General features: G+C 45.1%; 1 protein-coding gene across 1 annotated transcript; it reads left to right on the top strand.

Moving 5' to 3' along the window:
• The first annotated feature begins 37802 nt into the window (after positions 1–37802).
• Positions 37803–120902, top strand: TTC39B (tetratricopeptide repeat domain 39B). Its single transcript, XM_066604282.1, has 19 exons — positions 37803–37942; positions 68256–68290; positions 85598–85702; positions 89164–89295; positions 89946–90022; positions 91561–91628; positions 94880–94944; positions 95088–95193; positions 97739–97804; positions 99820–99928; positions 104586–104653; positions 104740–104799; positions 105294–105455; positions 107222–107313; positions 114844–114967; positions 118050–118161; positions 119154–119271; positions 119475–119591; positions 120468–120902. The coding sequence occupies exons 1-19, from the start codon at positions 37901–37903 to the stop codon at positions 120565–120567; spliced, it is 1758 nt and encodes a 585-aa protein (XP_066460379.1). The 5' UTR covers positions 37803–37900; the 3' UTR covers positions 120568–120902.
• Positions 120903–133463: the final 12561 nt, after the last annotated feature.

Genomic DNA, 133463 nt, shown 5'->3' with positions numbered 1-133463 from the left:
GAGCCGCGGTGCGCTGTTTACCTGTCAGTGATAATGGCTAGGTGTAAGCGCGGAGCCGCGGTGCGCTGTTTACCTGTCAGTGATGATGGCTAGGTGTAATCGCGGAGCCGCGGAGCGCTGTTTACCTGTCAGTGATGATGGCTAGGTGTAAGCGCGGAGCCGCGGTGCGCTGTTTACCTGTCAGTGATGATGGCTAGGTGTAAGCGCGGAGCCGCAGTGCGCTGTTTACCTGTCAGTGATGATGTCTCGGTGTAAGCGCGGAGCCGCAGTGCGCTGTTTACCTGTCAGTGATGATGGCTAGGTGTAAGCGCGGAGCCGCGGTGCGCTGTTTACCTGTCAGTGATAATGGCTCGGTGTAAGCGCGGAGCCGCGGTGCGCTGTTTACCTGTCAGTGATGATGGCTCGGTGTAAGCGCGGAGCCGCGGTGCGCTGTTTACCTGTCAGTGATAATGGTTAGGTGTAAGCGCGGAGCCGCGGTGCGCTGTTTACCTGTCAGTGATGATGGCTAGGTGTAAGCGCGGAGCCGCGGTGCGCTGTTTACCTGTCAGTGATGATGGCTAGGTGTAAGCGCGGAGCCGCGGTGCGCTGTTTACCTGTCAGTGATAATGGTTAGGTGTAAGCGCGGAGCCGCGGTGCGCTGTTTACCTGTCAGTGATGATGGCTAGGTGTAAGCGCGGAGCCGCGGTGCGCTGTTTACCTGTCAGTGATGATGGCTCGGTGTAAGCGCGGAGCCGCGGTGCGCTGTTTACCTGTCAGTGATGATGGCTAGGTGTAAGCGCGGAGCCGCGGTGCGCTGTTTACCTGTCAGTGATAATGGCTCGGTGTAAGCGCGGAGCCGCGGTGCGCTGTTTACCTGTCAGTGATGATGACTAGGTGTAAGCGCGGAGCCGCGGTGCGCTGTTTACCTGTCAGTGATAATGGCTAGGTGTAAGCGCGGAGCCGCGGTGCGCTGTTTACCTGTCAGTGATGATGGCTAGGTGTAAGCGCGGAGCCGCGGTGCGCTGTTTACCTGTCAGTGATAATGGCTAGGTGTAAGCGCGGAGCCGCGGTGCGCTGTTTACCTGTCAGTGATGATGGCTAGGTGTAAGCGCGAAGCCGCGGTGCGCTGTTTACCTGTCAGTGATGATGGCTCGGTGTAAGCGCGAAGCCGCGGTGCGCTGTTTACCTGTCAGTGATGATGGCTAGGTGTAAGCGCGGAGCCGCGGTGCGCTGTTTACCTGTCAGTGATAATGGCTAGGTGTAAGCGCTGAGCCGCGGTGCGCTGTTTACCTGTCAGTGATGATGGCTTGGTGTAAGCGCGGAGCCGCGGTGCGCTGTTTACCTGTCAGTGATGATGGCTAGGTGTAAGCGCGGAGCCGCGGTGCGCTGTTTACCTGTCAGTGATGATGGCTAGGTGTAAGCGCGGAGCCGCGGTGCGCTGTTTACCTGTCAGTGATAATGGCTAGGTGTAAGCGCGGAGCCGCGGTGCGCTGTTTACCTGTCAGTGATGATGGCTCGGTGTAAGCGCGGAGCCGCGGTGCGCTGTTTACCTGTCAGTGATGATGGCTAGGTGTAAGCGCGGAGCCGCGGTGCGCTGTTTACCTGTCAGTGATGATGGCTAGGTGTAAGCGCGGAGCCGCGGTGCGCTGTTTACCTGTCAGTGATGATGGCTTGGTGTAAGCGCGGAGCCGCGGTGCGCTGTTTACCTGTCAGTGATGATGGCTAGGTGTAAGCGCGGAGCCGCGGTGCGCTGTTTACCTGTCAGTGATAATGGCTTGGTGTAAGCGCGGAGCCGCGGTGCGCTGTTTACCTGTCAGTGATGATGGCTAGGTGTAAGCGCGGAGCCGCGGTGCGCTGTTTACCTGTCAGTGATAATGGCTAGGTGTAAGCGCGGAGCCGCGGTGCGCTGTTTACCTGTCAGTGATGATGGCTCGGTGTAAGCGCGGAGCCGCGGTGCGCTGTTTACCTGTCAGTGATGATGGCTCGGTGTAAGCGCGGAGCCGCGGTGCGCTGTTTACCTGTCAGTGATGATGGCTAGGTGTAAGCGCAGAGCCGCGGTGCGCTGTTTACCTGTCAGTGATGATGGTTGGTCAGTGATAATGGCTAGGTGTAAGCGCGGAGCCGCGGTGCGCTGTTTACCTGTCGTTTATTGCTGAGCTTCAGCCTGCATAAAAGTAGTTGTTAGTTTGTTCGCTTGTCGTTCGGTTATACAGCAGTCGTTCAGGTCTTTGGAGAGGGGTGACTGTTTGCCCAGATAGACACAATGACTCCTGCTGCAGAAGACAATGGCTTTTTTTTTGCTCTGATTAAAAACCCCCTGCTGAGAGATTCCTCGCATATAAACACACCTGAGCAACCAACATATACAGCGTTTACATAAGATGTGATACAGGCGGGCATGGAGGCTCTAGTACCCGGTTGTACCATCTCCAGCTGGGATACAAGATGTGATACGGGCAGGCATGGAGGCTCTAGTACCCTGTTGTACCACCTCTAGCTTGTATACAAAATGTGATACGGGCAGGCATTGAGGCTCTAGTACCCTGTTGTACCACCTGTAGCTTGGATACAAGATGTGATATCGGTGGGCATTGAGGCTCTAGTACCCTGTTGTACCACCTCTAGCTTGGATACAGGATATGATACAGGCAGGCATGGAGGCTCTAGTACTCTGTTGTACAGCCTCTAGCTTGTATACAAGATGTGATACAGGCAGGCATAGAGGCTCTAGTACCCTGTTGTACCACCACTAGCTTGGATACAAGATGTGATACAGATGGGCATTGAGGCTCTAGTACCCTGTTGTACCACCTCTAGCTTGGATACAAGATGTGATACTGGTGGGCATGGAGGTTCTAGTACCCTGTTGTACCGCCTCTATCTGGGATACAAGATGTGATATGGGCGCTGGTATACAAGATGTGATACGGGGTGCATTGAAGCGCTAGTACCCTGTTGTACCACCTCTAGCTTGGATATAAGATGTGATACGGGCGAGCATGGAGGCTCTAGTACCCTGTTGTACCACCTCTAGCTTGGATACAAGATGTGATACAGGCGGGCATGTATGTATTTTACGGGACAAGTTATATTTTTTCATGGCATCATCTTTGGTTACATATAATGTAAGGTGACCAGATGTCCCAAGTTAGGCAGGACAGTCACGCTTTGGGGCCGTGTCCTGCTTTCACACGGGACCCCGGTGGACACCCATTTGTCACACTTTCAGGACGTCACCATTAAAGTGATTACCAGCTGGGGTGCCGCAGCTCCCTGGCCTTAATCACTCTGCTGCGCCGCGGCCAGATTCACACACTAACGGCAGTGTGCGCATCCGGGATCTTTGTACCCTCCTCCCCTGACCTCTCCTCTTTGGTTCTGAAAGAGAAGGGAGAAGGCGCCGCTGCAGGCGCACACACTTCTGCCCGCAGCAGTGCTGTGAAGAGGAGCGGCGGTGCTCTGAAGACCAGAGAGGGGGTGAGTATATGGGTTTCGGGGGGGGGGCTCTATTAATATTAGGGCTACTGTGGAGGTCACTGTTGCTTCTGGGGTCAACATAGGTGACACTATTAGTAATAATGTCCCCTATATCACCTTAGTAGTAATAGTATTACTACTGGGGCCACTGTGGTGGTAACTATTACTATTGAGGCCACTGCAGGGGATCACTATTACTATTGGGGTCATTATGGGGGACACTGTTACTACAAGGGCCAATATAGGGGACACTGTTACAACTGTGGCCAATATAGGGGACACTATTATTACTGAGGCCACTGTGGGGGTTCATTATTGCTACTGGGGCCAATATAGGGAACACACTACTAAAGCCACTCTGCACATGACAGCATACCTCAAGCATACTAGTGGTATGTTTACAGGGGGCGAAAATGCCGCGGAATGTCCGCAGCGAATATTTCCACTCCAATTCCGCAGCATTTCTGCATTCAAAAACGGACAAAATCCAGATCATTGGTGAGGAATTTGACAGGAAATTTCTGCAGTCAGCGCTTCCCAGCGGCCTGTAGTGGCTTCACCTGACAAGCAGGAAACCTTTGAAAGAGGCGAGGGGCGCGCTGCGTAGTATGAAATCAGCTGCAGATACGCGGCTAATTTTCAGTCAAAATCCACACCAATAATCTGGATTTTGACTCTTTTTGGATGCAGAAATGCTGCGGAATTTGCTCCCGGTCTTTTTTGAAACTGTACATTTTATAACGACAGAGGTAACAATCATACTTTGTGATAAGCCCCGCCCCTGACCACACCCCTTTGTTCAGCTTTACCCCTCAGAAAATCTGGCCATCTTATATAATGTACTATATGACTTTATAACTTTTATTAATTTTTTTATGGGGATTAGGGGGAAAAATTCTCCCTGTTAGTTTTTTTGGATTTCATTTTCATGGTATTCAGTGTGCAAAGTAAACCATGTGATAACATTCTTCTCCGGGTCAGCACAATTCTGGCAATACCATGCTTATACAGTTTTTATGTAGTGCTATTGTTACACAGAAAAAAACTCTGCTTTTGTGTCGCCACATTCCAAGATGGAATTTTCCATCAATGGAGCTCCGTTAGGGCTTGTGTCTTGCAGGATGGACTCTAGTCTTCATTTATCCAATTTTTATAACATTTTAATTGCTTTTTAATCCATTTTTTTAGAGCAAGATTATCAAAATCTGCAATGTTTCTTTATCTTTATCGGCGCTCAGCATGCAGAATGAATAATATGTTAAATTAATTCTGCAGCTCAGTACGATTACTCTGATTGGCTGAGACCCAAGTAGAGGCAGCGCTTCCTGGAGGCGGGGTTTTTCAAAATCCTGACCAGGAATCCTTGCCTGAACACTTAAGACAAGTGCTGGAGATGCAGAGAAGACCTGCGCCGGAGCCAGACAGCGCCGTTTAGGTGATTTTTTTTGTTGTTTTTTTTATACAGCTAGGGTTTATTTTCGGGGTAGGGCTTATATTTTAAGACCCCCTAAAAATCCTGATGAAAGAGCACTACAAAGTCGCACAACTTTGTAGGGACACAAAATAGCAAAAACGCAGTGATATCACACAAAACACTGATGCGATAGCGCTACGATTTTCTCATGGCGATAATGCGTCGCCCATGTGAAAGCTGCCTAAAGGTCAAGTATAGCAGTGTATTAGAAAGCCTATGAAACTCAGCCAGAGGCTGAGCCTCATAGGCCACCATAGTTGGCAGACCCAGAGGCCATATTCAAGCCTCTGGTTGCCATAGTAACCCATAGGGACCCTGTGATCGTATTATGGGGGTCCGATGAGTGAGAGCCAGAGCACCTTCCCTTGGTCAGCATTTTACATACTGCAGTCACACTGACTACAACATGTAAAGGGTCAAACAACGGAGATCTGTGGTTTCTTCGGTCCTGCCGTTAGAGCAGGTGCCAGGCTGTCATCTGATAGCCGAGTCACTGATCTTTCTGGCACGGGAGCCTAGAGCCAGGCTTCTGATGCAGCCACTGTCAAAAGACGGCGCATCATAATAAAGCCCCTTATCGGCCACTGTCAAAAGACGTATGGGCAGTTATTAAGGGGTTAATTCATTTTCCCATGTATACATGTACACATAAAAAAAAGCTCAGAAACGTACGGTAACACCTAAGGACGTAATAGCTGTATAGCTTGTAAAAAGTATAACCATCACTCAGTGAAAGGCGAACTAAGGGCACGCGTGTCTGAAATGGAAAGGATTCGCAGTGGGTTAGTATATTAGCCAATGACCGTGACTGTCGAGTTAATACAGTCAATTACCTCTCCATTCAAAGCAATCTATCAAGTTCCCCATTAAGAGCCAGACACGTTAATACCCATTTTTCCTAGAACTCGCTATATTTGAAATGTAATTGCATTCATTGTCTGTTTACTTACCTCAATAAGAGCCGGTAACCCACCGTAAAAGCTTTTCTGGAACCCACCCATAATAATAATGTTGTGGTAAACTGCTAAGTTTCAGACCCACCAATACAAAGTTAGATTCATATGCATATGTTTGAAGCGAGTCATTACAGTGCCATCCTCTGCGATAACCTCTCGTAAATTGCATCTAATGTGCTGGACCCATTAGGTCTCCCAATAACCACTTAGGAAGGCTTACTGGATTGTGGAACGGAGAGAAAAACACTTGTATAAGGGAAACAAAATAATCGGGACATTCCATAAAGCAACATGATAGAAGTATAGTACAAGGCCCTGTTCACATCGTGTGTGAGCCTTCCATCAGAGGCAGGAGGATTTCCCATAGTGTACCACTGCTAGAGGGCTCCCTCATACACCCGCATCACCCATGTGATCCCATTGCAAATAAATGTACACTGTTTGGTAAACATTTTTCTGGATGTCTCGCCATGGCATATCGTAATCCACTATGCTAGTCTATACAGTTAAAAAAAAAGGTATGGCGGCTTGGATTTGAGCAGCTATACCATTCTATGTGTGCAGTGCCTTAGCAGAGGTCTCATCGCTAAATAGTATGCAAATATTTCCTGGGCTACTGCAGATCATTTCAGCTATACCATTCTATGTGTGCAGTGCCTTAGCAGAGGTCTCATCGCTAAATAGTACGCAAATATTTCCTGAGCCACTGCAGAACAGCATTTCACAGATGCCATTCTCTGTGTTGGGTGGAGTAGCCGCAGTTATTCGCACTATCCACTGGCTGTATAGCTTTCTGCTTCTGTGCAGAGCGTCTCACAATACCCCTTCCTTGGGTGCAGTGAAGTAGCCGCAGCTATTCGCACTATCCACCCGCTTTATAGCTTTCTGCCCCTGTGCAGAGCGTCTCATAATACCTTTTCCTTGGGTGCAGTGAAGTAGCCGCAGTTATCAGCACTATCCACTGGCTTTAGTGTTTTCTGCCCCTGTGCAGAGCGTCTCACAATACCTTTTCCTTGGGTGCAGTGAAGTAGCCGCAGTTATTCACACTATCCACTGGCTGTATAACTTTCTGCCGCTGTGCACAGCGTCTCACAATACCCTTTCCTTGGGTGCAGTGAAGTAGCCGCAGTTAGCAGCACTATCCACTGGCTGTATACTTTTCTGCCCCTGTCTAATTTTTTCCCGTCACAGCATAGAGCCTCCGGTATCTACAAGTCTCTGTGTACAGTGAATTAGCCCCAGTTCTCAGCGCTGTACAGTGAGATAATTTTTTTGGGCCCCGCTCTATCCTTAATCTGACATGGTGAGGAGTAGGGGTAAGGGTTGAGGATGTGGACAAGGACGCGGGCGTCCAAGTGAGGGTGTGGGCACAGGCAGAGCTCCTGGCCGGGGTGAATCACAGCCGGCTGCTGAGGGACTATGAGAGCGCCAAGTCCCTACTCTCTTCAACTTCATATTACAATTTGCGGGTCCACGTGGTAGACCTTTATTACAAGCAGAGCAGTGCGAGCTGGTGCTGTCATGGATGGCAGATAACGCTTCCCCCAATGTATCAAACACCCAGTCTTCTACGCAGTCCACTACTCCTTGCCTAGGGACTGCACCTCTGAATCCTCTAGCTGCTGCTCCTCCTTCCTCCCAGCCTCCTAACTCCTTGAAAATCACAGATTCTGAGCAGGCAGACTCCCAGGAACTGTTCTCGGGTCCCTGCCATGAGTGGGAAAAAACTGTTCTTCTCTCACCTGAGGAGTTTGTCGTGACCGATGCCCAACCTTTGGAAAGTTCCCAGAGTCCAGGTGATGAGGCTGGGGACTTCCGGCAACTGTCTTAAGAGCTTTTTGTGGATGAGGATGATGAGACACAGTTGTCTCAGTAGTAAAGGACCGGCAGCACGTAAGGTCATTCATCCAATATCAGATGCAGTCAGGGATAAAATATCCATCCGATGTTTATTAGGAACAAAAAACCAAGCAAATTCACAAACAGCGACGTTTCGGCCACCAGCTCTGTGGCCTTTGTCAAGGTTAAACATCTACTGCTGATCATGCCTATAAATACATCACATAATTAAAATAAAACATACTCACATGGGGGAACCAGGAAGTGTCATTCAGTCATGGATCCTCGCCGGAGCACTGGCGTCCACAGTTGCGCTATTGCGCATAACCGGAAGTTGTCATGCCCATACTCCAGCTAAGGGCAATCAGATACAGCGACTCTATGCGCCTGTGTCATGGCGGATGTGGAAGAATAGTCTATTTATACCTCCCTAGCCTGGGCTTCGGTCTAGGCTTGGTGGAGGTATATAGACGATATTTTCTTCATTTGGACCGATACAGAAGATGGTCTTAGGCGTTTCCATGATGATTTGAACAGCATTCATCCTATGCTTAATTTTACGCTGACTTTCTCTTTTGAACAGATTCAGTTTCTGGATGTTCTTATCCGGAAACAGGGAGAGGCACTTACCACGGATTTATATGTGAAAGCAACTGATTGCAATGCGTTGCTTAGGTTTGATAGCTTTCACCCTCCAGGTATATTGAAATCACTCCCATGGAGCCAGTTCCTGAGGATACGCCGTATTGTCGATGATGAGTATGTTGACGATCGTCTGGCTGTGATGAGCCAAAAGTTTATCGACAGGGGCTATCCGAAGAATCTGGTAACCGAACTGAGAGTGAAAGCCAAATCACAAGACCATGACCTTCTTTTCACTAGTGCCTCAACCAAAAAGAAGTTAGCGAGATTACCGTTTGTGAATACGTATGTTCCTAGAAGTGGAGAAATTTCGCAGGTAATTCGCAGACATTGGCCGCTGCTCAAGAGTTGCCACCCTAACATTGATGAATTTGGAGTGCCTCCTCTGATGGCCTATAGGAGAGGTGCCAACTTTAGGGACAAATTGGTCCATACTAAGACTGGCTCTCCTATAGTCAATACAGCGACAACCATGGGTAAGGTTGGCAATTTCCCATGTCTTTCATGCACTAGCTGTAACAACCTAGTGAAGGGTTCCTTTTTCACACATCCACGCACAGGGAAACGGTACAACATCAAACATCAGTACTCTTGTCTTTCAACGTTTGTTATTTATCTGATCACCTGCCCCTGTGGGCTATTGTATGTAGGTGAAACTACGAATATGGCGAAGGACAGAATCAGCAAGCACAAGAGTACTATTCGTACACGTAAAATGGCTGTCCCAGTCACAAAGCATTTTTGCGACATGAGTCATTCCATTAGCCAGCTAAAATATCGTATCATTGATCACGTACCGCGTAACATCAGAGGTGGGAACAGGGAAGATCTACTTAAACGATTGGAGTTACGTTGGATATTTGAATTAGATGCGCTCTAACCGAATGGCCTTAATCTTGAATACCATGCTAAGCCGTTCCTATAGTCATTGTATTTTTGCACTAATTGTATGGGTCTGGTTTTGCAGTAGGTTGGTTTTGTTTATGATTTTGTCATCTGTTTTTAATTATTTTCTTATGTTTTGTCATTACAGGTGGGACATGGAGGTGTTATCAGTCAGGATTCATTCCTTTTTTTGTCTAAATTTCATTTTTGGCTGATTTAATGTAATTCAGTGTTGAATATTAAATTATTGAGATTTTTGTATTTGTTGCTTATAATATATTTTTTCTTTAATAAAGTTGTCTTTTCTGTGCATTAATTTGTGTTACCTTTTAATTTAATTGGGACGTGAGATGTCCGTGTATATATGGGGACTTGTTTCTAGTCGAGCAGTATAGCTTAATTGTAGGTATTTTTAATATACCACCGGTTATCCCGTTCTGCAAGGCCCCTTGGGGCTATATGTCCTGAAAGTACATGTGTGATTGGTGAACTTTGCGCCACTTAGCCTGGGATCAATAGATCGATAGTTGCGGGCTGCGTATGTGCAATAGGAGTGGTACTTATTAACTAGCGATGGCGTGATTTACTATAGATACACATGGTAGTGACCATATGTCCATTGCGGCTTGCGCATGCGCAATATGTACAAGACAACGAGCGGTTCGTGGTTGGCAGGAGGGGGCGTGATTAGTTACGGACATGCGCACTGTTGTCTGCCGGCCTGGTGCTGTACAGGCGCACCAGGGTAGTGAATCCTTTTGCCCTTAGTTAAGAAGTGGGCTATGACTAGTTCCGGTCATGTGCGGCTAATACCGGCAGTGCGGCATGACACAGACGCATAGAGTCGCGGTATCTGATTGCCCTTAGCTGGAGTATGGGCATGACAACTTTCGGTTATGCGCAATAGCGCAACAGTGGACGCCAATGCTCCGGCGAGGATCCATGACTGAATGACACTTCCTGGTTCCCCCATGTGAGTATGTTTTATTTTAATTATGTGATGTATTTATAGGCATGATCAGCAGTAGATGTTTAAGCTTGACAAAGGCCACAGAGCTGGTGGCCGAAACGTCGCTGTTTGTGAATTTGCTTGATTTTTATCCTAATAAACATCGGATGGATATTTTATCCCTGACTGCATCTGATATTGGATGAATGATCTTACATGCTGCCGGTCCTTCACTACTGCTGCTTTCTGTGTGGATCCGTGGTGTCCAGGGTCCAGACGTCTGGCTGGCACGGCGAGTATTGCCTAATTGCAATTTTGTTTTATGTGGTGCTGCTGCTACAATGAATAACAGTTTGAGACACAGTTGTCTCATCGAATTTTTTCAGGTATTCGCCTCTACTCTTGGTACACCAATTTTTCAGGCCTTCGCCTATACTCTTATCCAACCAATTTTTCCTGCTTTCGACTATACTCTTGGCATACAAATTTTTTCAGGTGTTCGCCTATACTCTTGGTACACCAATGTTTGACTGGTTCGCCTATACTCTTGCAACAGAAATGTTTCAGGGGTCCACCTATACACTTGCTACTGAAAAGCTTCAGGGGTTCGCCTATACTCTTGCTACAGAAATGTTACAGGGGTCCATCTATACACTGAGTGCACAAAAGTTTCCCATAGCGGTGTTCAGCTGTCTGGCACAAATACACTGAATGACTTGGGCAGAAGTGTGGGCCGAGGTCGAGGTTCTGGGCGGGGTGAAACTCTGCGATGTTTGGGAACTCTCATTTCTTCATGTGTAATACTGTCTTTGGGTTTCATGGGCTCGCCTATGCTGTGGTGCACAAAGGCTTCCTAGCGCGGTGTTCAATTATCTGGCACAAATACACAGAATTAAGTGTGTGGGGACACATGGATTTCCCAATGCTATGTAACTCACGGCACCTTGGGTCACACAAGGTGGAGGCTGGGACCGAGCCTGACCCTGGGCTTGCTCACGTGCTTCCCACACAGAGTATTGCGGGTCCTAACTTGGTCATGGTTTCTCGCGATTATTATGCCACCTTCTCCTGCTTGGGGTCTGGGGATCTGCACTGGTCGACATGTATTATCTCTCGTGCTACAAATTACCACAATTATCTGAGATACTGGATTAGAGCATTCACAGGAAGCGTAACTGATTTAATGAGACTTTCACAGGGTCACTGTATACTTGTGGTGGCTACTTTTGCGACACCTCCTGCTTCAAACCAATCTTTGGTGTTAGTATGCCATGATTGTGGAGATGTGTAGAAGTACTGGCACTTGAGTCTCCTTTATGCCCACGTTTGCGGCTCCTGACAATTTTGTGACGGAGGTGGCACGGGATTGGAATTATGATCGGACGTCAAGTTATCAAGTTATCATCAATTCTCATCAGCATTGTGGGCTATCGCCCACACTTTCAAAGACGGTCGCTGCCTCGCATGTAGCGCAGGAGAAGAGGCAGCGGTGTCACCCGCAGGCGGTGATTGTCCTTGGTTGCAGCTAGTGTGGTGCTTAGCTAAGATGTGCCAGTGCGTGTGCGTTGCTAATGATGGTCTGCCCCAAGTAAATTGTTAGGGGGGTGACCGCCAGGCTCTTGCCCCCAATTTGGCTTAATAGTGGGACGGGGTGCCTCAGATGCACCCATGCATGCTGCCCCTGCCATTCCCTATCCGTTTCTGTGGTGTTTCCATGACTTTCTGATGTTTTCATGTGTTTCACACAACCTCCCCCATGCGGCGCATCGGTCAGCTTGAAAAATGCTTGAATCCCCTATTGACTTCAATGGGGTTCGTTACTCGAAACGAGCTCTCGAGCATCGCGGAAAGTTTGACTTGAGTACCGAGCACTCGAGCATTTTGGTGCTCGCTCATCTCTATTAAAAACCCTATTAATTTTTTTTATGTTCAATAAGATTGCAGTTATTACAACAGCATCTTTCAGTCATCAGATATCAACCTTATCTGTAGTCGTGAAGGAATGATACAGCAATCAAATAACTTAATAAAACTAAAGTGATTCAATCCCCAGCCAGGAGATTACAATATATCAAAAGTGAAATGTTAATAATCTAAATCAACAATGCTATAATTCCTACAATATTTCACATATAAAAATAGAAAAGGGGAAGAAATATAGTGAAGGGAAGGAGAAAAGGGGGTGGGGGAGGATCTGGGAAAGATGCAAGTGGGAGGAGGGGGGGGGGAGTGGGAAAGGTTATAGGATCCACCTACATGCAGCAAAAATCATCATTTTTTAATATTAGATTCTTTACTTTCTGACCATGTATCATAACAGACTAAAGCACTAAGATAAATCTAAGAAACATCAGCATTCTTCCCTAAAAAAAAGTTCTCTTTGCCCTCCGAAATCAGAGTACCAATCAGTCTTCATCGATGCTACTCACATCCTTGAAATTAAGTCCCGGTCCGCCCCGCCTCATCCCATTGATGGCAATGGACAAGGGGCATGCCGTGGGCGGAGTTAAGCGCCTGCCCTCTCCCCGCCCCTTGTCCATAGCCATTGATGGGAGGAGGTGGGGTGGATCGGCGCTTAGATCTGCCCTGCCCCCTCCCATTGCACAGAACGAGAGGTAAGCCTGAGATTGGGAGGGAGGGGAAATGGGGATTTGCGTCGGGCTCACCAGGCCATCTGACCAGGCACACAAACGTTTGATTTGTGCGCCGGTCACCAGATTTTCCTCTTCTAACGTAGCGTATATCGGCTGGCCGTGAAAACGGCAGCCGATATGTGCTCATGGGAATAAAGTCTGAGGCAGAATTATTTACTTTAAAGTGGTTTACCAAAGGCCCCCAGATTTCTATAAAATTCTCAACTTTATCGTTCCTATAAGCTTGCAATTTCTCATAGTAACAGTGAAATAAGTTAACGACCCTATTATTAAAAATTTTAACTAAAATCACTTTATAATTCACTTTTCACATGCAAACTTATTAGAGCTCTATGTTCTAGAAACATATTGCTTGTAGTGTTTATTTTTTTATTTTTAGATTTAATTCTCAATTTTTTAAACTATCCGTAAAAAATGTACAATAGAGTTAGCCAACCCTTGTGACTCTTTGATCACTGTTTATTCTGCATTTTGCAAGTCAGATGAACAGAAAAAAATAATTCTTGAATATCATTACGCCAGACACTACATTGGCATTTATTTTCAGTTTCTAACCACATACTGCTGAGTTACATCTTGTCTTCCTGCGGGCATTTGTACTCTTGTATCTGAAGCCTGGTTATCACAGTGACAGACAGAAGGCAGCTCTGTGACGGGGTATTGAAATATTTCATAAAAACATGCCTTACTCCATCAGCAGATTGGGCCCCTACAATCCTCCATTTAAGCCTAGCTTCCAAAGTGGTGTGTTGTTATAGTAACTACTGTAAGTCTGACGCTGGATAGCCATGTCCAGGGTCTGTCCTGCCTTTCCATGAAATGTAAAGTTTTTTTTATGTTGGCCAGTTGTAAACCATTATTGGCCTATCTTCAGGATTGGCCATCAATAGTAGATTGTTGGTGGTTCGCCGCTAGGAACTCCTAAGGATCAGCTGTTTGCACTGAGACGATTTCTGTAGGAAGCAGATGGATCTGTTATTTCTGCAGTGGCCATACTTGGTATTGCAGGTAAATATCATTGAGTGTATTCAAAAGCTTACAACAGAAGATTCATGTCTACATTATTCCTGTGCATTAAAAAAAATAAAGAGAGAGTTTTCCACCTTCATGACTAAATACATCTTTATATTTTGGATATTTTTATTGTTGCAGTGATGCTTTACAGAAAGACATAAAATTAAGCAGTACCTTAACAAATGTTATATTACTTTCTTTGGCACTGGATTTATAAATAGAACTACATATGTATTCTTTCCAGGGAGGTTGATGTCAAATCAAAACCCAGTAATGTTGTTTCCATTCTACTGGGCAGACTGTAATATATATGTTAGCATTTGTTTAGTAAATTTCCACTAGTTTCAGATTTGCATTTTTCTGTTGCAACCCCCCGCCCCTCTCCCCGTATGTCAATTACAGTATACCATAATTAAAGTTGCAGGAAAAAGCAAATAAAAGTTTTGAAATCACCTGGATTTCTGTATTAATATAGTCTGATTATTACCTAAGTCGCAATAACAGATTAATACAATGGGAGCAATTTCTGATGCCACTTGTGGCAGAATTTGGGTGTCAAAATTTTGCAATTTTAGCACAAGTGGTTTTACCTAAAAATTGTGACTTTTTTTATATTTTACGCTACATCCACTAATTTTCCCCAAAATGAGCAGGGCTAAGCAGGAAGAGCATGAGCTAGCAAATTTGCTATAATACTTGCCAGTAGATGATATACCAGTTGATAGCTGGCATAGATTTGACTGTCCAGCACACCAGATGGCACCTAATTTATTAAAAAAGCTTACACAATTCACTGCAGTACACCTTGTATCAAGACAGGTGATTAAAATGCCGGTTTTGATATATTCCCCAATTCTAAACTAATAACATACAAATAGTTGTATCATTCATGTCTTTTATTATGCAGAGTTAGTAAACAATTTACAGTGCAGAGAAAATGAAAGTAAACCTCTGTGTTGATGACTTCTCCAAGAGCTAATTGGCAAACGGTGTTTCAGTGAGGGAAATTATATTTGTAGTGTTGGTTTCACATGTGCTTTGGCCATTAAATAAAGACACACAAAACCTGGTTATTGACAAGTCTTCTCTTCTCAAAAAGCTTGACTTGTGTGACCTATGCCTCGATGCAAACAACTTTTGATCTCAGAAGAAGTATTATAGAAATACATTTGGCTGGAAAAAGCTACCAAAGTCTGAGAAATGTATGAATCCACAGTTAGGATTCTATCTCAAAAGCCGAAAATGGCTCTGAGGCTGAATATTCGGACAGAAACATAGGGCTTAATGTGTTAAATGGAGACTGCTACCCATCACTACCGATTTCCAAGTATCTCTTTGACCCTCCAAGTGTTTGCCTATGGTGTGCACAAGTGGTTGTTGTTTATTTGTTCAGTCACTTCTGACTCTTCGTGACCTCGTGGACCAGCCCACACCAGAGCTTCCTGTCGGCTGTCGTCACCCCCAACTCCACCAAGGTCCAGTCCGTCACCTGGAGGATATCAACGATCCATCTTGCCTTTGTCGGCCCCTCTCCTTTTTGCCTTCCACTTTCCCCAACATCAGCATCTTCCCCAAGGTATCCTGTCTTCTCATTATGTGGCCAAAGTACTTCAGTTTTGCCTTTAATGTCATTCCCTCCAGTGAGCAGTCTAGCTTTATTTCCTGGAGTATGGACTGGTTTGATCTTCTTGTGGTCCAAGGCACTCTCAGAATTTTCCTCCAACACCATAGTTCAAAAGCGTCTATTTTCCTTCACTCAGCCTTCATTATGGTCCAGCTCTCACATCCATAGGTCACTATGGGGAATACCATTGCTTTAACTATGCGGACCTTCGTTGTCAGTGTGATGTCTCTGCTCTTGACTATTTTATTGAGATTGACCATTGTTCTCCTCCCAAGAAGTAAGCGTCTTCTGATTTCCTGGCTGCAGCCCGCATCTGCAGTAATCTTTGCACCTAGTGCACAAGTGGAGCAATTGCAAATAAATACAGAGTGATCATTTTAACTTAGATTCAAGTCCAGAATCTCTCCTTGGGATATTGTCTCCTTAAAGGGGTTGTCCCGCGCCGAAACGGGTTTTTTTTTTTTTCAACCCCCCCCCCCCCGTTCGGCGCGAGACAACCCCGATGCAGGGGTTAAAAAAGAACACCGGAGAGTGCTTACCTGAATCCCCGCGCTCCGGTGACTTCTTACTTACCTGCTGAAGATGGCCGCCGGGATCCTCTCCCTCCGTGGACCGCAGGGCTTCTGTGCGGTCCATTGCCGATTCCAGCCTCCTGATTGGCTGGAATCGGCACGTGACGGGGCGGAGCTACACGGAGCCCCATTGAGAACAGAAGAAGACCCGGACTGCGCAAGCGCGGCTAATTTGGCCATTAGACGGCGAAAATTAGTCGGCTCCATGGGAACGAGGACGCTAGCAACGGAGCAGGTAAGTGAAAAACTTCTTATAACTTCTGTATGGCTCATAATTAATGCACAATGTACATTACAAAGTGCATTAATATGGCCATACAGAAGTGTATAGACCCACTTGCTGCCGCGGGACAACCCCTTTAAGGAGTGCCATTTTAACTAAGATATATGTGAGAGAGATATGACTTGTCAATATTTTACATTTACACTCGTTAGGGGGAATTTATTTTACGACTTGTGTCAGATTTCTGTCATTGAAAAAAAAACACAAATTGGGCGTGCACTTTTTTTGCATAAAAATGTGTTAACTCTTTTGATTTTTATACTATCCTTGCATCTTTTCAAACTTGCAGCATTCATTACTTGCTAGAGGAGGGTAACTGTAGACACTAAATGCGAATCAGCGATCCCCTGCTACAGTCACCTGTAGTCACAATCCCTTCTTTCACTCATAGCGTGCTCTCTTTTTCTCCCAGACTGAGTCTCCAATGGCCTCTAACCATACCGGACAAACAGTCTTATCGCTGAACTTGTTGGAGCCTATAGTAGGATGTTCTGACAGTACATAGCCACCGGCTCCTTTTACAATAGCCCTCTTGCACTCAACAGCCTCTGTGGCATTTGTTTCTCTGGCACAACTCCTCGGTGTAGCCAGATTCCACTTCTCAAACTTTAGTCAGTTCCTTGCCTCTCTCTTCCACAGCCCACAACATGTTCCTTGGTGGTCACCTAGACCCAGACCTCTGCTAAATTTCAGATTTGCTCTCATTGTTTTCCATGCGCTCACTCAGCCCAAAGGTGCCAAACACATTGTTAGATGGAAGCACCTCAAACCTCACCTAAAGGTTTTGTGGTGCAACGCCTCTAGCACTGCAGCACAGGATAAAAATGAGTAAACAATACCCAGTGCTGCAGGAAATGTCACCATATATTTGAAGAAAGTAGAAGTAAGGAAAATGTAACAGTGATGTGCTTGAGAAAGGAGGTAGAGACATCCACTGAAACGCGTTGCACGCTTTATTTAGCTAACAGCTATTTATTTCCAGTTTTATACCGAATTAACATTAAGCTCATATATTACTTTATTAATCAACCCTGGATACCTTACCTATGGTGGATCATTTATTCCAAACCCTGGTTAACACCATTGTGGTACATCACCAACCAGGATTAGGGGGCGCTGTCAATTGAGGCCCCCTGTAAAATAAGTTATTTTTCCTACTTTCTGCAAATATATGGTCATATTCCCTGGAGCACTGGGTATGGTTTACTCATTTTTATCCTGTACCTCACATTTCCAAAACTTCCTTTGGGATGCCACTGATGCTCTTCTCCTCTGCATGCTGGTATGACCAGTAACCATCGGATAATTTATAAGCAAACAGGGACTTCAGGTGTGACGGACTGCCCCTCTCACTAGTGCTAGGAAATGCCCGGACTCATTGCCAAATGCATCCAAAGTTCAAAGATCCAGCACCAGGTGTGGTTATAAAGGTTTATAATAGTATAATAAAGATTTCCATACACGAAATAGCCAATCAGTGTACGAGTCTTGGTGTAATGCCTTACTGATCACCTGAGGTTATACTGGAATAAAGCTGTTTATACTTCACACTCACGCCTGGTTCTGGATCTTTGAACTTTGGACATATGTGGTATTAGTTCCTACTTTACATTCCAGGGGGTGCCTGGACTCTGTGGGTATAACTGATGCAAACGATGCAGTACAGTCTCAAACATTGCAGCACTGTCACATTAACACTTTTTAACAGTATATCTAACTTTGTAAGGGGGAGCTTGCTGTTCACCCTCCTCACAAGATCATTCTAGGAGGCTTGAAATGGAACCTTGAAAATGCAAGGTTCTGCTATGGAGCGAACCTGGACGGACATGCAAATGTGCAGGCCAGCTTGACTTACGGCACATTTGCTCTATAAGACACATTGACCTTTTCTCCCCACTTTGGGGGAAAAAAAGTGCGTTTTATATAGCAAAAAATATGGTAATTTTTAATTTTTGTTGTCTGTTATTTATGCATGGCCAGACAACTGGACCAATCTGCACCAAATTTGCCATATAGGTAAATCAGACACTTTGGATGATTTTGGACTGGGTTTCAGCTCCCTAGGACCTACCGTTCTCAACATATTCGCAAAAAAATGGGACTACAAACGCAACGGCCAAACGACTGGACCAATCTGTACCACATCTGCCACATTGGTAAATCAGGTGCTGCTGATGGTTTTAGAATGGGTTTTAGATCTCTAGGACCTACTGTTTTTTCTACATATTTGTAAAAAAAATCGGAATACAAACACAACTGCCAAATGACTGGACCAATCTGCAGAAGGTTTGTCACGTTGGTAAATCAGGCACTTTGGAACATTTTAGACTGTGTTTTAGCTTTCTAGGACCTAACATTCTCAACATATTCACAAACAATCCAAAGACAAATGCAAATATTAAAGGGGTTATCTACTGGACAACACAGCTTCAATTGTATTAAAATAATCAAGTGAACTATACTCCACAGCCGCCATGATCCAGCACTACATCCCCGCAATGGTCCCAGTGATTGTTGTGCCACATCATGTCACAGAAAATCAGGTGACACATCTCTGAACTCCTGATATCATGTGTCTCACGATGTGAGCCAGGGAAACGAGCGGGAATACTGCATCCTCTCACTGACTGCAGAGGTCCCCTGATTTCCTGTGACATCATCAGTCACAGCAATCACCGGGACCACAGTGGGGCAACACTGCTGGATTCTGCCAGCCGCAGAGGGGTAAGTATAGTTTATTATTTTAATACAGTGGGTCCTGTAACTGGACAACACTTTTAATTAAAATCTCTTCATAACGTCACTGGCGAGACATTAAATTTCTGCACATAACCTAGCCATTTTTCTTTTCTCGCCATGAACGTATTGTACTTTATTAAGCCCGCCTGCGGACGGGCGGGTCGGATCCAGCGGCGAGAATTCTCACCGCGGGACTTGACCCCAGCGCCTGCAGGGAGGAGCGCGTACTCACCCGGCAGGCGGGTGAGTGACGTTTCTATGCGAGGCTCTGCGAGCCCCACACAGAAATAGAACATGCTGCTGTCTGTTTGCCGCGCGACATTTCGCGCGGCCAAACCGCGGCCGTCTGCATAGGAGTGCGTATTGTAATGCACTCATATGCAGGCTTTCAGTGGCGGAAATCCCGCGGATAATCCCACCGCGGGATTTCCGCCCGTGTGCAGGCGGCCTAAATTGGCTTGATATCAGTAGCAAATAAAGTTTTGCTAAACACACATACAACAAACAGTTACACGAAATAGACCTGTGTGAAGCCGGGCTATTCCACTAGTGTATATAAAGTTTATTTATTAAAAATGGTTTTGATTTTTTTATTTTGTTTTTTTTTTACTCCCACATACAATTTTTAACTTTGAATTTCATTTTTTAACTATGATATAAGAATGTGCCTGTACATTAGCCTGTGTACTAATAGTATAGAGGCAGTTTTTAGGATATACCTAAGGACTTGTTAACACAAGCGTAATTGCGCAGTGTATTACACGTGTAATTTTTGCTCTTGTAATACTCACTGAATAGAACCCATTGATTTCACATGAGCATATTTTTGTATTCGATGTTCTATCATGAGAAAAAATGGTTTTGTAAATACACAGCATATTTATTCGACCGAAATGCGCTCATGGCCATGTGAATGAGCCCTAAGGGTGTATGCCGTAACAACAGGAAATCTCATCAGAGCGCCCTGAGGTCCTTCAATAAACACTTGGCTTGTCTGCTCATGCAAGGCATTGTCTAAATTGTGTCTTGGGAATTTCCTGTAATGTGATCAAAGGAGGATCCCCATCACTCGACACTACAGAGTGTATTTGCACATGAACAAGTCAAAAGTCTTCTTTGTTTACCGTTTAAACTTCACGCTATTGCACGCAGAGAAAAAACAGAAAAGGTTGGCACTGGACCTATCTTTTCTCACAAGTATAAAAACTATGTGCAAAAAAGATAGGGAAAGGCTTAATTTTTCTCACACACAGGAATGTCACCTGTGAAAATGAAATCATTGAAATCAATAGTTTCGATTTATCGTGTTTTGCGTGGAGGATTTTCACGCCCACAAAATGCTCCAGAAAACAGTTTAAGCCCCCCTAGGCTATGTCTATGTATTACAGCTATTTTCCTACCCCTGATTGCACAGCATGATGCGGTAACTGTCTGCCACTCATGACGAGAATACTCATTATGAATCAGTAACAGGTTAAGATATTTATTTTGGAATAGACCGCCCCCAAATGTCAATAAAAGCACACAATTTAAAGCAATCAGATAAGCTCCTGTGTTCCAGTTGGTAGCTCTACCTGCTGAGCTATCCAGCCCTCTGAAAAGCTCCTCTGCTAACCTTGTCCCTGTTCCTGATTGGCTCCACCCTGCTTCCTGATTAGATACCCTATATACCCTGGCCTAGAACCTATCACCCTTGTGTGGTTATTGAGCTCCCCGCCTGTATTCAAGTTCCTCTCTATTCTGCTCCTACATCTCCAAACAATTGCTTGTATACTCACCACTGACTTCCACTGACTCATGGTGGAATCTCTTTAGTCAAAGGGAAGAACCACTTTTAGGGCCTCAGCTGTCAAAACCATTCATCTAATCACACCACAAGTCGATAATCATTTGCATATTCGCCTGAGATGGAACCGCAAGCCAAGTTTTAAAGCAAATGACAACTCCTTCTGGGTGCCTGATTTTTTTTGACAAAGAGTGTATAATGTATTCTGAGATTAAAAGTTTTTCATCTCATTCATGCACTCTAGCTTACAGTGCTTTATACAAGCCATGATTACATTTACTCTGCTTAGGTATTAAATGCTTCTACTTACATAACCCTACTTGATCCCACACCAATGTGTCATTTATACTTGTTTCTTGTTTTCCACTTTCTTTTTACATTCTGTATATCTTCTATATAGTTACGCATCTTCCAGAAAATAATATCAGAAAGTGCTCTAGTAGCTGATATATCAACAATGGCTTGACAAGGGGGTCACAGCACTGGCCAGGCTAATTAGCTGGCAGCAGAAGCAGAAAGAGACCCACATGGAGAAGCAACACGGTAAACAAGAAAACAAAGGAGAAACACATCCTGGTCCCAGGAGAAAGCTGAACAAAAACAACTTCAATGAAGTAGGTCCAGGCAGAAAACTCAAAAAAGGTAGTATATGTGCCACTAATGAATCCAGTGAGAAAAGGATTTTTAAAGTGAGTAAACAAATCCAACATTCACATTAGTATCATTGTGAGACACTGCATAATGGGATGTAGTAAAGCAGTCCCAGAGGGTGGAATCAGAGAAAGATCTCAACCCACCTAGGGCACAGTGGCCTAAAGTATCTTGTGGCCAAGACTGGTATCAGAGGAGGCTACTGTGTGAACCTGGTATAATTTGGCAAAGGTATGCACTAAAGACAAGATGGCAGCCTTGCACACCTAAGAGGCTGAATGTTGATTCTAAACCAGAATGTCCCAACAGCGCATGTAAAGAGGGTAGTTACTTGAAATGGAGGATCCTTTTTCCTGGCACAATAGGCTTCCATGATCAGACTGAATCCAATGAACGATCATTACTTCCCAGGCCTGCAGACACTCAGGTGGGCTCTGGAATCACAAAGACGGAGTACAATCACCTGAAGGATTTGGTAGCAGCTAGGTAGATGCACATGGCCTTGACCCCTGCCTAAGCACGTCCTGGTAAGGACAGCCCCACAGCTTTCACCTAGGATCTGACTACCTGAGAAGGCACCTGGAGAGACACACTAAACACCACAAAGCAACTATAAAAACTAACAAAGTGAAAGGAAAGAAAACCAGCACTTAACTAAATGTAGATAGCTTTCACCTGGGTAGAGTCTTCAATCAGCTCCAACTACTACCTCCAACTTAAACAGAATTCGTAAGCTGCAAATGAAACTCACAGACAGACATAAACCATGACTGGCAAATGCCCAAGACACTCACCAAGCATACCAGCATGCATAGATAGGTGGAATTACTGCAGAACGTACGCAGCATTGGTTTATGTCTTGGCCAAGACACTAAAGCCTACTCTCACAAGACAACTTACTATGAATCCTGCCTGCAAAGCCCAAGATGGTAATGTTCCCAGCAGGACATTACACAGTTTACACTAAAATACCAGGGATTCCATACCACACAGAACACCATTCACCCTGAACAGGACTGTTCACACTTAATGTCTGGCGAACTGCACAGACACATGGAACATGACAATGTACATACCTACACAACAACATCCATTACTGCAAATACCAGAGCATTGGGAAACTAGCATTCTCTAGCCAGAGAGGCTGGTATATATGTGCAGCAGACCAGTGGGGATTGGCTGACTGGAGAAACTCCACACCCAGCCAGCTCAATTATCCCCCACCTGTGAAGGTATGCTCCTGGAAACCTGTAGAACAACAGGTCCCAGCAGCACAACCTAACATCAAGTGTAGAGTAGATGCATTAGCAGGTGAGAGAGCAGAACAAAAGAAGGGGAAGATGATGTCTTCATTTATGTAAAAGGCATAGATGACTATTGAGAGAAAGGAACGGTCATAACATCACCTTGTCCTGGTAAAGGAAAAGAGATTTGCTGGAATGGGCTGTCAGTTCCAAGATTCACTTCGTGGAGGTAATAGCCACGAGAAGCACAGCCTTCCAGGACAGATTCCTGGGAGATGCTTCACATAAAGATTCAAAAGGAGAGGCCTGGAGGGTATCTAAGACTAGGCTAAAATTCTTCATAGGGACTTCATATATGCAAAACCTCCCTATTCTGCTAACTCACTAGTTATGAGGTCTATTTGCTTTCAATATGGTTTACAAACAAATCCTTTAAAACGTTTGCCAATCTTCTCGAATCCTGGTTTCCTCTTATCCTTCAGCTGGTAGTCTATCGGTGGTGGGAATGTAACCATCTCATGTCTGCATACAATTTTTTTAGCTAATACTAAATAAGTACATTCACGAGATTTCTGTTCTACCTCTAATCTCTCTCTAGAAGAAACTTTCCACTTTTTTCAAATCTATCACTTACGTCCATTATCCCCCATTATCTCCTTTGCCATGTAGTGACCGCCCCATTGCCTTTTTACGTCCTGGCTTTGTGGGCTTTAATCGTCAGGGCCGTAAAAACACACTCGCCCTGAGGATTAAAGCCGCAGACCTGTGGACGAGACAGCTCCCTGCTGTCAGCTGCCGAAGGTAGCCAAAAGCCTGGACCTGTCAAGGGGGGCCGCAGGTATCTACCCCCGGTTACGTGATCACCGTTATCCAATAGATAACAGTGATTGCATAAAAATGGAAAAAGGTTAAAGGGGTTGTCCCGCGGCAGCAAGTGGGTCTATACACTTCTGTATGGCCATATTAATGCACTTTGTAATGTACATTGTGCATTAATTATGAGCCATACAGAAGTTATAAAAAGTTTTTTACTTACCTGCTCCGTTGCTAGCGTCCTCGTTTCCATGGAGCCGACTAATTTTCGCCGTCTAATGGCCAAATTAGCCGCGCTTGCGCAGTCCCGGTCTTCTTCTTTTTTCAATGGGGCTGCTCGTGCTGGATGCCGGCTCCATGTAGCTCCGCCCCGTCACGTGCCGATTCCAGCCAATCAGGAGGCTGGAATCGGCAATGGACCGCACAGAAGCCCTGCGGTCCACCGAGTGAGAAGATCCCCGCGGCCATCTTCATCAGGTAAGTAAGAAGTCACCGGAGCGCGGGGATTCAGGTAAGCGCTCACCGGTGTTCTTTTTTAACCCCTGCATCGGGGTTGTCTCGCGGCGAACGGGGGGGGGGGTTTGAAAAAAAAAAAAAAACGTTTCGGCGCGGGACAACCCCTTTAAATAAAGTTAAAGATTCAGCTCCCCTCATGAATCCGATCCATGGGGGGAGCTGAAAGTACTTACCTCCGTCCTCTGCGATGTTCCGCGGCTTTCTAGTCCTTCCAGGACCTTACGTCGTCTTCTGCACATGCGCACCCAATGTAAATGCTGGGCGCGTGCTCAGGAGGGCCCGCAGCCCGGGAAATTTAAAATCTCTCTGCTCGTGGCTAGCGTGAGTAGCCGAGAGCAGAGAGATATCACCAGGGACCACTGTATGTGATCCCCCCTTCACGTGATCACTGTTATCCAATGGATAATGGCGATCTTGTAAAGGAAGAAAAAAGTGTAAAAAAAGAAAAACAAGTTTAAGTTTCATCTTCCCTCACGGATCATAACAGGAAATTAGGGCCACAATGGTTATGTTACTAAACACAGGACAAACAGGTATCTATTTTGGGGTAAAAGTCTTCATTCATATGTGTGCTGTACTAAAAAAAACAATTTTTAAAATAACAGAATTACCATAAAAATGAAATTTTTGTAATTTTTTTTTCTTTTTGCTTTGCTTAGATTTATTCAAAAACTGTAAGGTAAAAATACGCAATACACCCCTAGATGAATTCATTAAAGGGTCTAGTTTACAAAATGTGGTCAATTCTGGTTTTCTTTTATCATTTCGGCCACTCAAGGACTCTACAAGTGGGCAAAATGTCTGTTCTGAAAACCACCGACTACTCCTTTCATTTTGGGCCCCGTTGTGTTTTACGGACATAATATTAGAGCCATAATGGGTATATTTTTGAACACAGGACAAGCAGGGGTATCCATTTGGGGGTGCAAATCCTCATTATCATGTGCACTATAGAAAAAAACCTGTCTTTAAAATGACATATTTGCAAAAATTTATTTTTTCTCCTCTAAACTGCATTAATTCCCGAAAAGAAACTGTGGGGTCAAAATACTCACGACACCCTTCAGTAAATATATTAATTGGTGTAGTTTTTAAAATGGGCTTATTTGTTGGGGGTTTCTATCATTCTGACACTTATGAGCCTTTGCAATCTTGGCTTGGGGTAAGAAAACAAAATGTTCCTCGAAATGTTAAATTTGTACGTCTCCTAAATGGTTAAAAAAACAAAGTTTTTCCAATGGCTTCCAGAATAAAGTAGACAAATGGAAATATATATCTTGTCAAAAATTTGTACAGTATGTTTGCACATATTTTACATAATGCAGTTGAGAATTTGAAAAAAATGACAATTTATTTCAAAATTATCCCACTTTTGGCACATTTAATAAATATACACAAATTCTATCTGTCTATTGTTACCATCTAAATGAAGTACAAAATGAGGCAAACAAACAATGTCAGAATAACTTGGATATGCAAAACCTTTACGGAGTTATTCTATGTTAAATTGACACGTCAGATTTCCAAAGTCTGGCTTCGTCACCAAGGCGCAAACAGGCTTCGTCAGTGAGGGGTTAAAACACTGAGTTTCAGCTACTCTGTCAGATAGACCCCCAACAAGAGGATTCTTATGTGCTCTTTTCAACACTTCTAATAATTCCCGTCCGAATATGTTAAAATGGGAAATGGATTTGAGCATTTCTTTATGCTGGTCATGTTGCTGTGAGGACTCATTAGGGCAGTTATCAAGTATTTCTGGTTGAAACTAGAGATGAGCGAGCACCAAAATGCTCGGGTGCTCGTTACTCGGGACGAATTTATCGCGATGCTCGAGGGTTCGTTTCGAGTAACGAACCCCATTGAAGTCAATGGGCGACCGGAGCATTTTTGTATTTCGCCGATGCTCGCTAAGGTTTTCATGTGTGAAAATCTAGGCAATTCAAGAAAGTGATGGGAACGACACAGAAACGGATAGGGCAGGCGAGGGGCTACATGTTGGGCTGCATCTCAAGTTCACAGGTCCCACTATTAAGCCACAATACCGGCAAGAGTGAGACCCCTCCCAACAACTTTTACTTCTGAAAAGCCCTCATTAGCATGGCATACCTTAGCTAAGCACCACACTAGCTACAACAAAGCACAATCACTGCCTGCATGACACTCCGCTGCCACTTCTCCTGGGTTACATGCTGCCCAACCCCCCTCCCCCCTGCACGACACAGTGTCCACAGCGCACACCAAACTGTCCCTGCGCAGCCTTCAGCTGCCCTCATGCCACACCACCCTCATGTCTATTTATAAGTGCGTCTGCCATGAGGAGGAACTGCAGGCACACACTGCAGAGGGTTGGCACGGCTAGGCAGCGACCCTCTTTAAAAGTGGTGGGGCGATAGCCCACAATGCTGTACAGAAGCAATGAGAAATCCAATCCTGTGCCACCTCCATCAGGAGCTGCACACGTGGGCATAGCAATGGGGAACCTATGTGCCACACACTATTCATTCTGTCAAGGTGTCTGTATGCCCCAGTCAGACTGGTAATATGTACCTTAACAGTAACCGCGTTGGTGGTAATGTGGTGGTGACTGCGGACCTAGTAGCACGGTTGTATTTTGTTGGTTTTCGGAATGTGGCCAGGATTAAGTGGGCCGTGGCAGGGGGATGGTGGGGGGGCTCTCTTGTTGTGTCGGTAAAGGTGAAATTCTTGGACTGCCACCAGACGAACCAATGCAAAGGCATTTGCCAAGAATGTTTTCATTGTTGGAGGAGGAGGGGGATGTTTTTGAGGCACTACGTGTCCTCTCCACGTGTCCGTGGTTATATGCACCTTAACAGTAACCGCGTTGGTGGTAATGTGGTGGTGACTGCGGACCTAGTAGCGCGGTTTTATTTTGTTGGTTTTTGGAATGTGGCCAGGATTAAGTTGGCCGTGGCGGGGGATGTTTTTGAGGCACTACGTGTCCTCTCCACGTGTCCGTGGTTATATGCACCTTAACAGTAACCGCGTTGGTGGTAATGTGGTGGTGACTGCGGACCTAGTAGCGCGGTTGTATTTTGTTGGTTTTCGGAATGTGGCCAGGATTAAGTGGGCCGTGGCGGGGGGATGGTGGGGGGGCTCTCTTGTTGTGTCGGTAAAGGTGAAATTCTTGGACTGCCACCAGACGAACCAATGCAAAGGCATTTGCCAAGAATGTTTTCATTGTTGGAGGAGGAGGGGGATGTTTTTGAGGCACTACGTGTCCTCTCCACGTGTCCGTGGTTATATGCACCTTAACAGTAACCGCGTTGGTGGGAAATAGCCTCGCCGCCATCATGTCTTTGTGAAGCCTCTGTTTCCACACCCCAGAGACATACCATTAGCAGCGCTATAGGCAGAGCCCATAATTCGTAGCATTTCAGCCGTAGCATTAGGACAGGCCCCACTAACATATCACTAGCAGCATTATAGGGGGAGCACAGTATTAGTTCCATTTCAGTAATAGTAGCACTCAAGACAGGCCCCAGGAACAATTCCAAAGCAGCAGTATAGTGGGAGCGCAGTCTTCGTTCCATTTCAGTAATAGTAGCACTCAAGACAGGCCCCAGGAACAATTCCGAAGCAGCAGTATAGTGGGAGTGCAGTCTTAGTTCCATTTCAGTAGCTGCAGTATAGCCAAGGCCCAAGTTACATTTATGTAGCTAAAGTGTAGGCCAACCCCACACACCTTTCTGTACCATGAGTGCAGGCGAAGAACATAGAAATTGCTATGATTACACTGTAGGTGAGGGCCCAAAAAAATTGGTGTACCAACAGTACTAATGTACCTCAGTAAAAATTGGCCATGCCCAACCAAGATGGCAGGTGAAACCCATTAATCACTTTGGTTAATGTGGCTTAAGTGGTAACTAGGCCTGGAGGCAGCCCAGTTTAACGAAAAATTGGTTCAAGTTAAAGTTCCAACGCTTTTAAGAGCATTGAAACGTATAAAAAATTTTTAGAAAAATTATATGAGTGAGCTTTGTGGCCCTAAGAAAAATTGCCCGTTCAGCGTGATTACGTGAGGTTTCAGGAGGAAGAGCAGGAGGAGGAGGAGGAATATTATACACAGATTGATGAAGCAGAAATGTCCCCGTTTTGGATGGTGAGAGAGAACGATGCTTCCATCCGCGGGTGCAGCCTACGTATTGCTTAGGTATCGCTGCTGTCCGCTGGTGGAGAAGAGAAGTCTGGGGAAATCCAGGCTTTGTTCATCTTGATGAGTGTTAGCCTGTCGGCACTGTCGGTTGACAGGCGGGTACGCTTATCCGTGATGATTTCCCCAGCCGCACTAAACACCCTCTCCGACAAGACGCTAGCCGCAGGACAAGCAAGCACCTCCAGGGCATACAGCGCTAGTTCAGGCCACGTGTCCAGCTTCGACACCCAGTAGTTGTAGGTGGCAGAGGCGTCACGGAGGACGGTCGTGCGATCGGCTACGTACTCCTTCACCATCCTTTTACAGTGCTCCCACCGACTCAGCCTTGACTGGGGAGCGGTGACACAGTCTTGCTGGGGAGCCATAAAGCTGGCCAGGCCCTTAAAGACTGTTGCACTGCCTGGGCTGTACATGCTGCTCGATCTCCGCACCTCCCCTGCTACCTGGCCCTCGGAACTGCGCCTTCTGCCACTAGCGCTGTCGTGTGGGAATTTTACCATCAGCTTGTCCGCCAGGGTCCTGTGGTATAGCAACACTCTCGAACCCCTTTCCTCTTCGGGAATGAGAGTGGGAAGGTTCTCCTTATAGCGTGGGTCGAGCAGTGTGTACACCCAGTAATCCGTAGTGGCCAGAATGCGTGTAACGCGAGGGTCACGAGAAAGGCATCCTAACATGAAGTCAGCCATGTGTGCCAGGGTACCTGTACGCAACACATGGCTGTCCGCACTAGGAAGATCACTTTCAGGATCCTCCTCCTCCTCCTCCTCCTCCTCCTCAGGCCATACACGCTGAAATGATGACAGGCAAGCAGCATGGGTACCGTCAGCAGTGGGCCAAGCTGTCTCTTCCCCCTCCTCCTCATCCTCCTCATGCTCCTCCTCCTCCTCCTCAACGCGCTGAGATATAGACAGGAGGGTGCTCTGACTATCCAGCGACATACTGTCTTCCCCCGGCTCTGTTTCCGAGCGCAAAGCGGCTGCCTTTATGGTTTGCAGGGAACTTCTTAAGATGCATAGCAGAGGAATGGTGACGCTAATGATTGCAGCATCGCCGCTCACCACCTGGGTAGACTGCTCAAAGTTTCGAAGGACCTGGCAGATGTCTGCCAACCAGGCCCACTCTTCTGAAAAGAATTGAGGAGGCTGACTCCCACTGCGCCGCCCATGTTGGAGTTGGTATTCCCCTATAGCTCTACGCTGCTCATAGAGCCTAGCCAACATGTGGAGCGTAGAGTTCCACCGTGTGGGCACGTCGCACAGCAGTCGGTGCACTGGCAGATTAAACCGATGTTGCAGGGTGCGCAGGGTGGCAGCGTCCGTGTGGGACTTGCGGAAATGTGCGCAGAGCCAGCGCACCTTTACGAGCAGCTCTGACAAGCGTGGGTAGCTTTTCAGAAAGCGCTGAACCACCAAATTGAAGACTTGGGCCAGGCATGGCACGTGCGTGAGGCTGCCGAGCTGCAGAGCCGCCACCAGGTTACGCCCGTTGTCACACACGACCATGCCCGGTTGGAGGCTCAGCGGCGCAAGCCAACGGTCGGTCTGCTCTGTCAGACCCTGCAGCAGTTCGGGGGCCGTGTGCCTCCTATCTCCTAAGCTGAGTAGTTTCAGCACGGCCTGCTGACGCTTGCCCACCGCTGTGCTGCCACGCCACGTGACACCGACTGCTGGCGACGTCCTGCTGCTGCTGACACATCTAGATTGCGAGACAGAGGTTGAGGAGGAGGAGGGTGCTTTAGTGGAGGAAGCATACACCGCCGAACATACCACCACCGAGCTGGGGCCCGCAATTCTGGGGGTGGGTAGGACGTGAGCGGTCCCAGGCTCTGACTCTGTCCCAGCCTCCACTAAATTCACCCAATGTGCCGTCAGGGAGATGTAGTGGCCCTGCCCGCCTGTGCTTGTCCACGTGTCCGTAGTTAAGTGGACCTTGCCACTAACCGCATTGGTGAGGGCGCGTACAATGTTGCGGGAGACGTGGTCGTGCAGGGCTGGGACGGCACATCGGGAAAAGTAGTGGCGACTGGGAACTGAGTAGCGCGGGGCCGCCGCCGCCATCATAGCTTTGAAAGCCTCCGTTTCCACAACCCTATACGGCAGCATCTCAAGGCTGATAAATTTGGCTATGTGGACGGTTAACGATTGAGCGTGCGGGTGCGTGGCGGCGTACTTGCGCTTGCGCTCCAACACTTGCGCTAGCGACGGCTGGACTGTGCGGTGCGAGACATTGGTGGATGGGGCCGAGGACAGCGGAGGTGAGGGTGTGGGTGCAGGCCAGGAGACGGTAATGCCTGTGTCCTGAGAGGGGGGTTGGATCTCAGTGGCAGGTTGGGGCACAGGGGGAGAGGCAGCGGTGCAAACCGGAGGCGGTGAACGGCCTTCGTCCCACCTTGTGGGGTGCTTGGCCATCATATGTCTGCGCATGCTGGTGGTGGTGAGGCTGTTGGTGGTGGCTCCCCGGCTGATCTTGGCGCGACAAATGTTGCACACCACTGTTCGTCGGTCGTCAGGCGTCTCTGTGAAAAACTGCCACACCTTAGAGCACCTCAGCCTCTGCAGGGTGGCATGGCGCGAGGGTGCGCTTTGGGAAACAGTTGGTGGATTATTCGGTCTGGCCCTGCCTCCACCCCTGGCCAGCGCACTGCCTCTTGCAACCTGCCCTGCTGCTGCCCTTGCCTGCCCCTCTGAAGACCTGTCCTGAGTAGGCGTTGCACACCAGGTGGGGTCAGTCACCTCATCGTCCTGCTGCTCTTCCTCCGAATCCTCTGTGCGCTCCTCCCTCGGACTTACTGCCCTTACTACTACCTCACTGCAAGACAACTGTGTCTCATCGTCATCGTCCTCCTCACCCACTGAAAGGTCTTGAGACAGTTGCCGGAAGTCCCCAGCCTCATCCCCCGGACCCCGGGAACTTTCCAATGGTTGTGCATCAGTGACGATAAAGTCCTCTGGTGGGAGAGGAACCACTGCTGCCCAATCTGAGCAGGGGCCCGAGAACAGTTCCTGGGAGTGTTCCCGCTCCTGAGCATGTGTCATTGTAGTGGAGTGAGGAGGCTGGGAGGAAGGAGGAGCAGCAGACAGAGGATTCGGATTTGCAGCACTGGATGGCGCAGAACTCTGGGTGGATGATAGCTTGCTCAAAGCACTTTCTGCCATCCATGACAGGACCTGCTCACACTGCTCATTTTCTAATAAAGGTCTCCCGCGTGGACTCATTAATTGGGCGATGAATGTGGGGACGCCAGAAACGTGCCTCTCTCCTAATCGCGCAGCAGTCGGCTGCGACACACCTGGATCAGGAGCTCGGCCTGTGCCCACACCCTCACTTGGGCCTACGCGTCCTCGGCCGCGTCCACGTCCTCTAGGCCTACCCCTACCCCTCAGCATGCTGTATTACCAGTGATTTCCAAGCCAGGAAAAAAATTGGCGCAAGCCTGCAGCCAAAATAGAATTTTTTCCCTTGTTTTTCAAAGGACAAGCCACACTGCGTGTATTCAATGAATACTACTAAGTTTAATAACTGTGTTGTGGCCCTGCAAATGTGTCAGAGAACTGCAGTGATGCAAAGTTATTCGCTACAGCAGATCAGGGATTTCCCATGCAGGAAAAAAATTGGCGCAAGCCTGCAGTAAAACGTAGCTGGCTGCGTCTGATTTTTTTTAACGTTCTGCACGCAGCACACACGTTCTGAGAGCCCTGAGGACTGTCAGAGGCAGGCGAAATAGAATTTTTCCCCTTGTTTTTCAAAGGAAAAGCCACACTGCGTCTATTCAATGAATAATGTATGTCTTCTGGCCCTGCCTACTCAATTCTATCCCTGTAGTATTAATGCCGGGTGCAATGGTCTGCACAGCCGGTTTTGAGAAAAAAAAAAAATATGCAACACTGCTAACAGCAGCCTGGACAGTACTGCACACGGATAGATGTGGCCCTAGAAAGGACCGTTGGGGTTCTTGAAGCCTACACTCACTGCTAACACTCTCCCTGCCTAACCACCACTTCTGTCCCTATTGCAGGGCGCAATGCTCTGCAGATCCAATTTTGAAAAAAAAAAAAAATACAGTGCTAACACAGTACTGCACACTGTTAGATGTGGCCCTGAGAAGGACCGTTGGGGTTCTTGAAGCCTACACTAACTCCTAACGCTCTCCCTACAGCAGCACCAGCAGCAGCACTTTCCCTCAGCTAACTCACAAGGCATCTGAGCCGAGCCGCGGGAGGGGCCGATTTTTATACTCGGGTGACATCAGATCTCCCCAGCCACTCACAGCAGGGGGGTGGTATAGGGCTTGAACGTCACAGGGGGAAGTTGTAATGCCTTCCCTGTCTTTCAATTGGCCAGAAAAGCGCGCTAACGTCTCAGAGAGGAAACTGAAAGTAACCAGAACATCGCGTGGTACTCGTTACGAGTACCGAGCATCCCGAAAACGCTAATATTCGCCCGAGTATCAAGCTCGGACGAGTACGTTCGCTCATCTCTAGTTGAAACCATGGTAAAGTTCATTCATCATATTATGTCCCATTAGGCTACATTGCATGTACCCAGGGGTATGGAACCTTTGCTTCTGAGGATGTGATGCCCATCAGACATGCGGAAGTGATTGCCCAGGGCATGTCTAATTGTCCATACCTATTGAAAACAGGTCTTACAGCTACTCAATGCGGTATTTGGTGGACAGTTTCAACTCAGTCCCTCAGTTTTCCTACTAAGTGAAAGATTCTCTGGTACTAATTATAAGACCCAGAAGCTGATCCAATTTATTGCCAGGTTTTAGGGATGGGCTCCCGTGGAGATGCTCTAATGTAGCTGTTTAGCCTAGATGCTACAAACCTTGTTCACCCAAGAGGAAGTAAACGCTGAAGAGCCAAACTAGCTGCCATGCCTTAATGTACCTTTACACAGGGCAGTTATTACCCGATTCATTGCTGAAAACAGCTAGTTTGGGCAATAGTCGTCCTGTGTATAAGCGGTCGCTGAAACTGCACTGAGCGAGAAATTGCTCACTTGTCAGACTCATTTGGTTTTAAATGTATCTTTACACGGAATGACTGTTGTGTGCCTTGGGCTGCATTCACACGAACGTATATCGGCTCGGTTTTCACGCCAAGCCGATATACGTCGTTCTCATCTGCAGAAGGGGGAGGATGGAAGAGCCAGGAGCAGGAACTGAGCTCCCGCCCCCTCTCTGCCTCCTCTCCGCCCCTCTGCACTATTTGCAATGAAAGGAGGCGGGAAGGGGGCGGGGCTAATCTCTGAGAATTAGCCCCGCTCCTTTCAATTGCAAATAGTGCAGAGGGGCGGAGAGGGGGCGGAGAGGAGGCAGAGAGGGGGCGGGAGCTCAGTTCCTGCTCCTGGCTCTTCCATCCTCCTCCCCCTGCAGATGAGGACTACGTATATCGGCTCGGCGTGAAAACTGAGCCGATATACGTTCGTGTGAATGCAGCTTAAGTGTCTAATAACTGTCCCAGAAACTATTGTTTGTGCTTTTACACAGTTGTGATACGTCTGTCAAATAATGGAGATCTCATCCGCCCGCCTTCATTTACAGTAAACAGGAGTCATTCAAAGATTGAGCAACTCCTGTTTACCCTGAGCGAGAAGCCTCTGGGTAGTCATTGAGTCTCAGTAAGCTGAAACAGAATGACTAGCGACAACTCAGCGAGTTCCTGCTCAGTGCCCTGTTGGGGTCCTTGTGTATACGGGCCGTCAATCACCCGTAATCGCTTGTTTGAGTGATTATTTAAGGAACTATAGGCCGATGTGAAGGTACCTATAGAAGAACTAAAAACCAAGGGACTAACAGTCCGTGTAAACAGGCAGTGGTTCATCTATGCATGACTACCTGTTTGCAGTTGGAGGCAGCGGCTGGAAGGGTTTTTCAGCCCACTCTGCCCCCGTTTTCAACAGCAATTTAAGAAAGCTCTGTGCAGATGACTGTCTCTAGTCCTTACATCCTCATAGAAATGCAACCGGTGTAACGGCATAACTGCTATCTTCATCTGTAGGGACAGAAACAAGAGAAACTAAAATACAAAATGCATTCCAGGAGCCATAACTTTTTAATGTTTCCATTGACCTAGTCATATGAGGGCTTGTTGTTTGCAGGATTGCATTTTTTAATGGCATCGATTTTGGGTACATATAATGTACTATATTAAACTTTTATTACATTTTTTAGGGGTATTGGGGAAAAATAAGAAATTCTGCTAATTGTTTTTTGGATTTCATTTTTACGGCATCCAGCGTGCAAAATAAATAATGTGATAACATTATTCTTTGGTTCAGCTTATGTTTTGTTATTTTTTGTACACAAACCCCCCCCCCCACTTTTTTAAGGTTTGCTTGCGCTGCTGCATTCCAATAGCCATAGCCTCATAGACCACCATAGCTGGTAGACCAGGAGGCTATATTCAACCCTCCAGGCACCACAGCAAGCCAATCGGACCCTATAATCACATTATGGGGGTCCGATGGGTGACAGAGGAGGCCCCCACCCTCTGTCAGCATTTAATATGCAGAAGTCCCATTGAGTTTGGGTTAAGCAGTGGGGATCCAAGGTTTGTTCAGTCTCCGATGTTAGAGCAAATACCCGGCTATCATCTGACAGCCGAGGACCTGCTCATCTTGGCAAGGAAGACCATGCTAGGCTTCTAAAGACAGCGCTGTAAAATAAAGCCCCTTAACGGTCACTGACAAAAGACGTATAGGCGGTCGTTAAGGGGTTAATGCCAACCACCTCTCAACATGAGCCCCACAGCAGTGGCATAGTATACCTCTATAGTAGGCATCCCACTAATGCTGTGAAAAAGAACTTCCAAGATTGTAGTTGTATTCATTGCACAAAGGCCATCCCGTACATCAGTGCTCTCCAACCAATAGCTGTAGATGCGATTGGGCATTAGGGATGTCATAGCATTACTAAAACTTGGCAGCAGTGTCAAAAACATATTACTGGTTGACAATACAGTATGAAATATACTACTTGGTCATAACATTTCATAGACTTTTCCACTTTTCATATTCAGTGTGCCTCACCTAAAAGAAGATGGGGACATCTACCCTACAGGGTTAAACTATTCAGTGAAGTGTAGGTGTAGTACAAGAGAATAGGGAATGTAGATAGGTTAACAGACAGGCCCAGACTGGTAAATGGATACAAAATGATATACAGACAGGCATGGAAGTTCTAGTACCCTGTCTGGCCACCTATTGCTTGGATACATGATGTGATACGTGCAAGCATGGAGGTTCTATTACTCCATTGGGCCACCTCTAGCTTGGATACAAGATGTGATATGGGCAGACATGGAGGCTCTAGTACCCTGTTGTACTGTCTGTAGCTTGAATACAAGTTGTGATACAGGTGGGCATGTTGGATCTAGTACCCGGTTGTACTGCCTCTAGCTTGGATACAAGATGTGATACAGGTGGGCATGTTGGATCTAGTACCCAGTTGTACTGCCTCTAGCTTGGATACAAGATGTGATACAGGAAGGCATGTTGGCTCTAGTACCCGGTTGTACTGCCTTTAGCTTGGATACAAGATGTGATACAGGAAGGCATGTTGGCTCTAGTACCCGGTTGTACTGCCTCTAGCTTGGATACAAGATGTGATACAGGTGGCATGGAGGCATTCAGGTTCTGTACGGTGTCCTGCGGCATATCAGTCCACATTTCCTGTAACTGAACCTCTAGATCATGCAAACTCATAGGCTGTAGAAGTTGGCGACCAAAACGGCCCCATACATGTTCTATTGGTGATAAAGCTGGTGTCTGGGCAGCCACAGAAGTGTGGCAATGTTGTGGAGACCTTCCTCTGGGAAGCCGCCATGAGAGGAACACATGTGGCAGCAGGATGTCCTAAACATATCGCTGAGCTGTCATAGTCCCTTGTACCACTACTAGAGGGGACCAACTGTTGTATGTGATGCCCCACCCCCTCCCCCCAGACCATCACACCAGCAGTAGTTGCAGTGTGCCAATCATCATCAAAGGCAGGATTAAGGCGCTCACTCCTAGGTCCCCAGACATGAACACAGGTGTCGTCAGCTTCCAAACGAAACCTGGATTCGTTGTTGAAGACAACCTGGTTCCACTCCGTAGCGTCCAGTTTCATCATTCACATCACCCCTGCAAACGGAGGTGACAGTGGGTGGATGTCAATGGCAATATATATAATGGGTGCTGTGCGACCAAATAACCATCAACCAAGTGCCTGGAAATGGTCCCGACAGACACTGGGGTCTGTAACGATGGTGCCACCTGGCCCTGGATGGCGGACAATGAAGCAGTTAGAGTTGCTCATGTTTGTCGGACGATCAGGCACTTCTGTCTACTGGTGGTCTGCAGGGGGCGTCCTGAGCCCAGTCGCCTTATGTGCCCTCATACATCCACCAGTTCCAACACCTCTTAACAGTCTGGTCAGACGCTCCTCTCTACTGGTGGTCTGTAAGGGGCGTCCTGAATCCGGTTGCCTTGTGTGCCCTTACGTATCCACTGGTCCTAACACCTCTTAATAGTCTGGTCAGACGCTCCTCTCTACTGGTGGTCTGTAGGGGGGTCCTGAGCCCGGTCACCCCTTGTGCCCCCAGCCACTGGTCCCAACACCCCCTAACAGTCTGGTCAGACGCTCCTCTCTACTGGTGGTCTGTAGGGGGGTCCTGAGCCTGGTCACCTTGTGTGCCCTCACACATCCACTGGTCCCAACACCCCCTAACAGTCTAGTCAGACGATCCTCTCTACTGGTGGTCTGTAGGGGGCGTCCTGAGCCCGGTCACCTTGTGTGTCCTCACGCATCCTCTGGTCCCAACACCCCTTAACAGTCTGGCCAGAATGTCCGGTGGGGACCATTCATCACAACGACCATCCAGCTTCTCACATCCCAATAATGCGCCCCTCTCAGACTCTGGTAACGGGGTGATATCTCTTCTCTGCGTCATAGAGGCGTCTAGTGGTCAACAAGCTCTACACAAGCGGAAGAAGAGGTCACTACACACAAGGAGCCTCCGAGAGCCTCTTATAGGCCAAGGGGGGGAACCACTTTCATGGCCTCAGGTGACCAGACCGTCCATCTAATCACCACAACTCTCATCATTTACAGATCTGCCTGAGATGGAACTGCAAGACGAGTTTTGTAGGAAACTGACTTCTTCTAGGGGCGGAGTGGTTTTTTTGTTGTTGAGACCGTAGAATGCCTCCAACCATCTTCCTCTGACACAACTACTCCTGGAAGACTATGTTTGCCTGTACATGGAAGTGAACCGTCCCCTTCACGAGGTTTACCTCACACTAACGTCAGTACACTCTGCCCCTCTACTAGTAGGTCAAGAAGACCCGGAGCAGGTGAGGGCGCCGCTGCCATGGCTACAGGTAGCTCTGACTGGAGGCTTCTCTCAGAGGAGCGCGCTGACAAGACGCCGCCAGCGACAAAGCGCGGGCGTCCTGTAAATAATTCACCAGGGGGCGGGGCTTGAGCTCCCCGCGCTGCTCATTGGCTGGTCAGCAGGGGAGGAGCTAAGGAAAAGCAGAACCTGGCTGCGTTCAGGCTATGAGAAACCCGGGGAACTCCTTATTACTGGCGAGCGGCGAGCGTGCGGGGCTGCAGCCCGTCACTGGGAAGGAGACGGAACATGGCGTATGTGAGCAATGGGACGGAGAACGAAGCGGAGGAGGTAGGAGCACTACTCTGCGCCCGCTGCTGTGCATGCACCTCCATATATGTACAAGCGCCCATGGAGCCTGCTAACCTCCAGCATGTGACGGGTTAATTGGAAGCTCTACGGCAGCACGAGCCATCGCACCTCTATGTATGAGCTAACAGGTGGCAGATAGGTGTTGTAGATGGGGTTGCCATGGCAATGCCCTAACTGGAGGGGGCGTCAAGATAGTCGTACGCTTCTCGCCAGGATAATTCTCGCACGTCGCTATTATTGTTTTTTTTTTTTTTACCCTATTAAAATTGCAGCAGACCGGATCGGAGATTCGCAACGACACCTGTAAAGATCGGCGCAGCCACCGCCATTTCTGATGCGATTGATATAGAGCGTGTACCGTTATGTAGTAATCTGACTCCGTAGTTGTAATCGTGTCCTCGGGAAGATCTATCTAGCTATTGGTGATCGCCGTGACGGATCCGCACTCCAGTATATGGGGGAGAGGTGGGATGATATGTATAGTGAACCTTATGGGAATCTTCATATAAAGGCAACATTCCGTTTTTTTTCTTTGTTTTTTTTTAAACTGATTCCAAAGCGTGGGTTGCTGCACTTCTTCTGTTTCCAGTTCAAAAAAGGAACCGACGCGGATTGTAACACTTCCATCTTTGCTTCTGTTTTTCATTGACCACAATCTGTTTGGCTTCTTATCAGTTTTCTTTCCGTTTGGCTGTTCCACAACAGAACTGCTACATGGAAACCAAAACTGCAAGTGTGAGCCTAGCCCAAGGAGCATCCACACGGCCGTATGTATATGGTGACCCGTAAATGCCCGACGTACTCCTGGGCCAAAATTCGCTGATTCCCCGTGCCTACGTAAGTATGTAGTGTACATGTGTACGGAATCGCATTGATCTTGTGTGTAAATACGAATGCGCAGGTTTCATGTCGCTTTACGCATGCCCATTGCTTTTAATGGGCCTCTACAGCGCAAAATACGCACCACGATAAGACATGCGAATTAGTTTTTCCCGCACTCACACGTGACTCAGATCATTGTTTTCTGTTCACTACGTATTACACATTTGCAAAAATGCATGCTTAATATCCTGCGCAAAGAATGCCCTAAGTCCGGACGTCTCTACATAACAGAGGATAAAGTGCGAGCGCTATGCGATTGCGAGACGCGCAGACCTCGTGTTGTAACACGCTCCTATTTTCAATGGGTTCACTTACATGAGCAATGTCCCGTTTTCATTCAAGACTTGCGGTGTCCCACACAGACGGGGCGAGAATCTTGGGCGCGACTTGCACTCAGCTGTGTAAATATGGCCTATTAATGAGGCTGAAGGAGAGTGGACACTGGCCATCAGAGCTTACAATCTAATGTGATCCCACACGCAAAATGACAGCCCATGCATGGAAAATGTGTTTGTGTACAAGCAATCAGCTCCACACGCTGTAGAAGCGATGGCTAAGTAACATATTACACAACCGTACACACAGCCGATCCGCTACATTGTATACTCTGCTAGTAAGTAACAGATGTGCTTCCTGCACGGCATCCAGCAGAATGTACATTGTGTGCCGCTCTCCTCCTCCTGGGTGGCAGCAGCTGCTGTTACAGATCCGTATAGTAACCACCAGGGACGGAGGTGCAGCGTCTCTTTATGATGGGAGAGAATTCATCCAACACATAATAATGTCTAATCATTTGGGAACAGTTTGTCTTCTGCGCGCGGTTGTCAGGGTGATGTGACACATAGGAAAAGTAATCCGCAGCATATGTAGTCAGAGATGCCAGCTGTGTTGTATGCCAATATCGGGGTGCTCTATGCCTGTCCATATCTACCTGACTGTGTGCCGCTCCTGGATTTTAATGGAATTGCTTAACTTTTCCCGTTTTAGTGTTCATCGCAGTAACGGCCATAAATAAAACCGAAGGAGTCTTACGCAATGCATTACACAGAAACAGCAACAGGGGGGAGATCTGCCACGCCATTGTGGTTTGGAGAAGCGCTGATCGCTTTATACTGACGCTCAGCCAAACCCATAGTGAAAATACATGCTGCCTCATAATATATGTATGAGCTTCATTCCTCAGCGTCTTCAATATCTCTGCTGTGAGTGAATGGAAACTTGTGGTGTTTATAGTCTTAGAAGCTAAAAACTTGCACAGAGTAGCACATTTTTGACCCCGAAATATGATATCGCCAATATTATTAGCATGCTGTACTATAAAAGAAAAATACTACACATCAATATACCTTTACAGTGATTCAATTGTGGCAGATACAGCTCTGCATATAAGTGATTACAGTACTGCTATATCCAGTGATCACAGGTGATGCCCATTCTGACTAAAGTCGTTCACTTTCTCTTTTTTTTTTTTTCCTCTATCCGACCCAAATTACTATGACGACTTCTCCCAGCCAAAACATGCCTCTGCAGAATTTGACATACAGACGGTTTTGACTCTCTCACAGGTGGAATTATTCAGCCAGAGAATGGCAAAGTCCACACTTAAGCCATGCAAATTTTGGTGCAGAATTTTCTGCAGGGTCGTAAGTTGCATTGTGTTTTGGGGGAGTAATTCTGTCTGTGTGAAAGCGTCATTCTCCCTACATTTTCCACACTGCTACAGAATCTCCCCATCCATAGTACTCCCCATCCCCATACTTGCATGCACCACACAGTAAGTACCATTTTTTTTATTCCCTCCACACAGCAATAGTGCCCCCTTTTACGTCATAAAATAAGAAAATTCTATACAAATCTTTCCTCTTGCCACTTAATCTAAGGCTGCCTGTCCACGGGTGTTGCCACATCCCGACGCTCCGGAAGCAGGAGCCAGCAGATGGATCTCCGCGGTGAGCCTATCTGACAGATAGGCTGACTGTGGAGAATCGCAGCAATTCGTAGCATGCTGTAAATTGGTGGGCCGCTCGTGGACAGGGGCTGTGCTGTCCATAGCAACGCTATGGAAAGCGTTCACTGCGTTCCCCACGGCCGGATTATTGCCGCGGGGAACGTAGTGAAAAGTCGCCCGTGGACAGGAGCCCCAAGTACAGTCCTTCTAACTTTCTGGAATTTCAATCATGTTCTACACAGCACGTGACCACTGAAGCTAATCCCTAGCCTCAGATGCTGATGTGTGTTTGACCATAACAGACGCGTGCTATCTAGCATGTGATCACGCTACCTGGAAGTGAAGAAGGACCGAAGCTGCAGGGGAGTGAAAGAAGAGGAGGATACTATTGTCTGTTTGTTTTTTTTTTTTAATATCCTTGTACTACTTGATAGTGACATTTTCAGGAGGGTCTGGCAGCCCAGACCTCTGAGATGTGTGCCCCATAGCAGCCAATGTGCTTGTAGTTACTCTCCTGTATCTTCCCATTAGGCAGATCCACTACACTTTCAATAGAAGCCTAGTGGATGAGATTTAAGCGTATCTCATCCCCATGCTGTGATTTTATTCCTGAAGATAGGCAGAGATGCCAAGAGTTGGAACACCACCCGTCGGGTGTTTGAAGAAGCTGAGACGCTGTGCAAATGTCAAATCCTCTTTATTGTTTATCAGTTGTTTTAGCAAACTGAACTTACTGTATGAAAATCTATATCCTTGTCTGTATAAGTAAATACTTGTATTCACCATGAAATAACAATTCTGGAGCATCTTTCTACTCTGGATCGGCAATGTATGCTGTCAGTAACAGCTAGGTAACGAGCTCTTCAGGTTTGGGGAGCAGAAACTGCAACCCCTTGCTAAACAGATCTGTCTTATGATTGAATTGAATGGAGTCCAGTGACTAATGGAGTCTGCCTGGTTACATTTTGGCTACCCAGCACTTTACAGGATGAAGTAATGCATCATACAGCGCCATCTTGCCCAATTTTATTCCGCAGAAATTGGTGACGAAGGTTCCAAAAGGAATCCCTGACGCTAATGTGAATGAGCCATATGAAAACTGCTTTGCCTAATAATTTTTGCCCCTTTTACAACTGCGCTGGAGGCTCCATTTGGAGGATCCGGCACAACATGCTGCACTATTTCATCTAGGAAAATTTTGGTCATCCTGACAGAGGCCAGATGGATGTTAGTCAGTGGGGTCCATCTGGCACCGCTCAGATAGGGGATGTACTGCATATGGTGGTTTTGTTATTTAGATTGTTTGGCTCAGCTGACTCCCTCCTTCTGAGAACAAACCGGGGGTCCTTATCCCATGGATAAGATGATGGAGAAGGTAAAATAGCTACAGTCTGAATCTGACCATTCATTCCTTAAGATTAGATCGAAATATTAGCATTCTTAAATATAGCCAGTGGACAACTTAGAACATGTTTGCATGGAGTTCTGTTGCTGATTTGCATTGCATATCTGCACGTGGATGATATACAATATCCTTTGTGCTTGTTGTAAGGTGATAATGTATAATTTTCAGGGCAGTTACTGGGGAGTATGCCTTGTACTGAAAAGTGAGCTGTGCGAAGAATGACATCATCTTTGGAAAGCACGCCTTGGAGAGGGCGAAGGTGAAAAGAAAATGCTAAGGAGTGTCAGTATTTTACTACCAGTCACCTAGTTATGCAAAGTTACCAATAAACCATTTCTGAATTACAGTTCTTCATTTTCTATTGGCACACAGGTATTGTCAGAAGGATACTGCTATAAGGAACGCAATTGTTAACGTGACCCATGGCCATGCTTGATCAAACTGAACTTACTGTATTAGACTTCTGTATCCAGGATTCTTGTTCTTTTGTGTTACAGTTGAGGCTCGGTTCACACAACGGTTCTGTGTGTACCAAACCTTTTATGTCCCAGGTTCCTTCTGGGTTGCCGAAAGTTGTATACTGCCGTACTAAAACTGTGTGAATGAGCCCCATTTGTACATGTTGTGTCTTTTATTTATTTATTTTTCCAAGTAAATATGGCATTGCGAACTATATAAGCCCATTCAGATGGGTGTATTTTCGGCCTGTGTATTGTCCATCTATCCCAAGGACAGCACCTGAACCCATAATAAGCCTAGGAGGGTATTGATTTGGCCATTGTTTTACACAAACTAACAATCCATGTGAAAAAGATCATTACATGTCAGTGAATGGAGCAACATAAAGTTTGGACAGGACATAGACTGTGCTTGTCTGCTTTCTGATGAGCTTTACATCCAAAAGTGTCCGACAGCACGCGGCCGTGTAAGTGCAGCTTTACTAGGAAGGATGAATAGGTAGCCGGGCTCTGTCCCTATACAATTCAGTGGTAAGCTCTTGCCTGTGATCTTTTATATTTTCAACAAGCAGATGAACTGGAGAGATAATAAGAGGTGTACTCATCCATCCCAGACCACTACAACTACTGCTCCGCATCTTCAATTCTTCCTGCTGGATGGATTTACAAGTTGTGGCCAGTCTGCGTACAGAATAGCTGCAAACATCTGCAGCTAATCACTGTGCACCACTTTGACCTGTGATTGGCTGTAGCTTTCTCACTATTTGTATAGAGACTCATCGCAGCTTATAAATGGCCCTGGTTGGGATATGCAGCCCTAGATCTGTGGGGTCTAGGATGCATAAGTATATGTTTTGTTTAACCCATTGACTTTGTGGTTGTACATGCAAACCCTCCAGCAGTGCGGTATGTATGGAGCAGGATCAGGAGACGAACCTGCTACATGCAGGGGGGATGCTGGCTGTTTCTGACAGCTGACACTTTTCGGCAATAGCTGCGATTAGCGCTAATGCTGACTGCAGCTGTTAACCCTTTAAAGGGGTTGTCCCGCGAAACAAAGTTGGGGTATACACTTCTGTATGGCCATATTAATGCACTTTGTAATGTACATTGTGCATTAATTATGAGCCATACAGAAGTTATTCACTTACCTGTTCCGTTGCTAGTGTCCCTGTCTCCATGGTGCCGTCTAATTTTCAGCGTCTAATCGCCCGATTAGACGCGCTTGCGCAGTCCGGTCTTCTCCATGTTGAATGGGGCTGCTCGTGCTGGAGAGCCGCTCCTCGTAGCTCCGCCCCGTCACGTGTGCCGATTCCAGCCAATCAGGAGGCTGGAATCGGCAATGGACCGCACAGAAGACCTGCGGTCCACCGAGGGTGAAGATCTCGGCGGCCATCTTCGCAAGGTAAGTAAGAAGTCACCGGAGCGCGGGGATTCGGGTAAGTACTATCCGTTTTGGGTTTTTTTCAACACCTGCATCGGGTTTGTCTCGCGCCGAACGGGGGGGCTATTAAAAAAAAAAAAAAAACCCGTTTCGGCGCGGGACAACCCCTTTAAGTGCTCCAATCTGGGTTTGAGGATCTTGCAGCCTCCCCCCCCCCCCCCCCCCACTCCCAGCGTGCTAACATGCCAAAATACATCACTGGTTTTATTTTGGAAAACAGTTTTTGCATCGCTTCATTCAAAGACCCTGAATATTATGTTTTTATAGTTCCATCCATGGGGCTGCATGAGGGCTTTTTAAAATGTATTTATTTTTGCACCCCCAGGAAGACTCCTTTTCATTGGTGTATTTTGGGGTGCATATAGCTTGTTTTGTTTTTTTTTGGTTTGGGGATTCTGAATTAACAGAAAGCAGCATTTGCCTTTTATAAAATTAAATGTAATGTTGAGCAATATTTGCTGTGTGGGATAAATGTGTTCATTTCATATTAAGTACAGTCTTTCGAAATTAAAAAAAATAATTTGTATGCAGGGAAAAGAAACTGTTTTGGAAAATAAAACAAACTTTTTAAAAACCTTTCCCAATGCAATCCTCTGTTCTTATAATACAGTGCAATACTTCTGTCTGTTACTGTAAACTGACAATCTGTCTTTTACACCCCCTGCTTTTGATAGGACCATTTAGGCAAATGTACATGGCAAGGCTGGAGACCATTCTAGTATTGGTGTACCTTGATGCCACCGGAAGCTAGGGGTGTGACGGGGAAAACGCCCCTCTCACACCCCTAGTTCCCGATTGGCGCCATAGGTAAAGGTCCTGCAACCTGCAGGAATGGCTGATTGGCTGAAGCGCTTAGCATGTAAGTCAGGCGACCTCTGTCTTTGTTTTACCTGGGTCGGTGTGACTGTCCGGCAGTGGTAGCCTTCCGTCGCTCTGGGACGCGCGGGGCATTTGACAGTCCCCCGAGGACGTTGGGTAGGTTGTGCGCAGTGTCACCGCAGGTGTTCTCCTGGACACTTCTTGTAAAGGGGTGGCTGCTTGGGGGCCGGCGTGTGCTTCAGAACTGCGCAGGCTCTCACTGCCTCTCCCAGGGGTCATGTGGCCTCCCTGCTGAGGCGCACATGTGAAAGGTGGGGGAGTGGTGCGGTCGCCACTTCTCGGCCGGGGCAGCCCTGTGTTCGTGCAATGTGCGGCCGGCGGCTCCCACTGTGTCTGTCGGCGGCCCTGTAATGTCTCCCTGCATGGGCCTGAAAATGACATCGGCTGCGACAGGCGGGGGCACCTCTTGGGTGGCAGCGGCGTCGGGGCACGAGCAGCCGTTTCTTACTCGGGGGGGATTCTGGGTCCCTAGCAAGGAAGCCCCTTGCACCTGCTGCTGCTGGGTCTGCTGTATGCACATTTCTGGTACTTTTAGTGGCCTTCCAGACCTACAGCCCAGGCTGTTCTTCATCCAATCAGGGACAGGGGGCATCACCCCCTGTCAATCTTGACTCCACCAGGACTTCCAGCATCAAGATACCGACAATTCTTTTACCTTTGGCTACCATGTCAAGCCTATCTTCCCATTGCTCGGTGGCTAGTACAGTGACAAAAGCCAACTCTTTGTTAAGTACTTGGGTGCCATGGTCAGAACTGACCACCGCATATATGCCTCAAATGACTGATATCCTGCTCATTGCAGTGAGGTGTCGGTTTTATTAACCTGCTGGAACGCGCAAGTGATGTTGCAGGCACAGCTCCTAAGCCTGTCTTGTAATGATGTGCTGGCTCTTTGGCAGGATGTAGCCCCTGCAGTTTACTATTGCGGTGTGGCAAGGGAGGAATGTAAGTTCCGAACTGACTGTGTCCTTAAGAGGTTAAGCGGTAACCACACTAGTCTTTACAAGAGTGTGGCCTTCCACTGTGGTTTCATCTGGCAGCTTAGCTTGTTTATATTAGAAGTCAGAAGGGCTGGTAATTTCCTTTTTTAGGCTTTTACAGAGAAAACATTTTTTTTTTTCTCCTTCCATAGAGTAACCAAAACCTTAAAAGTGTTACTCTATGGGGTAAAGGGTTACTAGAAAACTTTTAAAGTTGCTCATAAATAATCGCAGTATGTAACCATTAAGAGATCGCTAGTGACCCACTTAACTGTAGCAGTTTTGAAGAGCGCTTCAGGCTGCTCATTTCATCCCTATGGGCAGTGATTTCCCCACCCCGTAGTGAGACAGAAGGTCTAGGTGTAATGGTAGCCTGACTCTTTCCTTGGGTATGTTTTTTTCTTTGTTTTCAGAGAGCTAAGTGTGGCAGTAAGTATAGAATTAAGGCCGGGCTCGCACAAGAGTCTGATTCTGGCTGTGAGCCAGGTCGGTGATCCTGTGTTCCTCATTAAACTGTATTGCGGATGACCGTTGAGTCTCGCAGGTGGTCATGTGCTGTAGAATTTATTTTTTTTCTCTTCTTTTTTTTTTTTTTCTTTTCCCACGCCGTCGCTTAGCAGTGACACACGTACCTGCAGCCCATTGCATATCGACTGCGGGTCGGACTCCTATATTCAGTTGAGGCCATTCGCGCGGATTCCGTGGCAAAATAGAGCATGCTGCGAAATATGCAATTCGGATGCGCAAGCGTGAAGCAAAAAATTGAAAGTACATTCCTTTTGAATGCCATGTTTTACCATGGATTCTCTGTGTGAAATCCAGTTCAAATCCGCTCATGGAGCCCGGCGTAAGACTGTTTATAATCTGGCCATACATCTAAAATGAGACCAGGAGATGGACTAAAGTGTTGTCTCGAAGCGTTAATTCACAAAAAATTTAGTTCATGGATGAAAGATCTTTCAACCAACTATCGTACAATAATTTTATGTGTGACAGAACCTCTTTCCAGACTCTGACCGGCTACTGGACAGCCGAAACGTGTTGTACAAGTTTACCTAAACAGCCATTTGTTTGGTTGAAACGGTCTAACTTCCAGTCTGATGTGTAAGGACACATTGAGAGCGCATGGTGGATATTTTACATCAGATTCCATCATCTATTGAGTAGTTCTTTTTATCAGCTCTGTTTGTGGTTCCCTGAGTTGGTTTGTTTTGCTATTCTTTGTAACTATTTTTGCTTGTAACTACCAAATGTAAACATGTAACATGTGAGTGCGACCCACAGCTTTAAGAAACTTTGGACTTGCTGGCTGTAGAAAGCAGCTTCAGTCTATTGTAGCTTGTTGTGAGGTCTCTTCTTAGAGCGGCTTAAAGTTCTAATATTAATCAGCAGCTTATAAAGCACATGACTATAATCATAGATAAGGTGCAGTTAACCCCGGTACATGCATGGTTTAAAAGGGCGAGACCAGGCTTTAGTTTATTTGATTAATGTAAGTCCCTTAAATTCCTGAATATTTTGACATCTCATGTGTTTTATGTGCCGCGGGAATATGTAAAGCTCGTGCTTTGGGAAGTAAGCAGCTAATTGCAGGATGCTTCCCTCCAACATTATATGGGGGGGAGAGAATCAAGAGACTGCGAGAATGATTCCGTATTGAAGTCAAAAATTAACCTTTGAAGCAGTTTTGCCGCAGAAGCAGTTCTTCTGCGTCAAAACCGCAATGGAAAAACTGCAGCAAAACCGCAACAAATCCGCCCTGTGTGACCCTAGCCTTAGGCTGGGTTCACACAGGGCAGATTTGCCGCGGTTTTGCCGCGGATTGCCGTTGCATATCCGCACTGCGGCAAAACCGCTGCGTTTGCAGTGCAATGCAGCACAAATGAGATTTGCCAAAAAGCTGTTCTCACAGGACGGATTTTTTCCGCACAGCCGCAGTGCGGAAATGCAACAGCGTCGCGGTTTTAAAAGATGCAGCATGTTCATTCTTTGGTCTTTTCCGCAGCGCTTTTTTGTCCATAGATCTCTATGGACGCAGCCAAAACCGCACCAAATACGCAACAAAAAGCAGAAAAGCGCTGCGGAAAAAACCGCTTGCGGATTTTTCCGCACCGAAATCCGCAAGCCCAAATTGCAGTTTTGCCGCAGGAGCAGTTCTTCTAATGTTTTCCTGCATGTTCTGGAACTATAGGGTGCTTCATACTCCTTCAATATGCTGTGAATGGAACTCTGCATTGTTCTGTTCCTCTTTTGGTCCTCCTAGAAATGTATGAATTTAAAGGGGTTGTTAAGATACACAACCCCTTTAAAGATGCAGAGCCCAGGGTGAACAGCTGATTGTGTCAGGGCAAGCCATGACCAGCCGGGCTTTTACCGGTTCAGAGGAAACCTATTTTTACATGATGGCCATTTACATGGGTTTTCTGTAATCTGAGGACGGCACAAGGCCCGCCAGAATGGCAGCTGACCTTAGAGTGCTTTTTCATTGTGGGTCCTAAAGGGGGGGGGGGGGGGGTCCTGAGCGGAGGACCCTGCTGTGATGTTCATATGCTGATGGGGTGTATGAGCAGGGGCTGTATTCTTAGCACATTTTCTTAGGGGTAGTGCCCATGGACGGATTATTGCTGCGGAATTCGCAGTCAGACACCGCTGCAAATTCCGCAGCAATGTCTGTCCATAGACATGCTGTGGTAAATGATTCCCCTATGCCCACGAGCAGAAATGTACTGCGATTTTTCTGCTCGCGGGGGAGAGTCGCAGCATGTTCTATTGTGTGAAAAATCGTGCGGATGGCTTTTATTGTCGTCTGTCCCGTGATAGTTCCGCTGTGAGCACTGTGGAAGTATCGTGAGAATCCACGTCACCACCCAGCGCCGATGCGTCATGCACTGCGCATGTGCTTTGGCTCGCCGGGCGAGATGCTCGCAGCGGGTCCAGAGAGGCGAGTATAGGGTCTCTGCAGTAAGTAGACATGGTAGGACTGTGTAGGAATAGATTCCTAACTGGAAACCTCCATCTGTTAATTCACTCAGAATGAGGAATAACGGAAGAACAGCACAGTTCTAAGAAAAACTTCTTCAGAATTATTAATGGAAAACACAATTATTCACTAAAAAACATGTTGGGAGAGTTGGCAAGTACTGTTTTTAAAAGGGTCATTGAGTAGTCATGAGCTATTCGTAACCTAGCCTGAGGATAGGCCATCAGCAGATCGGCAGAGGCCTGTCACTTGGGACCCCCACCAATTAGCTGTTGGCTGAGCCACCTCAAGCTCCGTTCCTGCTGCAATGGTTCAGTTTGGTATTGCAGACAAAGTTCCTGTTGAAATGAAGAACTGCTAGGTGGATTGCAGTGAGAATGGCGCTGTCTATACTCAAAAATACAGCAGGTCTCTGCCCAAGTAGAGAACCAGCGGACAGCTTATCAGCGGGAGACCTGTGTGGGGCAAGTCCCAGGCTGATATGCTGGGGGGGGGAAAAAAAAATAAAAAAATAAATTAAATAAATAAATATAATATATATTACACGCAGTCATGTCGTAGCTTGTATGTTAAATGACCGACAAGAAAATCAAGCTCTCTGAATTTACGGCAATCGTTAGATCCTGGTCGCTGCAACTTGCCATCTGCAAGGCAATCACACTAACTTCCAGTCTTTGGCAGCGTCACCGGGCTACACTGCGATCGTTCGATGTGTGGCCTGTATTGTGGGCAAAATTGCTGTGTGGCCCAAGTTTTTAAAAAATTATTTATTTTTTAACAGTAAATTATGCAAATATGACAGATTCAAGTTTACTATACAAATATATTTATAGAGGTTGTCATGTTGAGTAATGAAAGCGCTTCTGTCAGCTGCTGAATGGAGGACTAATAGGGAACATCTGCCATACCGGGTCTGCAGGTTCTCCCTCTGCATCTGACTTGTTTTCCCATCATTATAATAATTGCATATGGATTTACAAAGTGTAATTTGCAGCATGATCTCCCCCTCCCATACTACACATGTTCTTTCTCTTCCTCCAGTCTTCTGTTGTCAGATACAAGGGCTCCTCTCTGCTTGTTAGCAATCTGCATGTTCTCACAAATTTGTAATGGCCAAACCTTTTTGGGATGTGTTAACAATGTCTTATGCTGTCAGCGCCCAGAGCCCAGGAGGCGGCGGAAGGGTATATTCACAATTATTTAAATTCTGTGACATAAATGCATGGCTGTACCCTCAGATATTATTTTTTTCTGCAGGTTCGCAGCAGATTTTTTTTTTAATGAGTATTAGTGCCATTGTCATTTGTATCTTTCTTGTTCAATGCATGCATGGTGCAGGGACCTGAAATCTTGTACATGCCTGCATCCTTTTCATCACCTATCAGGCCGCTATAGTCTTACGAAGTTCCGTAAATGTGGCAATGCACTTGTGACTCAATTTTAATTTTTTAGCATTTTTTAAAATCCACTTCTATTTGCACACCTCAGCAGTCTGTTCATGCTGAAGGCAAACAGTAGGTGTCATGGAGCAGAATAATAATAATCTTTATTTGTATAGCGCCAACATATCCCGCAGCGCATACATAGACAGGGGGGATACAGAAAGACAAAAATACAAACATTACAGAACCACGGTTACATAGTAATCAGTTGATGGAAACAATAGGGGTGAGGGTCCTGCTCCAACGAGCTTACATACTACAAGTAATGGGGTGATACAGAAGGTAAAGGGGCTGGCGGTGTGCACGGTATGGCGGGGTGGAGAGTGAGGGATGCTATACACAGACAATGGTCAGGCATTTAGCTATGTGACGGCAGCAACAGTATGACTGCAGGAGCGGTTTATGATGGCTAGCAGGGATTGCAGTCAGTAGGTCAGGGAGCATGTTATCAGGCAGAGTACAGAGGGGTTTGTTTAGGGAATTCGGTATGCCTCCCTGAAGAGGTGCATTTTTAGAGCACGCCTGAAGTTCTGCGAGTCCTGGATTGCTCGGGTAGCCTTTGGTAGTGCGTTCCAGAGGACCGGTGCTGCTCTAGAGAAGTCTTGGAGGCGGGAATGAGAAGTTCGAATTAAAGGGGTACTCAGTCTGGTTTCGTTAGCAGAGCGGAGAGCCTGGGCTGGTTGATGTATTGAGATGAGGGAGGTGATATAGGGGGGCGCTGCGCTGTGGAGGGCTTTGTGGATGAAGGTAGCGAAAAAACTGAGCTCCCATCACGGAGCTGAAAGCAGCCCAAGTTCAGTAAATGTTTGTTGTTTTTTTTTTTTTTCTCAAAGGGTTAATATCACCTTGATGAGAACATTTAAACTGCATCAGTTGTTAAAGAGGCACTCCGAATCTTCTTTTTAAAAAATTTTTTTTCTCTTTATTTTGTGGAAACTCCTCTGAGTATCACTGATCTCTGTTGTGAAGAATGCAGTTCAGTAGCTCGTTCCCTCCAGGCTGTATATTCGTAACTTTTCCTCCAACCTCCAAGTTAAATGTCCAGCACTCTGACAACACTCTGTGTCCTGCAGTTATTGGGGCAGATTTATGTCGGTCATAAAAGCTTTTATGTATTCTGCTCTTCAAAGTTAAAGCTGCTCTGTGATTAGTTGCTATGGACAAGAAAGTGTTTTTTCTTTATGGCAGTTGAGATAAATCTTCCCCGTTAACTGCAGGACACAGTGTTGTCAGAGTGCTGGTCATGTAATCCGGAGGCCGGAAGAAAAGGGCAGAATACACATCCAGGGGAGGATAAGTTACAGAACTGGATTCTGCACATCCACAGCCTTTCCGCTGCATGTGAACATACCCCAAACTACTAAATGCAATGCCTCAATCCTATTTACCCCTATTTGTCTTTGGGTAAAGGTGCAGGAGCTAAAAAAACGCCACGCTGAAGCTAGAGATCCATGATCTTCAGGCACTTCTCTGGTCCAGTGTCATCTCTCCACGCAGTGATTCCTAATATCCAATAACATATTCTATTTCCTCTTCAGATAATTCAAAGCATAGTAGAAAGTGTCTTCAGTGGGAAAATGAATGCATGAACCCTGGTAGCCTTTGTCAGCAGGAAAAACGTACTTGATTCGTCCTAGGGCTATTTTTATGCATGAGCAAACACACAAAAGTGAAGTAAAGGTCACTACCACCGATGAGTTACCATGTTATATACATAAGTCTGAGCCAAGGTATAAATAGAAGCCATAAAATGACTGAGTAAACCTGTACGTCTTTCAGAATGACCAGATGCTGGAACGATTGCAACTGCCTGCGAGCTCTTGTGTCTATAGGGTCGATGTGAAACTGGGCCATAGGTGCTCCGTCAGCCCTGCTGAGTGATCTCTGACCTGCATCGCCTGCTATTTCCACCTGCACATTTCTGATCTTTCCATCCATCTGGGTGGTAATTTATCGCCACTGCATTCTGAAGCTATAGAAGTCACGCATGCCAGTCAGCTGCTGCAAAAGCTAATAAAGTCTTGGGTTGCATTAAAAGAGGTATAGGGGCGGGAGGTAGGAACATTATTCTTCCACTATATAAGGCACCTGTCAGGCCCCACATAGAATACTGCGCACAGTTCTGGGCATCGGTGCTCAGGAAAGATGTAGCGGTGCTTGAGGGGGTTCAAAGAAGGGCAACTAAACTAATAAACTGAATGAGAGGACTGGAATACCCAGAGAGGCTATCAAAATTGGGATTATTCACCCTGGGAAAAAGATGGTTAAGAGGCGATCAAATAACTATAAATACATCAGGGTACAATACAAGGATCTCTCCCATGATCTGTTTATACCCAGGACTGCGACGGTAACAAGAGGGCATCAGCTACGCAGCGGATTTTGCCCATAGGGAATCATTGGCCATCCGCGGTCCTTATTAAATTGATTTTTGCACCCGCGGATGGCATTTTAAAAGAATTGCGGTTTTCACGCGCGGGAGAAAAAACGCGGCATGCTCCATTCTACTGCGGATCGGCAACATTGCTATCACATTGATAGCAATGTGTGCGGATATCTGCATGCAAAAAAAATACCATTTAAGGCCTCCTTCCCACGGATAGATTTCCGCCGCGTAATACGTGGCGAAAATCCGCCGCGTTGCCCGCAGCTATTAGGTTCTATTGAACCTAATAGCTCAATGCTCACGGTGCGGAATTCCATTGCGGAATTCCGCACCGTAAAATCACCAGTCCTCACCCGTGGCATGCTCTATTTGCCGCGGGTGTACGTGCGGACGGCTTCCATTGCTGTCAATGGAAGACGTCCGCTCACGCTATCTTCCGCTGTAGCACAGCAGAAGATAGCGTGAAATCGCCTCACCGCCGCCGCGTCATGTGACACTGTGGTCGTGTCTTGTGACGTGGCCAGCGTGTCACATGACGCTACGGCGCGTCACGGCGAAGCGTCATGCGGGACCCAGGACACCGGATCCGCTGGTAAGTATGGGGCCTCTGGAGGGCACTGTGACTGGCTTCGCCGCGTAATATTCCGCGGCGGAGCCCGTCACGGCCGTGTGCAGCCGGCCTAAAGCAAATCGGCAGATTCTGCGCGGATTGTATTTTTCAAGTGGACATGAGGCCTAAGAGTAGTGAGACTATGGAACTCTCTGCCTGAGGGTGCCTTCACACTGGCGAGGGAATCGCGTGATTTCCCAGCGTTGCGAGGCTGTGGCAAATCGCAAAATTATGAAGCCAATGGCTCCATGCACATTTGCAATGCAGCCTTAAAACAAAATCGCGGCATTTCCATTCTTTTTGTGATTTCATCCATTGTTTCCAATGGGCCCGGCGGCGGCAGCACCAGCCCCGTTGAAATCAATGGGCGAGGATCGCGATCCTCTGCCACTGCTATGACAGCAGTAGCAGGGGACTCTCCGCGACAAGAATATAAGCCCCACTACAGATACACCACTCTTCATACATTAGGTGCACCAGCATGGATCATATTGAGACCAGCATTTCAAATGGCAGTCTTAATAAACTCCCCCACCCTTTTGTATTAACCCCTTAAGGACTAAGCACGCTAAGTATACAGCTTGGTCCTGAGCTTTAGTCCCAGCTGATGGCTGGAGTACAGTATGGGATTAAAGCCTCTGCTGCTGCAATCAAGGTTTTCTGACATCACGGTGGGACATAGATGGTAAGGTAAACTGGTTAAAAAAAAATTGCTGAATTTTATTTATTTATTTTTTTTTGGGGGGGGGGGGGGGGGGGGGGAGTGTGTTTTGGGTAACACAGCAAAAATAATTTTGGTAGCTGAAGGAAAAAAATAGGGCAGTAAAATCCCTAAACAGCCTGGTCCTTAAGGGGTTAAAATAAATATCCAAACTAGAATGGACCTGCAACTTTTTTTTTTTTTTTTTTTTTTAATCCCCTATGGTTCTGGCGTTTAGTATTATACATGTTAGAACATAAAGGTTATAGCTTCTTCCAGCCCACTCCAAGCCTCCGCTTTAGGATAACATTTCCGAAATAAATGCTAATGAAGCTTTTTGTCAGTGATTTCCCAGCAGGCTGTAATGATGCTGTCATAGTTCAAGCTCGCGGGGAAAACCAGAAGCCTCGGCTTCTACTGATGGAGATGATGCTGCCTTGAAGGGAGATGGGATTGTATCCTCAAATAGAAAGTCAGACTTGGGCTATTAACCCTTTGTATTGTATACATGGCTCAGAGTTTTATTGCACAACATTATTTATGGCAGTTCTGTGGTTTTGTTTTTTTTTTGTTCATGAACAGAAAATAATTTGTGTTTTTATAAAAAAAAAAAAAAATTGTTGAAGTATAACAAACCTATGAAACCGCCAACTTTGGTTTTTTGGGTTTGTTCATACTTCTACTTACTTCAGACTTTCTGTTCTGTTACAAAACAAACACAAAACAATGGTGTGATGGGTCAGTCAGATGGCAGATACCGGCGTCCCCAGTAGAGTCGGTGGATTGCGTTCCGTCGGGTTTCCAGCATGGTGTAATTTTACCAGAAAGTAATAGCGCTGCATGCTGCCTTCTTTCTGGCGTTTATGATGGAAAGCGGCGCCAGCCAGTAATTTGATCAGAACCGTAGAAGTTGTATGGCGATTAACGTGTACATATAGCATTAGGCTCTTTCGGCATCAGTTAGGAGACTTTTATGGGAGTTATACGTCTGGAGGAGCTTTCGCTGTATTCGATGCCCTGGCGGAAGGCTGCAATGAATCCCACTATGGAAAACTGAAGTTAGTTGTCCGAATATGGCGACATGGAAAAAGAATGACTCTGTGGATGCTGTGTGGCCCTTTATATATGGATGCTGTGGTTAGTTATTAGGGTGCTGTACCACAATCTATGGGTGGTCTTGAGAATAGGGTCTGGTGTGGTCCTCTCCTCCTCACAGCACCCCTCTCAGTAAGGCTAATTTCACATGGGTGGGGGGGGGGGGGGGGGGGATTTCTCCGCAGATGTGATATTTTTGTTTCAAAAGCTCCTCACATTGCTATGGGGAACTAGCGATCTTCCAGCCTGGCTGACAGGGCAGCGATAGACCAATGATTATTTTAACTAGCGTATTAGTAACTAGCATAATTATTGTCTTGCTCTGGAATAAACCTCACCTTCTATCAGTAACTAGCATTCTATGTATTCTACCTAACTTGGCTCTACTAAACATGGCAATCCTCCTACATTGGAAGGACTAACTCTTATCCCCCCCCCCCCCCCCCATGCAGAAAGTGCTGTGCTTCACGACCGCTGACTGAATTGCCCTTATTGATTAACCATGTGCTATAATGAAATGTACAACTATGACCTTGGAACGTTCCGACCATTTAAAGTAGTGTGTATCTTTTTGTTTGTATGGGTTTCGATGGATTATTTCCTCCACCTTGTTCATCAAAACAAAATGTTCTCCAAATAACATGCAGGTATATCCTCAACTTTTGGATATTATATTTCATCTATTGCTAAACCGGATTACGTTTTTAGGTCCTCTCCAGTTTTGGTTTTCTTCTGAAACACCCCTTTTTTTTTTTTTGCCTATGTATGATGTAATATCTGAGTAATGGGACTAGATGAAGATCAGGAAATTTAATCTATAGTTGCGGTCAACATTGATGCCCTTAAGTAGCTACAATGGACCTGCCGTCGGTGAAGGCGCCAAAAATATGCACATCAAAAAGAAATGTGGGTGCCTACTAATATGAAAAAACTGACGTACATGTACACCAGACACAAGCAGCACATGAACCTACACATTGTATATCCTGCTCCTGTCCATGGCCATCCACTATGTTTGCTTCAATGTAAAAACCCATTCCACATGCACTAATGTAACAAATGGGCTAACACTCTGCTCTCCCCGCTGTGTCCTGCAGCGCTGCTCTGTTTACAGTCTCCAGTTCCGATGGAGCGTTGAGCTCTGGCATTGGCTGCAGCACATGTGATGTCATCGTAAACCGGCTGGGACAGAATGGATGACTTGTTACAGGAATGAAGTTGGGTGTGTATTAAACTGGGTTTTCATACTTGGTAACTACATACATTTAAAACCCCACCCATCCGTTGCAGCCAACGGAGGTGTGATCTTGGCGAAGGTGCCGGAAGGATGATGCAGCCATTGGCGACTGCAGGTGGGTAGTTTTTTGAACGCATGTCGTTACCGCTGCCTGTTTCTGCTTTTAATAGGCATAGTTTCCAGACATCTACAATGCTGACATGGGGGAGAGGCTTATACAGGACTCCCTTGCTACTCGGTCTGCCCAACGGCCACTAAATCCACTTGTTGAAAAGTTGAAGGTGTTGTCTAGCCGAAAAAATATTGTTGATGGTTAAACCCAAGCACATATTTTTGTATTTGCACTTATTAACCCCTTAGTGACCAAGCCTGTTTGCGCCTTAATGACCAGGCCAAATTTTGCAAATCTGACATGTGTCACTTTAGCATGGAAAAACACCAGAAAGGTTTTGCATATCCAAGTGATTCTGACATTGTTTTCTCGCCACATGTTGTACTTCATTTAGGCGGAAAAAAAGACCGATAGAATGTGTTTGTTTATTAAAAGCGCCAAAATTGGGAAAATTTTGAAAAAATCGTCATTTTTTTTTCACATTTCCAACTGCAATATCTGAAATATGTGCAAACATAATATAGAAATTTTTGCTAAGATAAATATTTCCATCCGTTTACTTTATTTTGGGCGCACATTGGAAAAACTTTTTTTTTTTAACCATTTAGGAGACGTACAAATTTAACATTACTTTTCAGCATTTTGAGGAACACTGTTTTCCTACACCAAGCCAAGATTGGAAAGGCTCATAGGAGTCAAAATGATAGATACCCCCACAAGTGACCCTATTTTAAAAACTACACCCCTTAACGTATTGACTGAGGGGTGTCATGAGTATTTTAACCCCAGTTTTTTTTTAGTTTTTTTTTTAGGAGTCAATGCAATTTGGAAGGAAAAAACTAAAATTTCATATTTTTGCAAATATGTCATTTTAAAGACAAGACTTTTTGCTATAGTACACATGAAAATGAGGATTTGCACACCAGAATGGATACCCCTGTTTGTGCCGTGCTCAGAAACATACCCATTGTGGCCCTAGTATTATGTCGGGATGCACAATGGGGCCCAAAATGAAAGGAGCAACCGGTGGCTTTCGGAACAGAAATTTTGCTTGAAGGAGATTTATTCCCCATTGCCCACTTGTAGAGCCATTGAGTGACCAAAACGATGAACACCCACAAGTGACCCCATTTTGAAAAGTAGACCCCTTAACGAATTTATCTAGGGGTATGATGACTTTTTTGACGTTTTTGAATGAATCTAAGCCAAGCAGAAGGAAAAAATTATGATTTTTATTTTTTGGGCAATTGTGTCAATTTAAAAACTGCTTTATTCGTACAGTGTACATAGGAATGAAGACCTTCACCCCAAAATGGATACCCCCGTTTGTCCCGTGTTCAGAAACATACCCATTGTGGCCCTAATCTACTTACAGGACACATGGCTAGGCCCATAATGGAGGGAATGCCTGCTGGATTTCAGGGCAGAACTGACTAAATTCCAGGCCCCATTGCCCACTTATACGGAAAAAAAAATTGATTTCCCAAAAATAATCCCCCCCCCCCCATCCCCATTTTTTGGCATTCCCTAAATATTAGATAAAGGTAATAATATAAACTGCGTTTTATGTCCGAAGAGAGGGGTAATTACGGAGGCTGGTTGGGTTGGGCACATGGGGCAAGAAAACCAGGTATTCCCCCTCCTCTCATGCTTTTTGGGAGTCATTTCTGGACCTCAGTGGCGGGGATGGGATGTAAAAAGTGGCGCTCTGTGAGGCTTTGTAATCTTGCTGCAGTGGTCTCGCACAGAAGGCGCTTAACAAGCTGCTCCTGGAACTGCATGAAGGCGAGCGTTCCCAGGGCTTCTTGTAAATTACGTATTACAGGTAGCGGTCTGAAGAACGCCGGGCTCACGCAGCCGTATGTGGAATCCGCTTGTGGAGGCCCGCAGCGGATCCCAGCTGTGAGCCCGGCTGTGACCCTGCGTACGGCCGCGTAATGTACTGCGCATAACTGCCTACTCACACAGACTGTCATGCGCAGTACACCGTTTTTTGTTTGCATTTCCCATGCCGTCGCTTAGAGATGACTCGGGTACCCGCAGCCCGTACACAATGTGTTTGCACATGGGCTGCGAGTATATCCGCGGTCATAGAGCACAATGGGCTCTAGGTCGCGGATATCCGCGGTAAAATATAGCATGCTGCCGTGTTCTGTTTCTGCGAGTGGATTACGTAATTCCGACCCACTAATTGGGGGGGAATTGTGTAATCCAATGCGTGCAATTGATCCGTGGATTACCGCTGATCAAGCGCATGCAGAACTCATATTTTCTCTCCGGTCATGTGTGATCGGCCTAATGTTAGATCGCTACTTTATCACGTGACCGGGGACCGCTCAGCGAGGCCACCGGTCACTGCTCTAAGCACTCAGCGACCGTTGGTCGCTGGGAGCAAGTAGATTTAAAATTTCCTGGGCTTCCCAGCTCCTGTGAATGTGTCCGGCATTTTGCCGGCGGGCGCATGCGCAGCAGCCGGAAGGGTCCATGGAGGATAATCGCATCTGGATTCAAATGCGAAAGCCTCCGAGAAGATGTTTCATCTCCCCCCACCGATCGCATCGGTGAGGGGAGATGAAACTGCCACTTTTTAAAGAACTTTTACGTGATCGCCATTATGCATTGGATAACGGCGATCACGTGACCTGTAACCGCATACCGCGGCTCCCCGTGACATCTCCAGGCTCTTGGTAGCCAGGAGCAGGGAGATTTTATATTTTTTTTTGGGCAAGATTTCACTTTTGCGCATGCATTCGCCATCATGCTGACGGGCGCATGCGCAGAAGCTGGGGTAAGGTCCACGGATCAACATCCCACCAGGGAACAAATCCGGGACCTTGGGTACGTAATTTCATCCCCCCTTACGGATACGATCCGTAAGGGGAGATGAAACTAACTTTTTTTAACTTAACTTTTTTTTTTTTTTTTAAACTTTATATGATCACCGTTATCCGATGGATAGCGGTGCTCATATGACTGGAAACCGCATACAGCGGTCCCCAATCATATCTCCCTGCACTCGGCTATCTGTGACAGCTGGGTGAAGGGAGATTTTGAACATTGGCGCATGCGCAGAAGCCAGCGGGAGGTCCTGAGACCGGCCGGAGGACATGGAGGAAGCGGGGTGAGTATTTTCACCTCCCCTCATGGATCCGATCCATGAGGGGAGGTGAAACTTTTTTCTTTTTTTTTTAAAATACTTTTATTCACTTTTCCGCGATCGCCAATCGCGGTCTCCGCTGACATCTCCTGCCTCCCGGCTACCTACAGGAGCCGGGAGCCAGGAGATTTTAGATTTCCCGCGCCGCCGGTCCTTCTGCGCATGCGGCTTACGTAATGCCGCCTGGCGCGCATGCGCAGGACGACGGCTTCGGGGACCGGAGGACTAGGAGAGCGGGGAGCAGTGTGCGCGGACCTGGGTGAGTAATTTCAGCTGCCCTGCGGGCACCGACAGCGTGGAGCTGTCACGTCCACAGCCCGAGGGGCCTTATTCTCTGCAGGACACATGTTTTTACGTCCTCAGAGAATAATGCCCACTTCGGGAGGACGTAAAAAGGCAATGGGCTGGTCGTTAAGGGGTTAAACAAAGTTTCTATCCTCAGATATTCCAGGTCTAATGTTAGAATAATGCAACCTGCTGTTTGTATTGCAGAGCCTGTGCTTGTCCGGTCTACCCCCCGCAAATGCTCTGAGGTGGTCACACGTACTTGGTATTTTTTTCGTTGTTCCACTTACATTTGCGTCTATTTATTGCGTATGTTACATACGTTAAAGTCAAGCATGTTCTATTTTACCGCATATTACACGTGTACAGCCATATTGTTTTCTATGGCTGCATTCAGAATGAAGCACAATTTACAATGCGTATGTGTGGCAGTGTTTACTTATGCTGCTAGGAAACATGAGAAGGTAGTTAAAAAAAAAAATATATATATATATTAGCAAAAATGTGACTTGACTCAGCTCCCTTAGCTGATAAAATGCTATTTTTTTTTTGGCAGCATATTGCTGTACGGTCGTGCTGAGCCCGGCAGGGATCCATCCACATACCCAGAGAAAGAGAGGGAAACAAGACTGAGCAGATGGAGCAATTACTGAGGTGGTCACAGAATAGAAACAGCAGGTGGTGCTATTCTAACATTAGTCCTGGAATATCTGGGTATAGATTATTTTTTTTCTTTAAATAGTTAGATTTATGGGCTGGATTTGACTGTAAACAAAATGACTCAACCCCTCTAAATGCTTTAAGCTTGTGGCCTAGAAGCAACACTTGGTGAGATTAAAACAAATCTGAGGTAATCCATGGGTGGGTTTAACCCTTTGCAATCCAATTTTGGATTCAGGGTTTCCTAGGGGATTTTTTCTTTCTGCCATTATACAATGGCGCCACCTGCTGACTAGAGTAAGTACTGCAGTATTGAACATGCTAGAGAGGCCCTCGACAACAGAGCGGTCAGTAATATACAGTAAGAATACCCTGCCGGACATCTTCCAGCATCGGAAGCTGTACAACCTTCAATCAGAATGTCTTTAGATGTCAGACAGTGGATTAGAAAGGGTTAAGGGCTTATTCAGACAGGTGTATATCAGTTGGGTTTTCACACCCGGTCGATATACGCTGTCCCTCTCTGCAGGGGAAGGAGGCGGGCCAGGAGCTAGTGCACAGAGCTCCCGCCCCCTCTCCACCCCTCGCCACTGTTTGCAATGGGAGGGCCAGGACAGGGCTACTTTTCCATGTTCTAACCTGTGACATTTTAGAATTTTAAGGTATTGTCTGGGACTTCTACTATTGATGACCTATAGGTCCACAATAGTTGATAGACAGGGGTTTGACGCTCGGTATCCCCACCGATCAGCTGCTTGCCGGACTCACTGTCATTGTGAACGGAGTAGGAATCAGACAGCTCTGCTTTTAGTACAGTGGCCTAGCTTGGTATTGCAGGCACAGCTGCCATTGAGTTCAGTGCATTTATCAATCTGGGCCATTGCAGTACTGACAGAGAAAAAATACTCCATTATAAAGAGCAATTTCTTTGGCTACTGCAGATTATCTTCTGCAAAAACACCTGTCTTGTAGTTTTTCTGGTTCCTTTATAGGAAAGGTACTACTTGAGGATATAACCAAACCGGTCTATCAAGGTGAGAAAATGCACAGTCATGGCTAGCTTAAACAGAAACAGATCATCCATGCTTAACAGGTTTTCTTACAAGAACTGTTAGGCCTCCTGTCCACAGGCGATATTTCACTGCGTTACCCGTGGGAATAGTCCACGTGAATAGTCCACATGAATAACACAATGAACGCTTTCCGTAGGGTAATTATTAGAGATGAGCGAGCGTACTCGGATAAGCACTACTCGCTCGAGTAATTGGCTTTATCCGAGTATCGCTGTGCTCGTCCCTGAAGATTCGGGTGCCGGCACGGAGCAGGGAGCTGCAGGGGAGAGCGGGGAGGAACGGAGGGGAGATCTTTCTCTCCTTCTCTCCCGCCCGCTCTCCCCTGCTCCCCGCTGCGACTCACCTGTCAGCCGCAGCGGCACCCGAATCTTTAGACCGAGCACAGCGATACTCGGATAAAGCCAATTACTCGAGCGAGTAGTGCTTATCCGAGTACGCTCGCTCATCTCTAGTAATTATAGAAAACGCAGCCGATGTACACGAGCGGAAAATTGCATAGATTTTTTTTTTTTTTTTCTCGTGTATAAAAATCGTGGCATGCCGCAATTTTTCATGCTTAACCATCATAATGATAGGTGCAGCACGGGAAATCACAATGACATATTGCTCCCGTGGCAGAAATCTGTGGCGGTATATCGCATCGCCTGTGGACAGACTGCCTTAGTGTTGCCCAGAGCAACAACTGGGATCTTATCTCTTATTTTCAACCCTTCCTTAATAGTTGGAATCTATGGCACTACCACTTTTTGAACAGATTAAAAGTACTACGGGGCTGCAAGCTGAATACAATGTAATCATGGCTCCTGTGGTAAATACAGCACCATGGACAGCAAACACAGCATGTGGTCTGTGTTATCTTCTCTCTGGCTGAAGGATGGATTTTATGCTCTCCTAAAAACAATCGTTCAGCCAAAGAGTGAAAGATTGGAGCATTTGCACACAGCAATTATCGCTCAAACAATGGCTTTTGAGTGAATTTTGAGCAATAATTGTTGCGTGTAAATGGGCCTTTAGAAGGGAATGCTGTGCCTCTAGCCTGACAAAATAATGGCAACCAGATGGCTACCTTTTGGATTTTTTCGCACCGTTTGGAAATGTTGGAAAGCAATGGAAGCTGTCCGATCCAGGCAGGCTGCAGATTGGACAGCTTCTATTGACTTTAATGGAAGCCGTCCATGCGGACCCCACAGCAAAATAGAGCATGCTGCAAGTTGTTTTCTGGACCGAAAGGTCCACGAAACAAATCTGCATGCTTTAATGCATTTGTGGACCCATGTACCTGTATGAGCAGCTTGATTTGCAGATCATCTGTGTGGATGCCCCACACGGATTCCGCAAATCAGATCCACCCATGGACATGAGGCTTACGACTAGTGAATCTGTTCCAGGGAAATAATATGCAACTGAAGCTGTTGAGGAAGGCCAGATTTCACATGTGTTGGAGGTTCCGTTTGTAGCCTCTGGCATAAAATCCAAGACTGAACAGAGTCCAGGTAAAATTCGGATAGGCCCAATTATAGTTAATGTGATCCTTTCGGGTCCGGCATGTGCCAGATCCAACGGTTCCAGTATTATAATTTTCCAGCTTGGAGGATGGAGTCAAACATCGGAAATAGACTGGAACCGTGAGTGTGAGTGTGTACTAGGACTAGTTGTGGGAAAACACTTAAGAGGAATAAAGCTGATTATTAAAAAGAAAAAAAAGCTTTTCTTTTGTAAAGTTGTGTCTTTTGTGGTGTAAAAATTAACAAAATCAAATGTCTTAATTTTATGAAAAGGCGCTCCCTTCTCCCCTTCTGTAACGCGGATGTACTGCAGCCCCGGTCTCCCCTCCTGATAGCCTTTTTGCAGGGATGGTGGATATTTCTGCAGATTTACGTCAGGCTTGCGGACTTGGAAGGGAAAGTACAGGCTGTGTGACAAACTAGAATCGTGCTTCCCCTGCAGTTCATGCCACTGATTAAAATACAAAAGTGAAATCTAAATGTACTTTGATGTCCGACTAGCTTTTCTTCACAGTTTTGGAGATTTAGCCTTGTTTTACGAGACTTATTTTTTTGCCATCGCCAAACGCTGATCTAAAAGTAGAAACCTGTTTTTCTAGTATTACAGCAGCGATTTCCAATCAGTAAGAGTGTCCAGATAAAGTATATGGCCCATCGGTTTAAATACCTAACCATTTCACTATACGCCTTATTACTGTTCATGCCTGGAAGGAACTTTTATGACCCTGCTAAAATAAATCTGAGAAGTTACTGTAGCTTGTCTAGGCAGGGCTCGGCGGCGTCTGTGCTTATACCCTGACTTCACCCTCTTTAATAATCTGTCCTAATGTAGAATTCTTTATGCTGTAAGGCCGGGCTCACAGGGGCGTATGATTACCGCTTATTACGCGGGCGCTATAAGCCATTGTGATAATAAACAAAAAGAAAAGACCCAGATATGTGCATGAGATACGTACAGTACAATTTCACCGCCACATGGGGCAGTATGCCAGGTCACCACCGGTTCCATAGCTGCAAAACACTGGTTCGAGACCGTCGCCATCTTTTCACACTCCTCTCTGAGAGCAGCATAAGGTATGGACATATCTGTACAGTAGTTTGGGAGAAACTTTCATATTAGTAGCGGCCACACAGAACTAGTCCTCCATCTTCATGAGCCGCAGCTAGCCACCCCCACCCCCTTCCCCTTCAGCCAATGATTGGCAGCTGTCTCTTTATGAATATCTATGACTACTTCCTGTAGTCCTGCTATGTGGTTGCAGCTAATAAAATGAAAGTGTCTCCCAAACTACTGCACAGATCCACACAGCAGGCATGTCATTGCAATCACTGTGACTGTCACTTCCCTGTGCTGCTCTCAAAGGGGGATTTGAAAAGACTGGGACAACAGAATCGCTTTAAAAGCCGGGCTCACATGAGAGCATGCGTAAAACGCTGCGTGTAGAACAGTGTTGCACCGCTGCATGCGCGATCCGTGTGCAGGCATATCGCTGCATGGGGCAGGGGTTTATTTGCACTGCGTATGACGGCCTTTTTCTTGCACTCTGCCAGGCGCAGTTTGGACTGTTCTTATTTAAATTTCTCGCTCTGTCACGTAGCGGTGTTGCCGCAGATGCGTAATTTAGCTGTAAAACAAGCGAAAGTGAGCGATCATCATTAGTCTAAACGTGAGCCAACGGCGAACGAGAATCACTCGCTGGTCGTTCATTTTATGCTGACATAAAAATCCTTGTTGGCTCCGTCACTTCTCGTTCCGTTTAAGCAGCGATCGTTCAGTCTCTCGGATTCGCGAATGTGAACAAATGAACGATCCTTGTTGAATGGGTCAATGATGTATCTGCCCGGCTACACACTAGAAAGAACGAGCTAGCGGCGGCGTCACTCACTCGTCTGAACGGGAATCGGCTCCTCCAAAAGGCCGTTACTTGTTTGCAGTAATGCGGTGAGCGCTCTTATTTAAGTGCATTGTCCTTTTTGCCGGCAGCCATTGATGATCCAGATGCTCTGAGCTGAATTGACAAGCAGAGCGTTCAGAGATGTTACCGGCTGAGTAAACAATCTCAGTACCTCCATAGAAGTCCAGCGGCCCGGACTGAGTGCGGCGCAGCATCTTGAAACTCTACAATTAACCTTAGTTTTAATGGCTTTTTATACCGTTTTTCACACTTCATTAGATTTGCGTTGTAAAAATGCTGCTCGCACAAGCGTAATGTTTTTTCTTCAAATGGTGCAATTTTACCCCCGGCTGAGGCAGGACAGAAAGCCGCTCTGTAAGGGCGGACTCGCACGAGCGTATTTGTGCACGCAATGCGCAGAGAATGGAACCCATTGATTTCAACGGGTTCATAGTCCTTTCTTGTTTTTGCGTGCATATTCCCCGCATGTGGGGAAAAAAAAACGAAATACAGTATGCTTTATTTTAGTGCACATTTGTACACCAAGGGAGTCTATGGGGGATGCGCACCCGATACCCACACAAATGTGCACCCAATACACAGGGAAAAGAACACATTGGGAACTAATTAGGATAAACAACATTTAACTTTGGCGCGGATGTGTCTCTTGCCGAATAGAACTGGTCAAACTATTGCAAAAGTGCATGTAAAAAAAGACTTGATCACAACACAAAGTACGTTTCGCTACCGCGTTTGTTTTTGCGCATATGTCCACGTAAAGGCGCCCTGAGAGTGGCTCCTGTTGGCAGACTTAAGCTGTCCTTGTATTAAATGGTCATCCATTCATCTCAATGGCTGCCATGTAATACTTTTTTTTTTTTCTGCTGCAAAAAAATGCCAGTTTTTGCCAGGGGTGCTAGGAGGGGCTAATCAAGGCAGTGGCCAAAGTGGGACAGGAGCTTTCTCAGACCCTTTTTAAAGTTTGTTAGGGAATGTCGCCAATGTAAGTTCCTTTTTTTTTTTTCCCCTAATGAAAAAAACTTGCAAAAAATCAAAACAAACACTCTGCTCCCCTAAGTTATTAAAGGGATTTTCTGGGACTCCAAAAACATTTTTTTACTGTCATGGAATGGTGTGAAATAAAGAAAATAGGCATCCCCTTCTCCTTCAGTGGTGCCCTATCTAGTGCTGGAGCCCCAAATTTGGAAGATGCCAGCTACAGCCACATGTCATTCATTGATTGGCACTGCACAATACAAGATGGGGTGCAAACTAAGGTGAAGGAAAACATAATTCATATCCAGGACAACTACACACACCCAGAATAAAAGCCGAATAATAAAAAATAAAACAATAAACCAATGTATAAAATGAATGTAGTAGTATTAATAATAACCGCACACACTGTGGGAAAATTAGAAACGCCTAAGAAAAATCAGACCGCCAGATTGGTGATCAGTATAAGAGACACAGCCACTATAGGCAGGCTGTGTAGCTACGGTGTTCCTGATTACACCTCAGTAAGTAATATAGGAAATGTTAAGGGATACTAAGAAGTTATGATAAAGGGCAAATACATACGGTTGATTTATAGAAATGCCATGTGCTATTCTTTGTAAGGATAAAGAATGTTATTAGTGTCACAAAGAAGTAGTATGAGGAAGAGGGAGGTGCTGCAAAAAAAGTGTAGAATACAGGCTGAGGAGCCGGAATGAATACACACCCATAGAACAAGCTGCACGTGTAATGTCGTCTAACAGGCGACTTGGTCAGGGGAATGTAGCGATGCCAGACTGCATGACCTTAAGGTTCACATTCACACGGCTGTAGGCAGGTTTCAGCCGTGTGAATACACTGTGTATTAATGTGATGGTATCCCGCATCACCCTGCGTATTGCGGCCCTTCCTGTGGGATTTTGTTCATATAGATATGCAGCATATTTACGTGTGCAAAAAAAAATATGTAGAAGTGCCCATTATTTTGCCACGTAAATACGCAGGATTTCTCCATATTCATTGCGTATTTGCCCTGGGCTATTTACTACTTTGGCCTATTTTGGTGTGTAATATGCACCAAATAGAGCATACCGTGTGTGTTTGGTTTTGTTTTTCGTTTTGTTTTGCACTTGACCAAACATCGCGTGAAAAATCTGCCCATGTGAATGAACCCGTTAAAACAAATGGATTCTATTCACTGTGCATTACATGCATAAAAATATGCACTTAGTATGTGGCGTAAAGCCGTCCGTGGGAATGAGCCCTTTTAAAGAATTGTCCTTAAAAAATTTCCAAAAACTCCTGTAAGAGATGCCTACCCTGTTGCACACATAGCAACTCATGGTCCAAGACGGGAAGTAACAAGTACGCAGACTCAAAAAATGGTGAAACTATTCGTGTCATTGGTCATGTGGTGTTCTTGGAGGGATGTTGTATTCTTTGATTTGAGGTTGAAGAAGGAAAGGAGCCAAATAAGATCAGAGGAAACTCTTATAATAGGGGAAGAAGAGCGGATTTTTCTGTGTGAGTGTGTGAGTGTGCATAATGGATACTTTTGCATGCGAGTGGATCAATCAAAGTCAATGTACTCTCATTGACTCCATTCACGGCGTATTACGTGGGCGTGCGTCACTTGTGTACGACACGGTGAAATTGCCCTTGTGGGAATGAGCTCCCGATGCGCTGTATATTGTGACGTTTGCCTGTAGGGACTATTTTTCTTATACTGATTTTTCAGTCTGGTGCTTTTCAAGTGTTTCTAATGATTTGTGCCGTCCACGTGCCCAGAATGTATCCAGTAATAATAGAATAATTGGCTTTTTATTTTCGGTGTGCGTAGATTTTCTTGGATGTGAATTGTGTTCTTGTGGTTTCTATGCAATTTTTCCCATCAGTTTTGCGCCCCATCTTGCGCTCCCCTCTAACTTGGCTGTTCTCCCGTGTCAGAAAACACAATCCTGAACAATACTTTTTTTTTTTTTTTTCCTCAATTCAATGACTAATCTATCGCAGTTTGCTTGGATCCGTCTGAAGCTAAAAATAAATGTGAATAAACCATTCTTCTCCGCAGATGCCATCTGTATACTAACTGTATCCCGTAAAACAGCATGCTCATGGGGTGTGACGGTTATACTGACTGATCGTGTGTCTTATTTCTTTTAGGAAGGCTTTGAAGATGCATTTGAAAATATCCCGGTGTAAGTATAAGCAACGTGTTTAATATATTTCTCTATGCATTTATTTTATTGCTCTCCATCCTCCCACATTTTGAGCGTTACTTGTGCAAGCAATGTCAGTTAAAGGGAACCTGCCATCTATCTAAAGGAGCAAAAACTAATTTATGGTGCTATGGGACAGGGAGCTGGATGCTGTATTTTTCATACTCGCCCGCTGGTAGACTTTACACGTCGGCCGTAAGTCTGCCCCCTTACTGTGTCCCGTGCACGCTCTCTTACACAGCACCCGACTCCTGTCACCTGCCCCAACGGCGCCATAAGTTAGTTTATGGGGCTTTAGACAGGTTCCCTTTAATGTCTAACCCCTCAGATCTCTATTCTAACTTGCAGAGCAAGGACGGGTGAGCGGGATATCGGCCTGTGAGTTACCCCGATTATTGCGCTTGCCAACGTGCATTTTTCATGCCAGGTGAGGCAGTTTTCATTCAAAAACTCCTCGCATCGCTTCTGTGAAATTGCGATCCTCAGATGGTGTTTCACGTGCAACGGAGGATCGCAAGTGCCGTTGATTTCCATGGGAAACCTCACGCCGTACTCATTGATCGCACGTGGCATTGAATGCAAGAGACATACGATGCCCAAGGTCCGACTGAGAACAATGGGTGAGGAGGTGTGAGGGAATCCCAAAAATAGAATGTGTGCCACGCGTCGTTTTTTTTTCGCCCACACTCTTGCCTGTGTGAATGTAGTCTACAACTGACATGACGCCTTGGACATCACCTTTTGTCTGCACTAACTGCTGTGACAAAAAAGTGACTCCTTTTTAAGGTGCCATGGTTGTATCTGATATTGCAGCTCTCCATTCACTTGAATGGGCAAGAGATGTGATACCAGACAACAGCCCATGGACATACTTGGTGCTGCTTCTGGTAGAACACAGCTCCTCTATTGTCAAGTTCTAGACAAAACCTTTGTACTTGCCCTCAGAATTCAGCCCTTGATTTGAGATCTTGATGACTGTGTTAATGTAATCTAATATTACCCCCCCCCCTTTCCCATGTAGTTTGGTATTGTTAGCCAATAGAGGAAAATGTGATCATACTCAGTAAGAGAAAGTAACCTTGTAGATGGTTTTAATGGCCAAGGCTGCCTTCACATCTGCGTTGGAACCTACGCTTGGAGCTCTATTTCTTCCAGTATAATGCCAAGTAGCTGAGCGGAAACAAAGTGGACCCCATTATAGTCAGTGAGGTCCGTTCGGTTCCATCATAAGACAGACCCATTTGGCCAGGGGATTCCCCTCTTTAGTTCCTGGAATGGAGCAGGAAAACGGAACCCCCGCTGCAGATGTGAGAGCAGCCTAAGAGGAAAAAAATGATGCCGCAGCAAGCTTTCAGGTCTACTCAGGCTAATCCCCTCACATTTATGATGGTTCGGATGTGGGGGTACTTGCTGTAAGCGACAACATGGAAGGCCTGGTGAATGCTACAGTGCAGCAAAATACAAATGCTACTCAGCAGGCTGAACTTCAAGAACAGCAAGAGAAAAATCGCCTGGTAGCGAATTGGTTAACCTATGCCGCCAGTAAGGATCGACGGCTCCTGCAGGAGTTGGCGCATCGTGTGGCTGATCTAGCCGTGGCGCAGCCAACCAGGGAAAAGCGAGCTGTACACGTGAACCAATATACCCAGGAGATGATGGTGGGCATGTTTACACTGAACGATGGTTTGAATTCGCTCTTGACTATTCAGCTGCTTGTTGTCCTGTGTAAAGGTACCTTAACCAATTCATGCCCCATGGCATACAGTTGGTCCTGGGTGCACACATGGTTTGTATGGAGCGTGATCAGGAGTCGATCGCACTTCCATACACAGTAGGTGCTGGCTAGCTTTTGACAGCTGACACCCATCCGCAACAGCCATGACCAGTGTGAACGCTGATCTCTGCTGTTAACCCTTTAAATGCCACTTGCAACTCTGGCAATTCTTCATATAGGAATTAAAATCCATTCTTTGTGGGGTCACTACTTAATCCGATGTATGTGTATGCAATAACTGGACCAGTTGAAGACTGCCACACGTGTGTGTGTGTGTGTGTGTGTGTGTGTGTGTGTGTGTGTGTTATAATACATACACACACCTACATTACATACACAGCTATATGGCAGTCTTCATCTAGTCCAATTATTGCATACACATACATCTGAGTATGTAGTAAGCCCTCAGACTAGACAACACCGTCCATGTAAAGCCCAATTTCAAACTCTGTCACATAGTCTCAGAAATGAACCCGCTAATGTGAGCAGAATTGTGTAATCTCATGCATTTGATTGGACAGCATGTTACCACGGATCACACGATCGCGGGATCCGCAATTAAAATCCGTCCATATCAGACCAGCCCTAACACTCATTGTTTTTGCTGCAAACTGTATCTCTAAATGGAAGCAGCTGAAGCGTTCCTCCGAGCGCGGTCACTGATCACTAGCTGAAGACGGACTGAACAGAAAGTCTATGGATCCGTCTTCGGCTAGCGAGGAATGACTGTGCTCGGGTAAAACAGCCAGCTGAAGTGCTTGTCCATCAGTGGGGGTCTCAGCGGCCAGACCCCCAGCGACATGCGTCTCTGACAAACCTTTTTAGAAAGTGCAGTTAAACTTTAAATTTTTGGTGACTAGATTTTAACCCCCCCCCCCCCCCCTTCCACCTTCTTGTTTTTATATACATGGAACCTATCGTAAATGGTGTAATGGTCACCTGTAAGGCAGTCAGCATGTATATACTATATCTCGCTGACATGCGATTTCATGGCTCCTAAGCCTGGATTTAGCAAGGAGGTCCTGGCGTTGCAGATTTCACCGATGCTGACATCTAGTGACCAAACGGGTCATACTGCAGATTTGGCACTGTGGGCGCATCGAATAGCAGTGATGCCCAGCTGACAGACCTCACATGCCCCCTCTGCATCATTGGCACATTTATGCTACACTGTCTGCCTCGGGTTAATTATTGAACAGAAGTACTCTGTCCAGTCAAAGAGCACAAAACTGTTTAGGAGCACTATGGCTTCTTTTCCATGCCCCAAAGTGTGTGTGTGTGTGTGTGTGTGTGTGTGTGTGTGTGTGTGTGTCGTTTTTCCAAAATGAGACTAATCACAAGAAATTATTTTAGAGAACTTCTACGCTACATTCTGCAAACATTACTTTTTTTTTTTGCTCTGACAGCTGAAAGTAACTCCCTTTTGCTTAAATATTGCCTTATAGACGTAGGATACAGTACAAATCCCTCGGCTTCTGTTTGTGAAGCGCAAATCTTTAAAAATGGACTTATTTTGTAAAACTATTCCTCATTTAATTACATATACAGTAAGTACTGACCAAAAGTTTTAGGCAGGCGTGGAAAAGAAAATGTTGAAAAGTAAGAAGGTTTTCAACAATAATGCCAATAGTTTTATTTTTGTCAATGAACAACAAGCAAGAGATATCTAAATCAAGTCAATACTTGGTGTGCCTAACACCCCCTCCCCTCCCCCTTTGCCTTCAGAACAGCACAGCATTAGTTCTTCTAGGTACACTTGCACACAGTTTTTGAAGGAACTTCACAGGGAGGTTGTCCCAAACATCTTGGAGAACTAACCACAGATCTTCTGTGGATGTAGGCTTGCTCAAATCCTCCTGTCTCTACATGTAATCCCAGACACACTTTGTTTGGATCATGGCTCTGTGGGGGCCAAATCATCACTTCCAGGACCCCCTGTTCTTCTCTACATTGAATACAGTTGTTAATTGGAATCAGATGTCGTTAACTTAAATAAAAAATAACAACTTTGCAGCATTTTTTCCATACCTTCCTAAAGGATCATTTACACGCAAAGATATTTGGTCAAAAGATGGGTTTTAGGCGATTTATTTTGCATAAACTGCTAAGGGACAGTAATGTCCGTTTGCAGCTTATTACCTTCATTTGCATGTAAATGAGACTCCGGGAGCTGTATGCAGAGAACAGCAGGTGGTCTGTTCTCTGCATTCAGCTCCTTTTGTTCTGCCATGGGGCTGCAAGCTGAATACAATGTAATCGGCACTCCTATGCAGAATACAGCACCATGGACCGCAAACGCAGCATGTGGTCTGTTATCTTCTCTCCGGCTGAACGATTGATTTTATGCTCACCTAAAAATCCTTGTTCAGCCAAAGAGTGTGAAAGATGGGAGCATTTCCACACAGCAATTATTGCTCAAACGATAGCTTTTGAGCTATAATCGTTATGCGCAAATGGGCTCCTAAGCCTGGATTTAGCAAGGAGGTCCTGGCGTTGCAGATTTCACCGATGCTGACATCTAGTGACCAAACGGGTCATACTGCAGATTTGGCACTGTGGGCGCATCGAATAGCAGTGATGCCCAGCTGACAGACCTCACATGCCCCCTCTGCATCATTGGCACATTTATGCTACACTGTCTGCCTCGGGTTAATTATTGAACAGAAGTACTCTGTCCAGTCAAAGAGCACAAAACTGTTTAGGAGCACTATGGCTTCTTTTCCATGCCCCAAAGTGTGTGTGTGTGTGTGTGTGTGTGTGTGTGTGTGTGTGTGTGTGTGTGTGTCGTTTTTCCAAAATGAGACTAATCACAAGAAATTATTTTAGAGAACTTCTACGCTACATTCTGCAAACATTACTTTTTTTTTTTTGCTCTGACAGCTGAAAGTAACTCCCTTTTGCTTAAATATTGCCTTATAGACGTAGGATACAGTACAAATCCCTCGGCTTCTGTTTGTGAAGCGCAAATCTTTAAAAATGGACTTATTTTGTAAAACTATTCCTCATTTAATTACATATACAGTAAGTACTGACCAAAAGTTTTAGGCAGGCGTGGAAAAGAAAATGTTGAAAAGTAAGAAGGTTTTCAACAATAATGCCAATAGTTTTATTTTTGTCAATGAACAACAAGCAAGAGATATCTAAATCAAGTCAATACTTGGTGTGCCTAACACCCCCTCCCCTCCCCCTTTGCCTTCAGAACAGCACAGCATTAGTTCTTCTAGGTACACTTGCACACAGTTTTTGAAGGAACTTCACAGGGAGGTTGTCCCAAACATCTTGGAGAACTAACCACAGATCTTCTGTGGATGTAGGCTTGCTCAAATCCTCCTGTCTCTACATGTAATCCCAGACACACTTTGTTTGGATCATGGCTCTGTGGGGGCCAAATCATCACTTCCAGGACCCCCTGTTCTTCTCTACATTGAATACAGTTGTTAATTGGAATCAGATGTCGTTAACTTAAATAAAAAATAACAACTTTGCAGCATTTTTTCCATACCTTCCTAAAGGATCATTTACACGCAAAGATATTTGGTCAAAAGATGGGTTTTAGGCGATTTATTTTGCATAAACTGCTAAGGGACAGTAATGTCCGTTTGCAGCTTATTACCTTCATTTGCATGTAAATGAGACTCCGGGAGCTGTATGCAGAGAACAGCAGGTGGTCTGTTCTCTGCATTCAGCTCCTTTTGTTCTGCCATGGGGCTGCAAGCTGAATACAATGTAATCGGCACTCCTATGCAGAATACAGCACCATGGACCGCAAACGCAGCATGTGGTCTGTTATCTTCTCTCCGGCTGAACGATTGATTTTATGCTCACCTAAAAATCCTTGTTCAGCCAAAGAGTGTGAAAGATGGGAGCATTTCCACACAGCAATTATTGCTCAAACGATAGCTTTTGAGCTATAATCGTTATGCGCAAATGGGCCTTTACACACACAGTACTCTGAAAAAGTTTAATGTGTACTTATGTATCAGGCTTGTACATATGGCTCTTTGTTCCTTTCTTCAGTTCCACTGACTTTGAATGGAATACTTGACTTCCATTCAGACTCCTTGACATGGTTGTGTGGTTGAGGGGGGCGATGAATAACCAATAAATGTTGTGGACCAGAATACCCCTTTTTAACCTTTTCTGTGTTTTTAGGAGGTAAAGTTTTGCCATGTAGACAGGGTAGTCGAAGAAGATCCTCTTGGCCCGTACATATGACAGCTAGACAATGCTTATAGTCTGCATAAGACACAACAAGAAAAGTGTAGACGGCCATGTCATTGTCGTGTCGGCACTAATGGCTATCGTGCCAGCCCAAAGCACTATCGTGATGCCACAAAGCGCTATGGTGAGCGCTAATTTTATTATTCTTTGTGGCTGGCCATTAATTGTGATTTGTTTTTTCAGACGCCAGTACCCTTGGGGACAATTTGTAGTTGTGAGTGGTGAGGTGTGGAATAATACAGAGGGCCAGATATTTTGCTTAAAGGGGTTGTCCGGCCACACAGGGTAAAATTTTTTTAGAATGCTGCTGCTTTCCTTTCAGTAAGGATAGTAGCACCCAGCATACAGGGGCTCAAACCGGCCGGCAGATCAGCTGCAATGTCAGTTTCTTACCTTAGATTCTGATCTTTACTGCAGCTTTCAAAGATGGCGCCTCTGTGCTGCCTTTCCACAATGCTCTGCGCTCTTCCTCTTCTGTGTGCGCGCTCTCGATGGTAGTAAGAGACATGAAAAGGCAGGATTTCCCTCAGCTCACGTCCTAGCCCCGCCCACGACACGCCCACCTCTATTGAACTGATCTACAGTCTCGCCCCGCCCCCTGCTGCATACTATAATCAGAGGGGTTGTGGCCAGGGGAGACTGTCATAGTTCACGATAAAATCCTACCATGAGTGTAAACAGCAGCACAGTGTATAGTGAATGGAGAGGGGCAGGGGAGAGCCGAGAGAGAACTCTCCTACAGACCCCCACTGCAAAGCTACCTACTGCCCCACCCTGCTAAAGTAAAGTAAAACAAAACATTTCCCCACACACACATGCCCTCATAGTGCCCCTCCCACAGCGACCCCTCTCACAATGACACCCCCCCCCCGACGTCTGTCAGCCGGGTCCCTACTAACACACACACACCTCCACCCCCCCCCCCCCCCCCCCGGGACTTCTGACAGTCGGGTCTCCAGACACCACGAACACACACACACACACATCACTGCACCCCCCCCCCTGCACGCACGCATCCATCCATCCATCCATCCATCTCTCCCCCTTCCCCCGGGACTTCTGACAGCCGGGTCTCCAGACACCACGAACACACACACACATCACTGCATCCCCCCCCCCCCCCTTGCACACATCCATCCATCCATCTCTCCCTCTCCACCCCCCCCCCCCCCCCCCCCCCCGCGAGAGCCTCCACTCATTCTTACCTTGGAGATGAAGAGCCAGCAGCCACGCCTCCCCTGCAGGCAGAACTGAGCTTCCCAGCGGCTGAAGTTCTTCTGCACATGCGCAGAGCTGTGCTGGAGAAGCGTGTCTCCGTTGTCCCGACAAGAAGAGGACAAGAGACTTGTCGGGCAGCCCAAGAGGTAGGTGAATAACTTCTGTTTGCCTAATTTACAATGCACAATGTATATTACAAAGTGCATTGTATTGGGCAAACAGAAGTAATGAGACCTAATGTTTATGGCCGGACAACCCCTTTAATTTATTGTAAACCTGTATTATTAAATAAGGCAGTGAGATGAGGTAGTTTTCTTCATAACATTCAGTGCATAATAACTGATACACAAACTGCAACAATGTAGACACTGTGTCTAACTCATCCTTATACTGGGAGCTTACTCTGGATTTCTTTTCTCTATACTTCTTTGTATTTGTATTTCTTTATCTCCCTCTCTTCATATTTACACAGATTTACATCCCTTTTATTTTCCCTCTATATACTGTCAAAGCTGACTCTCCTCAGTAAGGCCGCCTGCACACGGGCAGAAATCCCGCGGCGGTATTTCCCGCGGGATTTCCGCCGCTCAAAGCCTGCATAGGAGTGCATTACAATACGCACTCCTATGCAGACGGCCGCAGTTTGGCCACGCGAAATCTCACACGGCAAACAAACCGCGGCATGTCCTATTCTTGTGTGGGGCTCGCAGAGCCTCGCACAGAAACGTCACTCACCCGGCCACCGGCTCCGGTCCGCGCATGCGCCGGCTGCCCGGCAGCCGGCACATGAAAGGGCCGCGCTCGTCTCTGCAGGCGCTCGGGTCGGGTCTCGCGGCGAGAATTCTCGCCGCCGGATCCGACCCGCTCGTCTGCAGGCGGCCTTACTCACAGTTTCTCAGATTTCTCTCTTGTTTCTATGTTTCTCTTGTTTTTCTCTTTCACGGCTGCTCTGTCTCTTTTCACATATTTCTCTCCTGCCTGGCACTTTCTTTTGTCCTGTTAGGCGCTTCCTTTTCTGGCGCTCTCTGCCTGAAGCGGCTCACTCTCACGGGCTCCTGTGACCGTTGTCCAGCTATTTATAATCTGTCACCTGACCCGTTTGTCTACAGCCAATCACAGCCTATCTGGTTGCTAGGTTATCTGCCTCGTAACTATGCATTTCTTCTATCTTGTGCAGTTGGCTAATGACCTAGCAACTAGTTAGGACGTTTATCTGCATCCCTTGTGTAAACCCCTAGGGCCGGATATTATATTACCGATCCCCATAACTAAACAGTACTATGTAGTGCCTTTTTTCCAGGCCCCTACATCATGCTACAACACTAGGGAACGTCATAATTAAAATACAGGGCCACATTTATAAAGGTTTTTACAGCCGTTTCTGATGCTGGGTGTGGCTTGTCAGGAAGGGGTGTGACCACCTCAGACTAACAAATTTATATATAAATTAACACCAGAAATGTATGCTATGGCAGATCTGGCATATGTTTCCGAGGAGGTGCCGAGATGTGCCTAGGGGCTGTTTCAGACGACCGTATATCGTCCAGGTATTCACGCCGGACAATATACGGCATCTCTGTCTGCAGGGGGAGGAGGCTGGAAGGGCCGGGAGCAGTGCTCTGAGCTCCTGCCCACTCTCCGCCCCTCTGCACTATTTTCAGAGAGGAGGCGGGACTAAGTTTCTGGGAATTAGCTCCACCCCCATCAAGCCTCCCCTCATTGAAAATAGTGCAGAGTGGCGGAGAGGGGGTGGAGAGGAGGCAATGAGGGGGCGGGAGCTCAGTGCACTGCTCCCAGCTCTTCCAGCCTCCTCCCCCTGCAGACAGACGCCGTAGATCGGCCGGCGTGATTACCAGGCTGATATACGGTCATCTGAAACAGCCCTCATACATGAAAAGGCTTATCAGGAAGATATGTAAATAAAGTTGTGGCGTGATTAGATGAACAGTCTTGTCACCTGAGACCCTAAAAGAGCCTCAGAGCTTTTTATAGGCTACAGTCTGAACCAACTTGTGTGTAGTGACCTCTTTTTCTTCTTGTGTAGAGCTTTGCTGACCAATAGATGTCCCTCACTTCACCTCTCACCATCCTACACCCTGTAGAGGGATGGAAGGTGTAGCTCACGGAGGTTACTAGTATCCGTGATGTAGACCCGGTCCGTTCCTCACTTCAGTACGGAGTGCCACCTGAGCAGGACAGGTGGTGGGTATAAATTGGTGCAGCTGACCAGTTCAGAGAAGGATGTCCTGTGTGAGCACCAGAGGCTGAGAGGGAGAGCCTGAGCTGGAGACACCACACCACGCTGCAGGGAAGGTTGGCTGAGATTATGCCCTATTGAACTCAAAGACTTTTGTGTTTGCTTTTGCTGGACTGCTGATTTAAAAGGACTTTCCTTGCATGTTCTGTTTTCTGGAGAATGCCAGTACTTTTAGTTATGAATAAAGACAAGACGCTCAGCATTTGGTCGTGGCCGGGTGTGTTTCTCCCTGTACTGCTACAGGGGCAGTTGAAGAGATTTTGCCCAATTACCAGAGTTTAAGATTGGGCACATTATTGGAATGCAAGAAGCTCGCAATGCCAAATTACCTGCCACCTTGGCTGTTCTGACCTGCCTGTTAGGTGTGGGGGCGGGTATGCACACAAGGTGACTGGACTTGGGATGCCCTCGACGGACCACCAGTAGAAAGGACTGTCTGACAAGTACAAGCTGCTTCAACTGTTTCATTATCCACCTTCCAGAGACAGGTGGCAACATCGTTTCAGGCCCCTGTGACTGTCTGAACTATTGTCAGGCACTTGACTGAAGAACATTTGGTCTCACAGCAGTGAATACATGTACTGCCTTCAACGCCCACCAATCACTGCATCGATTTGCAGTGTACGGCTATAAAGTGGAACCAGATTGTCTGCAGGAACAAATCCAGGTTTAGTTGGGCACTGACAACAGCCGTATTTGTGTCTTGAGACCTACGGGTACTGGCTCAATCCTGCCTTTGCTGTGGAGCGGCACACTGCCCCCACTGCTGTTATGATAGTCTGGGGGGCTATCACATATGACAGTTGATCACCCCTAGTAGTGGTACGAGGGTCAATGACAGCTCAGCGTTGTGTTCAGGACATCCTGCAGCCACATGTGTTCCTCTCATGGTGGCTACCAAGAATCGTTTTCCAGCATGATGATGTTTAGCTGTGCACACAAGGGGGTCATAGGAATACTTCCACAACATTGTCACTATTCTGTGGCTGCCGGCTCACCAGATTTATTGCCAATAAAGCATGTAAGGGATCATCTGGGATGCCAACTTCTACAGCCTATGAGTTTGCACAATCAAAAGGCGCAGTTACCACAAATGTGGATGCAGGATGCCATGCGGAACATGTATGCCTCCACGCCTACTTATATCACATCTTATATCCAAGCTAGAGGTGGTACAACAGGGTACTAGAGCCTCCATGGCCCCCTGGATCACATCTTGTATCCAAGCTAGAGGCGGTACAACAGGGTACTAGAGCCTCCATGGCCCCCTGGATCACATCTTGTATCCAAGCTAGAGGCGGTACAACTGGGTACTAGAGCCTCCCTAGCCATATAAACATTACAATCACAGAAAGTTTCATTTGATTCAGACAACTTCTTCTAGGGGAGGGGTTGTTATTGACAATGAGTATGTGGTAGGTGTGGGTGGTAATTAAAGGGGTTGTCCCGCGCCGAAACGGGTTTTTTTTTCCACCCCCTCCCTTCCCCCCGTTCGGCGCGAGACAACCCCGATGCAGGGACTTAAAAAAAAAACCGCACAGCGCTTACCTGAATCCCCGCGCTCCGGTGACTTCTTACTTACCAGTTGAAGATGGCCGCCGGGATCTTCTCCCTCGGTGGACCGCAGGGCTTCTGTGCGGTCCATTGCCGATTCCAGCCTCCTGATTGGCTGGAATCGGCACGTGACGGGGCGGAGCTACACGGAGCCGGCATCCTGCACGAGCGGCCCCATTGAGAAAAGAAGAAGACCCGGACTGCGCAAGCGCGTCTAATTTGGCCATTAGACACCGAAAATTAGGCGGCTCCATGGAAACGAGGACGCTAGCAACGGAGCAGGTAAGTGAAAAACTTCTTATAACTTCTGTATGGCTCATAATTAATGCACAATGTATATTACAAAGTGCATTAATATGGCCATACAGAAGTGTATAACCCCACTTGCTGCTGCGAGACAACCCCTTTAATATATTGCACCTGCACAGTGCTCTACCATGTAGCAGTTTGGCTGTCTGCATGCTGAGGAATGTGGCTGCCCTTGTATTTTGTATCAGTCTATCTGTAGTTACATGGCTGATAACAAGTTGACTCACATCGCACAGCACAGGTACAACCCTTTCTGTCAAGCTTCTGCACCACTATGGTAGTTGCCCACTAATCCATAAAGCTCTCCACAGTGTTGTTTCTATGACTTAATGCAGTAAAATGACGTTACGGGTGTGGGTCAGTATGATTAGGAGTATACCAAGTTTACATTTTTTTTTAATTTTTTTTTTTTCTACGGATCAAAAAAAGTCTTGTTAGAAAAATTTTATATATATATTTTAAAAATGCCATCAATTGGGGCGTTTTATGGTTTTTTGCAAGATGGGCTATAGTTTTTGTTTTTTTTACACCATTTTAAGTTGCATACAGCTTTTTGATCACTTATTTTTATTTACCTTTTTAGTGACAGTGCAATGTAGGCATTGTATAATTTTTTTGTTTCAGGTTTCATACACAATGTAGGATAGATAAGGCAGTATTTTGGGTGCAGATTGGCCATTTATGGATGTGACGGTGCTAAATTTTTGGTATTTTTGTCTTTTTATTTGTTTTTTTAAATGTTAAATAATGGGTAAGGGATTTTCTTTTAAACTTAGGACCCCTAGCGATCACCTCATATCAGGCCAGTTGTCAGTGGGAATAGAGCCGGATGCTGACAGCTCTGTACCCATCGCGGTGGCCCGGTTTAGTAATTACAGGTGCAGCTGTCATTTGTATTTGATATGTATGCACATAGGGGTGCCTTACACTAGTCCATAGAAGCAGGCAGCAGGAATAGAATATATCATGAGGTTTTCAATGCGGACCAGCAGTTTGTGTGAAAAATTGATCATGTGTATGGCCTTATAACTATAATATGGCCATGTGTGCCATGGATTTACATGGACAACACACAGCCCAAAATTACAGCCACTCACCTTGAGCATAAAAAGTACTTGCTGAAAAAAGCCCCCAGTAATACAGAACTTATAGCTAATGTTTTCTGGCTATTTAATATGCCTGCACTGACTGCTGGAAGCTTGGTAGAGGTGTATACATTTATGGAAGGTGCAATGCTTCAATGATTTCAGTGCTTCCTCGCTCTGTTGGCTGACCAGTCCAATAAATGAGATCATTGATTCCTGTTCTCCACTGCTCCTTACAAGACCCCTTCGGATAGACTGTATATTCTTCATCCCTGCCTTCACATGGTAGAAGATTAACCTACATTACTCCGTTTGGTCTCCCCATGTGGACACTGCAGACATCAAAGCTCCAGCAAATTGTGTGTATTTACTGCGTCCTGTAGTCGGAGAGTGATGGATTAGAATTAGGCTGCATCACAGATTGGTGAAATCTCCCAGCATCCCTCCTGAGCAAAGAGGAGCGAGCATCCTCCGGCGTACCAGCATCGACCTGCTACTCAGTTGGCGTTTCTTCTACATGCTGTAATGGGGAGCCCCTGCCAGGACACTTGCTATCTTCTCAACTTTGCTGCTCCTTCTCTTCTTCTCGATGACTAGTTCATAGCTGTCAATGAGTACTTGAGCCCTGATTAGCTCTATATATGTACATGCCCTGATAGAAGGGGTAAATTCCCCTCTGGTAAAGTGGGAACCCTAAGCAAGAAGGATTCGACTGCTTTTTTTAGAACTGCTGTCTTCTTGCCTGCAGATTTCATCCTGTAAGTAGAACGCCTTATTCTGCATTGCTACAGTTTTTCTCCTTGAATGTCAATGGCTCCTATGCATCTGTGCTCTGCACCTTCACGGTTCACCTTGGAAATGTACGGTATGATCCTACTGATGCATTGCTGATTTGACAGAACTGTATATGGACTTTTTATTCCTCTTGCCTAGAAATTAAAAAGAAATTAGCCGCATGGCTGCAGGGTTTCACTGTTTCCTCCCGCTATCCTTGCTGTGTTGTCCTGGATTACAGCCACGCTACGGTGCCTGGCAGGTCATCTGGAGCATCTGCATTGCCTCCATGTTCCCTCCCCTCTGCTTGCAGACTCATCGGGGACCTTTGCTTTATTCTTGTCATGTATGCATCTACTTGTATAGACTTGGTTACAGGGGGAGGGATGGAAAATGTTAGCAAGCGGCTTCTATTTCTAGCCTCAAACCACAGAAGATGCAAGATTAGCATGTTGGCGGGGACTAGTGCAGTGAGGGTTAATGGCACAGGCTTCCTGAGTCGCATGTGACGCAGTATTGGGGACAGCTTGTCCTATTCAATATGTAACTTTGTGAATCTTCTATTATCGAAGCCTGTTTATTGTAGCGTTGACTTTTTTCAATGTTGTACAAATATAGATGCAGAATATCCTTCGTGCTGAGAGGGGGGGGGGGGGGTGATGGGAGAAGTTTTCTGATGGTACAGAGGCAATGTGACTTGGGGACGCTCCTTCTTTTTTTTTTTGTTATATTTAGATACAAGAGTAGAAGGATGCTCTGACTTATCGCCTATCTGCAGCTTCCCATTTGATTCAACCCTTTTCATGACCAGCAGTGATTTGCATTTTAATAAGTTGCTTTCATGAACTGGGAAAAGGTCGTTTTTTATTTTGTTTTAATTTCTCAATTTAAAGGGAAAAAAAAAAAATTTTCTTCCTTTTTTTTTTGCAATTTTGTCATTTTACTCTACTCTAGAGTATCCACAGAATTCTGTCTAGAGTAGCTAATTTCTATAGAACATTGATAGCTAGCTTGACTATAAAGTAATGGAAGCCAGTATCATGTGATGGGATAGAAGTATTTCACTACACTTGGAGGACAAATGAAATTGCACATTGTAGTTTAATAAAAATCGAAACAAAGAATGCTGTCCCCTGCCAACCGATCGTGTTGATTCCTCTGAAAATGAACGCTGTGTTCTGATTGGTTGGTATAATGCAGCTACTCCATCTTTACTCTGGAGTTCTAGGAAGAGACTTGGGTGCTCATAAGAAACTTGCCTGGTAATGAGGTGATAAATGGACACCTACTCGTCTGTATGATGGCCCATGCTGGAAGTGGAGCTCTCGCATTAGAAATATTTGGGATGGAGTAATGCTCGTATCTACTATATGGCATTGGTAGTTTTAAACTTCTGCACTAGCTATGGCTTGTTACATGCAGTAATAGACTTGTGTTTTTTTACATCCGTCCGTTGCTGTAACCATCTAGGATTGCGTTGACCTGCTTTTATTTATTGCAGCTCGAACTATTTTTATGAAGCAGATGTAGGATTAATTGCTGATCTCTTGGCAGTGTATTAACTGGTGGGATAAAATGGGACACTCAAAAGTCACAAATCATGAAGTGTTAATCTTGCAAAGCCCATCTATCAAGACGTTCTTGAATGTTTGTTTTGAAAGTCAAATTCTTAGTTGGGTTTCAAGCTAAATGGGGGGGGGGGGGGGATTAGTGGCCAACTAGCGTAATAGATTTTTAAAAATGTATACGTTATATTATTCCAGTTTTATATCTGCGTCTTATCATAAATTACCTGCAGACGCTGGAGAAGACGTTGGCTTTGACTTATATCCCCAGTCATTGTTATAAGGCCTGTTAAAAGGTGTGACATTGACTTGGAGGAATGCTGCCTTCTAATACGTGTAGTACTGTTGTTCTATCCCTTTTGCATGATTAAACTTGAATGATGGCTCTCAGAATGACAGAAGGTCCTGTGAATACAGCCATAGCTACACTTGCATGCTGTTTTCAGAATCTGCCAACTGTTTCTTTTGGAGAAAGGTCTGGGCTGCAGGCAGGTGAGTTCGACCCCCGAACTTGGCTTCTGTGAAGCCATGCTGTTGTGATCGATGCCGTATGTAGTTTAGCATTGTCTTGCTGAAATATGCAAGGCCTTCCCTAAAAAAGACGTCTGGATGGAAGCATATGTTGTACTAAAATCTATATATATGGCGTAGCCTTGATGGTGCCTTTCAAGACATGTATGCTGCCCATGCCATAGACACTAATGCCACCCCATACCATCAGAGATGCGGGCTTTTGAACTGTGCGCTGATAACAAGCTGGATGGTCCCTCTTCTCAAGTCCGCAGGACACCACTTCTGTAGTTTCCAAAAAACTTCAAAGTTTGATTCATCCGGCCACAGAGCAGTTTTTCCATTTTGCCTCAGACCATTTTAGATGTGTTTTGGCCCAGAGAAGATGCTGGATTGTGTTGATATATGGCTTCTTCTTTGAGTGATACAGCTGTACCTCGCATTTGAGGAATTGCACAGTGAACTGGATTCACAGATCCTTTCTGGAAGTATTCCTGAACCCATGCAGTGATTTGCATTACAGAGGCCGCCTGCAGACGAGCGGGTCGGATCCTATCCGGCAGCGAGAATTCTTGCCGCGGGACCCGACCGGAGCGCCTGCAGGGCGCCCGGCGGCCCCGGCTGTTTCATGTGCCGGCTGCCGGGCAGCCGGCACATGCGCAGACCGGAGCCACGGCTGCATAAGTGATGTTTCTGTGCGAGGCTCTGCGAGCCCCGTACAAAAATAGGACATGCCGCGGTTTGTTTGCTGCGCGACATTTCGCGCGGCCGTCTGCATAGGATTGCGTTTGTTAACACAATCCTATGCAGGCTTTGAGCGGCGGAAATCCCGCCGCAGGATTTCCGCCCGTGTGCAGGTGGCCAGAGTCATTCCTCTTTTTAAGGCAGTGACTTCTAAGTGACCACTGATCTTGAGCATCCAATATTGACAGTCGACCTTCTTCCAGATTATCTGAATCTTTTGATATTTCGTACTGCAATTCTATGTTGAACATTTTTCCACAATGTGTAGTCAGGTTTTTCACAGATTGGTGAACCTCTGACCATCTTTGCTTCTGAGAAACGTTGTCTTTCTCACAGGATTTTTTTTTTTAATACGCCGTCAATAGCCCTAGTAAAAAATTGACAATCCAGCTGTTTTTGTCATCAGTACCACTAACTTTTCCAGCCTTTTTGCTAACCCTTTCCTAACTTTTGTAATATGTGCTGCTGCGTTCAATGTCTAAACAAGTTCATTTTTTAAAATGAAATGTAAAATGTCACTTCTGATATGTTCTACTGTGAATAAAATATGGTTGAGATTTCCAAATCATTGTTGTTTTTTTTTTGTTTTTTTTTTATACTTCCGTTTAGAGATGAGCGAACGTACTCGTTAAGGCCTATTTCGCAATCGAGCACCGCGATTTTCGAGTACTTCACTACTCGGGTGAAAAGATTCGGGGGTGCTGTGGGTGAGCGGGGGGTTGCAGAGGAGTGGGGGGGAGAGGGAGAGAGCTCCCACCTGTTCCGCACTGCTACCCTCCCCCCCCCCCCCCCGCTCCACCCCGCCCCGCCCCCCGGCGACCCCCGACTCTTTTCACCCGAGTAGTGAAGTACTCGAAAATCGCGGTGCTCGATTGCGAAATCGGCCTTACAGAGTACGTTCGCTCATCTCTACTTACGTTTTACACAGCGTCCTAACTTTTTTGGAATTGGGGGTTGTAAATATAACCTCCTGAACCCCAGTCAGTGAATACATTCTTGGTACAGAGCTCCAAAATGTGCTGAAACTATATAAAAATAACTGGCTTATAAATAAAAATAAAATAAACATATAAATAATGGCTTTTGCAGCACTTGCATGTTTATACAACTACTTCATCTGTCTTATTTTAGTGTGTTTTGTTTTTTTGTTTTTGTTTTTTTTCTACTTTATTTCTTTGTAGGCTTTCATGTAAACTGTAGGATGTTGGGGCCAATTTCATGTGATACGATTTGTTTAAAATATCCTTTTAATATTTTGCATAATTTTTCTTCCAGGGCCTCCAAGATGGACCTCCGATGTGCCCTGGAGGAATGCACTTTGGCACTCAACTTATTTCTAAATAATAAGTTTTCAGAAGCTCTGGAATTATTACGTCCATGGTAAGGGTAAAAGTGAGATAATGTAACTTTTTATTACATTTTTGCAGTTATTTTTTATTTTATTTTTTTTGTTTGTCTGCTTCTCGAATGAATTAAATTTCAACTTTGCAAATAACTTTGAATTACAAATCTTCCACTAGTTTGGTGGTTCAGGTCTTCTACACACCTGTTTGCAGCAGGTTAATTCGGCTGCAAATGAACCCTGTGCTGTCTGATTCTACAGTCCTATATCTATCCCCTGTCTGTCCTACCCATGAGCTCTAGAGGCACCTGTGGTAAGCAGCGCGGTATATGCCATACACAGTGCATTCTATATCTTAGACTTGGGATTTTCTCACTGAAATGACTTAGCCTTGTTGGTTGGAGGGACACAGGCTAGAGCATAGAAATAAGGAAGAGGCAGAGGGCAAACCTCACAGGGGACTAGTCCCTTAAATTGCAGATCTCTGTCAAGGAAAGCAAGCCTTAAGACCTTTCTGCACGGGATGACTTGTTGGGTGCAGAACGGCCCTGACAGTCATCCCAATGATCGTTCCTGTGCTTTCACACAGGAACAATTATCGCTCTGTAAATGGAGGCAGAGCGGGCCAGGGGTTGTTCCAGCGTACCCACCCGTCTCCATTCACAGTAAGTAAGCTGTGATTCATAGATTAACAACTGCCTGTTTACTTGGGCTGATCATTGTCCAATTTGTATGCATTCATGAAATGAACGATGAATGTGAAGCGTACGAATTATCATTCATCGTTCAGTCTGTTCATGCATTTACACTAAACAATCTTTTAGATTCTTGCAGGATCACAGAAGTCTGAATGATTGGCTTGTGTAAAAGAGCCCTTTAAAGGGTTTTCTGGGGTATATTTACAACGTGTGGTCTGCTCCATACATTGTGCAGTGATGCGGAACGATATTGCTGACTATGCCAAGTGTATAGTGGCTCTAAAGAACTGGGGGGGGGGGGGGGGATGCTGGGCATTGGACCCCACCAATCTGATATTGATGACCCAACCTAAGCCCCTTTTTAAAAATGGAAGAGGCAGTACAGAAGCAACAAACAGGATAACTGCAGCTTCAACTTCTCTAGGTGTATGCAAATACAGTGCTCCAAAAAATTAAGGGAACACTTAGGCATCACAGTATAGTCCCAAATCACTTAAACTTCAGGGATACCAATCTGCCCAGATAAGAAGCATAATCTATTGTGAATCAGTCTGACCTTCTGTAATGCATATGAAAATGACAACAGGTACACAGGAGAGGAGATAGTAAATCGCACCCAAAAAGGGAGTTTGCATTTGTTGGCCATAGACATTGCTCTCTCCTTATTCTTCTCGACTGATTCTTCTCTAGTTTTGCATTTGCTAGTGTCCTTTTTACTACTGGTAGCAAGATGTGGTAGTCCTGCGACTCCATGATAATACGTCTATATGTGCCATCAAGGTTTGCTGTGTTTCCCAATACAGTCTGAAGAACATGTGGCAGATACAGAATACAGTACTATGAGAAGAACTGGGCTGTAGAAGGGCATCAGGACTGGCATCTGCTTCTTTTGTACGGGGAGGACCGCTGCCAGAGCTCTACAAAGTGATCTCCAACAGACTACTAGTCTGTATGTTTCTGGAAGTCTGGTCAGAAACATGCAGACTTCATGAGGGTGGCCCTACTGGGGTGTATGCTCACAGCCCAGCACTGTGCAGCTCGATTGGCTTTCACCAGAGAACACCACAATTGTCAGGTCCACCATTGGCATCTCCTTTTCGTCACAGATAAGAACATGTAATAGACGTGAATGAGTCTGCAAATGCTGTGGTAAATGTTATGTTGCCTGCATCATCCTCCAGCATGACTACTTTGGCGATGGTTCGGAAAGGCCTATGCTTGTAGGCACGCATAAAACGTCAAGTAATAGCCAACGGTGCTAGGATGAAATCCACAGAGCCATTGTCAGACCTTAAGCTGGTACAGTGGGCCCTGGGTTCCTCCTTTTTGGTCATGAGGCCGGGCATTGTCCTGCAAGAGTGTGTAAGTAGTTCCCAGGCGACAAAGGAATGGATGCCGTTGACTGGTCCTCCTGTTCCCAGATCTGAATCTAATTAAGAACCTGTGGATATTCTGTATCTGTGCATCTAATGCCACCAAGTAGCTCAACGATCTGTCCATGTGCTCATTAGTGACCTGATCCAGGCCTTTTAAAGTGGACTCCCTATAGGACACCATCCACCAACTTGTCAGAAGCATGCCCAGATGTTGCCAGTAGTACATGCAGGCATGTGGGGCCATGCAGATTGGTTTTCAAGATGATTTGGAATCCATCCCTCAATTTGTTGATTTTGGCTTCCATTGACTGATGCGTCATTTTGTTCTAAATAAAAAAAAAACGGTTTTATATCCGTAAAGATTTTCTACTTTGAATCTTTCACTCGAGGTCCAGTATGTGATTTAAGAGTTCCTTAATTTTTTATTTTTTGAGCAGCGTAGATGCATGTTTCAAAAAATAAATAAAAATTCCATTTTGGTCATACATCTTTGTCTTTAAAGTTGTAGACCAATATGTGGTCATTTATCAGTCTTCTGCTTTCTGCTATTCCTCTGTTCCTTCCTCCTGGAATTGTATGGATGAATAAATAGACAGCAAGTAGCCCCTGCCTTTGTTGATGACATCTGTCCTCAGGCAAGCTTATACTGTCTGATCCGAATTTTTGGAAGTACATGTCCCTTTGACAAGAATGATAGTAACACTTAAGGCCCTTTTACACTGTCCAAGAATCTCGTTTGCCCGAGCGGACGAGCTTGTGATGTCATCACCGGCTCATTTGCGCTCATGCAGCGTGTTTAAGCTGCATGATTCTCGTTGAGGATCGTTCACTAATCGGTCAGTGTTTAACAATCCTATGTGAAACCCTAAACAATCAGAGTGTAAACTGCATGAGAAAAGGCCTGAGCCGGCGATGAATTATATGCCAGCTGGGACTCTACAACGAACGAGAACCTGACGACTCTCGCTCATCGTTCAGTCAAGGGGCGGCTTTTAAACTCGAACGGTTATCATTTAATCTCGCTCATTTGAACGAATCGTTCTATCTAAACGGGGCATCATCTGTCAGTTAATTCCATGTGTGTATATGTGTATAATAACCGTAATACATATTACTAATGAGGGGCAGCGTGCTAGCTCGGTGGTTAGCACTTGAGCTTTACGGTGCTGGGGTCCTGGGTTTAAAGATTACAAAAGGCAGCAACTGCATGAAGCTTGTATGTTCTCCCTGTTTTTGCAAGGGATTCCTCTGGGTAGTCGGTAAGGTTTTTTTCTCCCCCACTCCCAAAATGAATAGGTAAGTGAATAGGCTGAGCCCCATGAGACGGTCATCATTTACATTGGGGACTATCTCTGTACAGAACTGTGGAAGATGTGTGCTAATATAAATGAATGATACTGATGTAACTGTTGTCTTCATCCACAGGGCTAAAGATAGCATGTATCATGCTCTTGGATACAGCACCATCTTGGTTATGCAAGCTGCAATGACCTTTGAGCCTCAGGACATACAGATGGGAATTGGTACAATGAAAGAAGCTTTACAGACATGTCAGAGGTATATACTTTCTACTTCAGCATAACTATTGTTTTTTTTTTTTTGTTTTTTTTGTTTTTTTTGTTTTTTTTGTTTTTTTTGTTTTTTTTTAGACTTCCTGCATAAGTTATGAAATATTAAATGCTCGAGAATGTTTCCACTTCTGTTAGTCACAAATGCAATTAAGAGCCAAGATGTACCCTGAAAATGGGATGGAACAATAATCTGACTATTTGTGCAAACCCATTTACGTGTATTGTACTCTACTGGGTTTTGGCTTTTCAGTGTTGGATGTTGTAATAAATGCAAGGTTTGCACATGACGAAGGAATAGATAGCAGCAGCCTGTATATAGCAGCAGCCTGAATCACTTATTGAGCAGTTTCAAAGGGCCTAAAACTCCTCCTCCTTGTCATTGACAGTCCTGCCTAACCTCTGCATATGTGCAAAATTTTACATAAAGTTTTCTATGGTTACAAAACGATCTGCTTTTTGTCCAGAAACTGTCACATGCCGGCTGTCTTTACAATTGCCGTTCGGACCCATTCACTTTTGATAGAGATGACCTGCAATACCAGATACGGCTCATGGAGAAGAGGGGCACTGTTTCTGGAAACTTTACTTTTTTTCTCAACCCATTTCAGTGAAAGTAATATTGTTTTCTTTTTAAAGGTTCAGAAAGAGAAATTCAGTGGTGGAGTCTTTGTCTAATCTAGTTTCCAAACAGACAGGAGACCAATTGTCTGAAGGTAATAATGTTAAAAGAACTGTTGTAAACCATAGATTGTTATGCAAGGGGGAGGCCACCTGAGATCCCCACTAATAAACTGTTCACAGGGACAGGGCACCTGTGCACTATGCTGATTTCTGCAAGAAGCAGATGGCTCCATTCCCCCTGCAGTGGTAAGGCTTGGTATTACAGGCAAAGTTCCCATTAAAGTAAATGAGAACTTTGGTTGTGATACCAAACTAGGCCACTGCAACAGGAACAGAGCTGTCTGCTTCCTGCAGAAACCTGCTCAGTAGGCTGATCTTTTCATGTGCGGAACAGCTGATTGGCAGGGGTCCCAAGTGAGGACTGCTGCTGAATTACTGTTAGTGGCCTATCCTCAGGTCCTATGACACTTCATACTCAGATACTGGTTCAGAAGATGCCATCAGTGACCATTCTTGCCTTAGAATGCATAACAGTGATGTAAACCTAGACTGTTTTCCTGCTTCGTCCTGGGAGCAGGAAAACTGAATGCTATATTTGTCCAATGGCCGAAATAAGCTGCAACGGAAGGACCCCATTATATCTTCCGTCCTACCATCCCAGCATTTTCTGGCACAGCATGCTGCACTAATTAAACTGGGATTTAATGCCAAATCTGCACAAGAGGCTCTGAATGGAGACTCAAAAGTGAACCCAGCCCAAGTGACCATAGTGCTAGCCTAATATCAGTATGTCTGCCACATAGTAATCCCCACAGTACTGGACTCTGCAATACAATTTCCTGCACTGTGCTCCCATGCAGAAGCCTCCTTCACCGTCTGCTTCTAATAAGCCTATGAGAGCAGGCCAGCGGCTAATGCATGGATCTTCTTTTTCCTAAACCAAGTTTTGCGCTATCCTTGCAATGTAACTGCGTATGAACAGCGTGATGATGCGCCCATATAGAACGATGGGTCCTCTGTTTATTAGGGACCCAAAGAGAACAAGCATGTAATACGTGGCAAATTAGAACACGCTGCATTTTTTTTTTGGGGGGGGGGGGGGGGTGGCGCTTGTGTAATCGGTGCATACACACAAATGTGAGCAAAACTGTGCAGGTTAATGTATTTGATTGCTCGCGAATTACCACATATCGTACACCCGTACACTGCGTGTGTAATACGCAATTCAAAAAACTTTGTGTGAGCTCAGCCTAAAAGCATTTATTTGGACTGCTGGCCGGTATCTTATGTTAAATGTATAAATTCTGGAAATATAAGAAAAACAGCAAATAAAGTGCATCTGTGGCATCTCGCCAGTTCTGGCCTATAAGTGGAGGAATATAACTAAATGGTATTTATAACCCTTAGACATGGGCGAAGTGATATTATATATATTATATTATATTCTCCCATGATGTCTAGGTTCTAAATCCCACATTTGTTACAAGTGATACTTTTAGCCCAATAGAGTGATTCCCTTTTATATTAGTTCAGACGGTTATGCCTTGAATCTAATATCAGCGACTGTGTTGTAGCAGATGCCAAAACCCATGTCCATCACATCATTTGACCCTAATTTGTCTTTCCTCAGAGGAAATGCATGCTGAGATTTGCTATGCCGAGTGTCTCCTCCAGAAGGCTGCTTTAACATTTGTGCAGGTAATGCGTAAATCCTATACGGGTTTCTAAGAAGGGGATCTAGAGGACTGTGGGTCTGTGAAATGTTTGTTTTCAGATATTAGTCCCGTGGTGCACAAGTAACGCATTAAACAAGTTAATTATGATTGAAAAGGACTATGCTATGGGAATATTGCGGCTTTCAAATCTACTTGGATGGCCAAGTGTGCATATGTTCTCATTGTTGAGAGGGTAATAAGCCGCTGCCAGGGGGCTTACCTCCCTTGAGAACAAAGGTTCAAGATTGCTGAAAGTCAGCATGCCCAATCCTTTTCACCAATGCATGGTTGAAAACTTCCTCAAATTTTTATTTCCTGGACAACTGTGCTGAAAATCCGAATTTTCATGGACACGTACCACTAGTTAGTATAGTCCACATCTCCCCATGCACTTGGTCTAACATGGCAGATCTCTGTTCCCAGGATCAAGACAGACGAGTGAGAGCTGTTAGAGCAAGTGAGAATTAATAAGGGCATTTAAAGCGGTGCACTACGGCCAGCTTCACGCTCTGCTTCTAGGCATCAGATTCCTTTCCTATGCCGCTCACTACGCTCCACTGAGCACTGCCAGTCTTCCTGGAGCAACTGTTGTCAGTCACCATGGCACAGGAGCACCTCTAGCCCCGGCTCTGTCATATACAGAAGGAGAAAAGACATTGAATAGCTGGAAAAAAAGAGCTTTTTTGTTTTTCTTTTTTTCTTGACTGTTGGCACCCCTGCCCCAAATTCGGCTTTCGAGGGAGACGCCCCCATACAAGCCGGGCCGGGACACTACTTGGACTTACAGATACTTAACTGCACCCACTATATGCTTGCTTGAGACTGTGGTTACTCTAGGAGCTGAATAGGAGCCCAGGAATGAGGATGGTATGTATCATCTGCTGTTAGGCATTGCTTTAATCTCATAGATCAGAACCTCTCAAACGGCTTCTGTCCAAATCTCACTAGTCAATCCATGGTGGTGTCAAACACTACCACACAATGCCACCATGTAGAACCCATATTGCCTCCAGCAGAGCCGCATAAATGTCCCTATGCAACGCGCATACTACTAGCTCCTAAATGTATCTAATACTGCAGCGCAACAGAAAAATATTGCTGTAGCAGCACCAAACAAGTACCACAGAGCGGCACAAAATATTGCCCAATAATGCCAAATACCACAGTGCAGCACAAAGTATTGCCTCAAATGTCAAAAGAATACCACATACGTGACACCCCCACCTTCCCTCCTACCCCACCACTGGTGGTGGCAGCAGTCACAGCATTTTACCCCCACCCTCCATTCCACCTCTTCCCCCACTGGTGGCAGCAGCAGTATTTTACTCTCCTCCTACCCCTCCCCCACTGGTGGCAATAATGGCATTCTACACTCTTTCTCACCCTCTCCCACTGGCAGCAGTATTTTACCCCCTGACATTGGTGGCATTCCACTCTTTCCTCAGCCGTGTGTGGTGTTGCAGATGGAGGAAGAGCTCTATAGGATCCTCTTGCCTCTTCTGCAATCTTCCCTTTAACTGTATGGTGAAGGACCTGTGCTGGTCATGTGACTGAAGTCATCATAGAGCCTTCTTCCATGCTTGCCTCGATAACTGCACTGATGATACTGGGCTGCTTCATTGGATCTATAAAGTGGAGGAGATTCCGTGAATAGAAGAACTTACAGCTTCATTATACAATAGATGTGACTCCTGGTATTGTACCTTGGCCTTCTGGGTTAGTTTCCAACACACGCAAGATCAATATTGAGAAACTGATTGGCTCCAACTAAAGACAACAGTCTAAACAATAGTGTTGGCCTCCGCTATGGGGGTGTGTGCCTGTCGGGGCCCCAGCCCTTAGGGAGGAATGAAAAAAAAAAATAAAAAAAAATAAATATATATATATATATATATATATATATATATATATATATATATATATATATATATATATATATATATATATATATATATATATATATATATATATATTTATTCCTGCAATGCAGTCTCCATGTCGGGAGGGTCGCACCTTCCCACACTCTTCTGTCCCACGATTTGTATTCGTTATAAACTGAACTGTTTACTCCGTTTATTCCCCACTGGAAAGCTTGTTTAAAAGGGGAAGAAAGCTTTTAAATAAAGAATTTATAAATGGTAATGTGTGAGCGCTGAAGCACGTCCTGCCGCTGCTGTTTATTGCTGGCTTATGTGCAGCTGACTGAATCGGAGTTTCTTTTTTGCATTTGACTTGTAACATTTTCACTGCATCGAAAGAAGAAATGGACTCTGGCATGTGGCAAAGGGCCACTCGGATAAATACATTCTGTCCTTGTAATCTTCCAGTTCATGTATTTACCCTTATTTTGGCTATTAGAAGAAAATACTATTGGATGTTTGTTTTTTGTTTTTAATTGGTTTTATTGAGCAAAAAAAGGAAAAACATGAAAAAACATGTATCCAATGCTCAAGCATATCCAGTGCATATTGAGATACAGTGAATAGAAAAGGCCCCTGAATATACAGTGCTCTGCTAACAAATGTCTCTTGGATGTTTTATCTTGGTTACAATGTTACATAGGTGTCCTTATGTTATGTAATGATTGTCATTAACGTGGCTCTCAACGCCAATATTGGTGATACATTGCTAGGCTATGCCTCCAATGTCTGATCGGTAAGGATTTCACCAGTGTCCGTTGCTAAGAAAACTCCATGCCATTTAGACTTCTGTTCTGCGTCTTCAGGTGGCCGCATGGTCAATCAGTCTAGTCAACTTCTTAGCGGCTTAATAAATGTCAAGGACCTGTAGTGGGGTCACCCAAACCATATACTGGTCTGTAAGACTTGGAAAAACCGGGAACTCTAGCTTATATGTCAAACAAAATTTGCATAGCAAAGTTGCAAAATTGGAGCAAGCCTTTCTTGTGCGAAAATCTAGTGACTTTAAACCCGCATATGCAGGCTTTTTCTTTTTGTTGGGAGTGGGGTAAGACCGCTGAATCTGTAAGGCTGCCCTAACCTTACAGACTTGGGGCATAATTTACTCCAGACCCTTGCATAAGTTATAACAGAAATCTATTCCAGCTCACGGTTGGCATAAACTTCTTTTCAGTCGTACAGACCGCCTGAGATGCTCTTAGTATAAGACATTAAGCACACTGTTCTAATAAATTGTGCCCATAGTGTTTGGCTAAAGGTAAAATCTTTTTTTTTTTTTCCTTAACTTTTTTCCATGAACATGGAATCCTTCCAGGATGAAAACATGATCAACTTTATCAAAGGCGGACTCAAAATCAGGACAAGTTACCAAATATACAAGTAAGGATGTGTTGTTTTTTTCTTCTTTTTCACAAAATGAACTTAAGGACAGGAAATAGAGGAAAATTAATTTGTATTGTTGACTTTTTTTTTTTCTCCTAGTATTTAAATGGTAATAAATTCCTTGATATTTCTATCCTAAGAGAATGCCATCAAGTTCTTGCATCAATGACCAAAAACAAGTGCTCGAATGACACTCAACACCAATTTGAAGGCGGAGTAAAACTAGGCATAGGTGCCTTTAATTTGGTAAGCATTTTAACAGCCTTTTAGAATATAGTTTATTTGTAGCAATGTCCCTATTGATCATATTCTACAAATTGGGCCTTTTCTTTTGGTTTTCCAACTTGCAAAGTTTAGATAGATTATGTTGAAACACCCTTGTAGCACTAGACTATGATCCTGTTTTTGGTGTGACAAGCACTGCCTTCATCTTAATGAATACACCACAACACAATCCATTTTCATGAATCAACTTTTGCAAACCATATGAATTTGCATTACCATTCTTGTCAACTAGGGGCGCATTGTTTTTCATACAGCCATACGTAATCATAGAAAATGGCAGTTAGGATTTTACACGAGTGCAGCCTAGTCGAGCCGGCATCTTGTGACAAATCTTTTCCTGTAGTGTCACTGTTTAGTTAAAGGGGTTTTACCACCAGAGACATTTATTCCTTATCCACAGAGCAAAGAGAATAAATGTCTGACTGCTGGGGTCCCCAGTGATCCCAGTAACGGCACCCTTGAATGCCCCATGAGATTGGAGCAGTGTTGCACATGCTTAACCATAGCTCCCTTCATCGAGATGGGAATCGATGCACTGGAATATCTCCCTCTGCCTCATAGAAGTGATAGGAGCACATGGGGCATTCATCAGTGCCATTTTTGGAATCGCTGGAGGTCCCAACACTCCCCATGCGATCAGGCAGTTATCCCCTATCCAATTGGCGATCTGTCAGTGAAGCTAAAATGATGGCTTAGCTGCGATCTGTTCTCTCCATCACTTATCAGCTAATCTATGACCATAATAAAGCTAATAAAAATGTGCCGAAAAGGGATAAGGGCTGAAAACTACGCCATCAGTCCAGCCTTTCTTATGGATCTCCAATTGCAACTTGGGGTCTTTTCACACTGGATGCTTCTCAGGTGCTTAATAGCCCGACGGCTGTTGCACAGATTATTGTTCCTGTGCTTTCACACAAGCTATAATCGCTCTCTGAATGGAGGTGGCGCGCGCTCTTCCTCGTCTGGTTGTCCTCCTCCATTCATTGTAAACAGGCAGTTTTCTGGATGAATGACAACTTGTTCACACAGTCCAATTATCGTTGAAATATTGCTAGTTTATTCGGCATTCAATCGTTGGCCCTGTTTAAGCTGAACGATTAGCGTTCAGTTTCGCACGATCAATCCATAATCCTTCTAAGGGCCCTTAGGCCTCATGTCCACGGGGAAAATCAGGCCCGCTACGGATTCTCCATGAAGAATCCGTAGCGGGTCCGATCTGCCCCGCGGACATGAGTGCTGAAAATAAGAATAAATCAGAATAAACTCACCTCCCACCCGCTCCGGATACTTCCTTCGCTGCGGTGTCATCTTCTCTGCGTCACGGCCGGATCTTCTTTCTTCGGCCCGGCGGATGCGCAGGATGACGTCGGTGACGTGCCCCGCGCATGCGCCGGGCCGAAGCAAAATGATCCGGCCGCGACTGAGAGAAGATGGCGCCGCGGCGAAGAGAAGAACCGGAGCGGTGAGTAAAATCTGATTTTTGTCTCCCGCGGATCCGGACGGCTTCCATAGGCTTCAATAGAAGCCCGCGGGAGCCGTCCCCGCGAGAGACCCGCATGAAAAGGGAGCATGGTCCGGATTTTTTCATGCTCCATTTTTAAAAAAAATCACTTTTATTGACCATCCGCGGGTATTTATCTACCCGCGGGTGGTCAATGCATCCCTATGGGGTGCGGATCCGCGGGCAGGAGAAGAGTTAAAATCCGCTGCAGATTTTAATTCTTCTTTTGCCCGTGGACATGAGGCCTTAGACTGCAGTGTCTATATACAGTGATGTGTAGAAGCTGCAGAAGACAAACTGCAAACGTTTTAAATAAACCCTATTGCAAAAATGGTCAGCCTAAAATACATGCATTAAAGTGAAAAAAGAGCCCCTATGGTGTCCGTAGCATTTAATGTTCAGAGATCAAAGGGCCCAATGTCCGCGTTCTTTATTCTAAATATTCAGAAATATGTTTGCACTGCAGATTCTTTTATTTCCAGATCTAATTTTTTTTTTTTTTTGCCTTCACAATACTTCACATTAATAAATCTCTCAAATGCCGGATCTGAGGCCAGCCATAGGTTATGGGATTTGTCAGACTTTGAAGTGAAAGCCACAGATTTGTTTTTCTGTCTCTTTAGAGACTGCTTTTGCAGTAGAGCTTTCTAAACGCCCATTTAGTACGTCTCTGATTCTCTTAGGCACCCCCTAGCCGTAACTGCAAGTCGCCCCCCAGAGACTGAAGTAAAGTGGTTAAAAAAAAATAAAAATCCTGCGGTTATATAACCTCTCATTCGTTAACATTGCATATCTGGTTATGAAATAATATTACAGGATCTGTGGGCATGCAATTCCTTTTTAATCCCCCACATAAGCTTGTAATAATATTTCTATCATATTCTCATGGAAGCTAAAATCATATGAAAATAGGACAATATTAGGGCCTCCAGCATAAAATGTTATGTTCTCTGCTCTGAATGTTGATCTTAGATTATATTTTGCCTTTTTTGTTTTTTTTTTCAGATGCTTTCTCTCTTACCTTCAAGGATTCTCAGGTTGCTAGAATTCATTGGGTTTTCCGGAAACAGGGTGATTGGAATTTTTATATACCTTTTAATTATCTTTTTATGTTCTGATTTGACTAGGAGTGTGGGGACAAAGCTACAGAGGCTAATGAGTTACCACGTTGTCACATTGTATAGCATGGGAGGCTTTGTAGAAAATGGGACAGCTGGTAAGAAGAGGATTTCCCAAAAGTATATTAAATACTGTGTATTTATGTACAAGTAGATAGGTACTGGTTATCCAGATACTGCCATACAATGCCCTATAGAACCACATTTAGGCCACTCTCACACGTGTTCAAAAATCGCGGCCTTTTTGAAGGCCTGTCACAGAGCGTCTGAGGCAGGTTGGGATATGTACATAGAGTAGCATGTACATGGATGGAACCTTGTATGAGCAGTACTCGTACTGTTCTTTCCTCTGAGATCAACACTTGAACCGAATATCCGACCAGGAATACCATTTTTTGTTTCTTTCAATCCAAGTAGGTTTAAATTTCCGTACTGCTTAATTCCTTAAAGGGTCAGTCTTTTGAAAACCTTTTCTCGTCTTTGCACCCATCTCTCTGACATCCTATCTGACATCTCCTATGTATATTGCAGTCCCTTCCATGCAGTGCTGCTGCCTCCCTGACACTTATCAGACACCTTCTTGACTTACATTTTCTCACTGCTTCCTCTTCCTGTTTGCCAGGATGCATCACATGACCAGCCAGAGCCAGTACACAAACTGCCTCCTTTTGGAGCCTTTTTATTAGAAATTTGGAGCTTTGACCACTATCAAGTTAATTAAATAAATTAAAAAAAAAACTAATAGGTGAAAATTTATCACAGAACCAAAGTTTAATGCTACTCACAATTTTGTTTTGCTTATAGCACTCAACTGTGCAAAGTTTGCTTTCTCATTAATTTAGTTTGTTACTGCAAAGTGTAATTACAGGGAATTTTTTTTTTTTTTTTTAAGTATAGACTTCTTCATTATTACTTCATCCTTAACTTAATGTTACTGGAATATCCCTTTATCCTCTATCTGCAGAATAGTGGATAACTAGCTAGCTGATCGGTGGGCGTTTGACAACTGGGACCCCCACTGATCATCAGAACGTCAATCCAGAGTTCCCCGAGAGACTGGCAGAATGAATGTAGCGGCAGCGTGTATGCTCAGTCACCGCTCCATTCATTTCAGTGAGACCATCGGAGATTGCCGAGCACTTGATCTCGGCTATTTTCCGCGCTATCATTGAAACAAAATGTAGAGGCGACCTAGTTTGCATACTGCCGCTCCATTCATTTGGTTTGCTTCAGGGAGCTCAAGACCCCTGTTCCGCAGATTGATGGCGATTCCAGTGGTCTGAGTCCCATCAATTAGCTAGTTATCCCCATCCTGAAGATGGGTAGTAATCAACTTAGGCTAATTTCACATTGGCAAGTGTAATATCTGGCTGTGAATCCCGGGCCCGATATCGCACTCGCCAACATGCGATTTTATGTCAAAACTGCCCCGCATTATTTTGGGAAAGTAGTGAGTGAGTGGCGAAAGTTCACAGAGTTTCTCCCATTGTTTTCAATGGGGAGACCTCGCATCGCTAGCCCCATTGAAAACCACGGGAGATGCGATGTGGGGGCACGCCCAAAGATGGGACGTAATGCTATTTGTTTGCCGCTAAAACATCGCTCGTATGTAATTACCCCATTCAAAAGAATGGGGTTCATATTTTTGTGAGACTTTCTCGCCCGCGTGAAGCCGGCCTTACTGTTACTGGAATAGTCCTTTTTAATGACGTTAAGCTGAATAGCGAATATGTTGTGATTTTATTTAATATAAATTTATAGCCCTTATTAACGTTATATTTTGCATATTGTATGTGACAATCACAAACCTACAGACAGATTCTGGATGGGTCTGAGTCTAGTCCATCAGATAATCGGATTTCTGCACAGCTAGTGTACATGTGAAGCATCTTAATTGCCACAAGCCGTACAGAACATTTCTGCATGGTAACAAACGCCTGTGATAAGGATTTCATTCTGTTTTCACAGAATCTGGGCCTCTTACAGCTGAGAGAAGGCGCTTCGGGGAGCAGTCTAAGAGCCATCCTGTGCGTCCTCACACTGCTCTTCTATCATACATATGTCTCATTGATACTTGGTAAGCTTTCCCAGTGTATGTGCCCAAATATTGCCCAACACTACTTTATTAAAGGCTATGCATAAGGGAAGATTTGCATTTTAATTACATCTACAAGAAATCTAGAACTATTAGTGAAAATAAAGCTGTGGCGGCTTTTTGAATTAATGCATAAAATGCCATCCCCTTTGGCATAAATAAAACCTCCATTGCCATGGCTTAGTATGTAGCTTGCTGTTCATTCCTGCCCCCCACCGCCCAAACACTTTATTAATAAACACTTTTAGATGGTAAGTGAGGAACTCAAAAGCCATTGTTACAAGGCTTGTATAAAGAGTCTGACTTTGGCTTGAAGGAATGCTGCCTTCCAATAGGTGGCACTGTCTAGGTATTATTCCATCTCCCTTATTTGCATATTACCCAGAGGAGCATGAAGGGCCTTTTGAGTCTCCTCACTAACAGTCTAGGTGTTCTCCCCCACCCCCCACCCCCCTTCCCATCCCAGGCCTCTCACTAGCAAAGCCAGATTCCTGCCTTAGACTGATGAAGGGCAAATACCCGGAAACAGCTGTCTGTACATAGTCTGGCTTTGCTTTTCATTCCCAGTCATTGTTACAAGGCTTGTATAAAGAGTCTGACTTTGGCTTGAAGGAATGCTGCCTTTCAATAGGTGGCGCTGTGGATGTATTATTCCATCTCCCTTATTTTCCTTATGTATGTCACTGTTAAACTTTGTACTTGTCTCTCAGCCCTCATGTTGCTATTCGTTTGTAGAAAGGTGTGTTGCTGACTTGACATGTGCCACATAAAAGGCAAATAAACATGCTTTGTACTCGTACACATGTTTACACATGACTTCAGCCTTGATTTTTGTAAATACACTGATCACTGCTAGGGGTGTACTTTGTTAATAGAGAAATTTGCTTCCCTAAATAAATCCGTATTCATCACAAACTCTAGTAACCTTTTATTTCCAAAAATATTGACAATTTTGGGTGGTGTATTGAAATTAATGAGCAGTAGTATAATAGAATACGGTTATTATATTTTTGTCCCATTATATAACCAACCAGTGTCCTGGCTGCCTATGTACTTAAAAAAAAAATTGCTAATGTTAGGACCTTTTTAAAAAAACGTAATTAGCATCATATACCATAGATGTGTGCCACCTCTATGATCCAGAATGCAAGGCTGCTAGTAAGTAGTGGCTCTGGAAAAGGCAGGCAATTTAGCAGCAGGCAACTGTAATGCCCCTATCCCCTGTTACGGAAAACTCATGACTCCTGTACTGAACCTTTTGTGTTAACCCCTTAACAACCAACAACATGCACGTATGTCATTGGTCGCCATGGGGGGTGAAGGGTTGTAATGGAGAAGGCTCCATACTCAGCGGGTGCTGATATTGTGAAACCTCTGACACCCGCTGGCAATGGCTACATTGTAAATGGCCATGAGTGGATCTAGCTTTAATACGTACGGCTCTTTTACACGGGCTGAGAATCTCACAATTCTCATTTGCCCGAGCCAGCTAGTGATATCAACAGCTCATTCGCGCTTGGGCAGCCCATTTTGACCGCACGATGCTCGTGGAGAATTGTGCCATCCTCGGACACTTATTATTTAGTGTCTAACATTTCTATGCGAAACCCTGCACGATAAATGCACGAGCCGTTGCGGTTTCACCATTCTCACTTATTGTTCGGTCATTTGCCCATGTTTAAACGGAACAATTTTTCATTCGTTTTAATGATTTTCAGAACAATAATCGTACAGGCTAGCGGGGCGTTATATACTGCAGTCAATGCTGAGCATCATTAGCCAGGCCCCCTTCCATTGCCCCCTTGTGGGGCACAAAGGGGTTGCCATGGAAGCTCTTGGCATAGTGAAGGCTCCCCAGACTGCCATGTGTTCCAGTCTGCTGTTAAGCCATGCCTGTGGCAAGGCTTAATAGGCTACCATTGAAAAGTACCAATGCTTATTGTCAGAATATGGTGACAAAAAGCATTTTTTTAAAGTCCTCTTTGCTCTTTAATAGCAATAAGAGAAAACAAAAATTATATAACCTTGGTATTGCTGTGACCATACCGACTCCTAAAAAAAAACAAAAAACGACTAAATATATCATTTGCACTGCAATAGAAATTTTGTAAAAAAAAAAAAGGCAATTGTGCTACTTTATTTAATTTTCGCCCCCCACTCAAGAGTTCTGCAATACATTTATATGGTACATTACAAGGTGCTAGTAAATACAACTCATCCTGCAAAAAAAGCCCTCATTTGGTTGTTGACAAGAAAAAAAAATTATGGTCCTTGGACTGCAAGAATAAAAATAAATGAAAAAATAAATTTTCTGTGACAAGACAATGCCTTTTAATTTAAAAGGGGTTTACCAGGCAAACTATTGATGACATCTCCTCTCCAGGTTCAGTAGTGGGAACCTGCCGCATAGGATCTCCGGTGGTCATCTGATCGCCCAGCTGTCTCAGTGCAGTGGTCTAAACATTCTTCATAGTACATGAGGAAAAAAAAAGGTTTTGTATCGTGTTAGCCAGTAAAGTGTGATTGTTCTCAGTAAGAGAAACCAGGTAATCTTGTAGATATGAAAACTTTTAATGGCTAACAAAAATATATGATGTTGCAGCTAGCTTTCAGGTTCCCCTTATTGACCCTTCATCAGGCTCAAAAAGCAGGTTTGGATGGGACACAAATATAGCATACAAATGCAGAGGGGAGTGGGAACACCCCTCATGATCTAAATGTTCACAAGAAAAATGGGACTTAAAATAAGACCAGACAATCTGAGATAAGAGATAAATACTTAAAGGGGTTGTCCCGAGAAAGCGAGTGGGGTTCAGCACTTCTGTATGGCCATATTAATGCACTTTGTAATATACATCGTGCATTAATTATGAGCCATACAGAAGTTATTCACTTACCTGCTCTGTTGCTGGCGTCCTCGTCTCCATGGTGCCGTCTAATCTCCTGATTAGACGCGCTTGCGCAGAAGGGTCTTCTCCCTTCTCTTGGGTCTCGGCACAAGCGGCAATCTGGCTCCGCCCCCTTCTACGCGTCATCGCGTAGCTCCACCCCGTCACGTGTGCCGATTCCAGCCAATCAGGAGGCTGGAATCGGCAATGGACCGCACAGAGCCCACGGTGCACCATGGGAGAAGACCCGCAGTGCATCGTGGGTGCAGATCCCGGCGGCCATCTTGGTAAGGTAAGTAAGAAGTCGCCGCAGAGCGGGGATTCGGGTAAGTACTAAACTTTTTTTTTTTTTTTTTTTTTTTAACCCATCCCTTGTGTTTGTCTCGCGCCGAACGGGGGGCCTATTGAAAAAAAAAAAAAAGCCGTTTCAGCGTGGGACAACCCCTTTAATCAGTCCACTGAGCTGAGGAATGTGACCGTTTAATGTCTGTATCTCTACTTTACAAGCTGCACATAGGTGATGGAAACACTACCTCTGCAGCAACACCTATTGGATAGCAGCATTCTTACAATCAATTTCTGAATTTTTATGAAAAAACAAACAATGATTGGGAAGACAACACCATCTTGACCTCCTTCAGACCTTTCATATTATCCACTTATCCAAAATTCCCAGGCTGAGGTTCATTCTATTCTTGAGGGTCTCAAACATGGCTATAAGCTTATACTCTTAAAATCTTCTGTGACGCTGTGATTTGACGCTGCCCTTAGTACATGAACAATCACACAATAGTACATGGCACCAGAAGTAGTTTGGCTGTCTTCACTCCCATGGAAATGAATGGGAGCTGAAGCCAGCTACTACTACTACTAATAATAATAATCTTTATTTGTATAGCGCCAACATATTCCGCAGCGCTTACATAGACAGGGGGGAATACAGAAAGACAAAATACAAACATTACAGAACCACGGTTACATATAGTAATCAGTTGATGGAAACAATAGGGGTGAGGGTCCTGCTCCAACGAGCTTACATACTACAGATAATGGGGTGATACAGAGGGTAAAGGGGCTGGAGATGTGCACAGTATGGCTAGGTGGAGAGTGGAAATGAATGGGAGCTGAAGCCAGCTACTAATAATAATAATAATAATAATCTTTATTTGTATAGCGCCAACATATTCCGCAGCGCTTACATAGACAGGGGGGAATACAGAAAGACAAAATACAAACATTACAGAACCACGGTTACATATAGTAATCAGTTGATGGAAACAATAGGGGTGCGGGTCCTGCTGCAACGAGCTTACATACTACAAGTAATGGGGTGATACAGAAGGTAAAGGGGCTGGAGATGTGCACAGTATGGCGAGGTGGAGCTACTACACTTCTGACACTTCCACCTCTGACATCGTGATCAAGTGCGAAAGTGTAATAGCAGTTCCAGCTTCCATTTATTTCAATGGCCGTAAAGCCAGCTAGGGCACTTTCAGTGCTGTCTACTACGGCACACATCCAGCCTGCTGCACTGTCAGCCAGCCTGGCAATCGTGTGATTACCAGGGATCCCATGCAGCGGGTCCCCGGTGATCAACTATTGATGACCTATCCTGAGAATAGGTCATCAATTGCTTTTACCTGGAAAAGCCTTCTGTCTACTAAGTCAATTCTAGTTCTTATTAGTAAACAATACTGAGATGATCTTTTGAAATGTTTTATAGTTAATCCTAAATCTACAACTTTTTTTAGGTACCGGAGAAGGTAATCTTGAAGAAGCAGATGTGCTCATTGAACCCTACCTCCAGAAATTCCCAAATGTACGTAACAATGAGCTAAACCTGCGAGAATACCTAATATAAATTACCCAAACAACTGTCTAATTGAAATACTCCTCTATTCTCAGGGCTCTATAATTCTCTTTTATGCTGCCCGGATAGATGTACTTAAAGGCAACTTTGAACAGGTAAGTTTTTGTATTTTTTTTGTTTTGTCAATTTCCGGGGTGGTTATCTTTTTTTTTTTTTTTTTTTTTTTTTTTTTAAGGGAATGTGAAGAAGTTGTGTGGGTTTTTTTTTTTTGCAAGAGATACCAAATTTTTCTCGATTCGGAGATGACCACAGGCAAGGTACAGCGACAGCTTATAAACTCAACACATCAAGTGGATATAATGATTGAATGTTGGTTCTCCATTTGAATGCCTTATTACAATTTACATTTAGATGTAATAGCAGTCCCTTTTGAAAGCAGGTTGTGGATGGATGTTCTAGCCTGTTCTGCTGGTTCCTACTTAGAACCACCAGGCACTGTGTGGACTGCTGAGCAGCACACCCTGTAACATTCCAGCTGGGCCTTTCATTTTGGAAGACTTCGTCTTGCTCTACTCTAGGCTAATGTTAAATGTCAGGTGTAAAAACGATATTTTTCTATGTATAACTTGCTCTCTGATTCATTGCGCAGGCACAAGATACCTTCAGGCAATGCATTGTTGCCCAGCAGGAATGGAAACAGATTCATCACCTGTGTTACTGGGAGCTGATGTGGAGTCATTCCTTTCAACAGGATTGGCTAAAAGCCTACCATTATGCCGACCTGCTATGCAAGGAAAGCAAGTGGTCAAAGGTGCTTAACCTCCTCTTAGTATTTAAACTGTTTTATTATGTAACCCTTTCAGCGACATGGTTATAAAGTTTTTTTTGTTTGTTTTTTGTTATGCATGTTGATATTTTATGGCCTTTTTTTCTGGTGCTGGACTTCACCCATGCTTGCATTAGTTTTTCAAATCCCTTTTTATTTTCTTTTGTGAGCCAAAACCAGGAGCGGGTCCAGAATATGGAAGAAATTTAAGTCTTTCCATTCTACTTTTCTCTCTGTAAGCTCTACTCTTGGTTTTGGCTCATAAAATACTGATGAAAAATAGGTCCGTGTGGAAGACCCCGTAACATACAAAAAGTGAAAAAAAATAATTTCTAGTTCTCTATTTTTAAAAATAATGTGCATTAGCAATAAAGTGAATACAGGAATGAGTTCTCCATTGTGATTATCATGTTTTGACACAATTTGTATGGTCTCAGACGACACAGTGGCCATGGTGATGTTTATGTTGGTATGGGTATTTTCACAACTTTTTTTTTTTTTTTTAATACTTCTTTTTGCATATATTTAAGGGCTGTTTCAGATGACCGTATATTGGCCGGGTATTTATGCCGGCCGATATACGGCGTCTGTCTGCAGGGGGAGGAGGCTGAAAGAGCCAGGGCAGTGCTCTGAGCTCCTGCCCCCTCTCTGCATCCTCTCCACCCACTCTCCGCCCCTCTGCACTATTTTCAATGAGGGGAGGCTGGACAGGGCGGAGCTAATTCCCAAAATCTTAGCCCCGCCCCGCCTCCTTTTATTGCAAATAGTGCAGAGGGGGTGGAGAGGAAGCAGAGGGGGCAGGAGCTCAGAGCTCCAGCCTCCTCCCCCTGCAGACAGACCCGGCCGATATACGTTCGCCTGAAACAGCCCTAATACCTATGCCACGTCTTACAAGACCTTAGGGGGCATTCACAATGTCCCTTTTTTTTTTTTTTTTTTTTTTTTATGAAGTTTTACAACGTAACTGGAAGAACTCAGGGGGTATTTTGTGGCTCATCTAATTACATTACTAGCAGCAAAGAAAAATAAAACAATTTGCATCCCCTTCAGTCTTTCACATAAAACAAAAATGACATTTGGCATAAGTTTTTATATATAGATAGATTTTTTTTTTTTTAAGCAAAAAATTATTCACCCGTACAATGTAACAGTCTAAAAGGTAGAACTTTGTTTGGACATTCGGGCCTTTAAAGACCTAGGCGATACCTTTTATTCACTCTGAAAATGAATTGTTTTCTATCCTAAAGATGTGACTGTCTGCTTAAACACAATTTGGCTAACAGTAGTCATGCTTGGCTTTTATGGGAACTCCATATATACTCTATAGGGAGCTCATTTGGTATGCAGTTGTGAGTAACAGGTCATTAGAGGCACAATGACCAGTTCTTAACATTTTCTGAAGTGCATGCTAATAACATGACCAAGTACACAAAATGCAGCATTCACTCTGTCCTGCTATAACAAAAGGTTGACACAATCCATACTGTTAATGAAAAAGGCAGGCAGTGATCTATGTTTTGGTATCAATATATTAACAGTATACCCTTAATTCTACAGTTCTGTACATAATAACAAAAACAAGTATAATAAACATGAACTAAATGAGTGCCAAACTGGGACAGAGGGAGAAAGAACCCTGCCTACAGGACCTATGATTCACAGTAGTGTTCTACAGTAACATTACCTTCTATGTTGTCTCATAAGTTCATAAAATGAAATTCTATTAATGTCTGTCTCCATTATGATTTTAGGCAACCTATGTATTTCAAAAAGCTGCAATCTTGAGCATGCTTCCAGAGGAGGCTGTGAGGTCCACTGGAGAAGATATAGTGGCCTTGTTCAGGTGAGACGGGGTCTCAAATTTCTTAAAAGGGGTTGTCCCGCGAAACAAAGTGGGGTTATACACTTCTGTATGGCCATATTAATGCACTTTGTAATGTACATTGTGCATTAATTATGAGCCATACAGAAGTTATTCACTTGCCTGTTCCGTTGCTAGCGTCCCTGTCTCCATGGTGCCGTCTAATCTTCAGCGTCTAATCGCCCGATTAGACGTGCTTGCGCAGTCCGGTCTTCTCCCTTCTGAATGGGGCCGCTCGTGCCGGAGAGCGGCTCCTCGTAGCTCCGCCCCGTCACGTGTGCCGATTCCAGCCAATCAGGAGGCTGGAATCGGCAATGGACCGCACAGAAGACCTGCGGTCCACCGAGGGTGAAGATCCCGGCGGCCATCTTCACAAGGTAAGTAAGAAGTCACCGGAGCGCGGGGATTCGGGTATGTACTACCCGTTTTTTTTTGTTTTTTTTTATCCCTGCATTGGGTTTGTCTCGCGCCGAACGGGGGGGCTATTGAAGAAAAAAAAATACGTTTCGGCGCGGGACAACCCCTTTAAGTTAAAGAGTGCCTAAACTTTTTTCATAAATGAGTAGTGCAAACTTTGCTAGATATCTTGAAGGGAAATGCTTCTTTTAAACACTTCTGAGCCGCTACTTCCTCTTCCACCCTCCCGTTCTGACCACTGTCTGCATGTACCGATAAGATTCCTACTCGATAGATCAGGTTACAGCTGTAGCCCATAGAAGTCTGTCTCTCCCTCTTTCTTCACCATCGACCTTTCACTTAAGTGACTAGCATATAGTTCTCACTTTCTTGCAGTTGGTAAATGCATGGGTGGCCACAGCTCCCCCCACAGCTGATGGATTTTTGCTTTCTGAAGCCCGACCTGCAGGGATGAGCTATTTGTTTCTTATAAAGATTTTTTTTTCTTAAACTGAAACCGTCCAATCTTCCGAGATTAGCAGACTGTTGGTATTAACTGCCATCATATTATTTCACTAGAGGTTATTGTAACTCATTTATCTGGAACGTTATCGATAATCGCTATGAAACCTCTTATCTGCACAGTGATGGCACCGGGTTCCACTTGAGGTTAGGAATTGTAAGACAGATATAGACTTTTGAACTCTTATCTTTGTTTTGAACGGTCTTGGCACTAAAGCTGCTTTTTTGCTCTTTGTAATTGATACAACTTGAAAATTTAGATAACGGAATGTATTTGTTTCCGTCAGATAACCCTTTATTTGTGTAAGTACGGTTTTATAAATTCTGGAATACTGGCTCTATGTTGGGTGCAGTATGTAGTTCCTAGAGGATCACCTGTAAAGCTATTTTATATATACTTAAAGGACTGGTTATCTCTCTTTAAATGTAAAACGAAGCACCCCATGTGTAGGGTGTTAAGGCCGGCTGCACACGAGCGTGATGGGCTCCGCCACGGAATATTCTGCGGCGAAGTCCGTCACGGCGCCCCCCAGAGACCCCATACTTACCAGCGGATCCGGCTTCTTTGCTCCCGCATGACGCTTCCCCGCCCACCGCCGGCGCGTCACATGACACGGGAAAGCTGTGTTACAGCGGGAGATGGCGTGAACGGACGGCTTCCATTGACTGCAATGGAAGCCGTCAGCGCGTACACCCGTGGCAAATAGAGCATGCCGCGGGTGAGATCGGGTGATTTCACGGTGCGGAATTCCACCGTGGAATTCCGCACCGTGTGCCCTGAGCTATTAGGTTCAATAGAATCTAATAGCTGCGGGCAACGCAGCGGATTTTCGCCGCAAATTACGTGGCGGAAATCCGTTCGTGGGAAGGACGCCTAATAGTAATAAACCCAACATAGGATTTGAACCTGATGCGGTTGTACAGGCTGTACCACACACTGATAAGCGTGACCGCTGCTGCCTATTCCGTGGATATGTAGAAGAGAGTGAAAAGCAGAGGGTCAGGGATTGCTGCTACAAGGTAGGCAGACTGATCCAAAGGCAAGCAGGGTCATTTTAAAAGACTTGGAGTTGGACAGTGCGTTTCATTCCCAGAATGGCTCCTCCTCAGGCCAGTTACAATGCGGTTTAACTAGATGCAGCGAGTGACTGACTGCATCCGGTCACCTAATCACTCAAGCGAAACACAAATAAGTTTATAGACTAAAATGCAGCAATAGCTGCATAAGAATAAACCAAAAAGAATCAATGAATTTAAGATTTAATTATTTGGCTTATTTGTCATGCCAGTTAAAGGAGAGCGGTGGAGGGGGGGGGGGGGGGGAGGGGGGTATGAAATCATCCACCACAAACGAAATAACAAGTAAACGGACGTCGCCAACAGCCTTCCCTTCACAATACAATAATGCTAAAAATTCTTAAAAGCACATAAAATCTCAGAAATGTCAAGTGACCATCCCACAGATGAAATAAAAACATTATGGTATATAAAGCTCCCATCAGACAGCCCTAATATTTCATAGACCTTTATAATAGAGCCTTTAAAAATGGATCGCGCTGACACAGGGCAGGCAAATGGATCCCAAGGTGAGCAGGGAGCATTGCCTGTATTACATAACTGTTAAATTAGTGTAATAGAATAAAACACCAGAGATGAAGTCCTATGTAAATAAAACGTTATTTAGTAAGGACTATTAAACAGGATAAAGAGAAGAGATTAAAAGAAACAGATCTTATCAAATCTAGTTTAACCCTTCAAGGACCAGGCTGTTTTCTACCTTAAGGACCGGACACTTTTTAGGGATTTTACCCATGTGGTGGTTTTACTGCCCTATTATTTATTTTATTTAATTTATTTAATTTTTATTTATTTTATTTATTTATTTGTTCCTTTTAGCTATCAAAATTATTTTTGCTGTGTTTTTTTGTTTTTTTTTTGCCAACGAGTGCTGGTTTGACAGCACAAGCAGCAATTCTTCCCACATGAATGTATTAGTAAAGGGAGCATGATGATAGGTAAGATGGCTGTAGTATTACGTAGCCGGCTAGGCGCCAGTACATTCTGCAGGGTAATAGATCTTCTAAATGGCTTTTGGAAGGTTCTCTTTCAGGAGTGGATCAGATTGTAATACAGGCCAATATTTAACTAAAATTCTTTTTACAGAGTTAAGTGCTTAAATTCTGCATGTGTGTCTGACAGTTAGGCCGGCTGCACACGGCCGTGACTGGGAGCCCGTCACAGCGCCCCCCAGAGACCCCAATACTTACCTGCGGATCCGGCGTCTTCCGTCCCGCATGACGCTTCGGCGTGCATGCGCAATAGTGCGCGTGATGCGTCGCAGCGTCATGTGACGCGGCTGGCGGGGAAGCCGTTTTACGCTATCTTCCGCTGTGCTACAGCGGAAGATAGCGTGACAGACGGCTTCCATTGACTGCAATGGAAGCCATCCGTGCGTGCACCCGCGGCAAATAGAGTATGCCGCGGGTGAGGTCGGGTGATTTCACGGTGCGGAATTCCGCGATGGAATTCCACACCGTGAGCATTGAGCTATTGGGTTCAATTGAACCTAATAGCTGCGGGCAACGCGGCGGAAATCCGTCCGTGGGAAGGAGGCCTTAAAGGGGTTGTCCCGAGGCAGCAAGTGGGGTTATACACTTCTGTATGGCCATAATAATGCACTTTGTAATGTACATTGTGCATTAATTATGAGCCATACAGAAGTTATAAAAAGTTTTTTACTTACCTGCTCCGTTGCTGGCGTCCTCGTTCCCATGGAGCCGACTAATTTTTGGCCTCCGATGGCCAAATTAGCCGCGCTTGCGCAGTCCGGGTCTTCAGCAGTCTTCTATGGAGCCGCTCGTGCCAGAGAGCGGCTCCGTGTAGCTCCGCCCCGTCACGTGCCGATTCCAGCCAATCAGGAGGCTGGAATCGGCAGTGGACCGCACAGAAGAGCTGCGGTCCACGAAGGTAGAAGATCCCGGCGGCCATCTTCAGCGGTAAGTATTGAAGTCACCGGACCGCCGGGATTCAGGTAAGCGCTGTGCGGGTGGTTTTTTTAACCCCTGCATCGGGGTTGTCTCGCGCCGAACGGGGGGGGGGTTTAAAAAAAAAAAAACCCGTTTCGGCGCGGGACATCTCCTTTAATAGGCAGTGGTTTTGTTTGTAAACATTCCTCTTAGGCTAAGTTTGTAGCTATTTCCGTAGGGAACTGTCAACCAGGGTTTTTCGGTATTTGTTATGTCGGAAACCGTTCTGGATTATTCTGGATTGTTGTGAAGTGTGACTCTTCTGAGCAGTTTCTACATATATGCTTGAATTGGCTAAATGGAATATTCCTTAGCTTTGGATGATGGGGTGTGCATAGTAAATAACTGTTCACATTTTTAAAATGGGTAAAGGTCTGTATTATTCCATCTTGGTCTATAATTCGAAATCTGAATCACCTATTTGGTGAGCCAAGGATTTGTGAGTAAAAGAAAACCAGAAGGTGTTCTCATTAATCCAGCTGACCGCAGGAAGAATAGGTCATCGCTTTTTATGGCTTTGATTCATAAATTATTTTACTGCTACATTTTTGTGTGGGATATGAGATTCAAAATAGTCCCTATATAGGCTAGCATAGGGGGGGGAGCATTTGTGTATCTAATGATTAAAGTAATCTATAACTGTTGAGCCTTTATCATATGGGATATTGGTATACAGTTAAAAAGCAGAAGGAAAATGAAATAGATGTGTTTGGTTTTTTTTGTTTGTTTTTTTTAAAATTCAGGAATGAGTTGCAGAGTCTTTGAAACATAATGGTAACCCATTTTTGCAAATGTAGATACAGTAAACCCTTGAGTAGCATTGCTCTTAAATAACACTGTTTTCCGCTCCATGACCCCGACGCCGCTCAGTGAGCCAGTGCGCAGCTGATGCCGGTCACTTCCTGCTTCTCCTACATCAGCGCGCCTACTCCTCCCCCTCCCCCTCCCCTCTCCACAGTGCACAGTGCGGCTAAACGTTGCTGTGTCTGCCTCCTGACACAGTACAGCAGCTGAATCCCCAAAGTGCCGGCAGAACGCTGCCTGCCTCCTGAATCCCCACTGTACTGCAAAATGTAAGTACTGTACAGATAAGTACAGTAAAGAAACGTTTGCAAATAAATACTGCAGTCCTATGTCAAAGCACAGATAACAGTAATACATACTGCTAATGATCTCCCTGCAGTCCTATGTCAAACCACAGATAACAGTAATACGTACTGCTATAATAATGTCCCTGCAGTCCTATGTCAAAGCACAGATAACACAATGATACATACTGCTATAATGATGTCCCTGCAGTCCTATGTCAAAGCACTGTATGCTAAATGTCCAAAAACCTGTTAAATGTTAATTCATTCTTTAAAGTTATGTTTTATATTCATTCAGTATTGTTTTTGTTATTAAAGACCAGAGTTATTCTCTATTAGATGGGGTTTGGTGTGTTTTTTGGAACGTCTAGAACCAATTAATTGGATTTACATTAATTCCTATGGAAATAATGTCCCCAACTAACATTGATTTCTACTAAAGTCCATTGCTTCCGTACGGATTAATGACGTTAGTTGTGGTTCTACTGTATATGAAATGTGATAAGTTGCTGGTCATAGTTATTACCCAAAATGATGGGGCATCCAGGTTGGTTAGTTGTGCTTTTGTGCACTTTAGGTAAATGATAAGAAGGGAGTTGTAGGCTTTGTAATTGAGAGGAGCTGTTTGTTTGTTTTTTTTTCTTTTTTTTTGTTTAAAAGACCCTTTGGAAGCCTCATTAATGAGATTATCATAGGCTTCCTTGTAATTCATCAAGGGATTGATTTGATAGAATACGATAATTATCTGTTCGGATATGAAAAGCTTCAGCAAAGTAATCACTCCGGTTCTGGATCACAATACCAGCACCCTTATCAGCTGGACGGATTATCATACGGGTGTTCGGAGGTAGAGATTTGATTGTGAATCTCATGTACAGTCAAGTTTTTAGGGGCATTAATGGGTAATTGAATGAAACTAAATTCATCACTTCCTAAGGCTGAGGTCAGACTAATGTGTGTTTTTTTTTTTTTTTTTTTTGCAGACCTATGTGCTCGCATAAGCGGAAAACGCGTGAACGGGCAAAGTTTCATATGTGTAGCGCATGAAACTTTGCCCGTTCACTGGAGCAGCTGCTCCACGAAGGTCATGTCATCACTGAACACTGTGACCGCGCTGTCTGTGTTCAGTGATGATGAGAATCCCCTGTCACAGCTGTGGCAAAGGAGTACGATGCTTTCAAATATAAGCCCTACCCCAAAAATCATCCATAGCTGCAAGAAAAAAAAAATCATAACTCGCCTAGAAGCGCTGTCTGGCTCTTCTCAGTTGTCCACGGCAGTCGTCTTCTGTATTTCTTCTATGTGGGGATTGACAAATTCCCACCTACTTAAAGCGCTGCATCTGATTGGCTGAGTACTGTGACCAATCGGAGGTAGAGCTCAACTGCTCTGGTAGGGGATTCTTTCATCCCCGTGGGGCGTCCCATCATCACTGAACACTGTGACAGTGCTGTCGCAGTGTTCATTGATGAGGGGATTCCCCGTGGGGATTAACAGAACCCTCGGGGAACCCCCCTCATCCCCGCAGGGACTAAGGAGTTTACAGCAGGCCATTAAAAAGGTGCTTCTAGCACCTTTTAAATGCCCTCCTGTAAGCAGCGGGGAATTGATTGGCAGCGCAGGAGGACCATTTACACCGGACCATTACCTCTCAAAATTCAAACTAACAAAATTTGAGTGATAATCGTCCTGTGTAAATGCAAAAAAATAGTTTACTATTCATTTGATGTTTTTATGCTGACAGAAAGTCAGCGATAACGAGAAGTTAAGGATTGCAGGGTTTTCACTGAGGGTAAATGCTCATCTCTTTACATAGATCATGAGCTTCTTGCTCAACGCTTTACATTCTAGCAGTGAACTCTACATGTCTAAATGCTCTTCAAGCGTGGACGATCTTGGTGGGGACGTCAGCACTTGTAAAAGTAATGTCCCATTCAAACGGGATGAGTTGTCACAACTACACAAGTGCTGTTTACACTGAATGATCATTGTTTACAATTTTATTCAGCTTGATCGATCATTTAGTGTAAATTGCAGCCGTTCAGTACTGAACATCCGCTGTGTTAAGTAAATGGAGAGGGGCTGAGGAGAGCGAGGAGTGAAATCTCTTCCAACTGCTTCCCGGCCCCCTCTGTCAGAGAGCCAGTGATACTCCTGTGTAACAGCACGGGGGTGAGGATACACTGGGGTGAATGTTGGGCATTGTTTGCCTGACATTCGTCCCATGTAAATGGGCCTTAAAAGGAGTTCTAAAGGTGCACTGAATGTTTTAAAAAATCTGCACCATTAGCAAAATGTTGCTGTACAGTATATGTATTCCAGCCGTAAGATGATTTATATCAGACTTGCACGAAATATATTATGTATTATTCCATTTTGATTGACTTGTAAATTCATCTGAACTCCTTATTGGTAAATCTCACCACTGTGTTACATTGGGCTCCTGTTGACCTCGTCCAAAAATATAATCTTTATTTCAGGCAAGTAGAAGGTTTGAAACAAAGAATTGCTGGAAAGTCAATACCAACAGAAAAATTTGCTGTTCGGAAGTCTCGAAGATATTCAACTTCTTCTAACCCGGTTAAACTGGTCCTGCCAGCCTTGGTAAGACTGACCTTCTGAACATTACTGCATCAGATGCATCGAAAGAATATTAATGTACCTTGGACTTCACAATAGTATGCTACTCTGTAGATAAAATACAGGCTTATTTCCACTGACAGCAATGTTGGTGAAATTAAAGGGGTTTTCAGCGCAAATACTATTGATTGCAAATCCTCAAGATAAACTATTGATGGCTTATCGCTGGCAGTGCAGCCGGGCAGTCATTGGGTCGGAGTTGGAAGTGTAAACGGGGCTTAGCTGCCATTGAGGATAGGCCATCAGTAGTATTTGCCTGGTAAAACCCCTTTTTGAAGTCCCTTACTGCTTTACTGTAATAAGAACAATTGTTATAATACCAGCGTTTAATGGATTCGCTGTTTTATGAGCATACAGAAATATTAGAAAAACTATACAAAGGTAAACCTTTATAACACAGAACGGTCAGCAATGTCCCATTACAATCCAGACTGTACCATTGAATGCAATAGTCATCATGCCCAGCTTACTAAACAGCAGTTTAATCCTTTTGGGCCAGATCATCATAGAGGCCATTTCTAGCCATGACTTCCCTTCCCAAAATAGTGTGTCCCAGTCATCAGCTCAAAAATGCTATTAAAACCATGTCATGATTAGGATGTGTTTTATTTATGGTCACTCTTTGGCGTATTAATGTGCATCTTCAATTTTATAAACAACTTTCCGTAAATCGCTATTCACAGCAAATCTAAACATTTTTATATGTAGAATATATAATATGCGATTTACAGAACAATTACTGCTTATGAGGCTCCTTTACCACCCTCCCCCTGCGCCTCTAAGTATTCGCTCACGCAATTCGCTGATGAAATCTGCTTCACTAAGCGAGCAATTTAGTTGCCAATAGCAGTTTATGGGGACGGCGAGCAGACGGGAGCAGAAGCAGGAGATTAGCTGCTATGTCGTCCCTTGTATACACCATGTGGGAAGAAGAGGAGACCCTGATCCACCATCTTTCTGTGGCCCACCCTCAGAAACGGCTGCATGGAGGACATTATACAGCAGTACAGAGCAGTGTAACACTGAATCCAGCACTGGAATGAGAGAAAACTTAGAGCTGCTTTCAACAGTAGCGTTTGTGTCTCTGTAGGTCTCTCACTGAGCAGCTGCTTCTTTTTACCCCGCTTCATAGATTTACAGGGGCAACTTTTATCTGATCTCTTATTGAACTTGAAAAACTGTACCCTCTTTGGAGATTTAGTTAAGTGAAATCAGTAAGTGAACAATTGAGGGGTAGTGATGTAGTCTAATAAGTTGAGAAAGAGTAACATAGCATGTTAGGCTAAAGGGAGCTAATGTCCATCTAGTCCAGCCTGTGTTCACCCCCCTTGATCTAGAGAGGCAAAAAAAACCCTAATGAGGCAGAAGCAAATTGCTATTATGAAGGCGGGAAGGATTTTTTTTTCCCCCCCAAATGGGATAGTCAGAATAATCCCTGGATTAATATTTTGATAGTTCATACCTGACTACAAGACCTGGATCAACAATCCTGCTGGTTTAGTGTTTATATCCTGTAATATCATCACGCTCTAGAAATGCATCTAGTCCCCTCCTAAATTCCTTTTTTCTTAAATTTTATTTATTGTCATCACCACTTCATCGGGCAGATGGTTCCACAGTCTCGCTGCTCTTACAGTAAAGAACCCCTTTCTATATTGGTGATGAAACCTTTGTTCCTCTAGATGTAGAGGATGCCCTCTTGTTCCAGTCGCAGTCCTGGGTGTAAACAGATCATGCGAGAGATCCTTGTATTGTCCCCTAAAGTATTTATACATAGTTATTTGGTCGTCCTTTTCCAGGGTGAAAAATCCCAATTTGGATAGCCTCTCTGGGTATCCCAGTCCTCGCATTCCGTTATTAATTCAGTTGCTCTTCTTTGAACCCCCTATACTTTGGTGGTATTCTCCAAAGTATATTATAAAGTTGTTTTTTTATTTTCACTTGTACTATTGAATTATGGAAAGTTGTTTACATCCCTAAATTGTAATTCAAGGTTAGAGTAGAGCTGGCCAACTTCGGTGTTTGGGGCAGCAGACTGGAGACCTTGGTCATGTTAGCTTTGTTAATCTCGGTCTCACCATTTCTGAACTCTAGACAAATCATTCTAGGTTAATGTTTTCGAGTGACACGTTTTGGAGGACTTGGCAAAATAAATGTAGTAAATATTGGCAATAGAACATTGGCAAAGTTTAAAGGGGTTATTCAAGGTGTAGAATTTCATGGCCTGTCCTTAGGATAGGTCATCGATATCTGATCAGAAGGGGTCATCCAGCTGTGGGACTGTTGCCATATATATTGTATAATGTGTGTCTATATGTGAGCTTGTGTTACCTTAATTAGCAATTTGCCTGAAACTTCCAGCTGTTTTTTTTTTTTTTTTCCCCTCGGTACATTTAACTTTTTGTTTGCATTTTATTAACTTTTTTTTTTTTTCTTGGAGACCTGGGGTGTCCAATAAAACCGCAATTCTGGTGTACATTTTATTCTTTTTTTGCCTTTTTTTCTACCAACTGTCATCATGCTGGGTGAATAACACGTTACGGCTGCCTGTTCACAGGCCTTGCAGGAGCCGGCAGACGGATCTCCATTGTCATCCTGTCTGACAGATAGGCTGACTGCGGAGAATCGCAGCAATTCGCAGCATGCTGCGAATTGCCGGTCACGAGTGGAGAATCGTAATGATTCTCCGCTCATGGACAGGAGAATTATACCGCAATCGGACAGTCAATCTACGAAGCCCCACCATGGCTTGATAAGCAATCTGTAATGGCAGTCGCAGGGGCTTTCAGAAGGCCCCCAGCTGTCATGGTAATCAAACGGCACCCTGCAATCACTCCGATCGGTCCATTTAAATGCTGCTGCCAAAATTGATGAAGGCATTTAAGGAGTATCAGCTGTAAGAAACAGACTCCTGCATTGTATCTCAATCCCCCTCCCTACAAACCCCCAAACCTCCATGACTTAACTGTACATCATGGAGTGTTGAGGGGCTAATAGTACCTTTTTGACTTATGGCATTTGTAATCCTTTTCATTCTATGTTCTAGGAAATGATGTATGTATGGAATGGCTTTACTATAGTAGGGAGACGATCTGATCTCACAGAAAGTCTGCTGGTTACCATTGAAAAGGCAGAAACTGATTTGCAGAATGAAAAAAGTAAGTGTGCTCCTCTCCAGCCCCCTTACACCCCCCCCCCCCCCAATACGCCCTTTTTTATTGTACTTACTATGAATATACTTGATAGTTTTTGTATTATGAAAAAAATAAAGTTGTTTGTGAGGGCACTTGGAGGAAACGCATGTAAGCATAGTAAGTAAATACGAATTCCATATAGAGGTTTTCCTTGGTCCGATTCGAACCCAGGACCCCAGTGCTGCAAGGCAACAGTGCGAACCACTAAGTGGCACTACAGTCCATGTGCATAGAGTTTGTATATTGTCAAAATAAATTGTGATGTTTCAGCCCTGCCCCCAGGACTGCCCGTAAACCACCCACTTTGGGGTAAAGGACCGAGGTATGAAATAGACGCTGACTATTCTTAGGATAATGGCATCACTGAACCCCACAACTGAATTTCTTTGAGACTATTCTATGCTTTTAGGCCTTATATTGATTGCTTGTGGGCGCCTCCAAAACACATTCTAAAGGGGCCTATACACCTTAAACTAAATTTGCTAAAAATGGATTGTTTCAACCCAAACTGTTCTAACGGTTAGAACCATGAATGATTGTTTCAAATATTCAGACGAAAGGTTTAATCTACAAAAGCTCTTTCTTCCCTTGCCCCCCCGGGTCATTGAACATTTATGGCCAGTTTGAATGAGTCTAATGGTCAGTAGAGACTTAAATGTGTGCGTTTGCATCAGCAAAACAACCGTTCACTTGGCGACTGTTTGTTCGACAGCTGTTGAAGCGTCAGCCTTCAACTTCCCTTAGTGGTTGTGGCCAGTTTAACTTGTACATTTTCAATATTGACACATGGCGTCCTTTTGGTGTCATTACTCAATTAATTAATAATTCTCAGTATCTTTTTGTACAGTGACAGACCACTTTAACTTTTTCATATTTACACTGGAAAATAGTTTTCGTGGTGGCACAACTGGGCATTTAAGTAGCATTGATTTCTTTTATTTCTATCTTTGTTCTAGATCCAACTGAGTACTTTGGAGATGATCAGTGCCTTGTCCAGTTACTGAAAGGCCTTTGCTTGAAACACCTAGGAAGATTATTGCAGGCTGAACTTTGTTTCAACCAAGTGATACAGAGGTAGGAGCGACATCTAGAAGGTCTATACCAGCCACATCATACTTTGGTTTTGTTGTTTTACTGTGGTTCTAACTTTGTGCTGTTTCCTTCCCGTAGAAATATAGCAAATGAAGGAATTTTGTGTGTGTGGCTGATATATTCGATTTGGCCATTTTAAAATAAGTGTTTGAATAACCATAACTTTTATTTTCTGACCTTTTTAGTGAAAAGAGGTTAAAGTATGACCACTATTTACTACCGTTTACTCATTATGAGCTGGGACTCTTGTACAAAGAGCAAGGTGACAAAGACAAAGCCATACGCTTCATTGAAACTGCAAAGTGAGTATAATTAAAATATTATATAGCTTAACCCCTGCATGTCACAGAACTCGGAAACTGAGTCCGCTCCAAACATAGTCAGTGTCTGCTGTCTTTGACAGCTGACATCCGGTCACAACAGCCTTGATTGGAGTTCTCTTAAAATGCCTCGATTAGTATTTCGGGGGTTGTGATTACCCCTTACCAGACTGTGATGATATCACGGGGTGCAATTTGGTTGTCATGATGGCCCAAGGCTCTCTGAAGGGTCCCTAGACTGTCATGTATGTCCACCTGTGAATATGGGGGTGTGGCCTGTCTTAATAGAATGTCAGCAGAAATACTATATACAGCAATATTGGAGTATTGCAGGATATGGTACAAGTGATCAAACGATAGCAAGTTCAAGTCTCCTTAGGGAGCTACAAAGTAAAATGGAAAAAAATGGTTTTATTGTAAAAAAAAAAGTGATTAAAAGTTTAACAAATATCCTTATCTCATATTTATAATTAAAAAAAAAAAAAAACACCTAGTATCGGCACAATGATAAAAATCTGATCTATTAAAATTTATTATTTTCCCTGCATGGTAAAAATGATTAGCCCATTAGTACCTAATGCAAAATGAACGCTCAAAACTCCGTTTCTGGTGACTTTTGAGCAATCATCTTTGCGTGTAAATGGTCCTTTACACACGCACTTTCATACAACTAAATGTATTTTTTTTACTGTTCATGAAGACGCTGGTGTATCATGTAAAATATCATTGTTTTACTAATTTGATAAAAGTATTGTGACTCAAACCAAATGCATGTAAATTCAGTTCTGCTTGATTTCAGCAAGTGAAAAGTGCGTTTTACGAAAAGCTTTGACTAATCGATGTGTCTGTTGCCTACAGAAATAATTATAAAGACTATTCCATGGAATCCAGATTGCATTTCCGAATCCACGCAGCTCTCAGCAGTCTTAAAGGCACGCCGCCATCAACCCCTCCGTGATAAAATGACCGCGTTCTAATTTTATAAATGACCAATTCTTCTGAAAGAATGTAGAAACAATCACTTTGTTAACGGTTACACTAGTTGAATTACACATTTAATGACTGTTATCCTGCGTGATTTGACCTGTCGTCTAATGTAGCTGTTATTTTCTATGGTAATTGTACTATAAGATCTATATATATGTGCATATTCCGCATTCTTTAAAGAAAAAAAAATACAAGAAAAGTTGATATATATTTTGTTTCATGAAAGAAATAATTTATGGCTGTACGCACTTAATATGAAAATATTTTAAGACTATTTCTGGTGTAGTAAATTATAAAACAAGCAAACCTTTTCGTGTTGTCCTTTTTTTTGTATTTAATAAATGGAGCACATAATTCCCACCCTATCAATTAATAGAGATGAGCGAGTATACTCGCTAAGGCACTTTACTCGAGCGAGTAGTGCCTTAGCTGAGTATATCCCCGCTCGCCTCTAAAGATTCGGGGGGCGGGGAGCGGCGGGGGAGAGCGGGAAGGAACAGAGGGGGAGATCTCCCTCTCTCCCCCCCGCTCCCCGCCGCAACTCGCCTGTCACCCGCGGCGGCCCCCGAATCTTTAGAGACGAGCGGGGAGATACTCGGCTAAGGCACATTACTCGCTCGAGTAAAGTGCCTTAGCGAGTATACTTGCTCATCTCTATCAATTAACATTACTTGGGCCCCTTTAAAGTACACACTATAGGGGAAGGGAAAGGTGGAGCAGTCGCCGAAAGGATCCAATCAGATTGATGTATTCATTTTTCAAACATCCTCTGAGAAATCGGCTCAAATCTGATTGGTTGCTATAGAGAACAGCTTGAGGTTTTATAAAGCTTTTCCAGTAAATTGCAGTATTGGACATCCTCTCAGTCCAGGAATACCAATCTTAAATGAAATTTGTTCTATTAATGTTTCCAGTGAAAGGGATGCTGAAATGCTGCGTATGAAGTCCTTAACCTTTCATATTTAGCACTCTGCCTTGTGTGGTGCAGAGTGTAGTTCTAAGCTCTCGCTCATGACTGAAGGTTCTGGGTTCAATCCCTGCATGGTTAAGGTAGCCGGCTCAAGGTTGACTCAGCCTTACATCCTTCCGAGGTCAGTAAAATGAGTAAAAAGATGACTGGGTAAGGCAATGGCAAACTACCCTGCAAAAAAGTCTGTCGAGAAAATGTCACCCAATGAGTCAGTCATGTCTCAATGCTTGAACCAAGGAAGTTTACCTTTACCTTACTTTGTGGGCAGAGAGCTGGAAGCGAGCAGAGGAGGAAGCACAGCATGTGGTGGCACCCTACCGCAACCCCAGGAGCAGGTACTATTGTCCCAAGGTCATTGGCAAGAACAGTGCCACTAGGCCGGCGGCTCCTTTACAGTTTTTATCACAGCTCTTTTAGTGCTCCTCACTCTTCTCTTTGCACTTTGCTCTGCCCACCTGTACATGGTCTCTGTTTCACATAGCGGATAATGAGGCAGGCTTCACTGTATAGTTGAGGTATGATGCTAGGAAACTGTACATATGGAAAACAGGGTCAACTAAGCAAATCATACAATTACAAGTAAAAATGTATCTTTTTAAGTGCGAGTAGTTTACATCAAGAGGTCCTTATACAAAGCAAAGCTGTACACACAGTACCGGTATGTATGGGCATTCAGCAGCAATTAGATTAGCCATAGTTCAACTGTGCCTATTCTTTGATGCAAACTGATAGTCGTTCACAGGTGTAGAATAAGTCTTGGTCGGCTTCCCTGAAACGTGTAATAATCAAGTGGCAGGTGAACAAGCGGGCTACAGTTTCGCCCCAGTGTCTCGTGATGAAGCAACCCCTTAAGCTTATTTAGCCAATCTCAAATGGGTTGCAGTTGGGGTGCTGGAATACTGTCATACTCAAAGTAGGTCCTACAAAACTGTGCCATGGGTAATTCTCTAATAAAGTTGTCAACATGTTGCTGAATGAGCTGCAGATATCCTTCTCCATTTAAGTTTTCGCTTTTAAAAAGGATCCGACCAGTTTGGTGCTTGCCAAGCATGCCTAGTCAGAGCATGTCACAGCAGTTCAGCAGTAACTTCTAGAAGCCCATGGGTTTTCTCTTGCCAAAACATGTTGCTCATGCATGTTGAACACCCTGTCTCAGGTGACTTTGGACTCCTCAGTCCATCTGATGAAGGTTCTAAAATCCAGATTGTGTTCCAACTTCAATAACTCCTAGTCATGGTAAGTAATGTCACATTCTGCATCTCCAGGATAAAGTTGCTGCTGTGGGATTTCATGATAAAGATTGTTCTTCTTCACTACCTGATATGCTTTGAATTTTGGAAAAGTGGTTTATTATGCTTCTGCCTGAACAATGGACTTAGGTTTTTGCTTGCAGGAAGTTGAAAATATATACTCTGAGGACAACGACATGGCTATGCAGTTGCACTGTCTTGGTAGGTTTCCAGGTCAATTAAATATCTGTGGTGCTCTTGAATGATTGGGGTACTTTTCTGCAAACATTTGTTGTGTCCTCTTGGCATTTTCATTCACATTTTCCAAAAGTTATTAGGAGATTGCATAACTCTGCATTCATATACAACATGATCTACAGCTTGTCACAGCACCACCAACTCCACCAGACAGCAGAGCACCTGCTCTGAAAAGGGTGATCCCACCAGAATGTGTCAGTGCTGTAGTAATTCAATAAATGACCAGGGCTGAAAGAAAAAAGGGAGCTTGTGGACAACAATGGCTAATGAGAAGAACAAACTAGCAGCAAGAACCAGGCACGTCCTAGGACTAGAACTGTTCCCTTTCCTAGAAAGGTGCTGGTGTAAATATCCAGCAGGGAAACTTGATTGGATTCCAGACAGGAAACAAGCCCATCATCCAGCAGAGAAAATGGTGCTCTAAGCTACTTGAATTTGACAGCTCATTAGCAATGCAGTAAATTCTTGTCACAACATTAACTGGGACACCCTGTATATTTTCTCTCCTTGATGACCCACTTCTGGCATTGGATTAAAGAAAAAAAGCCTCCATCAAGAATTGCATATGTGAATGTAGCCTGAAGCAGTACAAGGACTAGATCTGTCCGCCATGAAAGTCATTGCAAATCAGAAAACTTGCTATACTATACTTACAAAATGCAGTATGTAATTTACAGTGAGGATTATAATGAAAGGTCTTCGTTATATTGTAAAATGTTTGATGGGATCATGGATGAAATTGCCTGATACATTTATAAAGCCTTGTGAAATGTGTGTCCTGAATACATGTCCTAATGTTACTGAATACCGTTCCTACTGGTTCATCTGCACTTTAAGTTCTGAACGGAAAAACAAATTGTAGATAGAAATTGAACAGTCATGGAGCAGAAAAGCAAAAACTATATGCCGGATCCGTCAAATAACGGACCCCATTAGAAACTGATTGAACCCATCTGTTTGGTACTGTTTGGTATCTTGTCATTTTACCAGAAAAAATGGGTCAGGAACGCACCTTGGGAGAGCACCTAGAAGGTGAGTGAGTGAGACTTTAATGCCATTCATGCTCCTCTGGGTAATATGCAAATAAGCGAGATAGAACAATACCTCTGCAGTGCCACCTATTGGAAGGCAGCTTTTCTGCAAGTCAAAGTTAGCCTCTTTATACAAGCCTTGTGTAGAGTCTAACATTGACTTGCTGGAAAGCTGCTTTCAATAGGTGGCACTGCAAAGGGATTGTTCCATCTACCTAAATTACCAGAAAAAATACTGCAGCATCTGTAAAAAATTTTTTTTTTGGGGGGGGGGGGATTGTAACAACTACTTGATGGAAATGTGAACAAAGCCTAAGTGTTCGCACTGCGGAATCTGTGACTGATTTTTTTTTTTCCACATGGGTTTGTCCTTTAAAAGCTGTAGCAGAAATTCGTATTTCTGCGATGGCAATCTGTGGCCACAGATCCATATGGGCTTTTCAATGGGTACATTTGTGTGCAGCTTCTATGTGGCTATGGTGTGAAATCCACATCAAGAAGTAATATGTAACTTCAAATTTGAAATCTGTGCAGAAGAAAAATCCACAAAGTTATAGACTATGGCATAGATTCACTATGAAAGTAAATGGCGCAGATTCCATGGTGGCAATATTTTGCTGTGAGTATACCTTCAGCACATTTTTATAGTTTTTGTTGTCTTTCTGTATTAAGACAATGTGGGCTTCCATGGCTTGTCTCGGCAGGGACGCCCCTCCCATCAAGTCATTGAACAGAGTCGACAGTCTCGGGCCAAGCACCGGAAGGAAAGTTTTATAGTATTTGAGAGGGAAACCGTCGGGGCCCGGGCTTTTGTTCGGGGGGCTGGACGCTATCAAATCTTCAACTTCGGAGAGTGTTACTTGGTCAGTCAGCGAGGAGGTCTTAGCCGAATCAAGTTTAGGCATTCGAATCTGTCCCAGAAACCCATCTATCAGGTCGACCATTTCCCTCGGAGGGGGAGCATCGCTGTCTTTTCTTATATTGTATAAGTTCGAATAATATTTTCTGAATTCCTCTGCTATATCTATGGAAGAAGTCATTGCTACACCCTCCGGAGATCTGATGGTCCCGATCTGAGTCCTGGCGCGGGATTTTTTGATCAATGCTGACATGAGCCTACTGCCCCTGTTGCCTTGGGCGTATATCTTGTGTCTGAAGTTCAATTGTTTCTTGTTAAATTTAGAGTTTAATAATAATTTCAGGTCAGCTCTGACCTCCGCTAGCTTACTCAGGTTTTGTTTTGTTTGGGACAGTTTCGCAGAGAGCTCCAATTTAGCAATTTGAGACAGTTTGTCATCAACGGCTTTCTGTGTACGCTTTTTGATCCGGGAGCCAAGGTCAATCAGCAGACCTCGCATGTAGGCCTTATGAGCCTCCCATACCATCGGGGAACTAGTCTCCTCTACTGAATTAAGGTGGAAGTACTCCTCGAGCTGCTTAGACAGATATTCCCTGTCCTCAATTTGGTCAAGAAGGGAGGTGTTCAGGGACCATCTCCATTCCTTAACGCGTGGATGTGGTGGGCGGATCGTCACATGCACGGGGGCATGATCCGAGATTGTCATAGTATCTATATCAGCTCTGATCAGTGTCGCGAGGAGGGCGGAGGAGACCAGGACGTAGTCCAGTCTTTGGTACGTTGAGTGTACCGCGGATAGGTACGAAAAATCTCTCGTGGTGGGGTTTAGAGAGCGCCATGCGTCCACCAAGTCAAGTTCCCGAATCCGTCTACCTAGCTTTCTCAGTTTTCCCTGCGAGATCTGGGACCGGCCCGAAGACGAATCCAGCACAGGGTTAAAGGTAACATTAAAGTCACCCGCCAGGATGACCTGTCCTACGCTGAAGTTTTTCAAATTTTCTAGCTGCTTTAACAACCAGGGTATCTGATCTGCATTGGGGGCGTATATGTTCGCGAGGGTCATCTTAGTGTTATTCAATGTGCCTCTCAGATAAAGGACTCTGCCCTCCTCGTCCTGGAACCGAGCCTCCTCCACAAAATTAACCGATTTGTGTATAAATATGGAGACTCCCTTCGAGGCCGACGAGGGGTGAGTGCTGTGGTATGCATTAGGGAAGCACTTCCCCGGAAGGGAGAAGGATTTGGTTCCCTTAAAGTGGGTCTCTTGGAGGAAGAGAATCTTTGTATCGTACCTTTTCAGAAGTAACTCCAGGTCATGGCATTTTTGCGGCGAGTTGAGGCCCCTGACGTTGAAGGAGGTGAGGCGCAAACCATTCATATTAGGGCTCCTGTTCTGAGAGAGAGAAGGACCAAAAATTACCGACAGTTAAAGAACACACTTACTCGCAAAAGCTAGGCCAAGGGGACCCTCGCGGGGCTCCTTTGCGAGAACACCACCTTAGACAAAGGAAGGGGGGGTAAGTAGGTTTGAGGAGGGGATAGGAAGGAGGGGGGAGGTGGGGGAGTGGGGAAGGGTGTGCACTAGTCACGCTTGTTAAAAATACAAGCTAGACTCTCTATCCAGGGAAACTCGGCTTCAAGTATAACTTGTAGACAAAGGACAGTGATAGAGCAGAGATGTGCTTAATATCTGGGGATGGAATTCCGAAGTCCCGGGGAGTCGCAGACTCTGACGGGAGTACGGAATAAAAGTTACTGCCTGGACAATACAAGCAGTCACCCAACGGCTCCTTTGGGGAAGGGGCGGGTGGGTTAACGCCCGCTAAAAAAAGTAAACAAGTAAGTATTATGCAACGGCATAAGCATCTATAGAATATATTCTAGTGCAAGCATGAGTATATTGAACCATTAGCGATAAAAGCAAAAGTGGCAATAATAGTACTAATACTATACGGACAAAACTCAAAGGTCACAGTCACCAATCTCGGGTCTTAAGCCGGAGAGGGGGGGTAGCAGGGGAATAAAGACCTTCAGCGTCCTTCTGGAACAGTTCTTTACCCTCTGACCCGGCCGTAGTAAATATAGCTGCAGAGATCTGGAAAGAGAACGTAATAAGAAACGTAATAAGAAAACCGGCAACAGGTCGGTGAATGCAATACCATCAACAGAGCGGAAGCAAGACCCCTCCAGTTAGCAGACACTGTAGATGGAACTAGGTCTGCCTCTGGGGTATGCTCCGCCTCCGGACACCGTGGTAAATGGGTCGAATAATCTCGATCTTTAGGTTCACGGGTCCTGGCGTGGCTTCTTCTTCCTCCCCTTAGGGGATTTGGAGTTACTTGCTACTAACCAGTCCCCAGGGTCCTCAAGTGGTTGAAACTGGATCGGATCCGGGATTGACTGCCAGTTTGGGAGGGCAATAGGCTCGATATCTAGGAGCTCCCATAAATTCTGCATTTCCTCCTGGGTGCGGATGTTGACTCGTTTGCCCTGGATAGTGATGCTAATTCCAAACGGGAACAACCAAGCGTAGCGTAGTTCTCTGGACTTGAGGATCTCTAGCAGCGGGCGTAAAGCCCGACGTTTAGCAAGGGTAGACGGTGCCAAGTCCTGAAAAATCTGAATCAGCGAGTCCGAATATTTCAGATCTTCATGCATTCTGGCTGCCCTCAGCACTGCAGACGTGTCTGGAAATGCAAGCAGTTTGCAAATTACGTCCCTGGGGGGTTCCGTAATGCCAGGCGGGGGTCTGAGGGCTCGGTGGATTCTCTCGATATTAATGTCGGATGCCCTTTCTTCACCCAGCAGAATGGCGAAGATCTCCCTGGCAACTTTCGCTAAACTTTCGCTCGCGTAAGATTCCGGGATTCCCTTTAGGCGCAAATTGTTGCGTCGATTTCTATTCTCCAGATCTTCTTTGAGTAGGAGCACTCTGTTAAGGTGTAAGTGCTGATCCTTAACAGCTTGCTCCAGTTGCAGGGAGTGTGACACTATGGCAGCGGAGGAGGTCTCTAAGTCCTCCACTCTGTGGCCCAGCTGTTTTAATTCGTTCTTTATCTCAGCCAGGTCTGAGCTGATGGGACGCAGGGCTTGGGAGAGTAAGCTTTTCATAAACCCTCTGGAGACAGACTCACCCTCCTCTCCGTCCGAGGGCAGCTCCTTTTCTTCCGTTAGGTTAGATGCAGGGATGAGCTCACGTGCCGGCGCCATCTTGGATGGGGGTCGCGGGGACCGGGCCTGCCATTCTTTAAAGAAGCGCTGGACGTCTGCCTGCACTTTGGCCGGTCGAGGAGTTCCCTGCAGGTCTGTGCTTCTTTCCCTTGAGGTTTTGCCCATTTTTAAAGCTGCTTGCCGTTGCTGTGAGGAGCCGTGGGTCACTGCCTGCAGGAGCGCGGCTCTCAGTCAGCCATCCCGCTCGGCGTCCAGGCTCCGCCGCCACATTTTTATAGTTTAAAATGAAAAAAAGGTCCCCGCGCCTTCAAGAAAAACCTTTAATCATTAAGCTACGTGTTACAACATACAAATGTCTTTTTTAAGCTTTTTCTGCACATTTTTGCTCTTTTTTTTTTCCTTCTATTCTGTCACAGGAGCAGAAAACTTTTTTTTTTTTTTTTTTAATCTTTATTCAAGGTTTTTTGCTTGAACAAAGGAAAAACAGCAAAGACAGACCCCATTTCAGCTAAGAATTACCATATACATTGCATATATTTCTGCTAAGGAGCGTATACATCGGTTACTGTATTTGGATAATGAGAATGTCCACCGGAGTCTTTGTCAATTAAATAGCCTAATGTGCGGCTAATATCTTACAAGAATAACAATCAACACAGGATAAAGGGGAAGGATCAGTGGGGGGAGGGGGGAGGGATGGCAATGAAGGCAGCAACACTACCTTTTCTTCTCCTGGGAAACTCTCACGAACTCTGATCTCCGCCACCGTGTGTCCGGCACACCTCGGATTTGTCTCCTACAGTAGGAGCGCCCCGTGGGCAACATTCCTTTTGGTCTTTTCTTCAACGTCCGGGGTGTTCCACGCCATCGGCTCGGGGTGAAGGGCCCTCCATTAGTATCACAAGTGAGGGGAAAGCCAGAGGAATTCCTCCACTAGGTCCTGGGTGAGGAAGGGTCTCCTCCTATATTAGTAGGTCGGCTACTTATTGGGACTAAGCGATACGCTTCCACAACTCCACCTCCTTTATAAATTTCTCATGGGTATTCGTTTTCCAGCTGGAGAGTTCCTCCAGGTTATATATCAGGTCTACTTTCTCCCTCCATTGAGCAACTGTGGGGGGTATTTTTTGCAACCATAGTGTCGGGATCAGTGTTTTCGCCGCGTCAATCATTAGGGCGATCAGTTTGTCCCACAACGGGTGGAAGTGGGGTGTGGGTTTCCACAACAGTATCATTTCCGGTGACAGCACAAAATTCATCCTAATGCTTTTTATGGAGTTCTCTACTCCCTTCCAGAATGGCACTATAGCCATGCAGTCCCATCAGATATGTTGGTACGATCCGACTTCAGCTTCGCAGCGCCAACATCTATCATGTGTGGCTAGTTTGTATAGGAACAGCCACTGTGGGGTTTTTCAAAGGGAGTGGAGGGTCTCGTGGATCTGAACTTCCTAGCGAACTCTTCTATTGTTTTAATGATGTGTGCTCTCTGTAGAAAAGAAATGCGTAAGCCCGCGACCAGTGTCTGACCTCCCTCGAATTCTGGCTAATCAACATTTGTAAGTCCCTTATTTTGGTGTTTATGAGTCTATCCCATATGCTTCTGATGCTAGGGTCTGTGGTAACACCCAACAGATTACACACGGTACTCAGAGGTGCTATTGGAGAAGGGTCGGGGGCAAGACTGTTCCTCAGGGCATCCCAGGCCTCGCAGGGGGCCCTTAGCAAGGGGTTAAATCTTTTAGAGGTGTAGCGATGTCTGGTTGGGCGTCACAGGTCCTCGACCAACGTGTCCCCCTGCGTACTTGCTGCAAATTTTTGAAGAGGGTCCCTCTCTGGATGAGCCAGTAGGAGAGCTGTATGGCTCTGTATATGTTGTGGATGCTGGGCATATCCATCCCCCCCCCCCCCCCCCATTCCTCTCTCCTTTTAGATAATAGGCTAAGTGTAAATGGTGGTCTTTTATGTCTCCACACATATCTAGACATTAGTTAGCTGAGGGCGTGCAAGAATGATTTAGGGATATGGATCGGAAGCATGCGTAATTTGTATGTGATAACAGGTATGACATAGGACTTGATGACATTTTTCCTTCCAAACCAGGACAAGTATGGCAAATCGTAAGCGTCAAGTAGTTTTTTGATATGCGGTGTAAGGGGTTGAAAGTTGGTTGCGTAGAGATCTTCTACTTTCTTGGAGATTTTTATACCCAAATACTCTATTGAACTCTCTTCCCAGATGAATGGCGACCCGGACCTCAATATGTTGCTACTTTTGGGTGGGACGGAAACATTAAGTATCTTAGATTTTGCGTAATTTATTTTAAAATCTGAGATGGCGCCGAACGCATCTAGTGTCGAGATTAGGATTGGGATTCCCACCCGCGGATTGGAGACAACGAACATTGTCGTCTGCGTAAGCAGCCGCTGTAAGCTTTTGCCGACCTGTCGACAGTCCCTCCAAATCCGGGTGACTCCTTACCTCCTGGAGCAACGGTTCCAGCACTAATACGAAGAGAGTCGGGGAGAGCGGGCATCCCTGCCGCGTCCCATTGCGTATGTCAAACGCCTGTGATAAGGAGTCATTGATTCTCAGTCTAGCATGTGGATTGCTATATAGGGAGAATATTGCTGAGACCCAGGGGCTTGGGAAGTTGAAATTAAGTTACACCCTCTCTAGGGTTGACCCGGTCGAAGGCTTTCTCCGCGTCTGTACTTATCAATACCGTTGGAACTTTATGTGTTTGTGCGAATTTTATCGCATGGAGAAGCCTGAAGGAATTGTCCCTCCGCTCCCTACCCTTGATGAACCCAGCTTGTTCCTTGTGTACCAGGTTGGGGATATGATCCTCCATCCTTTTGACAAGGAGTTTCGCCCAAATTTTCACATCTACATTGATGAGTGGTATTGGCCTATAATTTGCACAATTTTCTGGGTCTTTATCACCCTTTTGTATGAGGGTAATGTGAGCTTCTAAAGCTTGTTTGGGAAATACATCCCCTTGAAGGAGGGAATTAAAGAGATCTTTCAGTTGCGGAATAAGGATTGATTTGAAAGTTTTATAATATGTGGCGGAGAAGCCGTCCGGGCCTGGGCTTTTACCTGATGGGGTAGATGTAATTAGATCGTCTATCTCTTGGTCCGTCACGGGTAACATTAAGGCCTCCTTCCCACGAGCGTGACGGGCTCCGCCGCGTAATATTACGCTGTGAAGCCCGTCACGGCGCCCCCCAGAGCCCCTATACTTACCTGCGGGAGATAGCGTGAAATCGCTTCCCCGCCCACCGCCGCCGCGTCACCGCGCGTCACCGCCCGTCACCGCCCACCGCCCTCGCGTCACCAGCCGTGTCACGTGCACGGCCGGCCGTGTCACGTGACGCGGCCGGACCGCGTCATTTGGCGTCATATGACGCTCGGCGGTGGGCGGGAAAGCGTTTTTTCACGCTATCTCCCGCTGGTTACAGCGGGAGATAGCGTGAATGGACGGCTTCCATTGACTGCAATGGAAGCCGTCAGTGCGTACAGCCCGTCCTCACCCGCAGAAAATAGAGCATGCTGCGGGTGAGGACGGGAGAAATCGTGGTGCGTAATTCCGCGGTGGAATTACGCATCGTGAGCATTGTGCTATTAGGTTCAATAGAACCTAATAGCTGCGGGCAACGCAGCGGATTTTCGCTGCGAATTACGCGGCGGAAATCCGTTCGTGGGAAGGAGGCCTAAAGCTTGTGCGTCTGCTTCGGTCAGTCTGGGGAGATTTAGTTTCTCTAAGAAGGCATTAATTTTGTATATTTGTGAGTCTTTTTCTGTTAAAGATGGAGGATCTCTTAAGTTATACAGCTTGGTATAGAAAGTTTGGAAGACCTTCGCTATCTCCTGGGATGTAGTCTTTATTTTACCCATGTGGTCCTTTATTGAGTTGATGTGATTTCTAGTTTTGGCTTTCTTGAGGAGTGCCGTTGTGTATTTACTTCTCTTATTTCCCTGGATGTAAACCGTGTGCCTAAGGAAAAGGTGTCTCCTATTAAATCTAGATTTTATTAGCCGGTTCAATTCTCTTCTTTTTTCTCTTAAGTCATCTAGGCTCTTTTAAGCGAGGGACAGTTTGGATACCCTCTCTAGTTTTGCTATTTGGGAGAGTAGTGTGTCTATAGCTTTGTTTTGCTGCTTCTTGTGTTTGGATCCTAAAGCAATAAGGGCTCCCCTCATGTACGCCTTATGTGCTTCCCACACTATAGGGGTCCTGAGCTCCTTATCGCCATTCAACCGGAAGTATTCTTTCATGAGCTCCGAGAGCTTTATTCTGTCTTCTTCTCTGTCGAAAAGTGTGTCATTCATCCGCCAAATCCATTCTTTTGGGCCGTCATTAGCTATTTTAATGTCTATATGAATGGGAGCGTGATCCGAAATTGAGATCACGTCAATCTCAGCTCGTGATATTTTTGGAAGGAGAGTTACAGAGGTAAAGAGGTAATCTATTCGTTGGTAAGATACATGTGGTTGTGTGAAGTGCGTATAATCTCTAGTCGAGGGGTATAGCGTACGCCATCCACCACATTCAGGGCGTTCAGTGCTTTAATAATTTTGCTAATGCGTCCCAGCGAGACCTGGGATCTACCTCTCGATGAGTCGAGGAGTGGGTTTAGGGTCACGTTCCAGTCACCACCCAGAAGTATCTCCCCTTTGGCAAACTCCCTAAGGGTTATGATCTGTTTGTATAACCATTCTACTTAATGGTTATTAGGAGCGTACAGGTTTGCTATGGTTAGTTTAACCCCGTTAATGAAACCCTTTAGGAATAAGACTCAACCCTCCTGATCTGAGTATTCCGCGAGCCGGGTGAAATGCAACGACTTGTGGAAAAGGATTGATACCCCTTTTGAGGCTGATGTGGGGTGGGATTTGTGGAAGGACTGCGAGAACAGCTTCCCTGGTAAGAAGAAGCGTCTGGCACCCTTAAAGTGGGTCTCTTGGAGGAGCAGTATTTTAGAATTGTGTTTCTTAACTATTTGGGAGACACCATACCTTTTCCGCGGCGTGTTGAGACCCCGGACGTTGAAGGATGTGCATCTCAATGCTTCCATAGATGGTATCTGGTCCAGACGGGTGCTGGTACTCTACAAAACGGTGTAAGAGAAAAGAAGATCGTGAGTGTTATACCCAGCACTAGGATATAGGCGCCCGCGGGTACTGTAGGTCTTGTTGTTCCAAGCCGGTTGTTCGGGTCCGGTGGGCTTCAACGAGGGATTTGCGATTTTCTCTGTACCGTGCAGTCGGTGTATGTGAAGGCGATAAGTGGTTGTTTGAGAGAATATGTCAAAGAGACTGGGGAGGGGGGGGGGGGGGGGGTGG

Source organism: Eleutherodactylus coqui, chromosome 5, assembly GCF_035609145.1.
Source record: "Eleutherodactylus coqui strain aEleCoq1 chromosome 5, aEleCoq1.hap1, whole genome shotgun sequence".
Classification (NCBI taxonomy): Eukaryota; Metazoa; Chordata; class Amphibia; order Anura; family Eleutherodactylidae; genus Eleutherodactylus; species Eleutherodactylus coqui.
The sequence above is the reverse complement of the archived record's forward strand: the minus strand, read 5'-3'. Positions and strand labels throughout refer to the sequence as shown.

What these genes read in the sequence shown, in the direction of transcription:
- TTC39B (XM_066604282.1), top strand. Translation starts at nt 37,901, where the DNA reads ATGGCGTATGTGAGCAATGGGACGGAGAACGAAGCGGAGGAG. An exon ending in TTGGGTTTTCCGGAAACAGG is followed by an intron (nt 97,805 to 99,819) that starts GTGATTGGAATT and finishes CTGTTTTCACAG; the next exon opens with AATCTGGGCCTCTTACAGCT. An exon ending in ACCTCCAGAAATTCCCAAAT is followed by an intron (nt 104,654 to 104,739) that starts GTACGTAACAAT and finishes CTCTATTCTCAG; the next exon opens with GGCTCTATAATTCTCTTTTA.